General features: G+C 42.4%; 7 protein-coding genes across 9 annotated transcripts; 2 read left to right on the top strand and 5 right to left on the bottom strand.

Moving 5' to 3' along the window:
* Positions 1-6,367: 6,367 nt before the first annotated feature.
* LOC109905963 (transmembrane protein 121-like) lies at positions 6,368-12,707 on the top strand. Its single transcript, XM_020503604.2, has 2 exons — positions 6,368-7,025; positions 9,869-12,707. The coding sequence occupies exon 2, from the start codon at positions 9,871-9,873 to the stop codon at positions 10,933-10,935; it is 1,065 nt and encodes a 354-aa protein (XP_020359193.1). The 5' UTR covers positions 6,368-7,025; positions 9,869-9,870; the 3' UTR covers positions 10,936-12,707.
* A 21,819-nt stretch (positions 12,708-34,526) lies between these two features.
* On the bottom strand, positions 34,527-51,425 carry LOC109905157 (uncharacterized). 2 transcript variants are annotated; one of them, XM_020502379.2, is made up of 16 exons: positions 50,943-51,425; positions 48,234-48,339; positions 45,775-45,988; positions 45,226-45,368; positions 43,192-43,354; positions 43,014-43,069; positions 42,648-42,838; positions 42,235-42,345; positions 41,965-42,090; positions 41,383-41,487; positions 41,145-41,303; positions 39,695-40,319; positions 37,565-37,628; positions 37,253-37,437; positions 37,039-37,127; positions 34,527-35,360 (listed from the first exon to the last, which is right to left on the bottom strand). In XM_020502379.2, exons 1-16 carry the CDS (start codon positions 51,129-51,131, stop codon positions 35,268-35,270), a joined length of 2,619 nt encoding a protein of 872 aa, XP_020357968.1. In that variant the 5' UTR covers positions 51,132-51,425; the 3' UTR covers positions 34,527-35,267. The 2 variants fall into 2 exon arrangements, 1 of the variants encoding a protein (XP_020357968.1); XR_004203030.1 differs by lacking the exon at positions 39,695-40,319.
* Positions 51,426-71,056: 19,631 nt separating this feature from the next.
* Positions 71,057-74,233, bottom strand: LOC109905156 (ADP/ATP translocase 2). Its single transcript, XM_020502378.2, has 5 exons — positions 74,145-74,233; positions 73,573-73,903; positions 71,928-72,411; positions 71,667-71,807; positions 71,057-71,529 (listed from the first exon to the last, which is right to left on the bottom strand). Exons 2-5 carry the CDS (start codon positions 73,681-73,683, stop codon positions 71,372-71,374), a joined length of 894 nt encoding a protein of 297 aa, XP_020357967.1. The 5' UTR covers positions 73,684-73,903; positions 74,145-74,233; the 3' UTR covers positions 71,057-71,371.
* Positions 74,234-75,068: 835 nt separating this feature from the next.
* LOC109905155 (solute carrier family 25 member 43) lies at positions 75,069-85,329 on the bottom strand. Its single transcript, XM_020502376.2, has 6 exons — positions 85,125-85,329; positions 84,539-84,997; positions 79,103-79,344; positions 78,556-78,728; positions 76,889-77,023; positions 75,069-76,419 (listed from the first exon to the last, which is right to left on the bottom strand). The coding sequence occupies exons 2-6, from the start codon at positions 84,808-84,810 to the stop codon at positions 76,216-76,218; spliced, it is 1,026 nt and encodes a 341-aa protein (XP_020357965.1). The 5' UTR covers positions 84,811-84,997; positions 85,125-85,329; the 3' UTR covers positions 75,069-76,215.
* Positions 85,330-100,402: 15,073 nt separating this feature from the next.
* On the top strand, positions 100,403-127,422 carry LOC109905154 (ligand of Numb protein X 2). 2 transcript variants are annotated; one of them, XM_020502374.2, is made up of 10 exons: positions 100,403-100,660; positions 113,149-113,780; positions 114,698-114,894; positions 117,389-117,585; positions 122,027-122,464; positions 122,642-122,785; positions 123,726-123,900; positions 124,137-124,377; positions 124,613-124,771; positions 125,996-127,422. In XM_020502374.2, the coding sequence occupies exons 2-10, from the start codon at positions 113,368-113,370 to the stop codon at positions 126,129-126,131; spliced, it is 2,100 nt and encodes a 699-aa protein (XP_020357963.1). In that variant the 5' UTR covers positions 100,403-100,660; positions 113,149-113,367; the 3' UTR covers positions 126,132-127,422. The 2 variants fall into 2 exon arrangements, with proteins under 2 accessions (XP_020357963.1, XP_020357964.1); XM_020502375.2 differs by lacking the exon at positions 100,403-100,660 and adding an exon at positions 111,891-112,216.
* Positions 127,423-130,416: 2,994 nt separating this feature from the next.
* On the bottom strand, positions 130,417-135,693 carry LOC109905152 (cysteine-rich hydrophobic domain-containing protein 1-like). The gene is made up of 6 exons (XM_020502373.2): positions 135,515-135,693; positions 134,555-134,609; positions 133,292-133,447; positions 132,875-132,931; positions 132,379-132,438; positions 130,417-132,194 (listed from the first exon to the last, which is right to left on the bottom strand). The coding sequence occupies exons 1-6, from the start codon at positions 135,655-135,657 to the stop codon at positions 132,144-132,146; spliced, it is 522 nt and encodes a 173-aa protein (XP_020357962.1). The 5' UTR covers positions 135,658-135,693; the 3' UTR covers positions 130,417-132,143.
* A 1,544-nt stretch (positions 135,694-137,237) lies between these two features.
* Positions 137,238-140,824, bottom strand: LOC109904943 (homeobox protein CDX-1-like). The gene is made up of 3 exons (XM_020502037.2): positions 140,226-140,824; positions 138,156-138,301; positions 137,238-138,044 (listed from the first exon to the last, which is right to left on the bottom strand). The coding sequence occupies exons 1-3, from the start codon at positions 140,662-140,664 to the stop codon at positions 137,814-137,816; spliced, it is 816 nt and encodes a 271-aa protein (XP_020357626.1). The 5' UTR covers positions 140,665-140,824; the 3' UTR covers positions 137,238-137,813.
* Positions 140,825-144,179: the final 3,355 nt, after the last annotated feature.

Raw genomic sequence — 144,179 nt, 5'->3', positions numbered from 1 at the left:
GCAAAAGAACGTTGCCTAAGCTGGAACACTAGCACGAGCCCATAGCAAATTAATGGAATCAAACCTTCAAAGCCTGTTTTGACTGGAGTGATGCTTAGAATTCCATTTTGCCTTCATGGCACCAACATTTTGTATCCCTTTCTTTTTACCACTACCATCTGGTCTTAGGACAAAACTGAAAAATAACTTGTGTTGGAAGTAAAACATCAAACATCAATGGTGCCAAGTGTGCTTATGTCTGAATCCAGAAATAGTCAAAAGTTGACTAGCGTTTGATGACAACGGAATACACTGCCCAGCCTTACATAATTAGAAAGAGGAGGTTCTCACGATTAAAAATGGTGTCCAACTAAATTACACATTGTGAGATATTTGGCGAAATAGACAGACATACACAACCATTCACGTTTGGGGTCACTTAGAAATGTCCTTGCATTTGAAAGAAAATGAATTTTTTTGTCCATTAAAATAACATCAAATTGGTCAGAAATACAGTGTAGACATCGTTAATGTTGTAAATGACTATTGTGGCTGAAAACAGCAGATTTTTTATGGAATATCTACATAGGCAGCAACCATCACTCCTGTGTTCCAATGGCACATTGTATTACCTAATCCAAGTTTATCATTTTAAAAAGGCTAATGTATCATTAGAAAACCCTTTTGCAATTTTGTTAGCATGGCTGAAAACTGTTGTCCTGATTAAAGAAGCAATCAAAAAAAAAAAGTCCTTCTTTGGACTAGTTGAGTATCTGGAGCACCAGCATTTATGGGTTCGATTACAGGCTCAAAATGGTCAGAAACAAAGACCTTTCTTCTGAAACTCTTCAGTCTATTCTTGTTCTGAGAAATGAAGGCAGTTTCTCGCATGGAATAGCCAAGAAATTGAAGATCTCGTACAACGCTGTGTACTACTCTAAACAGTTGGTGTTAAAATACACCAGCGATGCTATTTTGGACCGCCAGGCTGCTGATATCATGCAGCCTGTAGTTTTTGTGTTTATACTTTTTCATAACAACAATGACAAGTTTGATGTCGGACGACAATAGAATGCAGTGACATCATGTCTACAACTGTCTACAGACATGTCGATAGACGTAGTATAAACCAGCTTTTAATCTTCGGTTGTTTAAAACACTACTGTACTCATTCTGTTTAGCACATGTGACTCCTTAAAGAGATGGGTGGGGCTAATGCTTAAGAGGGTGTGAACAATGCTGAACGTGTACAAAACGCTGTGAAGTATTTGTAGTTAACCGTATCAGTAATGTTAGTTCATCATATCTGAGATGTAGCTCCGCCCACTGGTGAAGTGGAGCAGAGCATGCTGGGCGATCTCTAGCTCAGAGAAGATCAGCTCGAGAGAAGTCAAGTGAGAGAAAGCTCCAGCCACCCGTGTTTTCCTCACCAATTAGCTTTCATTGTGTTAGCCAAGGCCAGTGTGCATCCTTATTACATATCTTTCAGGTATTTATGTCTCTGCAACAATGTCCTATTTATGGTTACACTAATTAGTAGTTTCTACTGCGAGCTAGCTACTGTGAGCTGGCAAGCTCTGTTATGGTGGTTAGAGCATTGGGCCAGTAACTGAAAGGTTGCTGGATCGAATCCCCGAGCTGACAAGGTAAAAATCTGTCATTCTGCCCCTGAGCAAGGCAGATAACCCACTGTTCCCCGGGCCCCCGAAGACGCGGATGTCGATTATGGCAGCCCTTCGGACCTCTCTGATTCAGAGGGGTTGGGTTAAATGCGGAAGACACATTTCAGTTGAAGGCATTCAGTTGTACAACTAACTAGGTATCCCCCTTTCCCCCATATCATTTAACCCTGTATGTGTATAGGATAATGTCCCCAAGTGCGTTGTTTATATGCCCTGTAATTGTATACGTGTAGGGTAAATCATTATATGGGTATAACATTGCATTTCACTGTTTAGAGGTATTCAAGTTCATTGTAGCCCTGTACTGAAGATGGTCCTATGTTTTGTGGTACACGTGCGGCAGCACCCTTTTGATCTTAAATTAATACACTTGTTTTATTGCGCTGTATGTTATTGCCATGCATATTGTTTATAAGAGATTGTATTCTGTCATTCACAATCTTTATTTCTCTCTTTACACACACACACGTTGAAGCAAGTTGCCAGACCACTAAGTACCCTAGCAGATCCATACTATATACACTGTGCAGTGCTGTTCCGTGCCTGTGCATCTTCAGCGTTATTAAACCACCTCAATTTGAATCCTACCTGTCTGTCATCTGTGCCTTTACCAGCACATGGGAGCGTACACAAAGTAAAAACCTAACCTAAAGAATATACAGTCCACCAAGTCCTCACTTACAAAATGGGTGTAGACAAAGAAGAGCTCTCCAGTAGGTGTACCAAAACATTCAAGAGCCAAAAGCGGGGTTACAAGTTTATCAACTTTCAAAGCAGAATTACTTTCCCATTTTTCTGCAATTGTAGTATATCATATTCAATTTTCTAGCTCAGAGTCTATACATTCATCCAATATAAAAAAACACAATTTCAAAATTTGTTACATAATACCAAATCGAGCCGGTCGGTCGCATTTCATTTTCAAATAACTTAAAGTGAAAGGTTGTAATTGGAATAAAGGGGAAAAGGCACTTTTAATGAGTTTAGAATTAACTTTTGTATGACTGAAACCTTTAGTGAGAGGTTCAATACTTTCATATTTAATCATTTCAGCCCTCCGAATTCATATTCATATTATATAAATAACCCTGTTTAATATTGTCTGGCTTGCCATTCCAAATAATGTGGAATATGTTTTGCGTATATATATATTTTTAAACAAGTAAATCGGTGTGGGCAGGGCCATAAGTAAAAATAGGTAAACTGGGATATGACTCAATTAAAATCAGGTCGATTTTCCATTAAAAAAAAAACAGGCATTTACCTTTCCATGGTAGCATCAGCTTATCTATTTTTGCAAACTTTCTGATTAAATGTATTGTGAGAGTGTATTTCGGGATATGAATACAGAATATGACCACTTCACCGTCAGACCATTTTATTGGTAAAATTATTTCATTTTAGCGATCCAATATGTAATATGGTACACTTATCATAATTTGGTTGTATCCCAGAGGTTAGACAAATGATCTAGATCCTTTAATGAGGTTGTGCAGGGATACAAGTTGTGGATATAAAAGAAAACGAATTAACCACATACATTGACGCCTTTGATTTTAAGCCCTGGATTTCCAGCCCCTTGATGTTATTGTTGAAGCTCATTTTAATAGCTATTTGTTATGTCGATGACCATAACAGATAGATATGCCGGTAGTGGACAACATCGTTTTACTCCGACAGTTGAAGACTTTCTGAGAAGTATTCATTATTTACCACACAACTTTAACCCACTGTATAAATTAAAATAGTCCAGGCATTCATTCATTTATTATATATATATATACATTTTAGTCATACTTTATCGAATGCCTTTTTCAAAATCAGCTATGAATACCAGGCCTGGTTTCCCAGATTCTTCATAGAGTTCTATTGTTTCTAATACTTGTCTTCTATTATCTCTTACATATCTTCCATTTAAAAAACCTGTCTGATTAGGATGACTAATATCCGACGATAACTTTTCAATTCTATGCATATTGCTAAAATGGTTGATAATTGAAGTGTAAGGGTCCTCCAGTTCACAGGTGTCTTAGAAGCATGTGTGCGTGAGAGAGCGAGACAGCAAGAAAAAGAGAATGTGTGTAAGCAAGTGTGGCAGACATGCAGGTAGAGGACACAGACATAGGAGGGGGCCTTGGGGCAGGATTAATTGCCCCGGGCACACAAGGAGGACAGGGGATAAATTGCTCTGGCAGGCAGTGTGGTGGTTGGGTGGGATAGGGAGAAGGGAGGAGTTACAGAGGGGTGTGTGCCGTGAGAGGGGGGGTAGGATGCGGCTGGGGGTTAATTAAACTCCGGTGAAACACTCATTCGTTATCGTGTTCATTTAATCTGCTGCCATGTTGCCGTTTTATCACTCATCCCTATCAGGACGTCATTCAGCTGATTGGGTTGACCCGTCTTACCCCTGCACGGCACGCCTAGAGGGGGTAGGTACACGGCAGTCTGCCACAGAGAATAGCAGGTCAGCTCAGGTCCTCTAAGCCCACAGTCAACTCTCACATATTGTACTGAAATAAGTGTACTTCAAGCACATTTTCCAAATGACCAGGATGATGACGACGGACAGTGACGGCCAAACTCCCAAAGAACTCCTTTCCATAACAAGCGAAACGGGTGAGCAACCACCAGCACAGCTCTGCTCCAAGGGCGTATACTGGCTCCATCTGAGTCTACACAGCAGAGAACCTGCCCAATCAGATCAGCAAGCAGGGCAGGAAAACAAGTGATTACACCATATCAAAGAAAACATGGTATTTTCGACTCCATTAAGTTCCCTTCACACTGTCGACAGTGTTGTGCTTCATGATTAATCATGTGTAGAGGCAGCAGCAGCTGAATGGCCTACTGGAGGCATCAACAAGATGCCTCAGGAACTCTGGAGGAGCTAGTGGGAGAGCCAGGAACTGTATCACATGGGTATTGATTTGGTAGTGTTGCATTGGAGTGCAGCAGTAGTAGTCGTAGCAGCTGTAGTAGCAGCAACAGAAAAGTAGTGAGGTATTATGGTTGTGAAAGGTTCTGTCATTTAATTTCAAATCAAATTTTATTAGTCACATGCGCTGAATAAAACAGGTGTAGACCTTACAGTGAAATGCTGAATAAAACAGGTGTAGTAGACCTTACAGTGAAATGCTGAATAAAACAGGTGTAGTAGACCTTAGTGAAATGCTGAATAAAACAGCATTTATCACTCATCGTGTAGACCTTACAGTGAAATGCTTACTTAAGAGACCCAAACCAACAGTGCAGTTTAAAAAAATACAGATAAGAATAAGAGATAAAAGTAGCAAGTAATTAAAGAGCAGCAGTAAAAAATAACAATATATACAGGGGTGTGCCGGTACAGAGTCAATGTGAGGGGGCACCGGTTAGTTGTATGTACATGTAGTTAGAGTTAAAGTGACTTTCTCATTTGTGCAATTTAGAAAGCATTCCAATTGCCACATTAAACTAAATTATTCAGTGTGGTAGGTAAAGCAGTGCATGAATAGCAGCAGAGGGTAGAGCTCTGATACATGTGACGGAAAGGAGACTAGTGAGAGCAGATGGTGGAGAGGAGATTGCTATTCTATTCTGGCTCTGTGGTGGTTGGCCTCTGCCACTGGTGGACATCAGATTGGAACCAATCAGTCCTTAGCATTCTTGGACGGTCTCTTACCCCACGTCCTTCCAAACTTCCTCATGTTTAGGAGGGAAAGCGATGACTATGCACTGCTGTGGACAGTCTGCCTTCCCTTTCTCCCTCCCTCTGTCCCCCTCTCTCTCCCCCGCTATGTCTGCTCCCCCTTTTCATGCTGAAAGAGAGCCAGTGCAGAGTGACCTTCAACCACACCCACAGGGAACCAAAGGAAAAAGGCAGAAGAGAGACAGAGAGAATGAAACTGGAAGGCATGAGAAGGGAGAGAAAGAGGAGAGCTGAGAGAAAAACAAACAAATTGAACCAAGGGAATGGAAAACCTCTGGAAGCCAGTGGAGCGAGAAGCTGATTGTGACAAGAATGATGACTCTCCTTCCCCTGTCTCACACACAGAGACGAGATAATAAAAAGGGAGATGGTTAAATGAGAAAGCCTTTGAGTTTAGATGTGATGCTGAGAAGGTGGAGATTGATATGCATATGCATTTCACTTAACGGAACACACAATGACAAGGTGAAGCAATGCATGCTCCTTGACTATCAAAATCATCCATTCCTAAACCCTTTAGGCCATAAGGCAGCCAGCTGGGACTGTTTTAAATCTACAGTACAACAAGAAACAGGATGGTTTTGTTGTGTAACTAAAGACTGTAAGAAACAGAAGGGGTCTAATTAAAGTAGTAACATCTGCGTTTTGAGATGTGTCCATAGGCTACAGGCATCTCTCGCTCTACTTGGCTCCGTATATCTGAGTGCGTTCCGTATACATTTCATTAGGGTACGGCACTGGCAGGGCAATCAAGGCTGTAACCTACTTCCATCTAATACCAATGCATTACGCTAGTTTTCATCAAAGTGGCATAATGATAATTACCATAACCGATGGACATAACTGTGGGCAACTACATTTATGCAGCGGTACCCTCGGTGTGTTAAGATTTCACTTAAGGACCAATGGAATGGTCAAAAAAAAATATATATATATATAATTATTTTTTTAACTCCGCCTACCCGGGGCACTGGGCGATGCAAAACGAACTCACCCAGTGAGAGAGAACGAGGCGGGGAGCCGAGAGTATGTAACCTGCCTACAAATTAACACCGCAATCATAAACTCTAGCGGCGAGTTTCCTCATGTTTCTCTCTCGTGTCCTCGAGGTTTGCTTTACTGACGATACTTATCTGGCCGTGTATTCCTGATCATCATTCCGCGTCAAGCAGCCGTCTACTTCTGAGCGACTTCGACAGCTCACAGAATACGGAGCCCGGCGAACAAGCCCGCACAGCTCTTTCCCGAATAACTGGATCTTCGGCTGCCAGACCGGAGAGCCAAGGTGTCAAATTCAATACGGACATACCAAGAGATGGATAATTCTGCGCCCACGATGACTGTGGGATAACTGTGCAAAATGACACGTTTATCTGATGACCGAAAAAGCGGCTTGGCGTTTTAAATCTTACAAACTCGAAGAAGGACAATTACTTTTCCCCTATTTTATCAGTATGATAAGATCGTCATAGCAGAGTGGGAGTTTGTTCAAATATTCCCGACAGACACACAGCATTATAGGACTAACACAAAGCAACCGATGTAAAGACTAATTTAGGAATCACAGATGATCATTTTTGACCTTTAATGTTTATCCAGGGACCGTTCTAGTACGACTAATAGGCGACGTGGATCTCAATCAAGCCAAGAGGAGCAGCGAAGAACGCATGCTTTGGGTAACTAGCTATCCACTACTTTGAAAGAGTTGAATTATGTATGCACGTATTAATAAAGAGTGATTATGTAACAGGTGGTGCATCATTAAAATGTACCATAAATAAATGAGTGACTAGGTGTTAAGTGTGTGGCTCCAACATAATGGTAGACAAAAATCGCCCATATAGAAGGCATTTAAAACAGATTTCTGTTGAAATGATCATTTGGGGTACATGCTCCAATACCTACAACCCCTACACATGTAATAGCTGTTCCCATAGGTGTACAAATGCCTCATGAGACATCAGATGTTACTGCTGGATGGCAACTCAGTCACCTGGATGAGACACGATTTGCCAATACTATTCCATTAGTTGGATGTTTTTTTCCCCTCCACGTTTTACCTCCATAAATGAATTTAGTTTAATTGAAGATAAATCCCTTTTTCTCTCTAACAAGCAAGCCCCTCAGGCTTTCACATAGCTCAGTCTAGCCTAAGTTGTACAAGGAAGGGGTATATGGGGCTATCTCCCCTCCTGCTGGGTAAGATTACATTGGATTTAGTTTGTAGTAAGACAAATATCCTGGGGGTGTTTTTATATGAATTATAAGTCTAGAGCAATTAATCTTCCTTTTACCTGCCTCCCAGCGCACCTGGCAGACCACCAATATTAGAGAGGAAAACAGACGAGGTATGTGTGTGTGTCTCCATGTGTGTAGGGGAGCTCATTTGAAAACCATAACAGATTACCTGGGTGATTGGCAAAAAACACTCCTTTCTTCACAATACACACGATACGCATAACAAACAAGAAGGAAGTCTTTCTGTCCTTGTACACCGTCGGCTGAAAAATCACAAACAAAATGTTTACCTGTCCACCTTTACAGGCCCCATTCCTTACACTTGCAGCGGAATAGCCTGAATCAGCCTGTCAGTTACAGTACCGCTTTCTAATGATAGGGATGATGAATCTGGTCATTATTGATGAGCAGAGTGGACACACGGCAGTCATCTGGGCCGCTCACTCAGAACAAAATCAATGTGCGTTGACAAGCCGTCACAACACAAACACAGGCTGACAGAGGAATGCCAGGGTTCCAGGGTACAATTTAAGACGCACATAGAATTGCCAACAGGCGTGTTGGGAATGAGAAAGGCAAACACACTGTCTGGGGTGGCAGACTACCTTTCTCCTTCCACTGACTGCAGTTTGGGGGGGTGGGGGTTTGTTCAGATAAAACACAATTTTTCTATTCCAATATTCTCACAGTCAGCGGCTTGGTACACTAGAATCCATTCAATTCCAGCACTGATAATCAGGACGCAGTGAAACAAAAAAAGCCCTGTATGATAATCAGATATTAGTGAAGCTGACATTTCTGCCGCTCCTCTTCGTTTCCTCACCATGCCCCTAGGAGGATTAGTCAGTCAGTCTAGGTCTTTTTCTCACCCATCCATTTTTCACTCCTCTGTTCCAGATATTAAAGTGTTTAATTTCTTCTGATCCCTGGTGATGAATACATTTAAATCTATTCATACACAGAGCAGGCGTAAGATCCCATGTCTCCTTTAGCTGCCTGCGTCAACATCTTTATGTCTGCAGCTTCCTCTTCATCACTTTTGGCTTTCATCTCATCTCCCCTCCAACTCTCTCCAAGCAGAGTTAATTTATGAACTATTACCATCATGCAGTAATACTTTATTAGGCATGTAGACAGCCAAGAGCATATATCTTACTTTCAATCCCCTCTCACAAGTCTCTCCTGCAGACCCTTTGACAGTCCCTCTCACTCAGTGGATGACAGGGCTCAGATGAGCGGTGCATTGAAAAGATTGATGCCTGTCGTCAGTCAGAAGCAGACATAAACACACTTTATTAGCGCTGTTCATTTGTTCCCTTATGGCCGCGGAGCCCACAATCGTTTCGCTCGATCACACACTCAAATGTTGCCATTATGGGATATATGAGGTGGTAATGATTTTATATTGAAATGCCAGATCTCATGGCGGTGTTGACACCCTCAACGGTGCTAGTCAGATGGCCGACAACCCTCCTCAGCTCTCCTGGCTCCTCAATACAATAAGGAGAGGAGTGTTTGCACCGTAAAGTCTGACAATTTCACACTCCCAATCAATACTGAGGTTTTATACTGTTCACTGCTGAAATATGGCACAAAATTAGCCAATTAGAATGGCACACACACACACACACACACACACACAGTGTTCATGAACACACAAGCAATTACCGTCAAAAACATCTCAGAACAAATATTAATAAAAGACGTTATTAATATTCAGCCCAAATGAGAAGGCAATTTTCTGCCAATTTAAGACTGCGGCAGGCAGCAACAATGAGAATCAAACAGGCCGAGTAAACAGGAAGGAGAAAAAAAAGATTTACTGCACTTTAACACAATTAATTAATAATGAATAAGGTAAGACCACCCAAGTAAAACACTATGGAAGGAAACCTGTGTCATACTCAAGAGTTTTAGCCAAGGCGCCGGGAGGGGTTGAAACTTTCATCGCCGAAGAGACCCATTTAAATTAAAAAGCCGCAGAGGAGTGAGAACTAACACCTCTCCTCAGGATGTATGACCAGGGAAGAACAGTCTCTGACCCAAAGCTCACTGCTGAGCTGGCATCAAAATGATCTTTATCCATAGCAACAAGCAAAAAATAATGACTAACATCACTTAAGTAGACAAGAGTCGTGAAGAAAGCTTTTGTCTATCATGCAAGGGAAATTCACTTTGGCAAATAAATGAGGTCAGAGTCTAGACGGGAACAAAACAGTTCCTCTATTTTGTATTATTTCCCTTCTCTCAGCTTTGTCATGTTTCTGTGTTCCTCTCCCAGGCATGGTGCCTACGCCCCAGGTGTGCGTATCAACCCTGGTCACGGTGAGCACCATGGCAGTGGTCGACCTCTACCTGCTGGAGCAGAGCATGCTGGGAGCCCGTGGCAAGGCCGGGCCCGGCGTGTGGCCGTGCGCCGCTGTGTTGCTAGGTGACCTGGGCTTCCTGCTGGCTCTGCGTTTCGTGTCGGCGGGAGTGGTGTCTGAAGCGCACTCGCCTCGCCGAGGCTTTGCCAACGCACTCTGGTTCCTCTTCCTGTCCTTGCTCCAGCTCAAACTCTTCTTCGTCTGCCAGAACTACCGAATGGAACGCCGACCGCCCGACCCCCTGGCCAGGAAGACGCTCACCTTGCTGCTGTCAGTCTGCCTGCCCTCCCTGTTCCTCATCCTGACTGGGGCTGACAACATGACGCCCCTGCGAAGGAAACAGGAAGTGCGGGGGAGGCTGCTCTGGGTGGTGGTGGACCTGCTGGATGTTCTGGACCTGCAGGCAGGGCTGTGGGAAGCCCACACAGGGGCCACTGACCTGGGGGTGCCCCTGTGGGCCGAAGGCCTGGTGTTCTTCTATTGCTACGCCCTGCTGCTGCTGCTGCCCTGCGTGGCCCTCACAGAGCTGGGGGCTGCAGCCCTGCCGGGACAGAGGGGGCCCCGTAAGGAGGCCCTGTACCCCTGGCTTAGCCTGGTCACCATCAACGTGTTCACAATGGCCCTCAGGGGCACAGGCATGCTGTGGTACAGGGACCCCCGGGTCTCGACAGTGTTCCTGGGGAAGAACCTGCTGGCCCTGGCTGTGAAGCTGAGCTCTGCCTGGGAGAGGCACAAGCAAGGTGGGAGCAGGGGGACAGGGATGGGGGCTGGGGCGGGAGTAGAGTCAAGTATGGACTCCACCCTGGCAACCCAGAGCTCAGAGCAGACAGAAGTCCAAGCCCAAGGCAAAACCACCCCCAGGCCGATCTCTCGCAACCACACAATGTCCCGCTCCCACAGCCACGGCCACTCCGTGTCACACATCAGTCTGGATCCCACAGAGACCTCTCTGGGCCCTTCCTTCATCTCCCATGAACTCTAGAAACTGTCCAGACAGACAGCTTAACAGCTGAAGCCGAGCTATCGGAACTCCCCAGTTAGGGAAGCATTTAGCACTGAAGAGTGAAGACCGTTGGCCTCACACAGACGAACAAACTAAAAACAACACGTACACCCCATGCTCTGTGGACCAGCCAAGGCAATCACATCAGTAACTCATTCAATTAGCTCACTTTGGTTAAAGGGATGATTTATCCACCCCTGGGTCCTGGCAGCCTGTAGTATTTGGTTATCCGAGGGAGAGAGAAGGCTCAGGGCTGGGGCAGAGTGAGAGATGTACAGCGAAGAAGTGCCTCGCTTTTCAAGGAGCTACAATCCTCAGTACTGGTTCCACACAGACATGATTTGCGTCATATGGGACTCAGACATAATACCATGGTGTGAGTCAGTGTGTGTACTGTGAAAGCTCTTCCACAGCTCTTGTCAGCTACACCTCCAGGACAGCTTCTAAACTGTAATAAAGTGTTTCATACTCACAGGCTCGGACACTTTATTGGCCATGTGTGGGAGGGTATTGGCAGCCTGTCACCACAACATTGGAGAAGACAGGATCAGAGGCTGACCATTCACAGTTAGAGGGCCTCAGGGGTATACTAGATGTCACTAACTTTCAAAACATCCACTGCATCAAAGCAAATGTGTTTACCCTTTACATATTCAGTGAAAACTTCAGCATTTCTTTGTTGAAGATACAGGCCGATGTTATGGATCGGGAGCTGCTGGGGTGAAGCCCTCCACACATCTGAGGCAGGCAGTGCAATGTGCGAAGAGAGAGTGACAGACAGCGGAACAGCTATCATTTATCACAATTAGACCAGCAGCACCAGCCTGATAGGCATGCAGTGATCCTTCAGCCAGTCGTCTGGCTGCTGGTCCGGCTTTAAGGTTTCAACAGTAGAGCCTGCAGATGTGCTAAAGTTTGTGTGTGTGTGTGCTGAGCGATTCAATTATTAAACAACTAATTGAACGATGTCGGTTCAATTACTTGAATTCCATGTATTTTTTGTGTGAGCCCAACACGCTGTTTCTCAAATCATTCACGAAGGAAATCAAGTCAAGAACTATGTGGGATGCTAGGCTGAAGGGTGTTCACTAAGCAAATATTCAACTTAATTACCACATTTCTGTGCTGAATTAACTACAATGACCATAATCCACTGCGCCAGCTTTTTCACTCGCCAAAAATCAGCCCATTGCATTTCTATGGGCTTATTTTGAAGCTAAACTTGCAACCTGCCTTCCTGCCTTTGGGACAACACCCCTTGTTAAGGCAGCGACATGAGCATATCAACATTATATACAGATCTCTGGACGGATACAATTTTACGCCTGCTATGTTAGGTTTAGATATACACAGACCGTATGAGAGAGGAATGTACACAACGAGGGACAGAGACAGTTCTGGAAAGTATGCCTCATCTACTTTGAAGAAGTAGTAAAATGATTGACAGGCACCTCTACAGCATCCTTAGGCAGACAAGCTAAATAGGATGACTACAGACAGTCCAGTATGAGGAGAACATAACAGATGGCCTGGCTGGCTGACTGCTATTGCCTGAGCAGAGATTATAAATGAAAGGAATTAAAAAGAATAAAGCAGTCAAATAAAACAAAGTAATATAAACTGAAATATTGAATGTCATAGTAATATCCTATTGAGGTCTACCTGATCAGAGACAATTGAATATTTTGAATGCTCACCATTTGGGGCTTTGGAAGTTCCATTAATTAATAAACTCTGAAATCATAGTAACGTCATTATTTCGTAATGCATTATGTTTTTTTAATAAAAAATAAAAAAAATAATCGAACCGAAACCGACCTCAAAAAGCACTAATCGCTCAGCACTAGTGTGAGAGAGAGAGGAAGTGCTGTTTTTAGGATAGGAAAGGGTCTATTCAATCTCCATCAGTGGTTCCTAATGCACTCCGCACCGCTTCTGCCTCCCCTCTAACCATTAATGCTCCTATTCACTGAAATTGGGACCCATTTGTCTAAATGCTAAGAGCTTATACACACAGCTTTATGCTTGATTTACAGGATGCGCTAAGAGACTGAACACACACACACACACACACACACACCAGTAAAGCCATTCCTCCAGGGAGTTTCTCTGTAGTTTTGAGAGAGACGGGGAAACGTCGGAGATGTGATCAGTTCAGTAGACCGGGAGTCCGCTTCGCTCTCTTTCATCTCGCGCTCCCTTACTCTCTCTCCATTTCTAAACTACGCATTCTGGATGCACTCCCAGTTGGCCAACGTCTCTCATATTTCTGATATAAAAAGCAGCAACTGCATCGGAAACAGCTGCAGAAAATGACTACTTTCTTGAATTTGTTACACCTGTTAAGCCCCATGTACAATCCTCAGCATCTTCCTGAGGTCCTGAAGAGATATTAGTGGTCCCGCTCTTTTCCCTCCCTCCCTCATTGGTGTGCTAATTTCACTATGGACTGTAATTATTCTCCCCCACCAAAGCTGTCAGTTCTTCCCTTTTGTATCTTGCGTCCCCTTTTATTTCTCTCGTTTGTTTAAATTTGCCCCGCAGCCGACAGCCTACCTCTCTGCGCTTCCCCTGTCAGGGGTGGTTAGTCAGAAGGGCAGGGGAAGAGGAGAGAGGGAAATTTAAGGGCCAAGGCCGGTGCCTAAAGCCTAGTGGCTGCCGACTGGCACTCATTTACCGTTTACCACACACACACACACACACACACACAGCACTTGATGGAGCAAAGAAAAATACTGGCATGGGATGCCGCAACACTGACATATGGCATACGAAACCACTAAGAGAGTACCTTTAGACAAACATACGGCTCAGCTTTGCCTGGATGCAACTCATCCCACCTCATTACAGCTCTCTCTACCACACAAAGGCATATTTTCCTGAGCTCTCCAACCCCCACAGTGTGGGAGAGGGAGAAACTTAACAGAAGGAAGTCTAAATCATTCATCATAGCTCAACCCTCAAAAGGACCCAACACTTTCTTTTTGGCAGGAACTTCCAAAGTATATTTCAAGAGCAACCACCAACTGATGCACAAGAGCCTGACACTCCAAGACATTCAAGAGAAGACATGTTAAGAATCTGACACAGAGTTTCTCTTCTTGTTTGAAGGGAAATAGAATAGGTGAGACAGGAAGTGGAGTCTGAGCAGTAAGTTTACCTGTCCCAGGACAGGACCCAGGAGGAGGTCCGGGAGCCGCCTGTCCTAACCTCACGATGGCCCGGGTCACGCCCTCCATGTCCACCTTCTTCACGGCCTTGGAGATCTTGGACATCCCGTTCTGTATGGAACGCCGTCTATCCGTAAGGAGAGAGAAACTACAGTGTAAGAAATTTGAGCAGACAAAAGCTATTAACTTCAAAAGACATCACCTTAAAACAACTAATTTACAAACATGATGGGCTCATTAAAATATCACACAGTCTAATCGATAGAAGACAACCCGGGTTTAGCCCGAGGGTTTCTATTTCATAGCAGTCTAGTAATTTAAAAAGGAATTTGCCTTCGATCTCCCTGCAAGTCACCTGGAGGGCGTTGTGTGGATCAGTGTGTCTAGGTGAAAAGCAAGGCCTTGGGAGAAGGACCCTTAGTACTCGCTGGATTGAGGGATTCTGAGATTAAACATGGGTTGCAGTCCAAATGTCTCCACTGTATCTAATCTGATACCATCACGGAACCAGTACAGAACCATAGTAAGCTGTAGGACTCAGTTCCATCATATGTCTCTGTACTGATCCCATCAGCAGAGGTAAAGGGGTCATTTGGAACCTAGCCAAGGCAAGGTCAGGTGGATAAGCATCGTCACTCTACAGTAAGGGCAGAGAGGGGTCTTCTTTTTCATTCCACCTTCAAATGCATTTACCAAATTACCAGTCAATTAGCGGAGTGGGGAGAGTGGGCTGAACTCTTTGCCCTGCTCTGCAGAAAGAGCCAGAACACATAAATAGCAAGCCTGTAGACTGTAATGCCCACTTGGAAAAGACCACAGGTGTAAAACCCAAAGATCAATGGGTGTACACAAGAGACAAGTAGGGAGCTAAGGTTTAGCCGGGTGGAATTGGGTGAGACCTGCATTCAATAAAAGTTAGAACTTTGGAGAGGAGACGTAAAAACAATTCCGTTTGTGTCTGCTCTTGTTGATCAAATTTTTTGCCCAACCTAAAAAGACATAGCGGGGCACTTTTGGTGATCCAAAGAAGAAGTTACCAATGTGAAGTTGTTGTTCTATATACTGCAGCTGGGTTTGTTTAAGGGCAATTTCAGCGTTATGGACGTCACATTTGCACGCAAAATCTAAACTTTAATGTCTCATGGAATGGTTAAGCAAAATAGAAATTAAAACTGATGTGTGTCTATAGTACCCCTTGAGGGAAGTGTACCGTGCCTTCAGGAAGTATTCACACCTATTGACTTTTTCCACATTCTGTTGTTACAAAGTGGGATTAAAATGGATTTAATTGTCTTCTTGTCAACGATCTACACAAAATACTCTGATGTCAAAGTGGAAGAAAAACATTTGATAAAAAGAAAAACACTAATATACACTACATGACCAAGAGTATGTGGATACCTGCTCATAGAACATCTCATTCCAAAATCATGGGTATTAATATGGAGTTGAACCCTCCCCTTTGCTGCTATAACAGCCTCCATCCACTCTTCTGGGAGGCTTTCCACTAATGTTGGAAGTGTTGCAGGGATTCGCTTCCATTCAGCCACACGAGAATTAGGCCTGGCTTGCAGTAGTCATTCCAATTAATCCCAAAGGTGTTTGATGGGGTTGAGGTCAGGGCTCTGTGCAGGCCAGTCAAGTTCTTCCACACAGATTCCAACAAACCATGTCTGTATGGACCTCGCTTTGTGCACGGGAGCATTGTCATGCTGAAACAGGAATGGGCCTTCCCCAAACTGTTGCCACAATGTTGGAAGCACAGAATCGTATGGAATGTAAATATGATTGTATGCTATACCGTGAAGATTTCCCTTCACTGGAACTAAGGGGCCTTGCCCAAAACATGAAAAAACAGCCCCAAACCATTATTCCTCATCCACCAAACTTTACACTATGCATTCGGGCAGGTAGCGTTCTCCTGGCATCCACCAATCCAAGATTTGTCTGTAGGACTGCCAGAGGGTGAAGCGTGATTCGTCACTCCAGAGAACGTGTTTCCACTGCTCCAGAGTCCAATGGCGGCGAGCTGTACACCACTCTAACCAACGTTGGCATTGGCATTGGGATTTTAGGCTTGTGTGTGGCTGCTCGGCCATGGAAATCTATTTCATGAAGCTCCCGACAAACAGTTATTGTGCTAACGTTGCTTCCAGAGGTAATTTGGAACTTCGTAGTGAGTGTTGCAACAAAGTACAGAAATACCTATTTTTACACACACACACACACACACACACACACACACACACACACACACACACACACACACACACACACACACACATATATATATATACACACACACACACATATATATATATACACACACACACATATACATACATACATATATATATTTTTTTTACACATCTACCAATAGGTGACCTTCTTTGCGAGGTATTGGAAAACCTTCCTGGTCTTTATAATTGAATCTGTGTTGGAATTTCAATGCTGGACTGAAGGACCTTACAGATAATTGTGTGTGTGTGGTATAGTGATGAGGTAGACATTCAAAAATAATGTCAAACACTTATTGCACACTGTGTGTCCATGTAACTTATTATGCGACTTGTTATGCACGTAATTACTCCTGAACATTTAAACTTTTCATTGTTTATTAATCTGTAAAAACTTCAAAACGACATAATGCCACTTTGTCATGGAGTATTGTGTGTAGGCCGGGCACATTCTTTTGTTACTTGATCCATTTTAAATTCAGGCTGTAAGACAACCAAATGTGGAAAAAGTCAAGGTGTGTGAATTCTTTCTGAAGGCACTGTGTACAGTATACCCAAATAAGCAGACTCCTAAATATTTGAGAAATTAAGCAAATAAGAAGTGGACGTTACAGGAAACGGATAAGCTTTTTGGGGAGACTGAACACATTAGCAAAAGTCTGAGGTTGTAAGTCTTAGATCAAATCATGGATAGCAATTTCAAAAGGAATGGACATTCAAATGTCTTGGTCAAAATATATCATAACACATTTGTCATTTGGAAGGTTTTTAAAAATGTCAGCAGATGGTATAGTACCTAGAATTGCATAATTACAGGCAGACGGAATAGTATACAACTCCATACACCACACCCTTACAAGTATTTATTGTTCTATCTTTATACATATAAAAATGAACCTTTACCAGTTGAAGCTAGAAACAAATACAACTTTTTTGCATGACGATTTTTCTGAAATATTGTAACAAATTACCCAAATTAGACAATATAGTGGGATCCTAAATTATTCACACCCATGATAAAGATGAGCAATAATGACTGTATAAAATAATTCAAATACTGAGAAATATTTTTCGATTCTTTTCACACTAAAACAATTGCTCAGAGTAAGAGATTTTGTTGAACAAGTAATACTCTCTCAAAAATGTAGGGGTCACCCCTGAAAGATTCTTAGAATATAAGAAAATGTTTAGTATTTGGTCCCATATTCCTACAGTAACGTGCAAGGACAACATCAAGCGTGTGACTGCAAACTTGCTGGAAGCATTTGCAGCTTGTTTTGGTTGCGTTTCAGATCATTTGTGCCCAATAGAATTGAAAAATAATGTGTCATTTTGGAATGACTTATTATAAACAGGCTATTTCTAAACACCTCTACATGAATGTGGATGCTACCATGATTACAGATGAGTGAGAAAGTTAGAGGCTCAAAAGGTCATACCCCCCAAAACATGCTAACCTCTCACCATTACCAATAACAGGGGAGATTAGCATGTCTTGGGGGTATGATCTTTGACCCTCTGTATGGATGTAGTCCTTGCGTTACAGGAATATGGGACCAAATAGTAAACGTGACTACTTTTCAACTTTTAGGGGTGTTAATCATTTTGACCCCTACCTTTGAGGAAAAAAAGTATTACTTGTTAAACAAAATCTCTTTCTGAGCAATTGTATTAGCATAACAACATAATTTCCCCAAAATGTTGACCATACAATATAGCTCAGTATTGGAATCATTTATTTTATACAATCATTATTGCATATCTTTGTTAAGGGTGTCCCTAATTTCAACCCACTATACATGTGCCTACTGTACACTACCAATCCACTTTTCTGGACACTGGATGAAGTCACTATATTTTGGGGAGCTTTCAGTTGAAAAAGACACTCCAGGACTATTCACAAATCGTTGATAAACACTTATCTAGTACTGCCACGTATGAGAAATTCATTTCAGCATACATTTTCCAAAATAACATCAGTTGCGTCAGTAAAAGCCTGATGAATACATTTCAGAACAAGCACACAAAATGTGGTGAATGCACATTTTTTATGGAGAGAGAGAAAACAATTATAGACCATATTAAAACATTGATGAAAGCCAGCTTTACATAGAAAGTTTCAAGATGATTGAAAGTAAGGAGCACGTAAAAAAAATAAAAATAATAATAATATATATCCTCCAAAACATTATGGATGTTAGACTGCCTGTCCCAGTCACCTTTACAAGACTGTAAAACACAACAAAAACTGAAGCGCCTTTGAGACTTGGCATCCTAATCCTTTAACAGTCAAAATCCATAAAATGTCCTTCTTAAACATTTAAAATAAAGCCTGAACTCTAACTGTAACTTAAGGACAATTATGAATGTGGTTTCATTCGGAAAATGCTAACCTTATTTGGGGATGCCTAGGTTGACTTTTCCACAGAATCGTCCTTAAATGAAAAGCAATTTTGAGGCTTAGTAAGAATGTTAACGGAATTCAAACTGGGTCGCTAAGTGTGGGGCAACACAAATATTATTTTGGTTAAGAACTCTACTCTAGCCCTTGAAAATGTTACACAGGTCAGCCACTACATTTCGGCAGTCAATTTCATGCTACTCACATAACGTGTCATTCCACTGTAAAATAATCATGTAGCAGTTCAAATTGATTAGGGAGCGAGTCAGAAAGAGAGGAGTCCAGCATTCATAGATGAGCAGGGTAATCTGCCCAATTTCAGGTGGTGGGGAAAAGCAACGATCAAAGAAAAAAGCACAGAGAAATTAAAATAAATTAACAAAAAACTGAGGAAACTGACAAACTGCCTTAGGAGTTACATTCCTTTTTTTATATAAATGGACCATCATCCTAAAACAAACGCAGACATGCAAGGCAAGATGTGGAATTATGGTAAAATACACTAGACAGTCATTTGAAATGGCAGCAAATGTGGAGTTAGTACTCCAAATATGGGAGTTCGGGAATAACATTTGCAGTGTGAGGAAGTGACCGTGTCATGCTTTAATGCACTACGACCCAAGCCCAAGTATGAATAATGAAAACAGCAGTTCCCGCTAAAAATTAAATTGTTCATCAGAAGGCCAAGCACAGAGGGCTCGTGAAGTACTGCCCTAGATAACGGCAACAACTGACAACATTTCACAATACTGCATTTTGCATTCCTAAATCATACCGCTCTTTGTAACTCAATATTCTCTAGGAGACATGTAGCTGATACATTATTAGAAGGTGATATGTGTATTGCTATTTCTGCACCTGCTGTGCTTCTAGAGCCAACCTACCATTGATGAGCATGCTAAAACACTTGAGACTGGATAATCAATAACAAATTAGGAATCGACTGTCTTTTCCTAGCCAAACATTGATCACAAAAGCATCAACCTCTCATTGAACAACAGTCAAATTGGGACATAATTTGAAGATATTTCTACAAACACACAGAGGCTTGGGGCCTTGTACCCTCAGCCTTCGTAATCAGTCAAGGGACACAGGCCTTACATGTCCTCTGTCAAACATTGTGATGTTATGAACAGCAATGAATTGTCACCACAAAAGTCAATAGAACCCCAATGAATCACACCATAGGTCTGGATGAGATTAATATAGTTTAGCCCGTCAATCAAATGCAAAGGAGGTCTTGAAGTTCTGATCAATACTGATAGGAACATAGACAAGATGAAGAACAAAGCTAAACATGTCATAATTATGATTAAAGCCGACACGTTCAGAAAGAAAATTTGACTTACAAATTCACCTTTTCAAACTGAAAGACTATGGCCAGAGCTTACCCATGAGGTTGCACAACGGTTTAAATCACTGATTCTTCGTTTTAGTCAAAGTATGATATATTTGGGCATGAAGTGAGAAATCCAAACTGCTCACTTCATGCAAATCCGTGTGTATGCAGTGTGTTTTCCTATGATATGGCATACAAATTATTTTTCAGCCTAAATTTTGTTTCAGGGCTGGGTTAATTGAAACGTTACCACACACCAGCATGTTTATTAATCAGAAACAGCTGCAAAGTTATTACTCTTCGCAACTGAGATGAGCCAAAGCCTTGTGTTCACTTGGCTGCCTGGAGAAAATTAAAAACGGGGGTGAAACTTGTGTTTTTGCACCTCCACTTATTTTTTTTCCCGAACAGTTGTCAATGTTGACTTTTTATTTTTTTTGTCTTTTTATTTATATAATGTATACACACACACATACCCTCCAGAGTGGCTCAGCTGTCGAAGGTACTGAATCTCAGTGCTAGAGGCGTCACTACAGACCTTGGTTTGATTCCAGGCTGTATCACAACCGGCCGTCCCATAGGGCGGTGCACAATTGGCCCAGCATAGTCCGGGTTAGGGTTTGGCCGGGGTAGGCAGTCAGTGTAAATAAAAATATGTTCTTACCTGACTTGCCTAGCTAAAACTTCTAAAGGACGGGTGAGTCCCCTGCGGAACGGTTGAGCTAATGTAGGCTAATGCAATTAGTATGAGGTTGTAAGTAACAAGAACATTTCCCAGGACATGGACATATCTGATATTGGCAGAAAACTAAAATTCTTATTAATCCAACTGCACTGTCCAATTTACAGTAGCTATTACAGTGAAAGAATAGCATGCTATTGTTTGAGGAGATTGCACAGTTTTGAACATGAAAAGTTATTAATAAACAAATTAGGCACATTTGGGAAGTCTTGATACAACATTTTGACCAGAAATGCAATGGTTCATTGGATCAGTCTTAAACTTTGCACATACACTGCTGCAATCTAGAGGACAAAATCTAAACTGCACCTGGGCTGGCATACCACCCTGCATACCACTGCTGGCTGGCTTCTGAAGCTAAGCAGGGTTGGTCCTGGTCAGTCCCTGGATGGGACAATTGGCTCTTTCATCCCCCTCCTCTCCCCTGTAACTATTCCCCAGGTTGTTGCTGCAAATGAGAACGTGTTCTCAGTCAACTTACCTGGTAAAATAACAGATGAATAAAAATAAAATACATTATGGCCTTTCTCTTGCATTTCAAAGATGGTACAAAAAAAATACAAACGGTTGTTTTTTTCTTTGTATTATCTTCTACCAGATCTAATGTGTTATATTCTCCTACATTCATTTCACATTTTGAAAAACTTCAAAGTGTTTAGTTTCAAATGGTATCAAGAATATGCATATCCTTGCTTCAGGGCCTGACCTACAGGCAGTTAGATTTGGGTATGTCATTTTAGGCAAAAATTGAAAAGGGGGCCTATCCTTAAGAGGCATTTTTTTTAAATACCTTAAAAAACCCACAAGTGGTCAGTTTATTAAGTACACCCATCTAGTACTGTGTCGAACCCCCATGTAGCCATGGTGAGCAACGAATTTGATACGGTGTGGCATTCAGACGTTGCTAAATTGGTATTAAGGGACCCTAACGTGTGCCAGGACTACATTCCCCCACACCATTACGCCACCAGCCGAAACAATTGACATCACGCAGGATGGGGCCATGGACTCATGTTGTTTACACCAAATCCTGACTCTGCCATCATCATGACGCAACAGGAACTGGGATTCGTGGGACGTGGCAATGTTTTTCCACTCCTCAACGGGGTGGTGTACCTAATAAACTTGCCAATGAGTGTATATGACCATTTTATAAATGGTATAATTGTGTGATATGATAGCATTTTGTTAACCTGCTCCCCCCCATTGCCCACAGAGGAATGGTTTTGACCACTAAAATTGCTTCACTACACACGCCACTGCTTTGATTGGTGTAACGTTAGCTAGAAACCACAAGTGTCTATCCAGATAATGAAAATGCAGCGTGAATGATCATGAGCAAAATCTTTGTCATTTCAAAGCCTATCATTTCACTTTCCCCATAAGCACGGGCTAACTTGGCTTTGCTGTATCGCAGCTGAAGCCTGCCAGCCGCCTACCTACCAGAGGCTGCACTGTTTCCATAACAATAGAAAAACGCATATAACTTTCAATAGTTATCCACATTTCCGTGCGGAGGGTCATCTTATTGTTTCTAACTATTTCTATGGCCGATTCATGGCCACAATTTATGGAAGATGCCAAAACTTCAGATGACAATTGATGGTGAAGTCCAAGATAATCCTGATAGGTATCAGTCTGGTGTTTTCTGTAATGACCTTAGTGATCACTGTTTTATAGCCTGTGTTCGTAATAGCTGCTCAGTGAAACTACCTGTCCTGATTTGTCATAGACGCTTGCTAAAAAACTTTCATGAGCATGCCATCCTTCATGAACTGGCTATCGTTCAGGCAAATGAGAAATAAGTGCACTCACGTTATCCGGAAGGCCAAAGTTAGTTACTTTAAGGAGCAGTTCTCTCTCTGTGGGTCTAACCCCAAGAAGTTCTGGAAAACGGTTAAAGACCTGGAGAATAAACCCTCTTCCTCACAGCTGCCCATGTCCCTTAATGTTGATGATGTGATTGTTACTGACAAGAAGCACATGGCTGAGTTCTTTAAATCACAACTTCATTAAGTCAGGATTCCTATTTGACTCAGTCATGCCTCCTTGCACGTCCAACATTTCCTCATCTCCCACCCTTTCTAATGCGACTATCCCCGATGCTTCTCCCACTTTTTCCCCTGCCCCGCTACAAAGTTTCTCCCTGCAGGCAGTCACTGAGTCCGAGGTGCTAAAGGAGCTCCTTAAACTTGACCCAAAAAAACCATCTGGGTCAGATGGTTTAGACCCTTTCTTCTTTAAGGTTGCCGCCCCTATCAACGCCAAGCCTCTCTCTCCTTTCTGGGGAGGTTCCCATTGCTTGGAAGGCAGCCACAGTTCATCCCTTATTTAAAGGGGGAGACCAAGCTGATCCTAACTGTTATAGGCCTATTTCTAGTTTGCCCTGTTTATCAAAAGAGTTGGAAAAACTTGTCAATAAACAACTGACTGGCTTTCTTGATGTCTATAGTATTCTCCAGAGGTTGGACTAGAGTCCCAAATATGATGACTTGCAACTTGACTAACACCAATGACTCGTGACTTGACTTGGACTTGAGCCTTATGACTGGACCTGACTTGATACCCTCCCCAAGCCCAAATATATAAAAATGATGCCGTTAAGAAAAAAAGAGGGGGAAAAAAAGTGTGCAGTGTATCAACTCTTCATTTAACGGATTTAAGTTTGAATCGGACAGCAGCCAATCAAATTGTGCCAGCGGAGAAAAAGTTGTGCGTGGCAGTACAGAGGAACGTCAGCGGGTCAATTCAGATTGAGCCATTAGAAAGATTATCCGAAAATAATAATTTTGGGTATCAACAGACTACACTGTAGTCAAAACTTTTTTTGCAACTTGCAAAACATGCAGGAAGAAAATTACAGAGTGAGGCGCAACAACTTCCAACTTTGTTTGACATTTGAAGCTGCACAAAGCACGGTAAGTCGTGGCTAATATAGCTAACAGCTATATCTAACTTCGCTAGTATAGCATGTAGGCTAACATAACATTAAATCAATGAGCCTCCAGTCAGCCAGTGCAGGAACGTGATCATTACACCCAAGATTGAGACCAGGCAAGATTGTGCTACTGCCCCGCTCAATTTTTTTATTTTTATGCTTACAGATTTGAACAAAACCAGATGAACAAACATGTCACCAGTGAACCAACAGTCTCCAATCTCACAGTTCGCGGAGACCCGTGTAGGGCAGTACAGCATGAATCATGAACAGCAGAAAGCTTTCAACAATGTCCGACCTGGTTATCGATTGCAATTTGCCTCTGTCTATTGTGGAAAACTAGAGTTTGTCACTTTCTGTCAGTGGTTGACAGTAAGCACAGCCCAGTATGTCGTAGAACATTGACATCAAAAAGTAGAGAACCTCGCTACAGAGAGATGTTCAAAACTGAACACCGACCATGTTTCAGTGACAGTGGACATTTGGTCCGACCGAAAGACGAGGGGGTTCCTTGGTGTCACTGAACTGTATGGAGAAAGATGGAGAGAGGATACAGCTCAAATTCAATCGCTTGGCATGTGACTGCTTCCTGTGACTGCTTCCTGTGACCACACAAGGTCAAAAGAATCTGTGAGAAATTTGAGGCCATATGTGGTGAGTACAGCATTAAAGATAAATTGGACTATATCATTAGTGACAATGCTACCAACATGAGAAAAGCATTCACGTTGTGCTTCCCCATTGAACAAGAAGATGAAGTACATGACGAAGGTCACCTTGATGACCCAGAGCTCTGGAATGACCTAACCCTGGAAGACCAGCAAACAGTTGATGCTGCTATTGCAAAAACAACTGTGCTTGCAGTGTTTAGCCCACACTCTCCAGCTGGTGGTGGGAGATGGCTTGAAAGAAACAAAAGTGATGACTCTTTCAAAGTTATCAAAAATCAGCTCACTGCTACATACAAGTACAACATTCAAAAGAGGTGTTTGAGGCTGAATTTGGGGAAAGAGGCATCCCTGCTGCTGTCAACACAAGATGGAACTCAACACAGACATGTGACCATTAAAAGCTCAGTCATGTTCTAGAAAAGGCTGGGCACACAGAGTTGTTGTTCACAGTACGGGAGTGGAATAAGTTGAAGGAGTTGGTGGACATCCTGAGGCCATTTGGAGAAGCAACAGATATGACACAGGGGGAGAAGAGTCACAATCAGTTCTGTTGTTCCCTTGGTCCTGTCCCTGAATCACCACCTGGAGCAGCGGAAGCCTCAAGTCCATTTCCTGAGCGGCCTGGTCAGAAGTCTCCAGGCATCCCTGAACAGAATATTTCTTGGAATCTTCCATGTGAAAATGGCCAGGACACAAGATGGAATCACTGCCCCCTTTTCAGATCCAGTCTACCTCAAAGCAGCTGCCCTGGATCCGGCTTTTTCTCTGATGTGGGTGGACCACCATGTGCTGGTCAAGGAGGAGGTGGCACAAAGAGTGAAAGGTAAATATTGAGTTTAATGTAACTTCTCATAATTTAATCCAATTGACTGCAACAATAATACTTTTTCAGTTTAACCCACTGCATCGCCAATGCCAGCCTTTTTGTTTCTGCTTTTGCATGTTTTACCAGAACTGATTCTGCAAGATGCTACAGGGACTGAGCAAGCTGTGCCTCTTGTTGATGAGGAAGAGCGAGAGGACCATAGTCTTAGACAAGAAGAAGGGCTGTTTACAGCATACTGTAAGAGGCAGAAGGAAACTGTTGGGATAACCCCAGCACTACAGTTAAGTCACTACCTTGACATATGCGAAGGACAGAATGTCCTCTTTTTCTGGGCAATGAACAGGAAGGCTCTTCCTTCACTGTCCCGAGTGGCCATCAGGGTCTTGGCAGTGCCTCCAGTGCTCCGGTGGAGCGTGTCTTCAGCCATGGTGGCATCATACCACGGCCTCATCGTGCACAAATGACTGACAGACTTTAATTGAATTTGATCTTTTGCAAATGCAATGCATCATAGGGCCCGGAGATAAGAGAAAAAAAATGAAACTGTTTATGCATTACACACACGTCGTCTCCATGTTCAGGTTCCCATCTTTGGGATCTGTATTTTTTTCTCAGACATTCAGGCCAGTGTTCAAATTGTAGGCCTACTTGAAGTTCAGTCTCAGTTGTTTAGATGTACCTTTTAATAAATGATTGTAACTTTACGGCAGGATTATTTTAGGTGTCTAGAGTATATCTGGAGAGAGAGAGAGAGACCTACAATATTTTGTTTTCTCTTCTCATGGCTACCCATGTATTTCCATGGAAAATGTTTTTGGGAAGTAATAAATATTTTAAAGCATTCATGATTTGCATAAATGTAATATACTATTACTCTTGTTAAATATGAAATGGTATTACATTTGGTGAAGAGCACATTATGACTTGTTTAGGACTTGAGACGACCTTGTGACTTGGTCCCACCTCTGGTAATCTCTCTGGTATGCAATCTGGTTCCCGCTCAGGTTATGGATGTGTCACTGCAACCTTAAAGGTCGTCAATGATGTCACCATTGCCCTTCTAGGCAATATTGTGCAGCTATTTTTATGGACTTGGCCAAAGCTTTTGATACGATAGACTATTCCATGCTTGTGGGCCGGCGAAGGAGTATTGGTGTCTCTGAGGGGTCTTTGGCCTGGTTTGCTAACTACCTCTCTCAAAGAGTGCAGTGTATAAAGTCAGAAAATCTGTTGTCTCAGTCACTGCCTGCCTGCTTTGCAACAAAGCTTTCTTAGTGTCCAACAAGCATTCTCTACCCTTAACCTTGTTCGAAACACCGCCAAAACAAAGGTTGTGGTTTGGTAAGAAGAATGCCCCTCTTCCCACAGGTGTTATTACTACCTCTGAGGGTTGAGAGCTTGAGGTAGTCACCTCATACAAGTACGGCTAGACGGTGCACTGTCCTGCTTTCAGCACATATCAAAGCTGCAGGCTAAAGTTAAATCTAGGCTTGGTTTCCTCTATCGTAATTGCTCCTCTTTGACCCCAGCTGCCAAACTAACGCTGATTCAGATGACCATCCTACCCATGCTAGATTACAGAGACATCATTTATAGATCGGCAGGTAAGGGTGCTCTCGAGGGGCCTAGATGTTATTTACCATTCTGCCATCAGATTTGCCACCAATTCTCAAGGCCAGACAAAGAACTCAATAAGTAAAGTCTTGGAGAAATGCTCACAAAATGCTAACTGACAATGTCTAGACAAGGCTATACAGTAGATCACTCTACCAAGCCCAAACGTAATATTGATAAAGCTGAAATCTCAAAATAGTGATCATGTCAGGCAGCTGCTGCTAAGACTGGCTAGAAACTGGGCTGACGGGCCTCTGATCATTTCCAGGGGCCTCATTTATAAAACCATGCTTAAGTACAAATATACCCCAAAATGTGTGTGCGCGCCAGTTCATGCAAAAGTTGGCATTTATACTAATTTTACTTGACGTAAGAATGTGCTCACCTCACAGCAAACTTTAGACCATGCGTACTCACATCTGCTAGTGGTTGAAATATTGTATTGCAAGCTGGAAAGTAAGTATTTTGTGCAAAAATGGGGTTATAAAAGCTTATTCATACAAAAAACAAAAACAGAACGCAGCAATATACCACTAGTGAGAAGAGCAAAAATCCAAAATAATTTGACATAGGAATCTTTTTCCTTTCATTTTCATAACCATCGCAGAATATATTCCTCACCTTTTCTGGTTGTGATAGGTTCATATTCCCAAAGAAGCCATAGCCTTCAACAAATTACCATGTGCATCTCATTTAATTGGACCCCAGTAGCCTAGTAAATAGGTCTAGCCTATATTTACTATCATAGGTAGCAGTTTATAATACCGATATACAGTTGAATTTAACAGCTGATCTATACTGAACAAAAACACATTTTTTATATAATATATATATATATATATATAAATAAATAAATAAATAAATAAATAAATAAATCTCACACACAGAAGTATGTGGACATCCGTTCAAAATTAGTGGATTCAACCGCACCCATTGCTGACGTATATCAAATCGAGCACACAGCCATGCAAACTCCATAGACAAACATTGGCAGTAGAATGGCTTTACTGAAGAGCTCAGTGACTTTCAACTGTAAGTGCTGTTATTGAAGTGGAAACGTCTAAGAGCAACAACGGCTCAGCCGCGAAGTGGTAGGCCTCACAAGCTCACAGAACGGGACCGCCGAGTGCTGAAGCGTGCAGTGCGTAAAAATCGTCTGTCCTCGGTTGCAACACTCACCACCGAGTTCCAAACTGCCTCTGGAAGTAACGTTAATACAAGAACTGTTCGTCAGGAACTTCATGAAATTGGTTTCCATAGTCGAGCAGCCGCACTTGCACACAGGCATAAAATTACCATGAGCAATGCCAAGCATCGGCTGGGGCGATAAAAAGCACGCCACCATTGGACTCTGGAGCAGTGGAAACGCGTTCTCTGGAGTGAAGAATCACTCTTCACCATCTGGCAGTCAGATAGATGAATCTGGGTTTGACGGATGCCAGGATAACGCTAACAAGTTATTACAATCGCAAATCGGTACACCGATTTGCCTATTTTTTTTCTGCCATTATTTAATCTTTATTTAACTAGGCAAGTCAGTTAAGAACAAATTTTTATTTTCAATGATGGCCTAGGAACGGTGGGTTAACTGCCTCGTTCAGGGGCAGAACAGATTTTTACCTTGTCAGCTCAGGGATTCAATCTTGCAAACTTACAGTTAACTAGTCCAACGCTCTAACCACCTGCCTCACGAGGAGCCTGCCTGTTACACGAATGCAGTAAGCCAAGGTAAGTTGCTAGCTGGCATTAAACTTTTACTTTCTTCTCCAACACTTTGTTTTTGCATTTTTTAAACCAAATTGAACACATTTCATTATTTAGTTGAGGCTAAATTGAATTTATTGATGCATTATATTAAATTCAAATTAGTGTTCATTCAGTATTGTTGTAATTTTCATTATTACAAATTTTAAAATCGTCTGGTTAAATCCGTATCGGCTTTTTTTGGTCCCCCAATAATCGGTATCGGCGATGAAAAATCATAACTGGTCGACCTCTAATTCATGTCCATTGTCAGTGTCTGAAAGAGAAACAGTCCTCATCCAGATACAGCATAAATTACTGATAAAGATTCTCTCTCACACACACAGAAAGTGGAAATGTCTTAAGTCAATAAGTTTTCAAACGCTTTGTAATGGCAAGCGTAAATAAGTTCAGGAATAAAAATGTACTTAACAAGTTGCATGGACTCAAGTGTTTAACATGATATTTTTTTTAACTCAAATTGTTGTACCCCACACATACAATTCTCTGTCGAGACCCTCAGTCAAGCAGTGAATTTAAAACCGATTCAACCAAAAAGACCTGGGAGGTTTTCCAATGCCTATCAAAGACTTGCACCTATTGGTAGTTGGGTGAAAATAAAATACGGGAAAAAAAGCAGACATTGAATATCCATTTGAGCATGGTGAAGTTATTAAATTACACTTTGGATAGTGCATCAATACACCCAGTCACAACAAAGACACAGGCGTCCTTCCCAACTCAGTTGCCGAAGAGGAAGGAAACCGCTCAGTGATTTCAACATGAGGCCAATGATGATTAAAACAGTTAGAACTTAAATGGCTGTGATAGTTTTAACCTGAGGATGGATCAACAACATTGTAGTTACTCCACAATACTAATTGACAGAGTGAAGAGGAGGAAGCCTGTACATAATTTTTTTTAATCCACAAAATGCATCCTGTTTGTAGCAAGGCACTGCAAAAAATGTGGCAAAGCAATTCACGCTTTTATCCTGAATAAAGTTTTATGTTTGGGGCAAATCCAATGATACACATTACTGAGTGCCACTCTATATTTTCAAGCATAGTGGTGGCTGCATCATGTTATGGGTATGATTGTAATTGTTAAGGACAGGGAAGTTTTTCAGGATAAAAAAAATAAACTGAATGGAGCTAAGTACAGGCAAAAACCTAGAGGAAAACCTGGTTCAGTCTGCTTTCCACCAGACACTGGGAGATTAATTAATGTTACAGCAAGACAGTAACCTAAAACACAAGAACAAATCTACAATGGAGTTGACTACCAAGACAGTGAACGTTCCTGAGTGGCTGAGTTACAGTTGACTTAAAATCTATATGAAAATCTAGAGCAAGACCTGAACATTGTAGTCTAGCAATGAACAACCACCAATTTAACAGAGCCTGAACATTTTTGAAAAGATGTGGCAAGCTCATAGAGACTTAGCTGTAATTGCCGACAAAAGTGCTTCTACAAAGTTCAGACTCAGTGGTGTGAAAACTTATGTAAATGAGATCTGCATTTCTTTCAAAATAAATGTGCTAAAATGTCTACAAACACATTTTCCCTGACATTGTGGGGTATTGGGTGTACATGGCTGAAATAAAATGTTATGCAAGCTGTACCACAACAAAAATGTGAAGGTCCCGGAAATATTTCATTCGTATTTTGCGTGTCATGGCATAATGTCAATAGTTCCAAATTATACAGCAAATAAAGGCGTTGTCACCATAAAAGGTGGAGTATCAATGCTCGTTTCCACGCACACGGTTTTACAACATGACTGATTTATTACGGGAAACATGCGTATGAATGGCGTGCACCAAGTTAATAAACCTCAATATTTTGGTAGATGCGCAGACTTTTCTGAAAAGGTGCACGCAGAAGTTTAGTGCGAAATGTACTCAGCGGTTATAAAATGAGGCCTCAGGGGCAGCTCCAGTTGACATCTGCAGCGCTGTGCATGTTGTTTCAATTACATGAACAAGCCCATGGGGTCCTGTTCAGACTTAATATTATAAATGGGGGTGCACATTATGCGTGTATTCATTAGCCGGATTCTGTTGCAAAATGTTTTTCACTTGAAACAGTTTACTCCAAACGGAAAACGTTTAGCAAATAAGTTTCTATAGGACAAATTCAGGTAGGTCCCTCCCCGTTTCGTTTGGTCCCTAAAATGGTAAACGATTTCTGTTGCAAAACGTTTAACAGACCAAATGTTTTGTAACGGAATCTAACTATTGGAAACACCGCAGGCTTCCTCGTCTCCTTTGCCTCATATACACTGATGAGAATGTGCATGGAAGCAGAGAAAAGCTCATTCCCAATAGGCATCCACCATTGCCAGTGTTATCAGATGAGTGCAGAATGAAGGAAAGAAGACGAGGACAGTTACTGAGACGGGAGAGGTGGTTCGTTCTTGTGCAAATGCCATTCTGTATTCCCTTCAGCTCTTCATAGACGGAAGACATAACTAGTACATTGCTGTACTGGAGAGTTCGAGTGACGTCACTGTGATTGAAGCTTTGACGTCTGTAAAGTGTGTTTTATTTTATTATTGACAAACCATGCACTGTGGTCCTGCTAATTCCTGGCCGGCACATGACACCAACCATAGAAAAGGTGATTACAAAACAGTTTGAGCATCAGTGCAAAGACGCACACAACATTTAGCTAATATCCTCTTTTTGCTAGTTACATTGCAGAATAGGAGCTATCGTTTGCTAGCTAACGTTAGATAAATAGTATGTATACACATTAAAACAAGATGACAAACTGCAAAGACTAAGCTAGCTAGCAGACACAGATGTAAGAAAGAAAAAAGTCCCCTTTACCGTACCTTCCCGTTATTCAATGCTCAAAGCAGACACCTTCAACTAATGCTCAGGGCGCAGCCATTTTGAATTAACCCGAAACACTCGAAGCGCGCCACCAACAATGCTGCCACCTAATGTGTTGGAGTGAAACTGAAGAATAGCATTGCAGGCAAGAGCATTCAGCAGAGCAGAGGAAAGCTAAAAACGTGTTACTTTGAGCTGAGCAAAATCACTGAGCTCAACAATACATGCTATCAAATCAAGAATATATAAGTATTTTCATATACATGCTCATTCAAAAAACTATAGGATATAGTTACAGAAATTACTGCACTGTTTGGGCTAGAAACACAAGCATTTCGCTACATCCGCAATAATATCTGCTTAACATGTGTATGTGACTAATATAATTTGATAGGCGAATGGGCTCATTGTAATTGCTGGAATGGAATAATTAGAAAGTTATCAAAAATAAACATATGGAAACCACATTTGACTCAGTTCCAAGAATTCCATTCCAGTAAGTATTCGACAATGGACCTGATCGGACAGCTCAGAGCCTCTGCTCTTTTCTGTCCATAAGAAACAATTGGATTGGTGGAAGAGGCAGGGCAGGCCAGGAGCAAGGAAGGAGGGTGTGGTCAGTTTCGCCTTTTTGCTTTCCCCGACATGAGTTCGTGGTGTTTTGCTTTAAAAATAGAAGTAAAAAAATAATAAAAAATATCTCAAATCAAATAAAAAAGTAAAAAATAAGGGATAAAAAACGTAATTAAAATTATAGCTCACAACTGTGCATGGGGAGAGGGGTGGGGGCGCTAAGGAGTGCATTCACATATATCTACACATGTTCATACACACACAAATGAATATTTTTTTGTTGTTATATATATATATATATATTTTTGTATTTTGTTCTATTTTTTTCTTCCCCTCTTCTAGGTCAGTTTCAGCATTATGGACATGGGTGTATCTGTGGTCCATTTGGCCTGTCCCACGGCTTCCTTCAATGATGTGTTGTGAGTGGCTCTGTTGATGAACTTCTGGCCAATGATTGACTGTCTAATGTTTATTGATGTCAGTCCAGATATGCTGTTAACGTAGTGGTTGCTGATGTATCTTTGTAGTCTGTAAGCCATTTTTATTGCCATGTTTAGGACTATCTGTAGCCGATTCATCTGCTGCGGTGAAGCTGTTATCCAGGCTGGCAGGGCGTATTCAAAGAGGGATCGGATGTAGCTGATGTAGACTTTCAGCAGTCTGAGGTGAGGCTCCATATTTTCTTCCGCACAGCGTTTTTAGGTGGTTTAGTCTTTTTCGTCCCTCTCTCTCTATGTTCACTATATGGATTGTCCAGTGCATGTTCTTCTGGAAGGTGACTCGAAGGAATTTAGCTTCTTTTTCTACTTTTATTGTTTCACCGTAGAGTTTGAGATCTATGGGTTTCCTGTTTTTTTTGCTGGTGCTTCTTGTGAAGAGGACACATTGGGTCTTTTGTGGGTTCAATTTTACTCGCCACATGTTAGACCACGACTCGATCCTTTCAATAGACATCTGGAGTTTTTTTGCAGCAAGTTGAGGACATTTGGAGCTGGACCAGTAGCAGAGGTCATCGGTAAACTGTGAGACTTGACCTATGGTGGGTGGATGGTAGTAGATATCTGATATGTAGAGTAGAAAGAGTAGCGGGCTTAGAACTGCCCCCTGTGGGACACCTGCCTACGGAGGATATTGCTGTGGAGACCTTCACTTTAATTGTACGGTTATGGAGAAAGCTGGTGATGATGTTTCTGATGGAGAGCGGTAGTTTGAGATTGGAGTCTGCGAGCCGGTAACACAGTCCATTGTGCCACATCTTGTCAAATGCTTTCTCTATGTCAAAAGTTATTTTTTCTTGAAGTTCCGAAGGATGTCCTCTGACAGTCTTGGAATTTTATCGGTGGTTGATCTTGCTTTCCTGAAGCCAGCTTGGTGGATTCCAAGGAGGCCCATTTCCTCGGTGTGGCCGCTCAGTCTTTGGGCGATTACTCTCTCAAACAGCTTCCCAACATGACTGAGGAGGCTGATTGGTCTATAACTTGTGACGTTGTATGGGTCTCTGCCAGGATTGTGGATCATTGTGACAACTGCAGATTTCCAAGGTAGGGGAAAGTAGCCTTCCGTGAGACATTCTGTGAAGAGGTTAGAAAGGAGGTGCTTGTTTGATGAGTGTGCTGTCAATGTTGTCTTCCCCTGGTGCTTTGTTTTTTGTGTTCAATGCTAACAGAGCGGGTGACGGGATGGTCTACTGGTGTCGGATTTGAGGTGTACACGGTTTTCTGCATTTCTCTGTTGATGATGGTTTTCCAGTCTTTGTCAAAGAGAGGATCGTCGGGACAAGAATGAACATTTTGTAGGTGGTTTCTGAATGGGATTGCTTTTGTTTCATTGTCTTCGATGAGTTGGTTTTGAGACTTTAGCACAGGTATGATGTTATTGGTTTTGTCTCTGTTGATTGTTTAGATTTTTTGCCAGAAGGTCCGGGGGTTGGTGTCTGCATCTAGCTCCATTCCAGCCATTACAATCAGTCTGTTTTATAGCTCCTCCCACCAGCATCGATTATCTTGGGTATCCTTAAGCACAGCTACAAAATCCAAATTAGTCGTTAATCTCTTAAAACTGCACTATGCCGAAATCGTTTCGCTTTCAAGTAGAATGATAAATCTATAGCTCACATTTCGATGTAAATTTAGTCAGGTCGCCCAAAAAGTTACATATTGCCACTTTAATAATGATCAACATAGAGAAAGACAGTTAACTCAGTAATCCCATTGGACTGGATGAATCCATATTCAGAAGACAGAATATATTTACCACACAATCTAAAGGTGCAGCAGTAGCCTAGTGGTTAGAGCGTTGTGCCAGTAACTGAAAGGTTGCTAGATCAAATCCCAGAGCTGACAAGGTAAAAATCTGTCGTTCTGCCCCTGAACAAGGCAGTTAACCCATTGTTCCTAGGCTGTCATTGTAAATAACAATTTGCTCTTAACTGACTTGCCTATTTCAATTTAAAAAATGAAAGCATAACAGTCATATGTCAAAAAAGCAAGAAAAATGTAAATGACTTTATTAAGAAGGCACATCAACACCGAAAACATCACATTCAGTTGCTTCGGAAGTCATGGTAAAACCTAGATCGTATGTGTAATTACTGGCTATTCTCCAAACCAAACACAATATGAACAACTTCAGTCAAATGATTCTGATCATTTAACACATCTCCCCATCAACTCTGAATGTGATTATAAATGTTTTGGACAAAACTTTAACATTTTATTCACAGTGCTCTGTTTGTCCCTACCAGTAAAGTTTTTCAAAATAAAAGTGCATTTATGGTCCCTCTGAGTTTGACAATGGGAGTACATTGTTACCATCTCGATAGCAAATATTTACATTTTCTACACTGGTAAAGGACACTTGAACTTGAATAACCACACATTTTTATACCACTCATAATTTGCCCATGTTGCTTAATACATAATCAAGATCAACTTATTTAATAGTCAACATATGATACATTTTAAATAATAGGCATGATTCACAGCATGTTTAATGCATGAGGTAAAATATGTTTTCCTGGAAATGTATCATAAGATGTATTTATTATAATACTCCAATCAAGTGTAGACATATGGATTAAATGCTACTAAATGGGACTGTTGTAAGGCCTGACAACCAATCAAATAATTATTAACATTTTCTAAAACATCAGAACGAAAGTTCACTGAACTAAAGATAATTTAAAAGCATGATTCACCTGAGAACATCTAAAAATGAGTTAGTTGACGTTCACTTTCTGCTGGGTTATGGCACTCACATTAAGGGCATCCTCACCTGGCAGAAGCTCTCTCAACAGGAATGAAAGCAGCATCTGTTGAAAAGAAAGAGAAGCAAATGGTGAATCAACATAACTGTACAAGAAAGTCTAGACATACAGTACCAGTCAAAAGTTTGGACACACCCACTCATTCAAGGGTTTTTCTTACATTATAGAATAATAGTGAAGACGTCAAAACTATGAAATAACACACATGGAATCATGTAGTAACCGGGAAAAAAAAAGTGTTAAACAAATCAAAATATATTTTATAAAGTAGCCAACCTTTGCCTCGATGACATCTTTGCACACTTTTGGCATTCTCTCAACCTGGAATGCATTTCAATTAACAGGTGTGCCTTGTTAAAAGTTCATTTGTGGAATTTTCCTTCCTAATGCATTTGAGCCAATCAGTTGTGTTGTGTCATGGTAGAGGTGGTATACAGAAGATAGCCCTATTTGGTAAAAGACCAAGTCCATATTATGGCAAGAACAGCTCAAATAAGCAAAGACAAATGGCAGTACTTTAAGACAAAGGTCAGTCAATACGGAAAATTTCAAGAACTTTGAATGTTTCTTCAAATGCAGTCGCAAAAACCATCAAGCGCTATGATTAAACTGGCTCTCAAAGGACCGCCACGGGAAAGGAAAACCCAGAGTTACCTCTGCTGCAGAGAATACGTTCCTTAGAGGAGTTAACTGCACCTCAGATTGCAGCCCAAATAAATTATTCAGAGTTCAAGTAACAGACATCTCAACATCAACTGTTCAGAGGAGACTGCGTGAAATCAGGCCTTTGTGGTCGAATTGCTGCAAAGAAACCACTACTGAAGGACACCAGTAAGAAGAAGAGACTTGTTTGAGCCAAGAAACACCAGCAATGGACATTAGACCGGTGGAAATCGGTCCAAATTTGAGATTTTTGGTTCTTTGTGAGATGTAGAGTAGGTGAACGGATGATCTCCGCATATGTGGTTACCGTCGTGAAGCATGGAGGAGGTGGTGTGATGGTGCTTTGCTGGTGACACTGCATGTAATTCATTTAAAATTCAAGGCATACTTAACCAGCATGGCTACCACAGCATTCTGCAGCGATACGCCATCCCATCTAGTTTGCGCTTAGTGGGACTATCATTTGTTTTTCAACAGGACAATGATCCAAAACACACCTCCAGGCTGTGTAAGTGCTATTTGACCAAGGAGAGTGATAGAGTGTTGCATCAGATGACCTGGCCTCCACAATCGCCCGACCTCAACCCAATTTAGATGGTTTGGGATGAGTTGGGACCACAGAGTGAAGGAAAAGCAGCCAACAAGTGCTCAGCATGTGTGGGAACTGCTTCAAGACTGTTGGAAAAACATTCCAGGTGAAGCTATTTGAGAGAATGCCAAGAGTGTACAAAGCTGTCATCAATGCTACTTTGAAGAATCTAAAATATATTTTGATTTGTTTAACACTTTTTTGGTTACTACATGATTCCATATGTGTTATTTCATAGTTTTGATGTCTTCCCTACTATTCTACAGTGTCGAAAATAGTAAAAATAAAGAAAAACCTTGGAATGAGTAGGTGTCTAAAAATTTGACTGGTACTGTATATTTTTAGAACATTTGACAGATATCAAATATAGAGAGACAGAACTGCAACATTGATGAGAGGACATTAGGATCTTGACGCCAGAGTTCTCTCTTCCAGTGCTCTCTACAGAAACTCAAGAGGCTAGATACGCACATAGACCAGCTTCTTGTTTTCTTCACAGTCCTGGAAGAGCTTAAATGCTGACTCCATATTGGTCTTCTTCAAGATTAAATAGTTTGAATCTAAAATGAAAACATGTTGTTAGTGAACTGTGACAAACTTCTCAAATTTCTGTCCAAGCATGAAAAGCAGAATTCCAAACATTTAGATAGAGGAAGAAAAAAAAAACACTGTGTGTATCACATACATCTGGCATTGATGAGGTGGTGAGCTCTGTCTTTGGTTTCATGCTTCTCCTCACTGCTGCGATGGGGTATAGGGCATGTCACCTCCGGCAAGCCCCCGGGCCACTGTTTCTCACGCAGGTTGTCGATATAGGAGGCAATCTGTGCTTCCGTTGGGTTCATATTATTCAAGAAGCTGTTCACTTTCCTAGAGAATATTATAAAACGTCATGCTGGGATTCTCAAAAGGACAAATGTAGATCATCCTATTACTCTGTCAGTATGACAAACCAGGACTGCAGTGGAAAAATGGGAGAATATTTCACAGTTCTTACTTTTTCAATATCGGCATGACGGGTTTCAGAATCGCATCAAATATGTTCAGAAGGATGGAATTGCCTGGAGGGCAAAGTAGGGTGCTGATTATTACACACTATTACATGTAATTAATATTCATAACCATGCTCAAAAGGTGACTACCGTAATTAAAATATAAACATATAAAATGACATTGAACAAAAATATAAACGCAACATGCACCAATATTTTTCTTTTTACTGAGTTACAGTTCATATAAGAAATCAGTCAATTGAAATAAATTCATTAGGCCCTAATCTATGGATTTCACATGACTGGGAATACAGATATGCATGTGTTGGTCACAGACACCATTTACTTTTTGTTTTGTTTTAAATAGGGGTGTGGATCAGAAACCCAGTCAGTATCTGGTGTGACCAACATTTGCCTCATGCAGTACGACACATCTCCTTCACATAGAGTTGATCAGGCTGTTGATTGTGGCCTGTGGAATGTTGCCCCACTCCTCTTCAATGGCTGTGTGTCGTCGCTGGATATTGGCGGAAACTGGAAAACACTGTCATACAAGTCGATTCAGAGCGTCCCAAACATACAGAATGCGTGACACGTCTGGTGAGTATGCTGGCCATAGAAGGACTGGGACATTTTCAGCCTCCAGGAATTATGTACAGATCCTTGCAACATGGGGCCATTCATTATCATGCTGAAACATGAGGTGATGGCGGCGGATGAATGGCACGACAATGGGCCTCAGGATCTCATCACGGTATCTCTGTGTGTTCAAATCATCATTGATAAAATGCTAATTGTGTTCATTGTCCGAAGCATATGCATGCACATACCATAACCCCACCGCCACCATGAGGCACTCTGTTCACAACGTTGACATCGGCAAACACACCCACACGACACAATACATGTTGCCTACCATCTGCCCGGTACAGTTGAAACCAGGATTCATCTGTGAAGAGCACACTTCTCCAGCTTGCCAGTGGCCATTCGAAGGTGAGTATTTGCCCCCTGAAGTCGGTTACGATACTGAACTGCAGTCAAAAAGACCCTGGTGAGGACGACAAGCACGCAGCTTCCCTGAGACGTTTCAGACAGTTTGTGCAGAATTTCTTCAGTTGTGCAAAACTACAGTTTCATCAGCTGTCTGGGTGGCTGGTCTCAGACTATCCCTCAGGTGAAAAAGCCAGATGTGGAGGTCCCGGGCTGGTGTGATTACAAGTGGTCTTCGGTTGTGAGGCCGCTTAGACGTACTGCCAAATTCTCTAAAGTGCCATTGGAGGCAGCTTATGGTAGAGAAGTTAACATTAAATTCTCTGGCAACAGCTCTGGTGGACATTCCTGCAGTCAGCATGCCAATTGCTCACTCCCTCAAAAATGTTGACATTTGTGGCACTGTGTTGTGTGACGAAATGGCACATTTTAAAGTGGACTTTTATTGTCCTCTCACAAGGTGCACCTGTGTAATGACCATACTATTTAATCAGCTTCTTGAAATGCCACACCTGTCAGGTGGATTGATTATCTTGGCAAAGGAGAAATATTCACTAACAGGGATGTAAACAAATTTGAGAGAAAAAGAACCTTTTTGTGCATATGGAAAATTTCTGGGAGCATTTATTTCAGCTTATGAAACCAACACTACATGTTGCACTTATATTTTTGTATTTATATTTTTGTTCAGTATACCATTTTTTATTTTTTTTAAATGTAACCATTTTTCTCCCCAATTTCATGATATCCAATTGGTAGTTAGTCTTGTCTCATCGCTGCAACTCCCGTATGGACTCGGGAGAGGCGAAGGTCGAGAGCCATGCGTCCTCCGAAACACAACCCAACCAAGCCGCACTGCTTCTTGACACAATGCCTACTTAACCCAGATGCCAGCCTCACCAAAGTGTCTGAGGAAACAGTGCACCTGGCAACCGTGTCAGCGTGCACTGCGACCGGCCAGCCACAGGAGTCGCTAGTGTGCGATGGGACAAGGACATCCCTGCCGGCCAAACCCTCTCCTAACCAGGACAACGCTGGGCCAATTGTGCGCCATCCCATGGGTCTCCCAGTCGCGGTCTGCTGCAACAGAGCCTGGACTCGAACCCAGTATACAATTTCAAACAAATTAGGAAGTTAGAACTAACCAGATATTGCTTTCAACAAATCAAAAAGGGCTTTGGTTGCTTCCATTTGCTCCCAGCTGGATTGTTCCTTTTTCAAACACGGTGAGTCTTCTAATTTTGGCTGACTCCCCATTTCATTTCCTTTACTCTTGGGCATCCCTCCTGACATTTTGAAAGTGAGTTTCTCCTTTTTATTCGACTTTCCACCAAAAGGATGTGTTGGACTGCCAGTGAGGTCAAATTGCGAGCTTCCATTTTCACTGGAACGTCGCAGTCTACAGAAAGAGTCAGTCTGGTCTTCAGGGGTGTCTGATTTTGTTTGGGCCAGACACTCCTCTGATCTAGATAGCCTTTTAATTGCCATCTTTAGGTGAGAAGTTATGGGGTTCTCAGATTCCTTGGTTTTGTCTGCATTAACCAAAATGTCAGATTTCTCTATTGGTTCGGTTTCGTCATCTCTGCAGCACTCAATGGAACTGGGTTCTGGAGGAGAATCCTCATCACATTGGGAGATGATGATACATGGGCCCCGGGCCAGGTCATCCCTTGTATCGCCATCCAGGTTCTCAGTTGCAGTTGGGTCTGCAGCCTCCATTGTGTTGGAATCATCTGGTTTGGTCCCTCTTCCAAGGCTGTTGTGCTTGTCCTGAAAAATTCAATGTGCATTGCAGACCTGGGTTCACATACATGTACATTTGATTATTAAAATTATTGTTTTTGGTATGAGTATGTTTAAATAATGTGGCCCAAATCAACTAGCTACTACTTCTGTTAGAGGTGTTTTGAAGTATTTTCTCATAATTTCCCATAAAAAGCCTACTATTAGAAAATATTTCCAAATACATTATTTCAAATATCAAACAGACCTGCTTTCAAATGCATGAGATTATTTGAAAATACAGGGTATTTTGTTTTTCTTAAACTTTTTACCCCTTTTTTCTTCCCAATTTCGTGGTATCCAATTGGTAGTTCCAGTCTTGTCCCATCGCTGCAACTCCTGTATGGACTCGGGAGAGGCGAAGGTCTAGAGCCATGCATTGTCCAAAAAACAACCCCGTCAAGCCACACTGCTTCTTGACACACTGCTTGCTTAACCCGGAAGCCAGCCGCACAAATGTGTAAGATGAAACACTGTACAGCTGGCGACCAAAGTTGTGGCCGGCTGCAACACAGCCTGGGATCGAACCCGGGTCTGTAGTGACACCTCTAGCACCGCGATGCAGTGCCTTAGGAGGCCAGGTATTTAGTTTTAAAAAATATATATAAATACCCAAATACTTACTTTCAAATGTCTTTGAAATTTGTGCATTGAAACACTATCACAAATACTGACTGACTGCTAGAGACTCACAACTGGTTTGGTTTGTTAATCCACCAGCAGAGGGCATCATTTACTATTTGTGGTGACACTGAAATGATACAAGACAACCTGACTTGCAGGCCTTGCTCAACAGGTTGTTAAAATGCCTACCTCATCTTCCTCTTGGCCCGGAGTCAGGAAGTAGGCCAGGCCACTGAAGAGGCCCCACACTTCCCCCACATGATCCTCTTCAACCAGAAGCTTGTCCAGAGGACACAGAAACTGAAACACTGGCTGAGTGTGGCCCACTAGATCATCAGACACCAGCTCCTGGAGGACATTTATTTTTATCATATTAGATCACCTATCTGTGTGCATTTATGCTCATGCCTGAAGTATGCCAGTGTACCTGTAAGAAGTGCTTGATGGACTTTTTGGCTTCTTTAAAATCCTCACTGATGTTCACCTCAGTGTTCTCTTCTAACATGGATAGGGAGGGTAAAGTAGCAGAGTCCTGAAACAAACAATCCAAACAAGGGAAAAATAATAATAAAAGATCAATTGTATGATCTGTAGATAAGAGCGTCTGCTAAATGACTCAAATGTAAATCTGGACCCATATTGAGGATGCAAAAGGGATACCAGTGTCAGAAGAGACTATACACTCAGACTATTAGCATTGGTTGTATCTAATTGTGCAACATCCATACGATGTCAGAGATAAATGAAACAGTACGGTATCTGTTACATTCACAAGTCCTGCAGCGGTCTGTTTTGACAACAGTGCTGTGGTTTTGTCATCTTGAGACCCAACAAAATAAGGAAGTTACCATTGGTCTCATTTCTCAAAAACCTTTTACACTGAATGAATTCAATACCAAACAGCATAGCGGCTTTACATCATTTCATTGGCCATGAGGTTACATAGTGAAATGATACCTTGTGCAACACAATAGCAACAATACAATATCCCTCTTCATAATTCCCTAACCTGCCATAGGTTGCGGAAGTGGATGATGTCTGTTTGAGTCTTCCTCACGTTCCAGTGAAGGTTTTCAGGGTTGTCCCTCTCCTCCAGGTGAACTGTAAAACACAGTTCCTCGTTTTCCCTCTCCACCTACAGACAGTAACATCTTACTTTACACACCATTCTGACACAAACAGGTAACAGAACGACGAAAGGACATGTCTTCACATAGCTCAGTTTCATAACTAACAGTAGTTGCATTCCACAGTGACTTGTGTGCGATTAGTGACTTACACAAGGGACGCTGACAGCCCAGTGGCCAACCCGCCACAGCTCATACGACAGATTGAATTCCATCATATCCTCGTGTACACTGTTCCAGTAGCTCTCCAGATCACTGTCCTCCTGGTGAAACAAGCCAATGACAAAATAAAAATGTCAGCCGTGTTATATTTCATCCTCAGTTTGATACTTAATGTTACCAGAATATAAATAGAACAATGTTTGGGGAGGAGAGAGGACATTCAGAAATAATATGAAATAATCTTCTATTGGATAGATGGCAAAACATGTACTGTCTGTACGTATGCACTGTCTTCAGCACTGTCTTTAGAAATCAATTGAATTGCTATTAAAAAAAAGGCTAGAACAGGGTGAATAGTGCAGTGATGACTGCAGAGCTGCTCTTTCTGGTGCAGTGTCCTTACACTGTCAGAGTCCTGCTGGTTCCGGATGGAGCCCTCCCGGCTACTCCCTTCAGTTTTGTTTGATGGACGACCCTGGATAGACATGGCCGTGACAACCAGCGCCTGCTCCCTTTTCTTCATCTTCTCCCTTTTAGCATTCTTCAATCTCATCTTGTCAAGGAATTTAGACCAGCCTTCCTTCAATTTGTTAGCTGGAAAAACACCCATATCCGATTAGCTAAGTGTCTACCTTTTTCATTGCCCTTTTCTATGTCACAAGTTGACTGCAAACTGTGATAACTTTAAGGCAGGGGAAAGAAAACACACAGAATAAACTGGACATTTTAATTAGCCTAGTGATGGTTTCAAATACACAAATACCCTCACCTTTCTTTTTGGACTTGCTGTCACTGGTTTGCGCATCCTCTGTTTCTTCCTGAGTCCTAAAAAGGCCACCAAACAAAACCAAAGCACAATTTCTTTCTGTGTTCTCTGCACCCTTGCAGCACTGAAGTGTGTTTATTAAAGACAAGAGAGGCAGCCTGGTAGGAAAAGGTCCACTCACGCTCCACTGGCCTGGCTCTCCAGGGAGGCTGGAGAGGCCCTGTCAGAGTGGGACTCACACAGCTCCGCCACAGAGCTTTTACGGGTCGCTCCATCCAGCTGACTCACCACCAGCTGGTTGAGGTTGTCAGGGTCTGAGAGCCAACGCACCAGCAGGTCCAGTACTGAGGGCATGGATGACAAAGTCAATGTGATGGGATACCTACTACAGAGTAAAACCACATAGTAGTGGGACAAAACCATGTTCAATAAATACTAAACAAAAGTATAAACTGTCCCATGTTTTATGAGCTGAAATCAAATATCTAATTTGGGAAGCTTATTTCTCTTAAATCTTGTGCACAAATTAGTTTACATCCCTGTTAGTGAGCATTTCTCCTTGCTAAGATAATCAATCCACCTGACTGGTGTGGCATTTCGAGAAGCTGATTAAACAGAATGGTAATTACACAGATGCACCTTGTGCTTGGGACAATAAAAGGCCATTCTAAAATGTGCAGTTGTCTCACATAGGTATCTTTTGGTTATCACTATGGCAACAGCTTCCAGGAACGACACAATATTTACAACTTACAGTTATTCCGAAAATAAGCAAAAGGAACAAATGACAGATGTCTCAAATTAGGGGAGTATGCAATTGGCATACTGACTGCAGGAATGTCCAATAGAGCTGTTGCCAGAGAATTAAATGTACATTTCTTAACATAAGCTGCCTCCAACGTTGTTTTAGAGAATTTGGCAATACGTCCATCTGGATTCACAACCGCAAACTACTAGTATGGCATCGTGTGGGCGAGCGGTTTGCTGATGTCAACATTGTGAAAAGAGTGCCCAATGGTGGCGGTGGGATTAAGGTATGGGCAGGCATAAGTTACAGACAATGAACACAATTGCATTTTATCCATGGCAATTTAAATCCACAGAGATGTCATGACGAGATCCTGAGGCCAATTGTCGTGCCATTCATCCGCCACCATCACCTCATGTTTCAGCATGATAAATGCACGGCCCCATGTCGCTAGGATCTGTACATAATTTCTGGAAGCTGAAAATGTTCCAGTTCTTTCATGGCCTGCATACTCACCAGACATGTCTGCCATTGAGAATGTTGTGGATGCTCTGGATCGTGGTGTACAACAGCGTGTTCCAGTTCCCGACAATACCAAGAAACTTTGCACAGCCATTGAAGAGAACAACCTTCCACAGGCCACAATCAAAAGCCTGATCAACTCTATGTGAAGGAGATGCGTCACGCTGCATGAGGCGGCGTGGTCACACCAGATACGAACTCATTTTCTGATCCACGTCCCTACATTTTGTTTAAGGTATCTGTGACCAACAGATGCATATCTGTATTCTCAGTCAAGTGAAATCCATAAATTAGGCCCCAATGAATTTATTTCATTTGACTGATTTCCTTATATGAACTCTAACTCAGTAAAATCTTTGAAATTGTTGCATGTTGCGTTTGTATTTTTGCTCAGTATATATACATATATATATAGGTAAAAAGCAGACACACTTTGGCTCAGAATAACAGACCATTACGGAGAACCTTTCCAACTTGTTTCACTTTTATACCAATGGCCACCTCCAGTATCCACATCTCCCAGGTTTAAAAAAAAAACTCAATTAAGGTTACAGGTGCAGAAGAAGGAAGTTAAATGTTTTATCTACAACAGTAAAATCCCTTACCATTACAAAGCCATAAATGTAAATTATCCAAGCCGTTTCACTGGCTCCTGTGATCAGAGCCACTGACCATTATAAAAAAAAATATATATGTTTTATTGTCACATAGGTGCAGTGAAATGTGTTCTACATTATCTGCAGGTTTCAACAACACATTGTGTTAGCTTTCCTCTAAGGAGAGCCCTAGTTTAGTAACAGTATGTGCAGTATTTCTAACCTCTATCCTTTACCCATCATGATAGAATGATAAGAAACAATGGTTTCATGCTAATTTTTTCAAAACTTCCACAATGTGCTGAGAGAATTACATGAGGCACTGATAGGCCTATATTGTGGGGCTTACCTTTTAAGGCAACTATCTCATTTAAGGCACAGTGGCTGACTGCCAGTCCCCATAGGGACTGGGGTAAAAGGTTTCGCACCAGTGCTTCAGAGAACACTCTGAGAACTTCAACCTCCTCTCCTCTAGAGCGGAACAATGGTTTTCTGACACACAGAGAGAGAGAACAAAACAGACAGACAAAATTAATAAAAATAGTCTATTTGGAATAATGACAAAGTGAGCAACAATATCTAGATTGATGATATCAGGACAGAGCACAACACATTGATAAGCGAGACATTCTATCACCGCAATACTTCATACAGGCCATTCTTCCATCATGTGACAACTTGCATAGTACCCTAGGTCACATTAAATCTCTTTTTTTTTTCATTTTGAAATTCAGAACTGAGGATGTTATTGATTTATCCAAAACAATCACATACACATAAACCACTTCAACAGTATAGGCAAGCGATACAGCTGTGGAACGGCAACTCAATATGGGTGATGCCATAATCTATTGCTTCTATTGATATTCTACTAGCGACTGCAGGAGAGCTGTATTACCTATGAGACTGTTTGGCATTATGGAGGTGCTGGGTCAGGATGCGAATGCAGCCCACACTTGCAGCACAGACATCAAAGTCTTTGCCTCTGCTGATGACTTGATCGATGACTTGGTCAAACTCCTTCCACAGCACCTGGTGCAGGAGCTGACTGTCACAGGGTTCGGGGACGCTGTACCAGGGGAGGACTAGCTGGGCGTAGGCACAGTCAAACACTGGGGAAAACGTACACTCAAAATCAACAAAGCAAAATAGTTGGCGAAGACAAAAAAAAAATTATACATTTAGAGTGCATTCGGAATGTATTCAGACCCCTTCACTTTTTCCACATTTTGATACATTGCAGCCTTATTCTAAATTTGATTATTTTATTGTTTATCCGTCATCAATCTACACACAATAGCCCATAATGACGAAGCCAAAACTGGTTGAGACATTTTTGCATATGTATTAAAAATTAAAAACAGAAATACCTGATTTGCATAAGTATTCAGACCCTTTGCTTTGAGACTCTAAATTTGGCTCAGGTGCATTAGGTTTCCATTGATCATCCTTGAGATGTTTCTACAACTTAAAGTCCACCTGTGGTAAATTCAATTGATTGGACATGATTTGGAAAGGCACACACCTGTCTATATAAAAAGGTCCCACAGTTGACAGTGCATGTCAGAGCAAAAATGAAGCTGCGAGGTCAAAAGAATTGCACCTTGAGCTCCGAGACAGGATTGTGTCGAGGCACAGATCTGGGGAAGGGAACCAAAAAACATTCTGCAGAATTGAAGGTCCCCACGAACATGGTGGCCTCCATTCTTAAATAGAAGTTTGGAACCACCAAGACTCTTCCTAGAGCTGGCCGCCTGGCCAAACTGAGCAATCGGGGAGAAGGGCCTTGGTCAGGGAGGTGACCAAGAACCCGATGGTTAGTCTGACAGAGCTCCTGAGGTCCTCTGTGGAGATGGGAGAACTTTCCAGAAGGACAACCAATCTCTGCAGCACTCCACCAATCAGGCCTTTATGGTAGAGTGGCCAGACGGATGCCACTCCTCAGTAAAAGGCACATGAAAGCCCGCTTGGAGTGTGACAAAAGGAACCTAAAGGACCCTCAGACCATGAGAAAAAAGGTTCCCTGGTCTGATGAAACAAAGATTGAACACTTTTGCCTGAATGCCAAGTGTCACGTCTGGAGGAAACCAGGCACCACTCATCACCTGGCCAATCCATCCCTACGGTGACACATGGTGGTGGCAGCATCCTGCTGTGGGGATGTTTTTCAGCAGCAGGGAGACTTGTCAGGATGGAGGGAAAGATGAATGGAGCAAAGTACATAGAGATCCTTGATGAAAACCTGCTCCAGAGCGCTCAGGACCTCAGACTGGGGCAAAGGTTCACCTTCCAACAGGACAACAACCCAAAGCACACAGCCAAGACAGCGCAGGAGTGGCTTCAGGACAAATCTCTGAATGTCGTTGAGTGGCCCAGCCAGAGCCCGGACTTGAAACTGATCGAACATCTCTGGAGAGACCTGAAAATAGCTGTGCAGCCACGCTATCCATTTAACCTGACAGAGCTTGAGAGGATCTGCAGAGAATAATGGAATTAACTCCCCAAATACAGGTGTGCCAAGCTTGTAGTGTCATACCCAAGAACACCCGAGGCTGTAACTGCTGCCAAAGGTGCTTCAACAAAGTACTGAGTAAAGGGTCTGAATACTCATGTAAATGTGATATTGCAGGTTTTGTTTTTATATACATTTGCAACAATTTCTAAAAACCTGTTTTTGCTTTGTCATTATGGGGAATTGTGTGTAGTTTGAGGGGGGAGGGGGACCGATTTAATACAATTTAAAATAAGGCTGTAACGTAACAAAATGTGGAAAAAGTGAAGGGATCTGAATACTTTCTGAACACACTTCAAAAGAGCCCTGAGTATTGTAAGTGAAAGGCTACATTTGGTACTTGTGATTTATTCAAAGGTGTAGGTTGAAGTGAGCTGGGAAATTCATTTGAGCAGGATTATCAAAAACACTTCCCGACAGAAAACAGTCCAAACTGGTCTGAGCGTGCCTTATACAAAATATGCCAACCAACTCGTTCCAAGCAGAGCTTGGTAAAGCAACACCCGCTTTCCATAATCCACAGCACATTGACAGAGTTATTTTTGTGTCTATTGCCTCAACATCTTTGTCGCCCAAGCCCCAGATCATGTAACATGAGATATGTCTGCAGCTGCATTTGCTATCCTATTCAACTGTGTCACAGAATACAGAAGAACTACATGTGGCTGACCAAGTACACTAAGGAAAAGGGCAGAATGTTTTCGTTATTTCATCCTTGATCTTAACAATAGACTCCGCTTTACAAATCTCTTACCCTGGCAGAAAGCCTGACAGGATTACTTTTTTTTTAAATGTCTAGGAACATTCTGGCAGGATCTCAAATTATGCAGAGCAAAATTGCACACCTTGCTGAAGAGATCTCTTCACATGGGGAAACTGTGTCTCCTGTGATGTTTCAGCTTTAGTGCTTGTTGTATCAGTCACATCGCAACCTAAATGGTTGGTGGTTTCCTGTAAGACATTTCAGATACATTACAGTAGAGTTCAGTACAGTAAAGAGTACAGTACAGGGCACAGTAAAAGAGGTGATTATAGTGTTTGGACATCATTAATTCCTTACCATGTAGATTAAGTAGAAAGATGGCATAAGTTCATTTTCAATGTAAAAGGACCCATGAGCACTAACATGTGAAGTTGGGTGTCAAATGACTGGGTGTCAGTTTGACTTCTTGTGAGACCGATTAAAAAAAGGGGTCTTAGAAAACATTGAGCAGGGGGAAAAAAAGGTAAAAAGATATTAGAAATACATCAAAACCAGTGGGGGCTGCTGAGGGGAGGCCGGCTCATATCAATGGCTGCAACAGAGCATATAGAATTGCATCAAACGCATGGAAACGATGCGTTTGATGTATTTGATACCATTCCAGCTATTCCGCTCCAGTCACTACCACGAGCCTGTTCTCTTTAATTAAGGTGCCACCAACCTCCTTTGATCAAAACACTACAATGTTGAAGTAAAGACCGCTGTCAATTCAAATCAACACATATTTAGTTTAGTAAAAAATGTAATCTGCCTTCTGTATGTTTAAGACACGTTGCCTTGTGCCTTGAAATTCTGTTACCAAAAACCCACATACCTTCAAGGTATTTTCTCATTTCTCTCCTTCATGAGGGAGGATAATGAAAGTTCACAGAAGTAACAAGGTGGACCTATCAATTAGTTATAGTGTTACTGATATCAATTTTGTTGATAATTTATTAAATGATTAAAACTAGAAATTCTGTTACCAAATCGCTAACAGAATTTTGGAAAAATCTGTAATGGAATCTCTGCAAATTGAGCTACAATGGGAAATCATAGTAGTCAACGCCGAACGTCCATGGACATTGACAAGCAGATTTCAACACCCACAGATGCCTGGACCGGCATAAATTTGGCCCTAACATAGACGTCTATGTTTCACAAGTTTGGGCAGCACTGTATAGTACAATAGAGTTCAGTAGAGTAGAATAGAGTTCAGTACAGTGCACAGTAGAGAACACTTCAGTTGAATACAATACAATGTACTGTACTCTACTATGCTCTACTTTACTGTACAATACCCTACTGAGCTTTACTTTGATTTTAAGACTTGAAACATGATAGTCTATGATAGGTTAAGACTTGGCCCAGTCCGGACCAACATCATTTGTTCTTGTTTGGTGGCAGAGCTCAAATAAAGCTGCAATATGTCACTTTTTTGGAGACCTGACCAAATTCACATAGAAATGTATGTTATAGATCTGTCATTCTCATTGAAAGCAAGTTTAAGAACCGATAGATCTGTTCAGTGTGCTATTTCTACGCTATGCTATTTTTGCATAGTGCAGCTTTAAAATAATAGCCAGTCTGTAGAATAATACCTAAATAGGCAAAGAAGGATATTGCATATTTCAACCTTTGCTTAACAGGTAGAAGTTTTGGATACATCACAATGAAGAGAACGACTTTCGTATCCATAATTATGCATTTCTGTGTAGTACACATCAGGGACCCATGGTGAAATTACATTTCCGCAAGTCTATTACCAGGTGTCAGTCCACTTCACTTAGCGAAGTTTAAAGTTGCTACACATAGGACTTATATTTATTTGTCCATAATATACCGGGCGCTAATAAAGCCCAACAGTGGAGGTGTCATAACACATAGCGGTCAAATATTTAAATTATTCCAATCGGTTTTCACCATTCATTTTTTCCATAGGAGATTTTACAAACACTTAAAATAAGGGCTGTGTTTCATGTAGGCTTACCCTGGTGTGACATTTTGATAACCATGTAAATCTCTCGGGACAAGGGGACTTTTATCAATATTCTCTGGAGCGGCATCTAAAGGTCAAAATGTTCTGACTTTGTGGTTGTGTTATCTAGCGGAAATCGCTCTGTCATTTCCTGGTTGCTAAAATACTGTTGGCTCAATTTCAGTTAACTGAAAAAAAAGCACTGAACCATCTAAATCGCAAAATAGTTTTCACAGATGTTTGAAGCTGGTGGACCAAAACCACCCACCACCTTAAAACAGGTGGTGTTATTGATAATATATTTCACAGCGATTTAGATGGTACAAGGATTACTGGGCTAGGGGACACAGCATTATTTCGCGGGTGTTATCATTGCGCTCCTTTCATCACCCATGTATCACCTTATTTTCCCCTCCACTTGTAAAAATATGGGCAATTTGCCACCAGCTATATATAGGACATGAGGAGGTCCATGTCAATAACTTTCCATTTTAATTTTATGCGTTTCATTTGACCCCACAACTACTACAACCGCAATGTTTCATTGGCTAACGACTTAATAGATTGCAGACAGGCAATCAGTTGAAATATTAAAATGTTTGGTGGTATTAATGAGTGAACATTGACATCACTGACATGAATCATGAACTGGTTACATTGTTTCTGTCATTATGTAAACAAAAGTAACGTGCATGGCTCAATTGCCCTGTTACATTGAATCTCATTATGAGCGTTTAAATTGTAGCAATGATGATCTCTCGTGCAGATGAAACAGTAACACCTTACTGCAATTGAATAGTCAGTCATGACAAATGTATAGAATATTTAAATTACCTGGAATAAATGTTCTTCAGCCACATCGTCTGTCTGAGTTCCGCTTTCCCGTCTGGTCTTTATTAAAATATTTGGGGTTGATTGCCAAAATAGTAAACATAAAGCTATTTGAGCCGCTACTTGTCCGCGGTCAAATAAATACCACACAAACCCAAGAATGATGGCAATAGAGAAGCGCAACAGGTACATGTTCTATCTTTTCAAGACGTCAGTCTCATTTATTCAACAATTAAGTTTCCATTCAGGTAGCTATTCAAAATTTTTGTCTAGGTCTTCATCTATAAAAACATTCATTCGTAGAGGAAAGGCAAAGGTCATTTTCAACTTGCTTGTCTTGATAAAACATTAAAAGAAAATAACTATACACCCTGAGGAGTGCTCTTCTTCTTCTTCTCCTTCAAAGTTTTATGGCAGACTACACCGACTGGTGTATTGCCGCCGCCACTTCTTCTTCTTCGATGGGGTTTAACGGCGGTTGGCATCCAATGTTAATGGTGCATTACCGTCACCATCTGGACGGGGTATTGAATAAGAAAAAAGAAAAAAAACATTCCATATTGCGGCCACCTACAGTACGGGGTCTTCTTCTTTGATATTATGTCTGTCGGCAAACAAATTCTATAGGTGCATGCCGCCACCTACTGCTTTGGCTGTATATGAGGGTTCTGATCAAAGTGAGTTTTTTGGTTGGGTATGTAACTGATTATGGTATGGCAGGCCATCTGTTGGGAGAAGGGTGCAATTGTGGACTGCAATTTGGGGGCGTTCCTGCATGTGGCCATTCCTGCATCTGCAAAAAACACTCTTTATACTTTTATTGGTCCATTATTAAGTTAGGACAGGCATTCTGTGGGTGGCACTGTGTGCTCTTTTTGAAGGATGGGTCCCAGTCTCTTGGGGGCCCTGGGATCCTGGGGGATGGGCTGGTGTACCGGTCACTGGGATGACAACCCATTTGGGATGGGAGGAGGTTTTAGCATATGCAAAAGTGGAGAACAATTGGAGGTTTACTTAGTAGCAATGCAAATATCATGGTACAGCTATATGGACACTCAGTCATGACTTTTTAATAATAAGCTTACAAACATATCTTATGATAAATAGAATTGAAATATACTTCTCCCATGGGCAAAGACACTCAAAAGGGGTGATGATATTAATTAACAATAATTTTAATCCGAATGTGCAAATTGTCCAAAACGATCCCCAAGGTAGATGGATTATTTCAAATATGTTATTGGACCATAAACAGATTTGGCTCATTAATCTATATGGTCCAAATAATGATGATCCACGCTTCTTTGTGTATATATATACGTATATACATATATACTAATTTATAAAACCTTCAAGTAATACAAGACTATATTATTATGGTGGCAGATTATAATACGGATTTAAATACATCAATGGACTGTGAAGGACAATCCCCCCCAAAAATGTATTCGTCACATACAAGTGTTTTGCAGATGTTATTGCGAGTGTAGCGAAATGCTTGTGCTTCTAGTTCCGACAATGCAACAATATCTAACAAGTAATATCATAACAATTTCACAACATACAGTGCCTTACGAAAGTATTCAGCCCCCTTGAAATGTGCGACCTTTTGCCACATTTCAGGCTTCAAACATAAAGATATAAAACTGTATTTTTTTGTGAAGAATCAACAACAAGTGGGACACAATCATGAAGTGGAACGACATTTATTGGATATTTCAAACTTTTTTAACAAATCAAAAACTGAAAAATTCAAGGGGGCCGAATACTTTCGCAAGGCACTGTATACCCAATACACACAAATCTATGTAAATGGATGGAATTAAGAAAATATTAATATATGGAGGAGCAATGTCAGAGCGGCATAGACTAAGATGCAGCAGAATAGTATGAAATGCAGTATATACAGTTGAAGTAGGAAGTTTACATGCACCTGAGCCAAATACATTTAAACTCAGTTTTTCACAATTCCTGAATTTTAATCCTAGTAAAAAGTTAGTTAGGATCACCACTTTATTTTAAGAATGTGAAATGTCAGAATAATAGTAGAGAGAATGATTTATTTCTGCTTTTATTTCTTTCATCACATTTCCAGGGGGACAGAAGTTTACATACACTCCATTAGTATTTGGTAGCATTGCCTTTAAATTGTTTAACTTGGGTCAAACGTTTTGGGTAGCATTCCACAAGCTTCCCACAATAAGTTGGGTCGATTTTGGCCCATTCCTCCTGACAGAGCTGGTGTAACTGAGTCAGGTTTGTAGGCCTCTTTGCTCGCACACACTTTTTCAGTTCTCCCCTCAAATGTTCTATAGGATTGAGGTCAGGGCTTTGTGATGGCCACTCCAATACCTTGACCTTGTTGTCCTTAAGCCATTTTACCACAACTTTGAAAGTATGCTTGGGGTCATTTGTCCATTTGGAAGACCCATTTGCAACCAAGCTTTAACTTCCTGACTGATGTCTTGAGATGTTGCTTCAATATATCCACGTAATTTTCCTCCCTCATGATGCCATCTAATTTGTGTCCCTCCTGCAGCAAAGCACCCCCACAACATGATGCTGCCACCCCAGTGCTTCACGGGTGGGATGGTGTTCTTTGGCTTGCAAGCCTCCCCCTTTTTCCTCCAAACATAACAATGGTCATTATGGCCAAACAGTTATATTTTTTGGTTCATCAGACCAGAGGAAAGTACGATCTTTGTCCCCATGTGCAGTTGCAAACCGTAGTCTGGCTTTTTTAAGGCAGGTTAGGAGCAGTGGCTTCTTCCTTGCTGAGCGACCTTTCAGGTTATGTCGATATAGAACTCGTTTTAGTGTGGATATAGATACTTTGTACCTGTTTCCTCCAGCATCTTCACAAGGTCCTTTGCTGTTGTTCTGGGATTGATTTGCACTTTTCGCACCAAAGTATGTTCATCTCTAGGAGACAGAACGCATCTCCTTCCTGGGTGGTCCCATGGTGTTTATACTTGAGTACTATTGTTTGTACAGATGAACATGGTCCCTTCAGGCGTTTTGAAATTGCTCCCAAGGATGAACCAGACCTGTGGAGGTCTACAGTTTTTTTCTGAGGTCTTGGCTGATTTCTTTTCATTTCCCCATGATGTCAAGCAAAGACACACTGAGTTTGAAGGTATGCCTTGAAATGCACCCACAGGTACACCTCCAATTATCTCAAATTATGTCAATTAGCCTATCAGAAGCTTCTAAAGCCATGACATAATTTTCTGAAATTTTCCAAGCTGTTTAAAGGCACAGTCAACTTAGTGTCACGTTCTGACCTTAGTTCCTTTGTTTTGTCTTTGTTTTAGTATGGTCAGGGTGTGAGTTTGGGTGGGCAGTCTATGTTCTTTTTTCTATGATTTGGGATTTCTGTGTTTGGACTGGTATGGTTCTCAATCAGAGGCAGCTGTCAATCGTTGTCCCTGATTGAGAACCATACTTAGGTAGCCTGTTTTCACCCTTGAGTTGTGGGTGATTATTTTCTGTTGTGTGTCTTCACCAGACAGGACTGTTTCATTGTAGGGTCGTTCTTTCACTTTGTTGTTTTGTATTTCAGTGTTCAGTTTGAGTCATTAAATATTTACATCATGAACACATACCACGCTGCGCTTTGGTCCTCCTCTTCTTCCACCACAGACAACCGTTACACTTAGTGTATGTAAACTTCTGACTCACTGGTATTGTGATACAGTGAATTATAAGTGAAATAATCTGTCTGTAAACAATTGTTGGAAAAATTACTTGTGTCGTGCACAAAGTAGATGTCCTAGCCGACTTGCCAAAATTATTTTTTGTTAACAAGAAATTTGTGGATTGGTTGAAAAACGAGTTTCAATGACTCCAACCTAAGTGTATGTAAACGTCCGACTTCAACTGTATGTCATTCTTGCACCAAAAGTGAAAAAAGCTTTGATAGGCGACTGAATGTAGTTGGACCATCAAATCATTGGCATATACGTTAGACTTACAGAATTTCCACTTGGGCTAGAATATTGGAAATGTAATAAAACTTGTTTTTAACTAGGACAGAAGGATTTATAACAGACTTTTTTCCGAAATAATATAGATACAGCAGATCCTCTTATTGTATAGGACACTTTTAAATGTGCCTTCGAGGCCATGCAATTCAATACTCATCTCTAAAACAAAATCACTTTAGGTCAAAAGAGTCCATAGTTAACAAAGGAAATAGAAGGACTAACAGTACACATAGATAGCAAGAAAAAAAAAGACATGTAGGAACTTATTCAAGAAATATGAAGTGTAATACATTATAAAAATTAAGCAAACTGCATGCTAACAAAAATGATTTACTGAAACTTGTTACAAATGACGGAGTCACCCATGATTCACCAAACTATATTTTGAAAGATGAAGCAAAGTACTTTAAGCATATGTTTCTGTCTCCTCCATCTCCACGAACCAAAGTTAATTGTTCTATTAATAGTGTAAAATGAACAGCTGTACAGAAAGACTCATGTGAAGGCCAAATTACAGAGGAGAACATTTTGATGCAATTAAAGCCTTTAAGTCCAGGACAACTCCTGGGCTGGAAGGAATACCAGTCGAGGTATACCACATTTTTTTTGCTGTACTCAGATGACCGTTATTAGCATGTTTTAACCACTCATATGAAAATGGCAGATTATCAGATACTTAACAAGAAAGTCTGATTTCATTACTACTGAAACAGGATCCACGTGGTAAATATAAAGATTCTGTCCATTTAAAAAAAAATGTGGGCCCTTACACTTCAGTGTCGTTATGCAAAAATTCTAGTAAAATGCATAGTGCATAGAATTAAAAAGTATTGTCGGATATTATTCATCCTAATCAGACAGGTTTTTTTTTACATGTATAATACAAAAATAAAGGGAACACTAAAATAACACATCCTAGATCTGAATGAATGAAATATTCTTATTAAATACTTTTTTCTTTACATAGTTGAATGTGCTGACAACAAAATCACACAAAAATTATCAATGGAAATCAAATTTATCAACCCATGGAGGTCTGGATTTGGAGTGACACTCAAAATTAAAGTGGAAAACCACACTACAGGCTGATCCAACTTTGATGTCATGTCCTTAAAACAAGTCAAAATGAGGCTCAGTAGTGTGTGTGGCCTCCACGTGCCTGTATGACCTCCCTACAATGCCTGGGCATGCTCGTGATGAGGTGGCGGATGGTCTCCTGAAGGATCTCCTCCCAGGCCTGGACTAAAGCATCCGCCAACTCCTGGACAGTCTGTGGTGCAACGTGGCGTTGGTGGATGGAGCGAGACATGATGTCCCAGATGTGCTCAATTGGATTCAGGTCTGGGGAACGGGCGGGCCAGTCCATAGCATCAATGCCTTCCTCTTGCAGGAGCTGCTGACACACTCCAGCCACATGAGGTCTAGCATTGTCTTTTGCATTAGGAGGAACCCTGGGCCAACCGCACCAGCATATGGTCTCACAAGGGGTCTGAGGATCTCATCTTGGTACCTAATGGCAGTCAGGCTACCTCTGGCGAGAACATGGAGGGCTGTGCGGCCCCCCAAAGAAATGCCACCCCACACCATGACTGACCCACCGCCAAACTGGTCATGCTGGAGGATGTTGCAGGCAGCAGAACGTTCTCCACGGCATCTCCAGACTCTGTCACGTCTGTCATATGTGCTCAGTGTGAACCTGCTTTCATCTGTGAAGAGCACAGGGTGCCAGTGGCGAATTTGCCAATCTTGGTGTTCTCTGGCAAATGCCAAACGTCCTGCACGGTGTTGGGCTGTAAGCACAACCCCCACCTGTGGACGTCGGGCCCTCATACCACCCTCATGGAGTCTGTTTCTGACCGTTTGAGCAGACACATGCACATTTGTGGCCTGCTGGAGGTCATTTTGCAGGGCTCTGGCAGTGCTGCTCCTGCTCCTCCTTGCACAAAGGCGGAGGTAGCGGTCCTGCTGCTGGGTTGTTGCCCTCCTACGGCCTCCTCCACGTCTCCTGATGTACTGGCCTGTCTCCTGGTAGAGCCTCCATGCTCTGGACACTACGCTGACAGACACAGCAAACCTTCTTGCCACAGATGTGCCATCCTGGATGAGCTGCACTACCTGAGCCACATGTGTGGGTTGTAGACTCCGTCTCATGCTACCACTAGAGTGAAAGCACCGCCAGCATTCAAAAGTGACCAAAACATCAGCCAGGAAGCATAGGAACTGAGAAGTGGTCTGTGGTCACCACCTGCAGAACCACTCCTTTATTGGGGGTGTTTTGCTAATTGCCTATAATTTCCACCTGTTGTCTATTCCATTTGCACAACAGCATGTGAAATTTATTGTCAGTGTTGGTTCCTAAGTGGACAGTTTTGATTTTACAGAAGTGTGATTGACTTGGTGTTACATTGTGTTGTTTAAGTGTTCCCTTTATTTTTTTGAGCAGTGTACATTGGAGATAATATGACAAGTTCTGGAAACAATAGAACACTGAAAAATCTGGGAAACCAGGCCTGGTTTTCATAGCTGACTTTGAAAAGGCTTTTGATAAACTATGACTGGAATTTATACTGTATATAGTAATGTGTATCACATATCAGTTTGCCAACAACGTTAAAAAAAGAAAGAATACAAACTTGGTCTCTTTTTTGCTTTCTTGAGTAAGGCAGCCTCAAAATGCAGGTGTTTCAGCCTAGCCCAGTGCTTTCTGTGGTGGTGGTGGGGCAGCCAACGAAAAATACGAAGCATAGGGGTTGGTAATGCTCTCTCGTTGTGCCGTGAATGGCACAGTGTTCTGTCACTCATGGGGACACTACGTCACCGTAAAATCTATGGGTAGAGCTCGAAAATTCATGCCCCTTGGGTTCATCTTGGCTTTGGTGTCAAAAAACAACCCTTGGTTCCTGCCTGTGCTGGTAAAGATATGAGGGGGGGCTGTCATGACCCTCCTCCTTATCTGGCAGATCGCCGAGAATATGTTCTTAAATTATTCATTTTTTATCTTTATTTAACTAGGCAAGTCAGTTAAGAACAAATTCTTATTAACAATGACGGCCTACACTGGCCAAACCCGGACGATGCTGGGCCAATTGTGCGTCACCCTATGGGACTCCCAATCAAGGCCGGTTGTGATACAGCCTGGAATCTAACCAGGGTGTCTGTAGTGACGCCCCTAGCACTGAGATGCAGTGCTTTAGACCGCTGTGCCACTCGGAAGCCCAAGTTTTTCAAGTTAAGATAGGACACGGTGCCAGACACATGCCGGAACTAACCCTATGAACTATGCCTATGTAACATGTCTGTAACCAGTATATAAGGGAACTAACATGTCTTCCCCGGTAGAGCTCCTGATCGACATGTGTACTTGGTGCATTGAGTTGGTTGGAACCTCTCCAGCGTACTGATAATAAACAATGATTCATTTAAGATTGACTTCGAGTGTCCCTGTGTAAGAATATCCACAACAATTGGGCATCACGAATAGGATGATTGATTCTGCCTGAGGAGCTTTCCAGTGGTGATCTGAGAGGAAAACCAGTGGCACATTTTATAAAGCGTGGGGGAAATTCCTGTCTGACCAAAAGAGGATGAGACCCGCCCAGACCAGACCCTTACTATGAGCTGCCCAGGAGGAGACACATCATCCGCAAACAATTGAGGGACGGCAACTGATTTCAGTAAGTCAATTTAAATTGATCTGAATAAAATTTAAATAAATGATAAAAAAATAATTTAAGGCGAGTAATGCATAAAAAGGTACCCATAGTCTTATAGAGAGAAGGCTATTCACTAGTTTTATGAGAAGACTAGAGTTAGGGTGTAACGGTACCATGGAAAGCCCCGCTGACAGCTGTCTGTAGGCATTTAGAAGAGAAGTGTTTTCGTGGTCTGCAGCCACTACAAATAACACAAGGTGTTTTTTAATACAGGGTGTTATTTACAGTACCAGTCAAAAGTGTGGACACACATACTCATCCAAGGGTTTTTCTTTATTTGTACTATTTTCTACATTGTAGAATAATCGTGAAGACATCAAAACTATGAAATAACACATATGGAATCATGTAGTAACCCAAAAAGTGAAACAAATTTTATATTTTATATTTTATATTTGAGATCCTTCAAAAATAACCACCCTTGATGACAGCTTTACACAGTCTTGGCATTCTCTAAACCAGCTTCACCTGGAATGCTTTTCCAACAGTCTTGAAGAAGTTTCTACATATGCTGAGCACTTGTTGGCTGCTTTTCCTTCACTCTGCGGTCCAACTCATCCCAAACCACCTCAATTGGGTTGAGGTTGAGTGATTGTGGAGGCCAGGTCATCTGATGCAGCACTCTATCACTCTCCTTGGTCAAATAGCCCTTACACAGCCCGGAGGTGTGTTTTGGGTCATTGTCCTGTTGAAAAACAAATGATAGTCCCACTAAGCGCAAACCAGATGGGATGGCGTATTGCTGCAGAATGCTGTGGTAGCCATGCTGTTTAAGTGTGCCTTGAATTGTATATAAACATCTGACAGTGTCACCAGCAAAGCACCCCCAAAGCATCACACCTCCTCCTCCATGCTTCACGGTGGGAACCACACATGCGGAGATCATCCGTTCACCTACTCTGCGTCTCAGAAAGACATGACGGTTGGAATAAATCAAATATTTGGATGCATCAGACAAAAGGAATAATTTCCACCGGTCTAATGTCAATTGCTCATGTTTGTTGGCCCAAGCAAGTCTCTTCTTCTTATTGGTGTCCTTCAGTAGTGGTTTCTTTGCAGCAATTCGACCATGAAGGCCTGATTCACGCAGTCTCCTCTGAACAGTTGATGTTGAGATGTGTCTGTTACTTGAACTCTGTGAATCATTTATTTGGGCTGCAATTTCTGAGGCTGGTAACTGTAATGAATTTATCCTCTGCAGCAGAGGTAACTCTGGGTCTTCCTTTCCTGTGGCAGTCTTTGTGAGAGCCAGTTCCATCATAGCACTTGATGGGTTTTGCTATATCACTTGAAGAAACTTTTAAAGTTCTTGAAATGTTCCAGATTGACTGACCTTCATGTCTTAAAGTAATGATGGACTGTCGTTTCTCTTTGCTTATTTGAGCTGTTCTTGCCGTAATATGGACTTGGTCTTTTATCAAATAGGGCTATCTTCTGTACACCACTTCTACCTTGTCACAACACTATTAGGAATCAAGGTAAGACCCAGGTCAAGGCAGGCAGGGGTCAATAATCCAGAGTAGGAGCAAGGTACAGGATAGCAGGCAGGCTCAGGGATGACAGGCAAGGGTCAAAAACCAGGAGGACGAGAAAAAGAGGGGCTGGGAAAAGACAGGAGCTGACAGGTCGAACACTGGTAAGCTTGGCAAACAAAACGAACTGGCACAGACAGACAGAAAACACAGGTATAAATACCCAGAGGACAAGTGGGGAAGATGGGCAACACCTGGAGGGGGTGGAGACAAGCACAAGGACACGGTGAAACAGATCAGGGCGTGACAGTACCCCCCCCCCCCCCTCTCTAGAGACGCCACCTGGCATTCCACCTGGGTAGATACCTGGTGGACTGAGATGCCGGCAAAGAAAATCGGCGATGAGGGCCGGGTCCAAGATGTCTTTAGCGGGAACCCAGCACTTCTCCTCCGGGTCATAACCCTCCCAGTTAACCAGGTCCTGGAAACCCCTGCTCCTTAGTCGAACCCTCAAGAGGCGTCTCACCGTGTACTCAGGCTGGCCATCAATGACACAGGGGGGGATGGGCCTAGAAACAGAAGACAAGGGGCAGTCAGACATGGTTTTGACTCTAGCCACTGAGGTAGGAAAAGTAGGGAGGGTACGGGGCAACAGAGGACAAACAGCAGAGGGGCTAATAATCTTGGCACGGGGGGAAAGATCTCGGCTTCTGGGGGTGTAGCCGCAGCAATATAGCGACGTATCAGCGCTTCAGGCTTCACCTTCCTGGATACCGGTCGGTGCTGCGGAAGCTAAATGGCCCGGACCTTTGGTAAATATGCAAATTCGGTTCCCTGGGCCTTTGGTAAATATGCTAATTGTTTTTCAGGAAAAAGATGTTGTTAATGTTTTACAGTTACTCCAAATGGATTGTATTCCCCCCCTCGAGTGATACATGGTGTATTGCTGTTGTTGTTTGGTTTTCTTTGTTTTTGTCAGGCTTCAATAACAAATCTCACCAGATTGTGTCTGCTGGATGGTCAGGATTTCTCCCTAAGGATTATCCCTCTGACTCCCTGACCCTGTAACTCTGCGGTGAGATCGCCAAGATAATAGGGGAGTATAAAAAAATGGTTTCAACTGTGTGTTGTTTTTCTCTTTGACATTGGTTTTAGAAAACTGTATTAAGAATATTGGTAGTAATAATAATTTGTCATATTGTAAATAATTTATCTGGATTTCCTGAATCAGAAATGCCCTAAACTAAACTGTTGTTCTGGTCTGTCCTCTCTCTGGGTTATTGGCGAAGGTGACCCCAGATGGTACAGTATCTAGATACATGGAAGGGATCATTTGACCAAGGACAGTGTGAACCTCGACCGGCTTAAGTAATGGCGACAATGGCGTTCAGTATGGTCCTTCACCACTTCACCTGTGAGACCTGAGCCCAAGCCAGCAACCTGCACACAGCATCCAGTCGAAGCTATCAACTGCGTTTTCTCTCATGCCTTTTCGCTCAGGAGTGCGACATGAGTCCACGTGGTGTGAGCATGGAGAGAGAAATCCCGTCCAAACTTGCTGGTGTACTGGTAGGAAAATAGACAAGACTTAATGGACTGTAAAGGACAGTGGCGGATCAGGTGAGAGACATTATCAAGGGCCATCCACTTTGAACATGTGCAATGGGGAGGACAAACTGAAACACTATCTGAAGAATGAAATGAATAAATGCCAGAAGGATAAGTGCCCGGAAGAGGGGGGGGGGGGGGTCAACTGTGCCCATAATTGATTTAGGCCTAACCCCCAAAAAAATATTTGGGGTATCAGGTTGATTGTGGAGGTCTGCATACTGCAAAATGTATAGTAAGTTAGACTAAGAGTGCATTGAGATACCAATATGTCATTACCGGAAGTGATGAGAATAGTTCATGCTAGAAATATAAGATGAATATACTGTATGTAAATGTAAATGTACATTCTGCCAGTATCGGCATGTAGTAAGTGGAGGGTCTTAAATTAAAGTGATAGAACCAACGTGAAGCACTAAGGACTGTCATTCTAAATTTGGGATGGATAACTTATCAATAGTTCTAATTATGATTTGGAAAGGCGTGGCTTCTAGAGACAGAGCTGTGTCCCTAAATTATGAGGAGAGCCATCGGATTGTAGCAAGGTTGGTGTGAAACTGGTATTACTTGTGTCCTCTCTCTCTTCCCTGTGAAAGTCAATATGCATGTGCCCTAGACCAAATTCAAGTGGTCTCTAGAGACATAGAGGAAATTGGAAATGCTCAAAGAATTGCGTAAATTGGCTCTGCAAAACAGAGAGGCTCTTGACTATCTTTTAGCAGGTTAAGGGGGGCACTTGTGCAATAATTAGCAATGAAAGTTACACTTTTGTCTCAGATCACTTTTCTAATATGATTGATCTCGCCGAATACATTGCCGCTGTTGCTATGAATAATTCCCCACAAACAAAGTGGATGCCTGCGACTTGGTTGGAATCCCTGTTTGGAAGTTGGGGATCCCAAATTGCCAAATGGGCTGCAGCGGGTTTTTTTTCTTAGTTTGTCTAAACAATGTTACTTAACATGTTGTATATGTGTGTGTATTTTTTATGAATTCACATTCATTAATAGAAGTATAACCTTTATTATGATGATAATATTACCATACTAATTACATTGTTTAACCCAGAATGAAGGGCCTGAAATGATGAAGTGTCTGGTTTTATGTGTTGATTTCCCTTACTTTAATAGAAATGGGATATTGAAGTTAAAATCTAATGCCTACCTTAAAATGTAATGATTATTATCACACAAGTGATAAAAGGGTGGAATGTGAAGGAAATTTGACTTTGTGAAGAAACAGTCTTGGTGTCATAAACAATCCTTGGTTCCTGCCTGTGCCTGGGAAAGAGATGAGGGGGGTGCGTCATGTCCTCCTCCTTAGGACCATCTGGCAAAATAGTAAAAACAAAGAAAGACCCTGGAATGAGTAGGTGTGTCCAAACTTTTGACTGGTACTGTATATACTTTTTAAAATATATATTTAAAAATATATATATGGGGGGTTGTACATGAGGCAGACAATTACATTGATGGAAGCTACAATCTATCTGCAATATTAAAGCTGATCTACCCCCTAAGTAAAAAAATATATAATAATAAAATTAGGACAGGCGGGAGGCGGTGGCGCTCCAGTACAATAGGTGTCATTAATGCACAATAACGTTGGATGCCAACCTCCAATAAGCCCCACAGAAGGGGCGGAGGCTAGGCTCCATTCACCGGTAGACAGTGTCCTTCGCCCACACCTGTCGGGCACTGTTTTCCCGCAGTTCTGTTAACGATGGCGAGGGCAGTTGTTTGGCAGGCGGGAGCAAAGTACACTGTGTGCTACCTTAGCCAGCTAGTCCTAAGGAGGACACTGGTAAACATCAGGTGGGGGTGACGTGTACTAGCTAACTAGCAAGCAGACTGTGTCGTAACTATGCAGATGCAGGAATGCCCCGAATTAAGGGCTGCAGTTGCACACTATTGTCTATAGGCCATCATTGGATCAACTGACCTTGCTTAAATTTGTTAAAATACAAAAACATTTCAAATGACTGAAAAGGGACAAAACCTGAGGAAGCATGCACCACATTTTTTGAAAAACATTTAATACCATTCGCCTCTCCACAAACTATGAACAGATGGACTGGGGCTTAATCCAGTAATCCAGGGGTTCATGGTTGAGAGCATCAATTGTACCACAAAATTCTGGACATCTAGGAAGGGGCTGTAATAGTGTAGTACATTCACATAGGGGGATCAAATCAAATCAAATTGTATCTGTCACATGCGCTGTCACGCCCTGACCTGAGTATTCTTTGTTTTCTTTATATATTTTGGTTAGGTCAGGGTGTGACGAGGGTGGTATGTGTATTTTTGTCTCATCTAGGGTGTTTGTACTGTCTAGGGGTTTTGTAGATTTATGGGGTTGTTTCCATCTAGGTGTTTATATAGGTCTATGGTTGCCGAGATTGGTTCTCAATTAGAGGCAGGTGTTTATCGTTGTCTCTGATTGGGAACCATATTTAGGCAGCCGTCTTCTTTGGGTATTTCGTGGGTTATTGTCTGTGTTATGTTGCACGTTAGCACATTGTTTATATAGCGGTCACGTTCGTCTTGTTCGTTTTGTTGTTTTTGTTTAAGTGTTCTTCGTGTTCTTCATTAAATAAAGAAGAATGTATTCTAACCACGATGCGCTTTAGTCTACTCCATACGACGATCGTGACAGAATAACCCACCAACCAAGGACCAAGCGGCGTGGTAACAACGGGCGGCAGCAGCAGCAGCAGCGAACACAAGACTCCTGGACTTGGGAGGAGATATTAGACGGCAAGGGACCATGGGAACAGCCGGGTGAATATCGCCGTCCCAAGGCAGAGCTGGAGGCAGCAAAGGCAGAGAGGCGCTGGTATGAGGAGGCAGTCCCAAAAATGTATTGGGCGGGGGCACACAGGGAGTGTGGCGAAGCCAGGTAGGAGACCTGCGGCAACTTTCTGTGCTTACCGGAGAGAGAGAGGAACCGGGCAGGCATCGTGTTATGCGGTGGAGCGCACTGTGTCCCCGGTGCATAGCCCGGTTCGGTACATTCCAGCTCCTCGTATTGGCCGGGCTAGAGTGGGCATTGAGCCAGGTGCCATGAAGCCGGCTCTACACATATGGTCTCCTCGGGCCAGCATACATGGCACCAGCCTTACGCATGGTGTCCCCGGTTCGCCAGCACAGCCCAGTGCGGGCTATTCCACCTTGTCGCACTGGCCTGGCTACGGAGATTATAAAACCAGGTCAGGTTGGGCAGGCTCGGTGCTCAAGAGCTCCAGTGCGCCTGCATGGTCCAGTCTGTTACAGTCTCCCGTCTGTCCTGAGCCGCTAGAGTCTCCCGTCTGTCCTGAGCCGCTAGAGTCGCCAGTCTGTCCTGAGCCGTCAGAGCCGCCAGTCTGTCCTGAGCCGTCAGTCAGCCAGGACCTGCCAGAGCCGTCAGCCAGCAAGGACCTGCCAGAGCCGTCAGCCAGCAAGGACCTGCCAGAGCCGTCAGCCAGCAAGGACCTGCCAGAGCCGTCAGCCAGCAAGGACCTGCCAGAGCCGTCAGCCAGCAAGGAGCTGCCAGAGCCGTCAGCCAGCAAGGAGCTGCCAGAGCCGTCAGCCAGCCAGGAGCTGCCAGAATCGTCAGCCAGCCAGGAGCTGCCAGAGCCGTCAGCCAGCCAGGAGCTGCCAGAATCGTCAGCCAGCCAGGAGCTGCCAGAATCGTCAGCCACCCAGGAGCTGCCAGAATCGTCAGCCACCCAGGAGCTGCCAGAATCGTCAGCCAGCCAGGAGCTGCCAGAATCGTCAGCCAGCCAGGAGCTGCCAGAGCCGTCAGCCAGCCAGGAGCTGCCAGAATCGTCAGCCAGCCAGGAGCTGCCAGAGCCGCCAGCCAGCCAGGAGCTGCCAGAGCCGCCAGCCAGCCAGGAGCTGCCAGAGCCGCCAGCCAGGAGCTGCCAGAGCCGTCAGCCAACCAGGAGCTGCCTGCCAGAGCCATCTGCCAGCCAGGAGCTGCCTACCAGAGCCGTCTGCCAGCCAGGAGCTGCCTGCCAGAGCCGTCAGCCAGCCAGGAGCTGTCAGCCAGTCCGGAGCCGTCAGCCAGTCCGGAGCTGCCCCTCAGTCCGGAGCTGCCCCTCAGTCCGGAGCTGCCCCTCAGTCCGGAGCCGCCCCTCAGTCCGGAGCCGCCCCTCTGATCGGAGCCGCCCCTCAGTCCGGAGCCGCCCCTCAGTCCGGAGCTGCCCCTCAGTCCAGTGGGGCCTTTAATTAGGATCTTAGACCCTTGGTCGGAGGCGAGGGTCGTCCCTCTGAAGAGGCCCTTGAAGAGGGCAATGACTATGGTAGAGTGGGGTCTACGTCCCGCACCCGAGCCGCCGCCATGAAAGAGGCCCACCCGGACCCTACCCTTTAGATTGTGGGGGGGTACTGTCACGCCCTGACCTGAGTATTCTTTATTTTCTTTATATATTTTGGTTAGGTCAAGGTGTGACGAGGGTGGTATGTGTATTTTTGTCTCATCTAGGGTGTTTGTACTGTCTAGCGGTTTTGTAGATTTATGGGGTTGTTTCCATCTAGGTGTTTATGTAGGTCTATGGTTGCAGAGATTGGTTCTCAATTAGAGGCAGGTGTTTATTGTTGTCTCTGATTGGGAACCATATTTAGGCAGCCATCTTCTTTGGGTATTTCATGGGTTATTGTCTGTGTTATGTTGCACTTTAGCACATTGTTTATATAGCTGTCACGTTCGTCTTATTCGTTTTGTTTTTGTTTAAGTGTTCTTCTTGTTCATTAAATAAAAAAGAATGTGTTCTAACCACGCTGCGCCTTGGTCTACTCCATACGACGATCGTGACATGCGCCAAATACAACTGTTAAATGCTTACTTACAAGCCCTTAACCAACAATGCAGTTCAAGAAATAGAGTAATGAAAATATTTACTAAATACACTAAAGTAAAAGATGAAATAAAAAGTAACTCAATAAAATAATAATAGCGAGGCTATATACAGGGGGTACTGGTACCGAGTGAATGTGCGGGGGTATATGTTAGTCAAGGTAATTTGTACATGTAGATAGGGGTAAAGTGTATGTTTGTTGAGGTAATTTGTACATGTAGGTAGGGGTAAAGTGACTATGCATAGATAATAAACAGCGAGTAGCAGCAGTGTATCAAAAAGGGGGGGGGTCAATGTTAATGTTAATGGGTGCCTGTTCGGCCCTCATTTACCTGTAGTCCACAATCAGCTCCTTTGTCTTGCTGACATTGAGGGAGAGGTTGTTGTCACCACACTGCCAGGTCTCTGACCTCCCTATAGGCTGTCTCATTGTTGTCGGTGATCAGGCATACCACTGTTGTGTCATCAGCAAACTTAATGATGGTGTTGGAGTCGTAATTGGCCATGCAGCTGTGGGTGAACAGGGAGTATAGAAGAGGACTAAGCACGCACCCCTGATGGGCCCCAGTATTGAGGAAAAGCGTAGCAAATGTGTTGTTGCCAACCCTTACCACCACCTGGGGGCGGCCCGTCAGGAAGTCCAGGATCCAGTTGCAGAGGGAGGTGTTTAGTCCCAGAGTCCTTAGCTTTGTGATGAGCTTTGTGGGCTCTATGATGTTGAACGCTGAGCTGTAGTCAATGAACAGCATTCTCACATAGGTGTTATTTTTGTTCAGGTGGGAAAGGGCAGTGTGGAGTGCGATTGAGACTGCATCATCTGTGGATCTGTTGCAAATTGTAGTGGGTCTAGGGTTTCTGGCATGATGGTTTTGATGTGAGCCATGACCAGCCTTTCAAAGCACTTCATGTCTACCGACGTGAGTGCTACGGGGCGGTAATCATTTAGGCAGGTTACATTCGCTTTCTTGGGCACAGGGACTATGGTGGTCTTTTTGAAACATGTAGGCACTACTCGGTCAGTGAGAGGTTGAAAATGTCAGTGAAGACACTTGCTAGTTGGTCCGCAAGTTGCAAGTGTAGTGCCAAACACAGACCTGAGACAGAGCTTGTTAAGGATGGGCTGCCTGAGGTGGACACTGGTCTGATTTATGGACCTGATGAGGCTGATGGGAGGAGCTATAGCAGGATGGGCTCATTGTAATGGCTGGAATGGAATAAATGGAACGAGGCCAAACATGTGGTTTCCATATGTTTGATCTGTTTGATACTGTTCCATTGATTGCATTCAAGCCATTAGAATGAGCCTGTCCTCCTAAAGTGCCTTCCACCAGCCTCCTCTCCTATAGAAAAAAATATGTGTCATGGCTACAAGAGCATTGTTGTACAAGTGCAGTTTCTAGACACCTGAAGGAGGCCACTGATTCCACAGGCCAACCAAAATAGCCATGTATTTTAAATGTTTTTATTTGGTATGCTTTGTGGCTGCAATCAATGTATTGTTGTGGACACAAGTTCAAATCCAGGGAATATGTCAAACTTCAACTATGCCTTTCTCAATAAGATACCCAACCAGCACAACTTTTACTTTATTATAAACAAAAAACAAAGGACCATTGTTTAGGTTTCTTTGCCATATGAGACTTTGTAATCAAATTATGTAAATCATGTTTGGATAAAAAAAAAAGGTTTCTTTCATGGAATGTAATTGATTGACCACTATAGATTTGTCATAGAAATCAAGTGTAGACATGTCAAGGAACGCATTTGGTCCATCAATTACGTTTATGTTGTTGGTGACCCACGCTTTGGTGCTATGCCAACAGTGTGCAAAGGATAGATAAAATGCTAGTAACATCCATTCACCACAGGATGGCACTCTATGCATTTCTAAGAATGGCAGGTGAACCATAAATCACACGGGTGGTGGTTAAACAGTGTATAAAAACAAATACAGATCCTAAATACCATTTAAAATATGGAATCCAATTATAATATGAAATAAGTATTGCCTAAATGAGCAGCTGACGACGGATCAGCTCCTAGAGAGATATTACCACCTACGCTTGCAAATATTGAGGCGGCTTATTATAATGCTTAGTAACCAATGAAAATGAACTAAATTACCAATTTGGCACATCATTCGGTACGCATTATATTTTCATTGGATTTGGCACATCATTGGGTAAGCATTATAATAATACACTTTAAAATGTGCAACGTAGGTGGTAATATCTCTCTTGGAGCTGATCCGTCGTCAGTATTGTGAAATAATTCAAACGTTAAGGCAAATGTTGGAGAAAGCTGATCCGAGAGCAGCGTCCCCTTTCTTTTGATCCTTTCAGTATCGACACATGTTCCAACTACGCAGTTAGCGACCGTTCTCTCTGCGTGGTGTTTTGGGAAAGATGCATCATTAAACCACTGGTAAACCTACATTTCTTCACTATCGGGAAAACCGGCCCTGATTTGAACTCAATGTTGCCGTCCAATAATCACATTACTTTCATATCACTGACTAAGCAGAGACGCGGCTGGATTTGGGGTGTGTAGCCTATTACGTCATTCACCAGGCAAGGACAGGGTTATGAAACAGCAGCGCAGTCAGGAATGGATTCCGGCGCATGCCCCCAGTGGTGATGAGTAATCTGCTAAAACCATGTAATCCATCTGCACGATATGTTCTTTGACATTGGTTTTACACCAGTTAAGGGCAGATCAAACCAGTTTCACCGTTTGAAAAATGTTATCAGTAAATAATCACACCGCAAACCTGAAAACAGACTAATATTGTGAGTAATTGTAATACTGGCCTTTGTCCCTTTTTATTTTAATGACATCTTTCAAATTGGGATATAGAAAATGTACAAATCAGTCCAAAGGTGTGGCACTGAAAGGGTGCTAGTCTGAGCTCTCTCCTATGACCTCAAATGGATGTCTGCTTAATGACTCACATGGACACAGCATAAACCTGCCTGAATGCCACTGAGCCCCACTACTAAGTGACTCACTAATGCCTCCTAATTCAGTTGTAATGACGCAGAGGTGGAAAGGACATGCTGAAACATTAAAGTTACCAGCCAAAGTTGTAGGTTGATCACCTGTCCAGACCATTTCTGGCGTGAAACTGACGCAATGGTTAGTGCTATCTGGAATCCTTGGGATGTCCCTACTCTAACCCAGGGGTGTCAAACTCATTCCATAGAGGGCCTAGAGTCTGAGAGTTATATTGTTTTCCTTTCAATTAAAACTGGCAACCAGGTGAGGGGATTTCCTTACTTACAAGGGAGGAGTGAAAACCCAGACACTTGGCCATCCATGGAATGAGTTTGACATGCCCTAACCTAACCATTTTAAACGTCAACTGGCTTGGGATGTCCCAAGGATCCCAAATAGCAAAGACCCTGATGCAAAGGATTACTTCCTAAACATCTCACGCAGGAGTTAGGAAGATTACAGATACTTCATACCCTGCTGGGTAAATCACATGTAATCTGAGGCATTGTGAGCTAAATTAAGGGTGTCTGCCATTGAAGAGCATCCTAGACACAATACACCTGAGTTTGTGACAGGCCTACTTCAGAAGTTGACTGTCTCCTCTACGCTAGTGAAGGTATCCCAAGGACAGGGATTATGACCTAATATATTGCAGCCAGCACTGATGTAACAGTGTAGTTGATATAAAAAGGGAAAGGAGCATCTGTAATCTTCTTGATGACACGAGTTTGGATAGGCACCAATTGGTCGTCACACCTGCTCCTATCACATATCTGGAAGAATCTCAGCCACGTCTCAAGACTTCAAACATGTCTGCACCCACTGATTTCATTTCCTAGTAGTGCTTTATTCCATTCAGGTTTGCCACCATTACAAGTTACCCTGCCATCTTGTCTGAAGGGAAAAGGGAGTTTGAAATATGATCCAGTGAATTAACACTGCAGAGAAACAATGTGGATTGGCACCCAAACTCACAGGTTAAACAATAAAGTTGACAACTTTGAGCAGGGTTGTTATTTTGGTTAATCTACAGTTATGGTCCAGCATCTCACCAGTTCTGAGTCAGAAGAGGCTTGATGGGAGATAAAGGATGTTTAGAAGCCTGAAGTAATCCACTTCACCAGGTAATCCTAGATTCCTCAGCACCGGATGCCACTTAGTTTACAAATGACTCAATTCCGTTCAAAGACGCATTTTGATTAGGTAAAAACTTAAGCCACTGACTTGTCATAAAACCCCCTGCAATATTTTCTTTCTGGTCGCCAGCGTTTGGAGCCTTATCACCAGTTTGTATAGATTACACCGAGCCAGTCCAAGTTCGTCAGCTGACTTTGGCAGGAGTCCAACAACAACCGGTGAGGACAACCCAGAGATTAAGGTTACACCCCCAGGAATAAGACACCAGCTGGCTCTCAAGAGAAACCACACTGAAGGGAAGCCAGGAGAATCACTACACACCATACAGGGTTACAGACAGGCTACTTCCAGACACAAAGTAAAAAGTTAATTGTAGGTTCATTCAGTAGGTTGCCTTTATTGTTACAGTATTGACTAAAAAAACAAACCATCTGGATGAAACAGGTTGATATTTAAAGATCTGGCTTAGTTACCTTTGTTTTATGGGAATGACATTCTGGTGAGGGGGCAAACAAAACAAACATTGGGCCAATTAAAAAGTGCAGAACCGATTTTCCCAGTACAACTAGCACCGACATACTAGTTGGTCCCTATAAACAAGGTGGAATTTGACCGTCCTTCCAACTGTACAAGATATGTTACAGTTTAAACATCTCACAACATTTATGGTGGACATAAAAACAGTTTAGAGGACCTTCTTCAACTCATCGTACAAAACTAGCACGAAGGCACCACCCATGCCTCGGAGAACGTTGGACCAGGCTCCTTTGAAGAAGGCCTTGCCACCCTCATCCCTCGCGATCTTCTTCCAGCAGTCAATGGTGCCAGTGTACATGATGTCACCTGCAAAACACATGGAAAATAGGTCATACCTCTGCCGTAGCTGAATGGTACGCACAAGATGTAGCTCAATGTTGTGGATAGCGTGGCTGAATACACAGCATAACAAAACTGACAAGTGTTCAAAAGTTTACAATTACCTCCTTTGCGCCCAGACTGCATCATCATGCGACGACGGACGGTATCAAAGGGGTAGGATGTAAGACCGGCGACTGCAGTCACCGACTGCGCGATGGCCCAGCTGACAAGGATGCTGGCGTTCTTTGGATCTGGCAGCATGCCTACAGAGAAAAAACAAGAGGATTAAAGTAGGCTCTAACATTCTTTGGAACAGACACTTGCAGATCCTCTACTCAAATATGATGATTGAGGCCTGTGCTCAGAGCAGCCCATGGACTCACCCTTGGCTGTGTCATAGACGCCAAAGTAAGAAGCTCTGTAGATGATGATGCCCTGGACAGACACAGAGAAGCCCTGGTACAGGCCCTTCAGACCGTCAGCCTTGTAGATCTTCTTCAAGCAGTCACCCAGGCCATTGAACTCACGCCCAGCACCGGCCTTACCGACATCAGCAGCCAGTCGGGTTCTGGCGAAGTCGAGGGGGTACACAAAACACAGGGAGGTGGCTCCAGCAGCACCGCCAGAGGCCAGGTTACCAGCGAAGTACCTCCAGAACTGTTTCTTGTCCACGCCATCCAGGAAGATTTGCTTGTATTTGTCCTTGAATGCAAAGTTGAGGGCCTGGGTGGGGAAGTATCTGATGACGTTGGCCAAGTTCCCTCTCCAGAATGACAGGAAGCCCTGCTCCTTGGGGATACGGACGACGCAATCCATGATGCCCTTGTACTGCTTGTCAACGGTGATCTGTTTACTAGCATGTTGCACCTGTAATCAAAAAGACAAATCAAAATCTCACTCCTGCTTATACTATACATTTACGAAATATAAAACATTTAAAGGGAAAAGGAAACTGTTTAATGTCAAATATGTCAAAAAGGCTTAGCTATATGGGGAGTTCAACACGTTGTGTGCCCTTCAATCATTGCACAATGTTCTTAGCAAAGTTGACAACTACCAACTAAATAAACAAAGACAAGTAGCCAACACCCCTGATGATGCTTCTCATGGTAATGAAACATGGGAAAACAAAATGTTTTGTCACATGCACCAGAGCCGCAGCTAAATGTATTTTACAGGGTCACCCCTGGAGCAAATGAGGTTTAAGTGCATTGCTCAAGGGCATGCCAGATCTTTCACCGGCTCAGGTTTTAGAAGAAGCGACTTTCCGATTACTGGTTCAACACTAACCGCTTGGCTACCTGCCACCTCTAGGGCAAGCTCCAATCAAATTCCCTAGGACAACATTGTGGATACCGGTACATGGATAGAAGTTGCTAAAATCAAGAAACTAGTCAGCACCAATCACATCTCGCCTTTCAACATTCACAACGCAGAAGGACCCGCCTCCGCACGAGTTTGGTGCTCGCTAGGCCTCAGTTCACACAGGATGAAGCCTCCGTTTGTTGCGACCTTGGCAATTTCTAGGGCCTAGTAACTACCAGCTGCGCCATATTTGATGACAATGGGCAAGGACACAAATTTGAGTTGTAGGGATGACAATGATCATAAGACGAACACGGTGTCTTTTACGATTCAACTTAACTTGCATGGTTGCGAAATAGTCCTTAGCAAACAAGCAAGCGTCAAGCTAGTTAAGCCAAATACCAAGACACCGGTCTACTACTGAACTGACAGTCTCAAGTGATCTCACCGCACGCGAAGAGGGACCAAAATGGAAAGGTCACTCGCATCTTCGCAACGCACCAATGTCATTAGCCAAGTTAACGTTAGGAGCTCGCTAACTAGTTAACTTACTGTCAATGTCACTAATAACATTAACGTTTGATATATTATTATAACTGACAATTGATACATCTGTTTGGGGTATTGCATTGTATTTCAAAGGAGACAGTGATCTTGAGAGAAACTGCAGAGTCAAGGGCTAACATCAGTAGATTACATTTCTGAAAAGCCAGTCAAACTCACCTGAAGAAGCAGCTTGATTCTTTCAATAGGGGCTACAGCTGTTTTGGAGATGGCAGCGGAAATACCACCAGCCAAGAAGTCCTTGCCGAACGAGATGACGGTCTCATTCATTTTCGGTTGTTATCGAGGACGTTGTTACACGGAAACCTTCCCGTTCAACAAAAGGACTGCTGGGGTATACCGGCTCAGTCGAAATGGCCGATCCATTTAGTTGAGAGAGGATTTAATACCACTGTGTTCGCGAGACAAAACGGGAGCTGGAAGGCGGCATGCCATTGGTGCGCTAGTGGATTTAGTAGGCGGAAACCTATTTTAATGATTGTACCCTCGCCTGAAAGATGAGAGATTTGTCCGGTCTTCGTGAATTTCAATTACAAAGTATTTCAAAATAAACATTTAATTCATATAATTCATGAAATTTTGGCCTATAATAATACACGTCATAAAAGTTATTATCCAAAGTTTAAAATATTACTTTTTATTTTCATGTCATTCAATAGGTTCTAGGTGCAGTACGCCTACATGGTTGATGGGGAGTGAATAACACTCATCAAACCTTGCTTATGCCTTACCAACTTTAGGTTGAGTTCTGGACCCAAGGTCATGTGAAAAGTATGGCAGCTTGGAGCAGCTGAACCTCCTGTCTACTACTCTGTGTTAATCATCAGCTGTGAGAGCCAGAGGACACTTAGATACAGGGGGAAAAGGTCATCCCATTCACTACCAGGTTAAAATGTCCTTGACTCTGCAGTTCCTTAAAATTCCTTTTAGATAAAATGCCATGGTCAAGCAGATATGTGTCATATGTTATATGACATTGACACAACTTATCTTACAGTCATACAAAGTGACAATGATAGTCAGTCCTGTGATCAAACTTCCTTGTGACAAAAAAAAAAAGCATCAGCTCCTCAAATATCCATTACATCTTTTGGGAAAATGAAATGCTGCTGTCTACAGGCTTACTGTAATAAGGTGGTGGGGTCAGCTCGCACTGGGGGAACAGTAGCTGATCAGGTTAGTCAACTGACTAGGGTATTCTCTGTAGGGTGCACCTCTTAGAGCCTTTGAGATAGAAATCCTGAAGGAGAAAACCACATGTGTATACCCATTCTGTAATCAACATTTCCATCAGAGACATTCTTCTGAATGTAGTGTCCTGCCAAATATGATACTGAGGGAGATATTGCTCCATTAATTTCCTTTGTATAAGTGTAACGGATGTGAAACGGCTAGCTAGTTAGCGGTGGTGCACGCTAAATAGCGTTTCAATCGGTGACGTCACTTGCTCTTGCTCTGCAAGGGCTGCAGCTTTTGTGGAGTGATGGGTAACGATGCTTCGTGGGTGACTGTTGTTGATGTGTGCAGAGGGTCCCTGGTTCGCGCCCGGGTATGGGCGAGGGGACGATCTAAAGTTATACTGTTACATAAGTACAAATGGAATTTGTGTTGTCATCCATACATTGTCAACCCATGTTCAGGAGAGCCACACCACCTTGCTTAGCAAAGGAATTTATTTGTCCATTACAATGACTGTTCAAGTAAAATTTACTTCAATGATTCTGAATCATCTCAATCTAAAATAATTAATTATACATTTGCATAGTTTCATCCATCAAATAAATGTATTACATACCGTATACACGTAATCTTAAAGGGGAATGGAAACACTTTAGGCGTTAGTTACAGTGAACTGATTTGATTTAAAGCCTAGTGTTTCCTTTCCCCTTTAATTCTCAGTGACACTGAAGTGCTTCAGTTACAATTTTATTGCTAGGATCACAACGATACAGTATGTGCTATGAAAGTTAGCAACTGATTAATGGCTTCGACTCAGATACCTGTGTGAATAATGACATAACTACCTATCATAATTAAAACAGTCATCAAAATAAGCCCTATAATCAATAAAGGAAACCTTAAGGCACATAAATATGATATACCCAAGTCTGTTAAAATAGTCATTACTACATTACAAAAATAATGAAAAAAAGCATTCATTTGCATTGTAAGATAATTCCATTTTATAAACAGGTTTGTGCTTTGTGTTCCTCTTCATGGCCATTACGTAAGGCCAAGACCATTGTTAGAACCAGGTCAGCGCCGTAACATTTAAAAATTGTAATTTAGCTGACGCTGTTATCAAGAGCGACTTACAGGAGATATTAGGGTTACGTGCCAAGCTCAATGGCACATCAGCAGCTCAGGGATTCAAACCAGCAACCTTTCGCTTACTGTCCCAAAGCTCTTAGCCTCTAGGCTACCTGCAGCCCATAAGCATGAATAAACTGTAGTAATAACACAGAACTGTCAAAAAACTATCATAAAAAAAATACTTTAACTCTGAATGAGGAATTGATGAACAAACAGTTAAACGTTTTTCCCATGTGTTAAGTATAGAAGTGCAATTCTTATGATTGCATTGCAACTTTCAAATATCAATGGATCTACCTCTGATTCTGAAATGGTTGCTAATACACAAACACAAAGCTGTAAAAGACCTGACATCAACCAAAGTCATCTTCAAAGCATTGAAGCATTCCAACAAATATTCCTGACTCCTTTCCATCATCATTCAGACACTTTCCTGTACTAATGATCATCATCCCCTTCAGAAATCCAGACGTTTTTGATCCACCAGTTTTACCAGCGACTTCCTTGCTGTGACTGAAAACTCCTATTCTTCAAGTACCGTTTCACCTCTTCTACCTCAGTGGGGCCCATGCTCTGGTCCACTCCTGGTGCCAACTTATAGCTCAATGGAGACACAATGTACCCGTTGCGGTACAGACAGACCTGCTTGCACATCTCAAAGCAGCTGAAGAGAAGGCCAAAGTAAGGGACAATCTAAGGAGGAAAAACAGGGAAGATGTCAGTGGGCTCAATAGCTTTTGAAGTGTCTCTGTATAAAATGTGAAGATGTAGGTTAGAATCTGGCCTGGTAGTAAGGGCCTGGTTGTAATTATCTTGTCCACAATTTCATTGTTAGACTGTTCATGTGAGGAGATTTTACACCAGTAAACCAAACAACTTCACTGCCATCGTGAAAAGCCATTTGGAGATGAAAAATGAGCGCAGTGCATGCCGTTCCAGAAACTGTCCCGCGGCAGCCAACTTGTAATATCCCGTTTGTGAATTACCCACAAAGCATCTCTCCCTCGGTTTGATATAGGTGTGTTGGCGGTATATTACCATATCTACAGCAGATGGCACAGAGGAGGACTAGTAGAGGGGTGGGGGTTAGAGCACAATAAATCAGTATGATAATAGGCTAATGGAAAAATAAATAATGGGAACATGACTTAGGTTGTCATACCTTGATCATGTTGGCTGTGATGCCACTCCACAGTGTCAGGATGCCCTTGTTTCTGATCACCTGCCTGAAGCAGTCCAGCATTCCAGTGAAGTGGACATCGGCCCCACCGTAATGCGGGAGCCGAGGATTCTGGGCCTGGCAATAAACGAGGACAAAAATTCCTGATTAGAGGATTTATGACACTTCATTATGTAATGAGAGCGTTTTACAGTTAGACCAGTTACTTGGAAAGTGACCCCGGAGAGCACCAATATAAATACATTTAGGATCATTAAATGACAGATATTTGCAACCAACTCATAAAAGGGTCAGTGCTATCCGGAATCTTTGGGACATCCCTACCCCTTTAACTTAACCATTTCAAATGTAAACTTCAATTGAAGTTGACATTGAAAATGGTACGGGTAAGGTTTATGGTACGGATGTCCCAAGGATACCAGATAGCACTGACCTTCATAAAAGTGTGTGTGATCCAAGTAGTAAGAGACTATGGAATGAATGGAAATTCCTCAAATGTTTGATAATTGCGCAAACTGACCAGGGATCTGTGCTAAGGGACATTTGTAACTTGGATGTCACATGACTCAATATTTTGATATAAGCAAATGAACTGAGCAAATGTGGGTGTGGTCTCAGGCAGTATTCTCACCGGATGTCCATATCTGCACATCCCAAAAACAAAATGTCCTCTCGCTTTGTCAAGCATTAACCACTTAACTGGCTCCGCACTGGATGCATTCTCATTTTAGAGGGCACTCCAATCCAAGAGAAGAACCTTCCCCCAAAGACAACACAGTCCCAGTCCCAGGGCCTTTACGGATGTCAAATTCTGAGTTTGTTAAGGAAATGCTATACTGGCTGCTGAGTGAAACAATAACTGCATCCATGCCTCAAGCAAACTCCTTTAAAAACATTCTCGCTTATGGGTTGTGTCATGTTTCTACTTGACACTTCTTATTTTGCCCTAATCATCAGATAGACTTCTATGCAACATGTGAATAGAAATGATTTGTGGCTGAAGCGTTAGATTCATTTGAATACATGTAGTTGTGTTGGTTCTGTATGTCTGAAACTAGGCAGAGGGGATTAAAGAGAGGTTCAGTTTGTTTTATTGGCTTCTCAATTAGGAGTGTGCTTGTCCACTGTGTGATAGCTACCAGCTATATTTAGAGAACGTATCTATATTGCAGGCAGACCCTGAACAGTGTTCACATTCTCAGCTGCCGGAGCACCTTGAGGTCACTAATAACACGTTGATGAAAACGGATGTAGTATTCTGTCCTTCATGAAAGTCCTACTGAACCCTCTTATACATAGAGAGAAGGCCACGCAATGAGAGACATTAATCAAACTATGGTAACTTACATTTCAATAACTATTGTAAGTTATTGTTTATAAAGTGTACAAAGAAACTGTCTTCCTAATCTTATCTTAGAAACTTTGAAAGTGTAATTATATTTTTGGGATCATTTCTAAGCTTCTATGTTGCATTTTGTTTATAAAGTTTTAAAAAACAGATGCACTCGAGGGCTATTTTTTTAAGGACAAATGTTTTACTAACCAGTATGTACCGGTAAGAGGTACCAGTACAAATGTGTACAAATCCGCCATCTTATGGACAAATGTGGTATTACCAATCTGGTTACATCTCATAAAATGGCCCTTACCTGCATTTTCCTTTTCACAGTTTCAAAGGGGTAGGAGAAGGTTTGAGCTATTCCTGCCGCTAAGCAGCCATTTATGAAGTTCTGTAGTGGAGTGAACCGGAATTGGGGCTCCCGCCACAGCTTATCCAAGTTGACGTAAACTGCATAGCAACCAATGGAGAAGGGAAACGCACCTGTAGAAGAATAGATCCACAGTTGCTAGCCATGCCCCATAGAACAACCTAAATAAACTCTTGAAATAAATATGATTTGTTTGGCTGTTCCAAATGTAAAAACAATGAAAACTCAAGAGGCTGTAAGAGGGGCAAAGGGTGTTTCACAAGTAAGCAGACTCCGGACACTTTATATAGTTATACCAGCATTTCCCAAACTAAAAAGCTTGAGGAGTTGATTATTTGAATCAGTTCTGTAGTACTAGGACAAAAAAAAAAAAAAAACGTACACCCCTTAAGGTCCCCGGGACCGATTTTGGGAAACGTTGAGTTATACTGAATCATTGTGTGGGAACATCTTTATCCACATTTCTGTAGTATACAGACATGTGTACCTAGGACTGTGAGAGAGAATCCACTGTAGAGTGTTCGAAGGCCTTCGGTCTGGTATATCTTGGAGAGCGTGTGGACCACCCCCCTGTATGTGGGCTCTCTGCAGTTCTGAGCTATGAGGCGAGTCTCTGCCACCTCCAGAGGGTACGTGGCCAGTGCAGCACTTACACCAGCTAGCCCACCAGCCAAAATTGCCCTCCACTGAGAGATGTAGCCCAATTCATCCATGTGGAGGTGGACGATACTAGAAAGCCAAAAAACAGAGGTCAACGTTTTCTAAATCATTTTTATCTTGAAAATGTATTTACTTTAATCAATGCTTGTGATGCAGGTATAGCCAGTAAATATATGTATGATTATGGCTTTATGTTTATCAATACGATACTTCCAGAAATTATAGAAATAAGTAACTGTGTTACATAACTGTAACAGAGCATCCATTTCAAGAACAGCTTTAATCTTTCATTGAGAGTAAACATACTATGCAAATATCACATTCTCCATTGAGAATCCACCATAACACAGAATATTAAAGACGTTCTCTAGCGATTTGTGAACATTTGCTATTGAAAAGCGATATTCCAAGTATAAATACAGTAATATACACACTTAAGGGTAAAAACTAGTTCTGAGCTCCCCCTTGTGCCATGTCATATATGCCTTTTGTTAACACCTGATTTACTGAACCTCTATAGAATTGGTGGGTCCCCCACGGGACGTTTGAGCTAATGTAAGCTAAAGCGATTAGCATGAATGTAAGTAACAAGAAAATGTCTCAGGACAAAGACATATCTGATATGGGCAGAAAGCTTACATTTTTGATAATCTAACTGCACTGTCCACTTTACAGTAGCTATTACAGTGAACGAATACCATGCTATTGTTTGAGGAGAGTACACAGTTAGGAACTTGAAAAGTTATTAATAAACCAATTAGGCACATTTGGGCAGTCTCGATACAAAATTTTGAACAGACATGGTTCATTGGATCAGTCTAAAACGTTGCACACACCTGGCCTGGAATAATACATTATGGCTTCCCTTGGTATTATCTTTTACCAGTTCTAATGTGTTATATTCTACTACATTAATTTCACATTTCCACAAACTTCAGTGTTTCCTTTCAAATGGAATCAAGAATATGCATATCCTTGCTTTAGGTCCTGAGCTACAGGCAGTTAGATTTGGGTATGTCAAGTGGAATGGTCAAGTGGGATTACACAACTAAAACCAGCGTGTTTTTCTTTGAAGTGACACCATAGTTGGCTGAGTTTTCAGAACCATCTGATTGGTCAAGAATAGAAGGAATCTAAAAACAGCGGAAGTGAGTTGGGTTTAATAACTATAATGCTCCACGGTGGATCAACAATAATACCGGTTCCGCAGATGTGTTCATTTCAAACTATGTCTAGCTAAGTAATCATATAATCTATCGGTCGTTGCAAATACAGTACCAGCCTAAAGTTGACACTGACTCATTCAAGGGTTTTTATTTGTACCATTTTCTACATTGTAAAATAATAATGAAGACGTCAAAACTATGAAATAACACATATAGAATCATGTACTAACCCCCCAAAAAGTGTTAAACATATCAAAATATATTTAATATTCTTCAAAATAGCCACCCTTTGCCTTGATGACAGCTTCACACACTTGGCACTCTCAACCAGCTTCACCTGGAATGCTTTTCCAACAGTCTTGAAGGGGTTCCCACATATGCTGAGTACTTGTTGGATGCTTTTCCTTCACTCTGCGGTCCAACTCAACCCAAACCATCTCAATTGGGTTGAGGGACTGTGGAGGCCAGGTCATCTGACGCAGCATTCCATCACTCTCCTCCTTGGTCAAATAGCCCTTACACAGCCTGGAGGTGTGTTTTGGGTCATTGTCCTGTTAAAAAACAAATTATAATCCCACAAAGCACTTACCAGGTGGGATGGCGTATCACTGCAGAATGCTGTGGTAGCCATGCTGGTTAAGTGTGCCTTGAATTCTAAATAAATCACTGACGGTGTGGCGGTGCTTTGCTGGTAACACTATCACACCTCCTCCATGCTTCACGGTGGGAACCACACATGCAGAGATCATCCGTTCACCTACTCTGCGTCCCAAAGACATGGCGGTTGGAACCAAAAATCTCAAATTTGTACTCATCAGACCAAAGGACAGATTTCCACCAGTCTAATGTCCATTGCTCATGTTTCTTGGCCCAAGCAAGTCTCTTCTTATTTGTGTCCCTTAGTAGTGGTGAATCAGACCATGAAGTCCTGATTCACACAGTCTCCTCTGAACAGTTGATGTCGAGATGTCTGTGACTACCTCATGAAGCTAGTTGAGAGAATACCAAGAGTGTGCAAAGCTGCCATTAAGGCAGAGTGTGGCTGCTTTGAATAATCAAATTTGTTCAACACTTTGGTTACTACATGATTCCATGTGTTATTTCATTGTAGAATAATACAGAAGACCTCAACTATGTAGAATATAGTAAAAATAAAGTAAAACCCTGGAATGAGTAGGTGTCCAAACTTTTGACTGGTACTGCATGTAAACCCAGTAAAATGACGCGCTCGTTCTTTCTTTGTCCCAAACAAGCCCTTATCAGCCTGGTTGATTAATGTTAGCTAAATAGCATGGTAATTACACTGATTTCAGTTACAATTTCTATAAGGATTTCACATGATCAGACACTTTCTTTTTTTAAAGGTAGGGGCGTGGATCAGAAAACCAGTCAGTATCTGGTGTTACCACCACTTGTCTCATGCAGTTCGACATCTCCTTTGAATAGAGATGATCAGGCTGTTGATTCTGGCCTGTGGAGGCTGTCCCACAAATCAATGGTTGTGCGAAGTTGCTGGATATTGGATGGGAACTGGAATATGCTCTGTACACGTCAATCCAGAGCATCCCAAACTTGCTCAATGGGTGACATGTCTGGTGAGTTTGCAGGCCATGGAAGAACTGGGACATTTTCAGCTGATAAATTCTTTAAAAATGACATTGGAGGCAGCTTATGGTAGAGAAATGAACATTCAATTCTCTGGTAACAGCTCTAGGGGACATTCCTGCATTCAGCATGCCAAATGCACAAAACCTGACACATGCGGCATTGTGTTCTGTGACAAAACTGCACATTTTAGAGTGGCCTTTTATGATCATGCTGTATAATCAGCTTCTTGATTTGCCACACCTGTCAGGCAGATGGATTATCTTGGCAAGAGAGAAATGCTCACTAACAGGGTTGTAAACTAATTTGTGCACAACATTTGAGAAAAATAAGCTTTTTGTGAGTATAGAAAATGTTGCTCATGAAACCAACACTTTACATGTTGCATTTATATTTTTGTTCAGTATACTGCAGGGAAGACCATTTTTGAAGAAAGCTTGGAGTGAGATTTGTTAAGTGAACTTCATTGCCCCCTGACACAATTCCTAGACCGGGGACTTGTATTTTATTTTACTGTTTTAAAGCTAATTTCCTGCAATTCTATGTATTTTGACATGGCTTAGGCCTATGACCAGGGTGGAAAAGTAGGTGTATCATGATGCTTTGAACATTAAATGAACACTCAAAGTAGACCGTTTGTTACATCAAGATTTTGGAGGAATGAAATGTAAAGTATGCTAATATTTTTTAGGTGGTTTGACACTTTATACATACAGCAATGAAATGAGATTGGCAAATGCTAGAAACAGGGATTGATCTCTGTTGTCAGGTGGAAGAAAGCTGTATGAGACATGTGCCAGGGGACTGTCACCACTATACCAAGGCTCTGCACAGGATATATTAATGGTTGATGGCAGATGGTAAACAAACTATAGATTGCAGTCGTCTTGTCCATAGACTGCTTTCGAGGTAAGGACACAAACACTTTGTAATTTGGGTGGAATCCCTTTTTAAAATAGTTCTGGAAGAAAATCCTGCTGGCTCCCCAGGAGAGTTGGCCTTCTCTGATCTATGTTTCCCAAGTGCTGGGTGTTTGAACATTTTCTTGTTATAAACATTTCTCAAGATCACCCAACCTTCAAGAAAAATCAAATGAATATCAATATTCAGGTGGTTTATGCCTACTATAGTAGTTGAAGATCTTTGCCATCATTTTACTCTACATAGACAAAATGATGCATTTGAGTTGTGAATCCCTAGATTCGTATCATAAACGTATCATAAATCAGAAACACATTCATTATTGACTCACTGTCTACCATCTCTGCTTTGCATTTGCACAATACTAAAAATGTCAAATTATATTTCATTCCTGTAGCATTTAATATCCAATGCCTTTTGTATGATTTAGTCAACTGTCCATTAATGCATTTCTGAAGCGATATCCTCAATTAATTTTCAAAGAAACAAGTAGGGATATCAGATTTCAAATATGTGGTTATGCTGGCAAAAATAGGGAAGAAGTGGAATAAATTAGGTGTGGGGGGAATAAGAGCCATGTTCTTGCTGACAAGCACAGTAATTACCCTATATGTTATCCCTTTGTTAAGAATGAGAATTGTTCCACTGATCAAAACTCTACCCAAATAGTTTTATTTATTGTACCCCCTCTATAATAAAATGTACACATTTAGGTTTACAATCTAACAAAATGATTTCCATAGTTACAAATCAGGTCACCCTACCAAACGTCCCTGCTAAAACATGCTGTAGGTCTGTCTGCTGCTTTTTCGTTGTCACAGCCTAAATGCCAATCACCAAACAAGGGGACTAATGGGGTGGATTAGGGTGGATTAAATCGACTTTAGAACATGCTGTCATATGGCTGCATTCTGCAACAGGGACGGGAGTAATAGCAACCTAATTTTGCTGACAACATCGTTCATAAAACAATGCTACCGAACATGACATTTTCATAAACTCAGTGGAAAACGTTCTCTCCATTAAACTCCACTCTAATCGTATCTTGAGGGGCGTTTCTTTAAAACGCGAATCCAATCCCCTTTATCCTTCACATAACTAGACCAATCATATGCTTCAATGTTCCGCGGCAAGACAGGACATTGAGATTCCACTCGTGATTTTAAATTGTAGGCGCTCGGATTTCAAAACGATTTGGAGCACAGTTGAAAGTTAAAGCGCTGACAACACAATGGACTAATAAAAGCTGTACATTTCAATGCGTAAAGTAAGGTGTGCCGTGAGAGCGTAAGAGGGTCAAATGCGTGTGTCTCAGCTAGTTCTAACGCAGGGGTGGGCAACTCAGGGCCTGATTGGTGTCCTACTTTTTCTCCACCCCTAGCAAACACAGCTGAATAATCAAATCCTAAAACTGAAGATACTGATTGTTTGAGTCAGGTGTGTTGGCTGGGGAAAAACTGACACCAATCGGGCCCCTGAGGACTGGAATTGCCTACACCTGCTCTAACGTTATAGATAGTTGTCTAAAATAAACGTATCATAACTCAGAAACACATTCATTATTGACTCACTGTTTGTATGTTGCCAAATGGACGGCGCTGTAAGGAAACAGGCGGAGACAGGAGACGAGGTTTCCCTTCCAAAATCCCCGTAGGCCTTCATTCTGGTAGACGACAAGAAAGCTGTGCAGAAAGCCTTTTTTACAGTGAAATGTGCCTACTTGACTCTTGATTTTCACCAACTCCAGAGGCGACGTGACAGTTTTACTGAAAACTCCAGCAAAACCAACGCACATAAAGCCCTGAGAACGTGTCAGTCTGTCATCTGGTTTAACTGTTGCCATTACTCTAGCTCTGTATGTAACCGACTTCCCCAGCCGATTCTACTATCTCATCCGTAGATTGTCTGTAGGACCAGCAGCACCGCTTGTTTATCTAAGGCTAACTGAAAACAAGACCCAGTGGCACCGTCATCCGCAATTCTGATTCCTGTCACGTTGGTCTGAGGGGAGGCGGTACTGAGGGTTTTGTCTAGAAGGGATAAAGCTTTTGTCAAATTGGACTTTTCATATCAGGTTAATGAGAGTTTACGCAGCAGGTTAGGATAATTCATTTACGATTAGTAAAAGGCTAACTAAAATGCAAAAAACAAACATACTTTTTACATCACATTTGACAGAAGCTGCATTCTGTCTCGCAACCAGACATGGCCGATACAGAATGCACTGGGCAGGCGTGGGGACATCAAGGTTCTCTGGTGGCTATTTAGTGTATTAACGTTTTAAAATGTTTTATTTAATTAACTAGGCAAGACAGTTAAGAACAAATGTACCTCGAAGTAGAGCGTTTGATATGACGGCCTGCACGTGCGCAGTTTGGCGCGTGACGAACGTTAGACCCGATGACGTGTTTCTACGCATGAGTTTCGCTCGCCAACATTGCCATGACATCGCCTACAAGCGTGTAGAAGCAGTTTTAGCTGATGTTCATACTGTACTGTCTTTGACTTTACTATATTGTATAATGAAAAAAAGGTACGAGCACCTAGTAGTTAGGTCATAGGCCTATTTATAAATGATTAACTTATGTTACAGCCTCCTATGCACGAGTAATGACCCCAATTGCCTCAAAAAGATCTGTCAAGCTAAGAGGTTCATAGATTTAACTATCTTCTTAATAATAATTCAAGGATGATTTGTGTTTATTTAAATTAGCCACAAACTCCATTGTTCACCGGATACAAATAGTTAATGAAGTCGTTCAGCTTCCACTAATGATCTGTTATTACAAGCATTCCACTTATTGTAAAGACCACTAGGGGGTAGTCTAAGCCCAGTAACTTTATGCAGTGGTAAATCTAAATCAAATCAAATCCATTTTTTTGTCGCATACACATATTTAGCAGATGTTATTGCAGAAATGCTTGTGTTCCTAGCTCTAACAGTGCAGTAATATCTAACAATACACAACAATACACCCAAATCTTAAAAGTACAATTATGGAATTAAGAAATATAGAAATGTTAGGACGAGCAATGTCGGAGTCCGGAGTATAATTTTTTTAATTAAAATAATAATAATATATATACATATATACAAATATACAGTACCAGTCAAAAGTTTGGACACAACTACTCATTCAGGAATTATTATTTGGGTTTAGGTAGGAATGCATTGAAATAAGGGTGAAAAGTGATTAAAATGTGAATGACATACGTTGTCATATTTATTTTTAAACATTTATAAATTAGCCATACATGTATCCCCCCCTCTCATCAATTCCTTCTCTCCTATCTTGTAGTTCCTTTCCTGTTAAGGCCCATGTTTGTTTTCTGCCTGTGTCTGCCTGCTTGGAGCACCTCCCTCCCCTGCTGGGCTGACAACCTCAGCTGCCTGTGAAGAGCCACCTCCTGTCTGTGGCCACTTGGCTCATTCACAAAGGCTACTGGAATAACAGAGCCCTCCAGAGGAAATGACAGCCTGTTCAAAAGAGGTTTCTCCCCCCTTCTCGATCCTCCTTGCTCTGGGGCTTCACCGGGGGAGGGTGTGGGTGGGTGGGTGAGGTTTTACCACTAAATGCTGAGCTACTGATCTTGATGAAAATGGGGGAAAAGAGGATTGGCCTAGATTATGAATGATCAATTAATTAAAATGTTTTGCTCGTTCATATTTCTATGTAAACTTTGTAGACTTAAATATAATTTATCATATTAGGTCAGGAACCGATAACAAATCACCAAAGGCATTTCTAAAGTTAACACAACACTTTTTATATCTACATGCAGTAACTGCCTTTGAAAGAGATAGTAGTCAGGCTTAAAGTAATTGAACACTCTAATAACGTCTAGGCGTGTGAAGGCGCTCGGTTTCAGAAGACTCCTCTTAACTCTGTCACCGTTCTCAAATTGAAGAATGTCAGAGTGGGAATGAGAATTTTCCCTGGTCGCAAGAGCAATAAAAGACCCAGTGTTTTCTTTGAAAGTGCTAGGAAAGACCCCTTTGATCTCACTGTCATATGCATACGGTTCCTAATACAAGATAATGAGCTGGACAGCTTGAAATAGGTGGTGTGAAGTGTGCACGTGTGTGTGCTGCATCTTATCAGTTAGTGCCTGAGCGATTTAACAAGACACCCAAGGTATGTGTTGCCACACGATCTACGCTGTCTGAACCTCAGTGTCAACTGTCCCCTTCAATCACAACGTCATCACCCACAGCCCTTTGTATGAGACAGGAATAGAGCACTGGCTCTATCCTGTGCCCTCCTGCTTTCCCAGCTTTCTCCCTGAATGGGTATTTCCTCCCCTCTGGGGCGCGGGAGCCGTCAGCCTTTCTTTCTCCACCATCTCCACGTCCAAGGGCCTGATATATAGCAGCAGGAGGAGGCTGGGTGGGGAATTGACATGCCATGCATGTCACACGCAAATGTACTCTTGATGTTCCACGTTGAAGTGGGAGTGCTGGAGGAACTGCAACTGTGGTTTGGAATGTTGCTGGGGAAATATACTAGGCTGTAGGGGGCACCTGTGACCAGCGCTCGTGTAAACAGACCTGGGTTCCCCCTTCTCCTCACAGACTGGTGCCAGGCCCAGAGACTACTGCAATACAGTTCCCACCTCATTATCATGTACAGGCACATCACAGGCCTGTGTTGGGAAGGGAGGGTGGGAAAGGGAGGATGGGGGGTGGGGACGGAGGGGTGTGGTGGGGATGAAATAGTGGGAGAGATGAGGGATAAGCATAACCCAGGCACTGTGTCAACACCTCCGGCCTACAGTAGAGAGACTCAGGACACACTCTGACCCACTTCACAGGAAGGAGAGAGAGTTGTTATGCACAGAAGCCCACTTTTAAATGAATGGTTTCAGAAATGGGTTAACTGTGAAAGCTTACCATTGTTTGTTGCATTGACCCACACACCACTGCAATTCAGTTGTGATTAATTAAGTGTTCTTCATCTTTTTTTTACGGCATAGTACAAATTCAGATACAGGATATTTTACATCAGCCAGTGGATATTAATACATATACAAAGTATACAGTTGAAGTCGGAGGTTTACATACACTTAGGTTGGAGTCATTAAAACTAGTTTTTCAACCACTCCACAAATTTCTTGTTAACAAACTATAGTTTTGGCAAGTCAGTTAGGACATCTACTTTGGGCATGACACAAGTCATTTTTCCAACAATTGTTTACAGACAGATTATTTCACTTATAATTCACTGTATCACAATTCCAGTGGGTCAGAGGTTCACATATACTAAGTTGACTGTGCCTTTAAACAGCTTGGAAAATTCAAGAAAATGATGTCATGGCTTTAGAAGCTTCTGATAGGCTAATTGACATAATTTGAGTCAATTGGAGGTATACCTGTGGATGTATTTCAAGGCCTACCTTTAAACTCAGTGCCTCTTTGCTTGTCATCATGGGAAAATCGAAAGAAATCAGCAAAAGAATTGTAGACCGCCACAAGTCTATTTAATCTTTGGGAGCAATTTCCAAATGCTTGAAGGCACCACATTCATCTGTACAAACAATAGTACGCAAGTATAAACACCATGGGACCACGCAGCTGTCACAATGCTCAGGAAGGAGACATGTTCTGTCCAATAGAGATGAATGTACTTTAGTGCGAAAAGTGCTAATCAATCCCAGAACAACAGCAAAGGACCTTGTGAAGATGCTGGAGGAAACAGGTACAAAAGTATCTATATCCATAGTAAAACGAGTCCTATATCGACATAACCTGAAAGGCCACTCAGCAAGGAAGAAGTCATTGCTGCAAAACCGCCATAAAGCCAGACTACGGTTTGCAACTGCACGTGGAGACAAAGATCGTACTGTTTGGAGAAATGTCCTCTGGTCTGATGAAACCAAAAATATAACTGATTGGGCAAAATTCACCCAATTTATTGTGGGAGGCTACCCGAAACGTTTGACCCAAGTTAAACAATTTAAAGGCAATGCTACCAAATACTAATTGAGTGTATGTAAACTTCTGACCCACTGGGAATGTGATGAAAGACATTTAAAGCTACTACTCTCTACTATTATTCTGACATTTCACATTCTTAAAATAAAGTGGTGATCCTAACTGAACCAAGACAGGGATGTTTTTGCTAGGATTAAATGTCAGGAATTGTGAAAACTGAGTTTAAATGTATTTGGCTAAGGTGTATGGAAACTTCCGACTTCAACTGTAATAGCTTTTCAAAATCAAATAAAACCATGGCTGACTTTCCTGAATGTTTTATTTTGTTTTGGTAACATTCAATGAGAAATGACATGTCAAACAGTGTATCCCTCTCCTGATTGAAACATGAGTCCATTTGCCTATTAAGCAAAACGTTTTTTTTTTAAAGAATACTAGATATTATGTATTACTGTGTATCACACTACACGCTGAGACTTTGGCTGTGTCTTCAAGGATGCAGGTGAAGGGGTAGCCCATTGTCTGTCTGTCAGGAGGAGGCTGGGTAGGGGGAGAGCTAACAGCTCTGGGCTCCCCCTGGCAGCTGGTGTCCTATCTTCACATGTACGACCAATAAATCAATATCAAATCTAAGGAACAGGAAGCCAGATGGCCTGCCCCCCAGACCTCCTCGACCTAGCAGGTCAGAGCCCTCTCAGAACCACCATGGCTACTGTACAACCGGCCCATGGAAGCAAGCCCTTTGAAGGCATAGACATTCAACAAGGATCCCATGAATAACTAAAGGGGACAAATAAGCTGTTACGACTCTTGTCAAATCAGCGTTTGTGTTGCCATCCACATCAAAGGCTCAGGCCTGTTTGATGTTCAGCCCCACACCTTGATCCATCCCATGGACAGGTAGAGATAGGAGGAGTAGTCTATTGAGAAGATGGGGGCCTTGTGGTGTCTCCACAGCTCTGGCCAAAGGGCAGTTGACCCAGACGAGGGGTCTGGCGGTGCCTCTCTTTCCCTAGGGTGCAATTGGCCCCCTTATACTTACCTCAAGCTATGTAAGGCTGTCCTGTTGAGTACATACAGTTGAAGTCAGAAGTGTACATACACTTAGGTTGGAATCATTAAAACGTTTTTTACAACCACTCCACAAATTTCTTGTTAACAAACTATAGTTATTACTTTGTGCATGACACAAGTAATTTTTTCAACAATTGTTTACAGACAGATTATTTCACTTATCACAATTCCAGTGAATTAGAAGTTTACATACACTAAGTTGACTGTGCCTTTAAACAGCTTGGGAAATTCAAGAAAATGACGTCATGGCTTTGGAAGCTTCTGACATCATTTGAGTTAATTGGAGGTGTAGCTGTGGATGTATTTCAAGGCCTACCTTCAAACTCAGTGCCTCTTCGCTTGTCATAATGGGAAAAATCAAAAGAAATCAGCCAAGCCCTCAGAAAAAAAATTGTAGACCTCCACAAGTCTGGTTCATTCTTGGGAGCAATTTCCAAACGCATGAAGGGACCATGTTCATCTGTACAGACAGTAGTGCGCAAGTATAAACACCATGGGACCGCGCAGCCATCATACCGCTCAGGAAAGAGACGCGTTCTGTCCCCAAGAGATGAGCGTACTTTGGTGCGAAAAGTGCAAATCAATCCCAGAACAACAGCAAAGGACCTTGTGAAGATGCCGGAGGAAACAGGTACAAAAGTATCTATAGTAGTAGTAAAACAAGTCCTATATCGACATAACCTGAAAGGCCGCTCAGCAAGGAAGAAGCCACTGCTCCAAAACCGCCATAAAAAAGCCAGACTACGGTTTACAACTGCACATGGGGACAAAGATCGTACTTTTTGGAGAAATGTCTTCTGGTTTGATGAAACAAAAATAGAACTGTTTGGCCATAATGACCATCGTTATGATTGGAGGAAAAAGGGGGAGGCTTGCAAGCTGAATAACACCATCCCAACCGTGAAGCACGGGGGTGGAAGCATCATGTTGTGGGGGTGCTTTGCTGCAGGAGGGACTGGTGCACTTCACAAAATAGATGGCATCATTAGGGAGGAAAATTATGTGGATATATTGAAGCAACATCTCAAGACATCAGTCAGGAAGGTAAAGCTTGGTTGCAAATGGGTCTTCCAAATGGACAATGACCCCAAGCATACTTCCAAAGTTGTGGCAAATTGGCTTAAGGGCAACAAAGTCAAGGTATTGGAGTAGCCATCACAAAGCCCTGACCTCAATCCCATAGAAAATGTGTGGGTAGAACTGAAAAAGCGTGTGCGAGCAAGGAGGCCTACAAACCTGACTCTGTTACACCAGCTCTGTCAGGAGGAATGGGACAAAATTCACTCAACTTATTGTGGGAAGCTTGTGGAAGGCTGCCTGAAACGTTTGAATCAAGTTAAACAATTTAAAGGCAATGATACCAAATACTAATTGAGTGCATGTGAACTTCTGTTCTACTGGGAATGTGATGAAATAAATAAATAAAAGCTGAAATAAATAATTCTCTCTGCTATTATTCTGACATTTCCCATTCTTAAAATAAAGTGGTGATCCTAACTGACCTAAAACAGGGAATTTGTTACTAGGATTAAATGTCAGGAATTGTGAAAATCTGAGTTTAAATGTATTTGGCGGAGATGTATGTAAACTTCCAACTTCAACTGTACATGCCTTTGTAGATGCCATATTCAGATGAGCTATGTATCTACAGCTCTCATTTGACTGTGCAGCCAATACTTTTATACTAAATTAATAAGGTACCCTACTCTTTGCCTGTCTGATACTCAGTCACCATGACAACTCAATCAATCCGCAGAAGTCACAGAGTGCTTATACAGAAACCCAACTTAAAACCCCAAAGAGCAAGCGTTGCAGATGTAAAAGCACGGTGGTTAGGAAAACCTCCCTAGAAGAGCAGGAACCTAGGAAGAAACCCAAAGAGAATCCATGCTCTGGGGGGTGGCCAGTCCTCTTCTGGCTGTGCCCGGTGGAGATTATAAGAGTACATGGCCATTAAGGCCAGAACGTTCTTTAAGATATTCAAATATTCATAGATGACCAGCAGGGTCAAATAATAATCACAGTGGTGATAGAGGGTGTAACAGGTATTTGTATTTATTATGGATCCCCATTAGCTGCTCATAATACAGTAGCTACTCTTCCTGGGGTTCAGCAAAATTAAGGCAGTTTATACAATTTTAAAAACATTACAGTACATTCACAGATTTTACAACACACTGTGTGCCCTCAGGCCCTTACTCCACCACTACCACAGGTCAGCACCTCACTAGTAAATGTCAGTTGGCTTTTCATAGCTGAGCATTCAGAGGTCGAGACAGCAGGTGCAGTAGAGAGAGAGAGAGGGAGAGAGAGAGTCAAAACAACTGGCTTCTTTGAACCTTTCATTAATTTAGCGGAGATAGTGGAGAGGGTATAGCCAGCGGGGGTGGGAGGAGGAGGGTCGTCGATGAGGTCACCTTCCTAAACGCATCCCCCAGACTCATCTTGATTTCTGTGTAAGTCAGTCAGTTTAAACAGTAGTTTGATTGAATGGCTGTTCACAGGCCAGTGCGAAATTCCAGCTCTATTGCAATGTGTGAGCAGGGAGGAGGGGTCTGCCCTGGCCTTTGTGTGGACCAAAGTCTGAGTGTGCAGCCCCCATTGTTAGAGCTTGACCGCCCAGCCCCTCAGACTCTCCCCAACCTGCTTGAGCAGCGTGACCATTTCCTTCATCCAGGGCAGGGCTAGGTCATGACTTTGGTCACAAGTCCTCCCTGTCTGACTGTGCTGTCTGCACGCCAATAAATACATGCAACGTTAGCCAGATGGACTGTTGTGACCTTACTGGGATAAAGTAACTATTTAAATCCTTGTAAGACTGAGGAGAAGAGGTATGAACACAGGTACTGGTCAAGTAATATGGATAACTTGGATGCTTTTCTAAAAGCATTTCGGAGGTCAACCACTGACAGGATGACCTTAACGGTTTAATAAACCTGTGGGTCATGACTTAAATGGTTGAATACCTCTTGGGTCAATAGGTCCCAGCAGTGTGACAGTGGATTCTGCACGGTCAAAGTGAGAGACATGTCATGTCACAAGCCCTAGTAGTACTAATAGAGTGTAAAATATACAACCAGACTGACCAGTCAAAGATAACCTCTCAGATAACACTAATAATAGGCCCAGCTATTAGGCTGAGAAAGGTAATTGTTAGAAAACAGCACCCCTCACTGGCTAACTCTGTCCTTAGGCAGGGGCTGCCTACCTTATCCAGGCAAGCCCTTGATATTGATAAGAGGAGGAAAGTCCAAAGTGCCACCAGGAGCAGCGTGGGCAGTTCAGGTCAACACAGTGCTGTGAGGGAGGCTGTCTTGAGAAGGGAGGAGGGAAGGAGGAGAGGGATATTGCCCGAACAATCCCCCTGGGTCTTTGATCTCTGAGAGGCTGATAAGGGGTTAAAGAGTGTCATACTGGGCGGACGAGCAGAGCGACACGGCAGGTACAAACAAGCGCTCTGAGGGCTCTGAAGACAGCAAACAGTTACATAGGTCAGACTGTTGGGTGGGTTACTGGTCAAATTCAGGAGATGGAGGTTTTACACAACTTTCTCTCTCATAATACACAATCTGTGTGACAGTAAACTCTTTAGGGGCTCTATGCACTAAAAGGATTATGGTTAAACAGTATGCACATGACTTTATACAGTCTAGTTGAACTTCTCTGCATGAACAATGACTACACTGTTTTTTTAGATCTTCAAAAGCAATTCACTCAGCAAAGGGTTCTGTAGCTACTCAGAGTTACTGGGGATCAATACAGGAACTGCTCATTTACTGAATTCAAGAAGCGGTATAAATGAAGTAGACAACAAAAAGACCGATCTGGAGGATTTTTTAAAAGAAAAAGGAAAAGAAGGAGCTGACTCCACACACTACGAGTCTGTTGAAACGACTCCACACACCACGAGTCTGTTGAAACGACTCCACACACCACGAGTCTGTTGAAACGACTCCACACACCACGAGTCTGTTGAAACGACTCCACACACCACTAGTCTGTTGAAACGACTCCACACACCACGAGCCTGTTGAAACGACTCCACACACCACGAGTCTGTTGAATCGACTCCACACACTACGAGTCTGTTGAAACGACTCCACACACTACGAGTCTGTTGAAACGACTCCACACACCACGAGTCTGTTGAAACGACTCCACACATCACGAGTCTGTTGAAACGACTCCACACACCACGAGTCTGTTGAAACGACTCCACACACCACGAGTCTGTTGAAACGACTCCACACACCACAAGTCTGTTGAATCGACTCCACACACCACGAGTCTGTTGAAACGACTACACACACCACGAGTCTGTTGAAACGACTCCACACACTACGAGTCTGTTGAAACGACTCCACACACCACGAGTCTGTTGAAACGACTCCACACACCACGAGTCTGTTGAAACGACTCCACACACCACGAGTCTGTTGAAACGACTCCACACACCACGAGTCTGTTGAAACGACTCCACACACCACGAGTCTGTTGAAACGACTCCACACACCACGAGTCTGTTGAAACGACTCCACACACCACGAGTCTGTTGAAACGACTCCACACACCACGAGTCTGTTGAAACGACTCCACACACCACGAGTCTGTTGAAACGATGCCACACACCACGAGTCTGTTGAAACGACTCCACACACCACGAGTCTGTTGAAACGACTCCACACACCACGAGTCTGTTGAAACGACTCCACACACCACTAGTCTGTTGAAACGACTCCACACACCACGAGCCTGTTGAAACGACTCCACACACCACGAGTCTGTTGAATCGACTCCACACACCACGAGTCTGTTGAAACGACTCCACACACCACGAGTCTGTTGAAACGACTCCACACACCACGAGTCTGTTGAAACGACTCCACACACCACGAGTCTGTTGAAACGACTCCACACACCACGAGTCTGTTGAAACGACTCCACACACCACGAGTCTGTTGAAACGACTCCACACACTCCGAGTCTGTTGAAACGACTCCACACACCACTAGTCTGTTGAAACGACTCCACACACCACTAGTCTGTTGAAACGACTCCACACACCACGAGCCTGTTGAAACGACTACACACACCACGAGTCTGTTGAATCGACTCCACACACCACGAGTCTGTTGAAACGACTCCACACACTCCGAGTCTGTTGAAACGACTCCACACACCACGAGTCTGTTGAAACGACTCCACACACCACGAGTCTGTTGAAACGACTCCACACACCACGAGTCTGTTGAATCGACTCCACACACCACGAGTCTGTTGAAACGACTCCACACACCCAGAGTCTGTTGAAACGACTCCACACACCACGAGTCTGTTGAAACGACTCCACACACCACGAGTCCGTTGAAACGACTCCACACACCACGAGCCTGTTGAAACGACTCCACACACCACGAGCCTGTTGAAACGACTCCACACACCACAAGTCTGTTGAAAGACTCCACACACCATGAGTCTTGAAGAGACACTTGAATGTCACAGTATGTGCACGTGGGGTTGCCCTCTGTAGTCTCTATGTGGTCATTGATTTAAATAAAATAAAATTTTATTTGTCACATGCCCCCGAATACAACAGGTGTAGATCTTACCGTGAAATGCTTACCTACGAGCCCTTAACCAACAATGCAGTTTCAGAAATAGAGTTAATAAAATATTTACTAAATAAACTAAAGTTAAAAACAATTTACATAACAATAACGAGGCTATATACAGGGCTCAATGTGCAGGGGAACAGGTTAATCAAGGTCATTTGTAAAGTGACTATGCATAGATAATAAACAGCGAGTAGCAGCAGTGTAAAAACAAGGGGGGGGGGTGTTCAATGTAATAGGTGGCCATTTAGGTGGCCATTTGATTAGTTTAGTTGTTCAGCAGTCTTATGGCTTGGGGGTAGAAGGTGTTAAGGAGCCTTTTGGTCCTAGACTTGGTGCTCCGGTACTGCTTGCCGTGCGGTAGCAGAGAGAACAGTCTATGATTTGGGTGACTGGAGTCTTTAACAATTTTTTGGGACTTTCTCTGACACCGCCTAGTGTATAGGTCCTGGATGTCAGGAAGCTTGGCCCCAGTGATGTACTGGGCCGTGCACACTACCCTCTGTAGCACCTTCCGGTCAGATGCTGAGCAATTGCCATACCAGGCAGTAATGCAACCGGTCAGGATGCTCTCGATGGTGCAGCTGTAGAACTTTTTGAGGATCTGGGGACACATGCTAAATCTTTCTCCTGTGGAGGAAAGGTGTTGTTGTGCCCTCTTCACAACTATCTTGGTGTGTTTGGACCATGATAGTTTGTTGGTGATGTGGACACCAAGGAACTTGAAACTCTAGACCCGCTCCACTTCAGTCCCGTTGATGTTAATGGGGGCCTGTTCAGCCCTCCTTTTCCTATAGTCCACGATCAGCTCCTTTGTCTTGCTCACATTGAGAGAGATGTTGTTGTCTTGGCACCACACTGCCAGGTCTCTGACCTCTCTATAGGCTGTTTCATCGTAGTCAGTGATCAGGCCTACCGTTGTTGTGTCGTCAGCAAACTTAATGATGGTGTTGGAGTCGTGCTTGGCCACTCGGTCGTGGGTGAACAGGGAGTATAGGAGGGTACTAAGCACGCACCCCTGAGGGGCCCCAGTGTTGAGGATCAGCGTGGCATTTAGGGCCTGCATGTGGAGGCCAGACAGAGCCTGGGGTTCGGAGTGCAAGCTGTGGTCTAAAACAAATGCCTTGCTGTCTAGTGCAGTGGTAGATGGGATGGAGGGGGTTCTGTTTGGTGAGGGAGGGGGGGCAAGACCGGGAGGAGGACTGAGGGTTAATTCCCCCCCCCCAGGCAATAGTTAAGCAATAGAGTGATATTCATTACACCTGCGCCTTGGTCTGTGTGTGTGTGTGTGTGTGTGTGTCTGTGAGCAGACACAGGCCCAGGTCATATTTTTAAATGGGTCACTTGTTTTAAGTAATTGGGATATCCTCCTCTGTGTAAAACAGCCATCACTCACCTTATATCCTCTTCTTTCCTTTGGCACGTACATTTCTGATTTAAACCTTTTTTAACAGGAATATTGTACAACAGTACAGCATTTCATTTTACTGCCCTAATCTAAAGGCAAATTCATAGGCCACTTTACATATCTCACAACTCCATATGTAAGCCTAACACCATATAACAGTAATTGACAGAACCAGATTGACTTTTGTTCTGTGTACTATTTTTAAACATACAATATCCCATTACAGACATGGCGTATCAATTTGTAACATCCATGCTCCAATAAGAAGGATCAAGATGTTAGGGGACTTCATTGTCAGCTCTGCCCTAAAGACATCAAAGGTGGAGTGAGAGTGCAGCTGCCCTCCCTGACGGTGTGAGTTTCTGCTCTCTCAATGGCGCTGCGGCAAAGACAGTGTTTGTGTTGAGGATATTTACCAATCCCAGGAAAGACAAACAGCTTCATTCTTGTTTGTGAGTCCCCTAGCTCAAACAGAGGGCCGTAGGTCCTTTGTGTGTGTGTGTGTGTGTGTGTGTGTGTGAGAGAGAGAGACAGAGGATGTGTTGCATTGTGTATATCTTGTCTCTTTTTTTTCTTCCCTTCTCTTTACTTCCAGCATTTCCCGTCAGCTGCCATGCCAGATTAATTGTAAATCAAATAAAATCAAACACAATTTTATTTGTCACATGCTTTGTAAACAGCAGATGTAGACTTGCAGTGAGATGCTAACAGTGAGATGCTTACTTCCCCTTCCCAACAATGCAGAGAAAATTTAAAAAGAATAACACAATGAGTAACGATGACTTGGCTATATACACTGGGTACCCATATCGAGTCGATGTGCGAGGGTACGAGGTAATTGCGGTAGATATGTACATATACTGTAGGTAGGGGTAAAGTGACTTGGCAACAGGATAGATAATAAACAGTAACAGCAGCGTATATGATGAGTCAACAAAGGGTCCATGCAGATAGTCCGGGAAGCTATTTGGTTGACTATTTAGCAGTCTTACGGCTTGGGGGTAGAAGCTGTTCAGGGTCCTGCTGGTTCCAGACGTGCATCGGTACCGCTTGCCATTTACTGTGTGTTCTGGTGTGGTTCATAATAGAGCTTTATAATAGCAACAAAACAGATGAATTAATTTGGGCAAAATAAGATTGACATTTAGTCATCATAACAACTTGCAGTCATGCGGTAACTTGTTCATAACAACTTGCATCCTAGCAGAAACTTAGCAAATGTATAACACCTTAATAAAAAAGACAGAAAAATACACAACATTTGTACCCTTACTTGGGTCAGTGTGAAACAGCAACGCATGGTCATTAAAGGTAGGCTCAGCAAAATGACGTTGCCACGAGCAGCTCCACAGATATTGAGATGAGTGAGATGAAAGACTTCCCTCTCACACAGTCACACAGTATCTGTGCATGAGTTCGCTTCATGCAGTTCACAAGCGCGGTAGCCAGGGAACCAAAACCGCTTCAACGCTCTTAGTTGTTGTGGGAATTGACCCACTATGCTGTATACTTTCTGTATCGACATCACATCACTGAGTCTATCTTTAACATGTGTTAGTCATGCTACAATTGACCACATGGTGTCACTCTTACTCACCAAAGCACATTCTCTTCAAGCAATGTGACAGTGTTAACAAGAGGGTCCTCATGCCTCTGTTTGATTCCAGTGGTCTACAGTAATTCACAAATTATTACCTCCCGCTGCTGGATATTGCAATTGTACCCTATAACGTCAATCTCTTCCATTGGATCTGTTGGTGGGAAGAACCAAAAAATGGTCTACGCTACAGTTAATAACATTGTTCTAGATGTTTTTCTGAAGAGTGGGCTGTGATGTTATCACAAAACTGTTTAGAAATACATAGTAATGATAATGACAGTTAATTGAGGTTTGAGAGAATTAGGACACTACACATTTTTGGGATAAAAGTGTTACACCAAACGATTTCATCCGGTGAGCACAACATGTCAACAAACGTCAATCTTTGGATGTAGCTTTAACAGGCCTTAACAGAGAGGTTTTATGACGCAGAGACTTCCCTTCCATCCTGCAGGGGGTATGAAGCTAACACTGTTCATGTGTCAAAAGCCTTTTAACTGGCAGGGTCCCAAAGCAAGTATTATTACTTTATTGGGCACCATTCAGACAGCTCCTTTTCATTCAATGTGATTCTTCTTACCCATAAATCTGGGTTTGGGAGGCACTGAAGGGAAAACATAGCTTACAAACACTGCATTGTGTGTCACTTTCCTCACTCTCTAATGCAATGAGAATTGAGAGAAACTGGGAATGTTATTACAATTGAAATGATCACAGTTACAATTTGTTCTCATAAAACTGTTATGGTCACACAACTCTGGAATCTCAATTGATCCTCAATTCATCATTCATACTCAATTGGTCATTACATTGTAGACTACTAGAGGAAAAATTGTCTTCAGCAGTTTTTTTTAAGTGTCCTTCCTGCCCCTGTTTCAGTAAAAAGCTAAGGGATGGGGCTGGAGCAATGTAACCACTCTCCAACTCACAGACAGAGCTATGGATGGAAGGACTGACCATCCATGATATCAAAAGGAGAGTTTTAACCATATTTTGAGGTTATACAGTGTTTGTTTACCTTACATTTGTTTATAAACATTTGAGTAAAATAAGCTTATATTTGGGTTCTGATGGGGTGCGACAGTCGAACTAAGCTCATGAGAAATTTCTAAATTATATTCTTCATGAATCAATGTGTACATATCATTCATTTATACGTCAAACAATGAATGTAGGAACCGCTGATTGACCCTTAAGCATAAAATGGTCTTCCACATAGTGTTTATTTAGCTAATTCAAATTTCCCTAAATGGGTTTTATGAATTCCTAGGCTACAGTATAGGCTGCTACTATGTCAAAACTGAATCTGAACAAGGGACTGCCCTTGTTCATGCAGGTCCTTCCAACCCAACTTTGTGGTATAGTGACTTGTATCCCGTGCATCGTCAGGAAGGGCTAGTAAGTAAGCATTTCGCCGTAAAGTCTACAACAGTTGTATTCAGCATGTGACAAATACAATTTGATTTGGTGTTCAATAATTAAAGATAAAGGATACCTATGCAGTGAGTGGTTTATGGCAATGGTTTATCGCAATCCACGTGATACTGAGAAAGATTCATTGGAAAGAGAACAAAACATTTAAAAGTAACCTGGCTAATTTGAATATCACTTTTACGTCAGATCCTACTTGTTTGTTGTTCGAAACTAGGAATATTGCCTGGAGCAAAGATGGAAGATAAATTAAGGTAGTTCACTCTGCCTATTTACCATTGAAAAAAATGTCAGTTCCTGTCTACTTAAGGGGGTGGTTCTCCCATAGACACCAATGCGATAGCAGCTGGGTCTGGACTACTTGGTTCATTGTGACTTCCATTGAAACATAAAACATGAGGGAGTGGGATGTCTCGCTGACTTTTCCATCTCTGGCCTGTACAACCAACAACACCTGAGGCGGCGCCCTGTGAAGAATGATCTGTACTATTCACTCAGAAATATAACGTGTATGATTATTTTAATCGTTTCTAGCTTTATTATCGGAGTTTCTCGAGGCTATAGGCTACTTTAGTCATAGCACGATTTCAAGACCGTCTTTGTTTTATTACTTCCGGGAAAAAGCCCTTCACACAGGTAAGAAGACGAGTTTCGGTCTCGGCCATCTCTATGGTCTCGGCTCCCGCAAATTCTATTCTCTCATCAAACATGCTTGTTTTACATTTTTTAAATGTATTCTCACACATTTCATACAGTCCACCTATAGCATAAGTGTATGAAAATATAGCCTAGCCTAACACATTCCAACTAATTAAAGGTAGCACATATCACCCGCTGTTTGTTGAAGGTGAGCGAACGTAATGTGGCCAGTAAGTTTCTGTTTTTAGATTGCGTAATGTTTCGCATTATTTTCCAGTGACTTGAGTAGACAAAATAATAGCCTATGTCATAAAATGTATAGGAGGGTTAACACGTAATATATTTGCGATACGTGTGCAATGTATAAATGAAGGAAGGGGAATGTTTGCTCGGTTGTTAACCTCGTCATCAGCTGTTGGTGTCAGTGGGGACAGTGAATTATTTATGGTTTCTGACCAAGGAATAGACCAGCCCCAATGATGGCCTCTTTTCTACATTAACACCATGGTGCTAAAGCCTGTGTGTCAGCATTAAAAGTGGGCACTATCTGGTGAATGATGTAACAATATAGAATATAACTAGTTTAATAAATGTTAAATAAAAATAAACAAAAAAATGTTTTATTCTATAGTACCAAGGTCGTGTTATTTACAGTGAATATTGCAATAATACAGAATATTGAAATGGTACATAATTTGACTTAAAGCATTTAAATAGAGGTAACAGAAGATTTGCTCATACAACCAGGATGTGCATGGCAATTTCAGACAGTCCTATTTGAGCTTGAGGTGGTAGGGGCTACTGGTTAATGACGTTATTTTCGTTAATGCTGAGCTCCTCTCCATGGGAAACGGGTGTCATTTTTCCAAGAGCCTAAATCAGGAGGTTGTTTGTATCAATTGAACCATCGACTTCACATGATTATTAGGGCTCCCAAGTGATGCAGCGGTCTAAGGCACTGCATCTCAGTGCTAGAGACTTCACTACAGACACCCTGGTTCGAATCCAGGCTACAGCCTGGATTCACAACCGGCCGTGATTGGGAGTCCCATAAGGCGGTGCACAATTGGCCCAGCGTCATCTGGGTTAGGGTTTGGCCGAGGTAGGCCGTCATTGTGAATACAAATTTGTTCTTAAATGACTTACCCAGTTAAAAGAAGGGAAAAAAAGAAGATGGGCAATTCCACAGTATTGGAATGATGCTTTGACTGTTTAAAATGTATGCCAAACAAAAACCAAGTTTAACAACCCACACAAGGACTACATTTAACTATTTAGACTGAAACAATGTACAAAAGCTCATTTAGTGGAAGAACTGTCCATATGCAAACTCGTTTTCCAAAAACTCTTGTAAATATCTGTCGTTTGTGACCACTATGATTTCCTCTTGTAGCCAATTCAGTTGCAGTAATTGCATTACAAATGTTTTGATAATTCCGTTAACAATTTGATCATGGAATTACGACTTTTATTTCATAAACAAAATTGATATCATAAAAATAAATCACTATAACTAATTGGTAGGTCTACCGTTACTTGTTACTTCTGTGAACTTTCATTATCCTCCCTCCTCATGAGGGATACAAATTATAAAATATCTTCAAGATATGTGTGTTTTTGGTAATGGAATTACAAGGCACAAGGCAATATTGCTTAAACTTACAGCTATTCTCTAGTTATGGATGGATATTCATAGATATTCATGGTCAGAAGTTGATGTCTTGTTTCTGGAGCCCAGTGTGAAGTGTGCTCTCTTCAGACAGTGGTCTGCTGCAGAACAGTGGGAGGATTAGAGCCTATGACTGTGCGCTTTAGCCTGGATGGGTCTCTGTAGTAGAGACTGTGGTACCAATGGGTACCATACTCAAGGCTCCAGGGTGGCTAGCAATCATGCGACTGTCTGGTAGAAAGGGAGTGGGTAGATTATGAAGCAATGTGAATTTTAAGGGGGAGGTTTTCTGTTTTGGCATTGCTTGAATTTTCACTTTCAGTCAATCCGAGTCAAATCCTTCAGGACACACCCCTTTTATATTATTAAAAACTGTCTTAGCCAAGGGAGTTGTTCGGTCTGCCTCATGGCGTTACCCCTGCGTTCACTTCACGAGGGTGTGGCGGAACATGTGACATGGAGACACAATGGAGACATTTGTGAGGTGAGTTTTATTGTCAGTCATATAGCAGTTATAACCACAGTAACTGAACAGCTGACAGTCCTGTCTGACTTAAAAGTTCACCTGGCTATGAATGACTGTAACGATGTGCGCTGAGAGTCGGGAAGCAAGTTCAGGGAGTGAGTGTTTAAATTAAATAAACGTAACATAATACAAAACAAGAAACATTAACAGCACACAGACATGAAACAGAAACAATGACGCCTGGGGAAGGAACCAAAGGGAGTGACATATATAGGGAAGGTAATCAGGGAAGTGATGGAGACCAGGTGAGTCTGATGACGCACAGGTGTGTGTAATGATGGTGACATGTGTGCGCCATAATGAGCAGCCTAGTGACCTAGAGGCCGGAGAGGGAGCACATGTGACAACTACTTTTCCAATGCAACCCCAAGTTGCATTGGGAAAAGGACACTTTAATGGTGAGCCAAGACATTTTTCCTAGAAAGCTTTGAATGTCACATGATTATTCATTGTTGTTGAGGCATTTTCCCCCATCAAGGGGACTTTGTCACCTTCAGAACATACCTTTCAACAGGATTCAACTTCACGTGAACATTTCAGTACTTAACAATGCAACATCACGTTGACAATGTATACCACTGCTGTCAAAGCATGTTTAGCCCGAGATAACGATTGACTAAGAATTATATATTGACTAAGAATTATATTGATGTTTTTATTATTATAAAAACATCAATACCACTGAGGATTTTCCTCCTAGCAATTGCCTCCTAGCATTAGAAACCATTGATTAAAATATATGATATTAAACATTGAAGCTCAATGGGACTTTAGATCGGTTATACACAACAACATGCGCTTTTAGGAGATGAGTAGTTGAACAGACATAATTAATAAAGTTATAACATGAAAGAAGAATCAAATAAAGGTTTATGTACAACCAGGGGATGTGTAAAGGCAGTAGTAATAACCAGGTGATGTGTAAAGGCAGTAGTAATAACCGGGGGATGTGTACAGGCAGTGGTAATAACCAGGGGATGTGTAAAGGCAATATAATTAACCAGGGGATGTGTAATGGCAGTAGTTATAACCAGGGAACGTGTAAAGGCAGTAGTAATAACCAGGGGATGTGTAAATGCAGTAGTAATAACCAGGGGACATGTAAAATCGGTTGTAATAACCAGGGGATGTATAAAAGCAGTAGTAATAACCAAGTGATGTATAAAGACAGTAGTAATAACCAGGGAATGTGTAAAGGCAGTACTATTACCCAGGGCATGTGTAAACGCAGTAGTAATAACCAGGGGACGTGTAAAAGCAGTAGTAATAACCAGGGGACATGTAAAAGCAGTAGTAATAACCAGGGGACGTGTAAAAGCAGTAGTAATAACCAGGGGACGTGTAAAAGCAGTAGTAATAACCAGGGGATGTATAAAAGCAGTAGTAATAACCAAGTGATGTATAAAGGCAGTAGTAATAACCAGGGAATGTGTAAAAGCAGTACTATTACCCAGGGCATGTGTAAACGCAGTAGTAATAACAAGGGGATGTGTAAAAGCAGTAGTAATAACCCGGGAATGTGTAAAAGCAGTAGTAATAACAAGGGGACGTGTAAAAGCAGTAGTAATAACAAAGGGACGTTTAAAGGCAGTAGTAATATCCAGGGGATGTGTAAAGGCAGTGCTAATAACCAAGGGATGTGTAAAAGCAGTAGTAATAACCAGGGGACGTGTAAAAGCAGTAGTAATAACCAGGGGACGTGTAAAAGCAGTAGTAATAACCAGGGGACGTGTAAAAGCAGTAGTAATAACCAAGGGACGTTTAAAGGCAGTAGTAATATCCAGGGGATGTGTAAAGGCAGTGGTAATAACCAGGGGACGTGTAAAAGCAGTAGTAATAACCAGGGGACGTGTAAAAGCAGTAGTAATAACCAGGGGATGTGTAAAAGCAGTAGTAATAACCAGGGGATGTGTAAAAGCAGTAGTAATAACCAGGGGACGTGTAAAGGCAGTAGTAATATCCAGGGGATGTGTAAAGGCAGTGGTAATAACCAGGGGATGTGTAAAAGCAGTAGTAATAACCAGGGGATGTGTAAAAGCAGTAGTAATAACCGGGGGATGTGTAAAAGCAGTAGTAATAACCAGGGGACGTGTAAAGGCAGTGGTAATAACCAGGGGATGTGTAAAAGCAGTAGTAATAACCAGGGGATGTGTAAAAGCAGTAGTAATAACCAGGGGATGTGTAAACGCAGTAGTAATAACCAGGGGACGTGTAAAGGCAGTGGTAATAACCAGGGGATGTGTAAAAGCAGTAGTAATAACCAGGGGGCGTGTAAAGGCAGTGGTAATAACCAGGGGATGTGTAAAAGCAGTAGTAATAACCAGGGGATGTGTAAACGCAGTAGTAATAACCAGGGGGCGTGTAAAGGCAGTGGTAATAACCAGGGGATGTGTAAAAGCAGTGGTAATAACCAGGGGGCGTGTAAAGGCAGTGGTAATAACCAGGGGACGTGTAAAAGCAGCGCTAATAACCAGGGGACGTGTAAAAGCAGTAGTAATAACCAGGGGATGTGTAAAAGCAGTAGTAATAACCAGGGGATGTGTAAAAGCAGTAGTAATAACCAGGGGACGTGTAAAGGCAGTAGTAATATCCAGGGGATGTGTAAAGGCAGTGGTAATAACCAGGGGAGGGGATGTGTAAAGGCAGTGGTAATAACCAGGGGACGTGTAAAAGCAGTAGTAAAAGCAGTAGTAATAACAAAGGGACGTTTAAAGGCAGTAGTAATAACCAAGGGACATCCAAAGGCAGTAGTAATATCCAGGGGATGTGTAAAGGCAGTGGTAATAACCAGGGGATGTGTAAATAATAACCAGGGGATGTGCAGTAGTAGCAGTAATAACCAGGGGATGTGTAGTGGCCGTAGTTATAACCAGGGGATGCTGTATGGTAGCTAGGCTTGTGGCGATATACCGTATATACCGGGGTATATAGACATACCGACGGTATGATTTTCAATACCGTAAAAACAAAATGGGTGCCACGCCACTGCTTATAAATACAAGTAAACTGTCTAAGATGTGTCAAATAAATGATATCCAGCTCAGGGCTCCAGCTATGCATTTGGTTTGCTATTTGCTTGCTAGGTGGCAAGATCAAGCTTATTGGTTACAGCAGAGACATTCAATCCCTTCCTGGATCAAGATCCATGTTGCCTAAATTATTTTGTGCGTCAAAAAATAAAAGTAATAATAGCGCTTCTTGTGTGCACATTCGTTAATACCGTATACCCTGGTATGGTACAAAAACTGTATGACGGTATGAAAATCTGTATACCGCCCCAACCCTAATGGTAGCTAGTCTCACCCCTGTCATGAATTAGCATTGGGCGTCCTTGAGGAACAGCCACAACATCGTAAACCACTGCAGTAGTGTGTGTCTAGGGGGGGAGTGGACGTTGACACATGGCTTCCCAGCCGTCCCTACTTGGTATATGAGAGGGCCTCCACCATCCAGAAAGAGCTGGAGTGGAAGGGCTAAGGGGCTGAGCAGGCCATCCATCACATCCTGCCTGCCTGGCTCCTCAGTGACCCACTGCCTTTAATAACAGCAAGGGCTGCTTCCTCAATGACACTCAATGGATCCTTCCACTCCTTAGGACACGTTCTCTGTCCAGCTCTCTCCTATTAAACATTTATAGACAGTGTGCTTTTATGCTATGGCAAATATGCATATCAAAGATTAGGAGGAATTTTATTTAGGCTAATCTCTGTCTCGGTCAGGCAAGTCTAAACATGCATGTGCTGAAAAGGCATTCCACTCAAGTGGGTAGGGTTTGTTTTGTTATGTACAGAATTCCAATATAGGACACCCTTGACCTTCATCTGAAGTAGTCTCAGGTCAGATTGATTATTTGTAGAGCCATGGAGCCTGGTCATGTGAATTCCCAAATACTGTAAGTGGGGCAGAACCAAGATGGCGTAGCAGTAAGTCGTCCTGTCCCGTCGTGTCCCTGTATTTATCGTTTCTTTTTCGTTTTTTTTACATATTTTTACATATTTTCTCCACATATCTCTTTGAAAACATTTTGCTAAACCCTAAGCTTCCAAATACTCTCCTGCAACCCGACTCACCCAATGTAGCTATTTTTCCTAAATTCCTAAAGTATTTATATTTACTTCGGGACCCCTCAACTGAAGCTAGCCAGCTAACCAGCGGGTATGCTAGCGGTCTCCAGCTAACCGGTCATCAGCTAACCTGTAGTTCGGAAAGCTCTCGCCTGTTCGTACAACGCGACTCTAACCAGAGCATAACGGACCTATTTATTTTTCATCCCCGGATTCATCCCCGGATTCCCACCGCAAACAGAACATCTTTCAGCTGGATTTTTCAGCAACTAGCTATCTAGCTAAACCGCAACCCCGGATTACTCCTGGCTAGCGTTTCCACCCACTTAGCTTGAAGCTAGCCCGGCCGTAGCACCTGTGCTACCACCGTAGCATACTCCTGAGCTACAATACCCGGGCCCACGACCGGTCTATCGATGTCATCGCATGAAGAGGAATAAACAGACTCACCCCATCGCGACGTCCCCCAAAGGCTAACTCTCTAGCCCTCAGTATCTCCCTGCTTGCTAATTCGGCCTGCTAACTGCTAGCTTGTCCAGCTCCGGTCCGCTAACTGCTACCTTGTCTTGCCCGGGCCTACAAACTGTTAGCTCGTTAGCACAGGCCTGCTAACCGCCTTAATCGCCGCGTCCCAAACGCTCACCAGACCCATATGTACTTTCTATCTCTTTTGACTTTTAATTTGTTTATACCTTCCGGAAACCTGCCTCACCCAATGTGATACGGAATCGCTATTATTTTTATTTATTTTTAGAACACACTCAAGAACCTCCAGAAGCTAACCAGCTAACTAGCTACAAGCTATTTAGTCATTGTTAGTTTTTTAAAACCTGGATAACACTCGCCAGTCCAGCTTCCCTGCCCCATCCACCGCTGCCCCCTGGACACTGATCTCTTGGCTACATAGCTGATGCACGCTGGACTGTCCATTAATCACGGTACTCCATTCTGCTTGTTTGTTTTATCTGTTGGCCCCGTTGCCTAGTCTACGCCATTTTACCTGCTGTTGTTGTGCTAGCTGATTAGCTGTTGTCTCACCTACTGTTTTAGCTAGCTTTCCCAATTCAACACCTGTGATTACTGCATGCCTCGCTGTATGTTTCTCTCAAATGTCAATATGCCTTGTATACTGTTGTTCAGGTTAGTTATCATTGTTTTAGTTCACAATGGAGCCCCTAGTTCCACTCTTCATGCCCCTGATAACTCCTTTGTCCCACCTCCCACACATGCGGTGACCTCACCCATTACTACCAGCATGTCCAGAGATACAACCTCTCTCATCATCACCCAGTGCCTGGGCTTACCTCCGCTGTACCCGCACCCCACCATACCCCTGTCTGCGCATTATGCCCTGAATATATTCTACCATGCCCAGAAACCTGCTCCTCTTATTCTCTGTCCCCAACGCTCTAGGCGACCAGTTTTGATAGCCTTTAGCCGCACCCTCATACTACTCCTTCTCTGTTCCGCGGGTGATGTGGAGGTAAACCCAGGCCCTGCATGCCCCCAGGCACCCTCATTTGTTGACTTCTGTGATCGAAAAAGCCTTGGTTTCATGCATGTCAACATCAGAAGCCTCCTCCCTAAGTTTGTTTTACTCACTGCTTTAGCACACTCTGCTAACCCTGATGTCCTTGCTGTGTCTGAATCCTGGCTCAGGAAGGCCACCAAAAATTCAGAGATTTCCATATCCCACTATAACATCTTCCGTCAAGATAGAACTGCCAAAGGGGGAGGAGTTGCAGTTTACTGCAGAGATAGCCTGCAAAGTAATGTCATACTTTCCAGGTCCATACCCAAACAGTTCGAACTACTAATTTTGAAAATTACTCTCTCCAGAAATAAGTCTCTCACGGTTGCCGCCTGCTACCGACCCCCCTCAGCTCCCAGCTGTGCCCTGGACACCATTTGTGAATTGATCGCCCCCCATCTAGCTTCAGAGTTTGTTCTGTTAGGTGACCTAAACTGGGATATGCTTAACACCCCGCCAGTCCTACAATCTAAGCTAGATGCCCTCAATCTCACACAAATCATCAAGGAACCCACCAGGTACAACCCTAACTCTGTAAACAAGGGCACCCTCATAGACGTCATCCTGACCAACCGGCCCTCCAAATACACCTCCGCTGTCTTCAACCAGGATCTCAGCGATCACTGCCTCATTGCCTGTATCCGCTACGGAGCCGCAGTCAAACGACCACCCCTCATCACTGTCAAACGCTCCCTAAAACACTTCTGTGAGCAGGCCTTTCTAATCGACCTGGCCCGGGTATCCTGGAAGGACATTGACCTCATCCCGTCAGTTGAGGATGCCTGGTCATTCTTTAAAAGTAACTTCCTCACCATTTTAGATAAGCATGCTCCGTTCAAAAAATGCAGAACTAAGAACAGATACAGCCCTTGGTTCACCCCAGACCTGACTGCCCTCGACCAGCACAAAAACATCCTGTGGCGGACTGCAATAGCATCGAATAGTCCCCGTGATATGCAACTGTTCAGGGAAGTCCGGAACCAATACACGCAGTCAGTCAGGAAAGCTAAGGCCAGCTTCTTCAGGCAGAAGTTTGCATCCTGTAGCTCCAACTCCAAAAAGTTCTGGGACACCGTGAAGTCCATGGAGAACAAGAGCACCTCCTCCCAGCTGCCCACTGCACTGAGGCTAGGTAACACGGTCACCACTGATAAATCCATGATTATCAAAAACTTCAATAAGCATTTCTCAACGGCTGGCCATGCCTTCCGCCTGGCTACTTCAACCTCGTCCAACAGCTCCGCCCCCCCCGCAGCTCCTCGCCAAAGCCTCTCCAGGTTCTCCTTTAACCAAATCCAGATAGCAGATGTTCTGAAAGAGCTGCAAAACCTGGACCCGTACAAATCAGCTGGGCTTGACAATCTGGACCCTCTATTTCTGAAACTATCTGCCACCATTGTCGCAACCCCTATTACCAGCCTGTTCAACCTCTCTTTCATATCGTCTGAGATCCCCAAGGATTGGAAAGCTGCCGCAGTCATCCCCCTCTTCAAAGGGGGAGACACCCTGGACCCAAACTGTTACAGACCTATATCCATCCTGCCCTGCCTATCTAAGGTCTTCGAAAGCCAAGTCAACAAACAGGTCACTGACCATCTCGAATCCCACCGTACCTTCTCCGCTGTGCAATCTGGTTTCCGAGCCGGTCATGGGTGCACCTCAGCCACACTCAAGGTACTCAACGATATCATAACCGCCATCGATAAAAGACAGTACTGTGCAGCCGTCTTCATCGACCTCGCCAAGGCTTTCGACTCTGTCAATCACCATATTCTTATCGGCAGACTCAGGAGCCTCGGATTTTCGGATGACTGCCTTGCCTGGTTCACCAATTACTTTGCAGACAGAGTTCAGTGCGTCAAATCGGAGGGCATGCTGTCTGGTCCTCTGGCAGTCTCTATGGGGGTGCCACAGGGTTCAATTCTCGGGCCGACTCTTTTCTCTGTGTATATCAATGATGTTGCTCTTGCTGCGGGCGATTCCCTGATCCACCTCTACGCAGACGACACCATTCTATATACTTTTGGCCCGTCTTTGGACACTGTGCTATCTAACCTCCAAACAAGCTTCAATGCCATACAACACTCCTTCTGTGGCCTCCAACTGCTCTTAAACGCTAGTAAAACCAAATGCATGCTTTTCAACCGGTCGCTGCCTGCACCCGCATGCCCGACTAGCATCACCACCCTGGATGGTTCCGACCTAGAATATGTGGACGTCTATAAGTACCTAGGTGTCTGGCTAGACTGCAAACTCTCCTTCCAGACTCATATCAAACATCTCCAATCGAAAATCAAATCAAGAGTCGGCTTTCTATTCCGCAACAAAGCCTCCTTCACTCACGCCGCCAAGCTTACCCTAGTAAAACTGACTATCCTACCGATCCTCGACTTCGGCGATGTCATCTACAAAATGGCTTCCAACACTCTACTCAGCAAACTGGATGCAGTTTATCACAGTGCCATCCGTTTTGTCACTAAAGCACCTTATACCACCTACCACTGCAACTTGTATGCTCTAGTCGGCTGGCCCTCGCTACATATTCATCACCAGACCCACTGGCTCCAGGTCATCTACAAGTCCATGCTAGGTAAAGCTCCGCCTTATCTCAGCTCACTGGTCACGATGGCAACACCCATCCGTAGCACGCGCTCCAGCAGGTGTATCTCACTGATCATCCCTAAAGCCAACACCTCATTTGGCCGCCTTTCGTTCCAGTACTCTGCTGCCTGTGACTGGAACGAATTGCAAAAATCGCTGAAGTTGGAGACTTTTATCTCCCTCACCAACTTCAAACATCAGTTATCTGAGCAGCTAACCGATCGCTGCAGCTGTACATAGTCTATTGGTAAATAGCCCACCCTTTTTCACCTACCTCATCCCCATACTGTTTTTATTTATTTACTGCTCTTTTGCACACCAATATATCCACCTGTACATGACCATCTGATCATTCATCACTCCAGTGTTAATCTGCAAAATTGTAATTATTTGCCTACCTCCTCATGCCTTTTGCACACATTGTATATAGACTCCCCCTTTGTTTTCTACTGTGTTATTGACTTGTTAATTGTTTACTCCATGTGTAACTCTTTGTTGTCTGCTCACACTGCTATGCTTCATCTTGGCCAGGTCGCAGTTGCAAATGAGAACTTGTTCTCAACTAGCCTACCTGGTTAAATAAAGGTTACATTTAAAAAAAAATATAAAAAAATAATGCTTCCTCCACCCAGCCACAGGATCCATGACCCTTATCCATTACAAGATGAGGGATCACTTGAGTAACAAGAAAGAAAGGCGAGAGAGTGGGCCGTCCTGTTTGACCTCAGGCTGTGTGTGTGTGTGTGTGTGTGTGTGTGTGTGTGTGTGTGTGTGTGTGTGTGTACACCAGCCTCTGTGTAATTGGTCAGCCCTCGGTTTGGTCTCCGAGTGTTTTGCCTGAGCTAGTGCGACATCAGCAGTTTTAGTCCCCCTCCACTCCTCCTCCTCTCCCCCTCTTCAGGAATCGACGGAGGCAGGCTGAACACCTCTCCTCCTCTCTGCCGAGCTCCCCTGTGCCTAGTCACACCACTCCCCCTCAGTTTGCCACACACGCACACACACACACACAGATCCACTGACTGTGTGCCGGGGATGTGGAGCTCTGGTTTCAGTCAGTCAGGCTGCAGGCAGCCAGCACAGCTGTTGGGTTTGAGGTTCTCGTTTGCATGCAGTGGCTGCCGACCGGCCGGGGTTCTTGACAACGCTGATATCAGCTTCTCAGGTAGGTGGAACAAAGCTAATGACGAACAAGATAAAGAATCCGTCTGTTCTTTTACCTTGCTGACCTCAACGGGGTCAGAGAGGAGTGCTGGGACCGGTGAATGCAGGGAATCTGATCTTAACCATGTGACAAAGTGGAACAAGAAATGGTGGCATGTAAACACAGTATTTGCATCAGTAATGTTGGAGAGGAACTCCTACTCAGTGTTCTTTGTAAGCACAGGAGGCTGATGAGGGCAGGACGGCTCATAAAAACGTCCGGAACGGAGCAAATGGAATGGCGTCAACGTGAAACCATGTGTTTGTATTAGATACCATTCCACCGATTCCAATCCAGATATTACCACGAGCCCGTCCTCCCCAATTAAAGTGCCACCAACCTCCTGTGTTTGTAAGATGTTGATATATGCTTGTTAGTTTGTTTTGCAGTTTGTGGGTTTTACGATTCATTTGACGAGAGTGTTGATTGAAACGTACAAATCAGCTCCTTTTCTTTGCACATGTGTGGAGTTTGTTGCCAAAAGACTTGTTGCCGAAGAATGCATTAATAATCAGCCTCTCCTAAAGAGAGGGAATTAGTGGAGAGATTAGAAGCCTCACAGAGGGATGGAGAACTCTGCTGATTGGGCACGAGGGGGTCATTAGTGATGGGGATTGCATTTCTGCCCAGTTCATTCAGAGTTCTCATTCTCTCCCAGTGCCATGCCTTTGTTCCTACCATTAGCACGGTTTTCACTTTTAGTCATTTTTTCTCCTTTTCTCGCCTCATTTCATTTCCTTTAGTTCCTCAGGAAACCGGCTGAGAGGAAACAGCTGCGGCTGGCCTCCATATTGTTGCCGCTCTGTGGATTTGTAATTTCCTGTTGTGCCGGTCGGTATGAGTAGGAAAAGTACCAACTCTAACTGCAGACCTCTTTGTGCTCCCCTCAACAGAAATCCAGGATGAAGACATGAGGCGGAGAGGACGAACAGTGGATCAGGGTTTCAACTTCACCCCTTTCAATGGATTCAGTCTGGGATGTTTGCCCCCTTATGAAATAATCTAAGCAGGCACTTCCTTTCTGGGATCAAGAGTGAGTGCGGGAACAGAGAAAGTTGGACAGTGGAACAAAGGAAGTTGAACTTGCTAGATAGCTTTTCCAGCCAGTGGCCATGACGGAGCCCAATGTCCCCAACAGTAGCAGCAGCATCAGCAGTGCTGGCCTGGCATGGGCAAAGATGTGTAAGGACTGTGGCCAGCAGCATGAAGGGGGCCAGGAGAACCACCTGTATGAGTACCAGGATGAGGTAGATGATGAGCTGGTGTGCCACATCTGTCTGCAGCCCCTGCTGCGGCCCATGGACACGCCGTGCGGACACACTTACTGCTTCCAGTGCCTCAGCAGCTTCCTGAAGGAGCAGGACTTCTGTCCCGTGGACCGCCAGCGGCTGCAGCTGCACCAGTGCCGGCCCTCCAGCCTGCTGGTCAGGAACCTGCTGGACAAGCTGACCGTGCTCTGCCCACACCACGTTGAGTGCCAGCAGCAGATGCAGCGCTGCGAGCTGCAACCCCATCTGCACAACAGGTAAAGAGGGTTATGGCCGGGGCACAAGTAAGCAGGAGTTGGAGATGGGAAAGATATCTTGTTTAGATTTAAGCTTAAAATGTCTGCTTTGCAGCAACAGTAAAAAAACAACTGTCTTTTTACACTGGTTTAAATGTGTCTATTTCCCTCTGCCTGAATTTGTTTATGCCTATGCCTGACATGCATTTTCCTACGCAATTAATTTAGAGTTAATGGGTACACAGGCCTGTCAAATGTTTACCTAACATGGATACACTGACCATAAGTCAGTCACGTTTAGACTTCAATGAAAAAGCTTTAATTACATAGTACCTGGATTCGAAGGAGCGGTTTGGTCTCAAATATCATACCCTCCGGGAGGAGTGTAATTTATGGATTAGTCTTCCCTTTCATCACATGGCCAGTGTGGTGCTTATCATCTTAGTGGTTAGCGAGCAACAATGACGCAGTCAGTAGTGGGTAAAGGTTGTTTTGTGATAGCTGGTCATGTTGCAGCCATCCGCCCAGTGCAAACAGAGAGGAGGCAAAGTTCAGACAGCAGGACCAGCAGCAGTAGCTCTCTCTCTGACTTAATCACACACGACCTGTCCCCCCCTCAGACTCCCCGCAATGCAGTAAAATAGCCTCCTCATCTGCATAGCTCCTCTCCTCTTCCCATAGTCTCTCTCTCCTTAACTCCCTCACCAGTCACTAAATCTATTCATTTCCACACCTCTAGCTTGAGCCCCATTTGGCGTTTTAGAATGATCCTCCTCACTGAAACAAATTAATAAACATCTAATCGTACTCTCTTTTTTTCTGGTAAATACTTTAGGTTACCTTCACTGACTGTTTTGGACAAATGTCATGAGGGTTAAATAAAAGGACTGTTGAAGGTTGACCTCTCTTTTTCTCTACCCCACTCCTCCCTCTCTCAGATGTCCTGTTTTCAGAAGGCTGAAGGAGGAGGCGGAGAGGAGGAAGAGACCCCACCGGAAAGCCCTTAAGGGGAACAGGGGCGAGGGGGAGTTGGATGCTGATGCCAAACACACCCCTACGATGACCCGCACCCCCACCCGGGGTGCCCTGCCAGAGCCTGGCCTCATCAACCCCGCCTTCGAAGAGAGCGAGGAGGGTAAGATGTCACACGTCACTCACTGCCTACTCTGCCCACACCACAAACAGTTAGACGTCTCACTGACGTCACTATGTCTGAAGTCTGATTTTATGTTTTTGATAATGATAGTCTGTCAGTCTAAGTAAATAGCACTGAGCTCCCATTGAAAACATTTTAACTTTTTAAGAATGGAAAAATCTATATCAGTTTAGGGCTGTGGCGGTCACGAAATGTTGTCAGCCGGTGATTGTTCAGCAAATAGCGGCAGGTCTCACGGTAATTGACCGTTAATTAACATAAACACATTTAGCATTTCCTGGCTTCCACAGCCTACAAGCCACTGATGCAGACCTTAGATTTATTAGACTTTTTAAAATGTAGATGTTCCTATGTAATACAGCCTACACTTTCACAATAAATCCATTATTTATTTTAGACAGGTCTAAAGAATCATGATATGAAGAAAATGTAGTCTATTTCAGATGAACAGAATAGCATACTCTGAGTTGTCCTTATGTTAGGTCCTGATGTTAGGTCCTGTGCCAAATTGCTGTGGGCTACACAAAAAATTATAGTATGAAGAATACAATTGAACAAAGCTGGATAAAATAGAAAGGATATGCCCCCTAAAAAAATCTATTCCTTTTGTGGCCAGTGGCCGTTGTGACCTTGGGCTAAATATAATAATTATAATTCCCTTATCCCTGAGTGCTGCATGCTCCGAAGCACCTCTCAGTCACATGGCTCTCCATCAACTGATCAGGTATTTCTCACAGGCTACAAGTGAAGACAGACACATTGGGGACGCAACTGTGCGCGTCCTTATCCAATTCCGAGGTGCATATTGAAGATATTGGAAGAACTGTCCACATTTACTTTTCGTCAGCCAACAAGACGAGTAGACCTAACGAACATCAAAAGTACTAGCCTTTGTTAATCTACTATCCTCCATAGTACAAAAGTTGACCAATTCTGTTGCGAAAAATAAATATTCCATAGTCTGGGACAGTTGTGGAATGCGCTAGATCCCAAATTAATACAACCACTAGCATAAAATCAAAACTTTTTTACGCAACGTTGATCAATAACTTTTAGGCTATTTCCTCACATTATAAGCGCAGCAATGCGAACATGACTATGATTCAAAAAAGTTTTGGTATTGTTTCTTGCTTTGGGGATCATTCACAAGTGATAGGCTAATATTGTCACCCATCAGACTATTCTTGATTTAATCTTGTCTTTACATACAGTATATTATTTAGTATATGTGTGAAATTTGTTTTGATTTAGAATGGACCATTATAATGCACCTGTGTCGGAACAGGGGCAGGGGTAAAAATACATATAATCTATGCAGTTGAATAGCGGATGGAGGACACTTTTCCCGTGGGTCATTTTCATGCCAGCCAGGTAGGCTATACTCCTGTTTTAAAGAAAAGCAATTTGCTTCATATTAGTAAAGGTGAGAAATAAATATAGTAGTCCTAGCCAATAGAAAGCTGATGGGATCCTCCTCTTTTTAATAGAGGCCATCACTCAGTTTTTTTCACGCAATTGCATAGCCTATAGAAATGTACCGCAACATGAGCTCATGGGCTCTCATGAAGTGTTTGATTTGATTTTCCATTACATTTGCGTTGATGTCATTAGAGGGAAAATAGAGTGATTAGAGGGAAAATAGAATGCTGAGTACCAGGCAGTTAGCAAGTTTGGTAGGCTACTAATGGTCATCAACAGCATCAGCGCTTGGAGAAGCCTAATTACAGTGACTAAACGGTCACTTGGAATTTGACTGCCTTTGTGACTCATGACCGCCGGTGTGGCAGTAATACAGTCACCGTACCAGCCCTAACAGTGTTAATTGGGTCAACGAAGTTGTAAGGAGTTTATGAACGACCCAAGGGAACGGAAATGAGTGGAAACAGTCTGTCAGCTGTGTTGACTTTAGGGAAAATCCCAAACCCCTTTAATGTGGCCATCCCTGGCAAGAGAGCTGTCTAAGGGAGTCTAAGGAGTATTGCTGACATCGTTAATTTAGCTGGGGGCTTTGGATTTCAGACACTCGGGCCAAATCATCGTCTGAACCTTCAGAACGTGTATCAACCAGTCCTCCTATAGCTCCTCCCACCAGCCTCCTCTGGTATCAAATCTAAACTCTGTCTGGTCTAGCCTTAGAACCCCTTGAGGCATTTTGTAATCCAGTACCGTGGAACGAAGTCCATCAAAACAAAGTTACCTGGCAACTGGCGATTGATATCACAGAAATGATTACCTCATCGTGAGTGTTTCTTGGGGAATAGTTTGCTACCCGCCCTACTTGATTCAAAACCAGGGCTGTGTGTTGGAATTGGACACACAATAAAAGGCAACCATGGACCATTGATAAAATGTGTTTGAGCATATATGAATCTGTGTGTGTGTGTGTCAAGTTGTATGTTTCAGGTTTTTTGTCTCTATATATGTAAACATGTGTACCTCCATTGCCCATGTCCTTCCCCTCATCTCTCCACAGAGACCCCCCTGCGGTCCAGCCTGGTGGCCGAGACCAACGTGGTGGAGATGTTTCGGGAGCAGCAGGAAGAGGAGTTGGGCCTGCGTATCGTGGGAGGAAAGGACACGCCCCTGGGGAACATAGTAATCCAGGAGATCATCCGTGACTCATTGGCAGGCCATGACGGCAGACTGGCCCCAGGGGACCACATTCTGGAGGTGAGACAGTTTCTTCACTGTAAATAAGAGGGATAATAGGTCACCTGGAAGATATGTTCAGTCCTCTCCCCTCCTTCCCATCCTCGTGTAATTTTAGTGCTGTAGCTGTATACTTTGAAATGATCGCTTTGACGATGGTAATGGCTGCACTTTGTGTAGATAGTGCTTGTTAGGAAGCTTTGACTTATCCAGTCAGGATTCCCCCCCCCCCACCCCCCCAAAAAACATACAGTGCCTTCAGAAAGTATTCATACCCCTTAAACATAAATATCTAATTTACATAAGTATTCACACCGATGGGTATATACTTTGTAGAAGCACCTTTGGCAGCAATTACGGGTGTGAGTGTTTCTGGGTCTCTAAGAGCTTTACACACCTGGATTGTGCAACATTTGCCCATTATTCTTTTTTTAATTCTTCAAGCTCTGTCGCAAGAAAACCATTTTAAGATGGTTTTCACTGTCAATTAAGTTAGTACTGTGGAGTAACTACATAAAATGCTGTTGATCCATCCTCAGTTTTCCATTAAACTCTGTAACTGTTTAAAAAGTCACCATTGGCCTCTTGGTGAAAGGATGCCTGTATCTTTGTAGTGGCTGGGTATATTGATACACAATCAGATGTGTAATTAATAACTTCACCATGCTCAAAGGGATATTCATTGTCTGCTTTTTAAATGTTTACCCATCTACCAATTGTTGCCCTTCTTTGTGAGGTGTTTGAAAACCTGGTCTTTGTGGTTGAATCTGTGTTTGAGATTCACTGCTCGACTGTGGGACCTTAATTGTATGTGTGGGGTACAGAGAGAAGGTAGTCATTCAGAAATCCTGTTAAACACTATTATTGCACACAGAGTCCATGCAACCTACGATGTGACATTTTTTACTCCTGAACTTATTTAGGCTTGCCATAACAAAGGGGTTGACTCAAGACATTTCAGCTTTTCATTTTTTATTAACTTGTAGAAATCTCAAAAAAATGTCATTCCTCTTTGACATTACGGCATAAGCCAGTGACATAAAATCTCAATTTAATCCATTTAAAATTCAGGTTGTAACACAACAAAACATGGAAAAAGTCAAGGGGTGTGAATACTTTCGGAAGGCACTATAAACCCACTTTCTTGATAGGATGGGTCTTATTTGGTTCCCTACAAATGAAAGTGGACACTAGTTGGTAGAGTAATGTGGCTATTTGTATATTCTGTGACCTTTCAGAATCTTAATGGTTTATTCAAATGGATACATTGTGGAGAGTAGATCCTGAACTATTTCAAAACAGATGTAAACAATGCATTCACCTGGTTTTTATCCAACGGGTACAACTAGGGTACAGAGATAGTACTGTATGTCTTTGAAGGGGGTTTCACAAAGATGCAGCTTCCTTTCTTCCCACGATCTTGCTCCCTCTCTCCTCCTTGGATTTCCCCCCCCCCCCCCCCCCCCCGCCTGTTCTGGAATGTGGCGGTGCTACTGTAAACTGAGCTGACAGACCAGTTCACTCTATTCTGGCAGGGGTGCAGGACAATGCCGGAGCCCATCTCTTCCTCTGAGCTGACCAATCAAAAAGGTGGAATTTGGAATGAAAACACCTCTCATCTAACCTCACTGGCTGCCTCGGGAGCAGTAATATAACCCCCCACTTTTTGGGTCTTTTGTGGACGGCTGGCTAGTGGCTATAAAGAGATACTGTATGCGTGAAGGAGTGGAGATTGCGTTCCTACTTTTTTGCAAATGAATCTCTCGCTTCCCCTTGAGTCGATCCATTGATTTTAAGAAGGGCTTCTCTTGGATGATGTTTGTAAAGCTGGAATTGCTCTAAATTGGGACCAACTATTTTGCACACCTATTCTACAGGAGGTCGGTACAATACAAGGATACCATTCACCTTCAGTGCTCGGTTGTCTCCACAAGTCTGTCCCCAAACAATTTGATTTGCTGGTTTTAAGCATTAAACTTTCAAATGGCTCTTTGTTGACTGTTGCTGGGTGCTATTGTCCTCCATCAGCACCGGCCTGTACCCTTCCTGCTCTAAGCTCTCTCCTGGCCCCTTACACGAAGTCTGAATTTGTCCTGTTTGGTGACCTAAACTGGGACATGCTTAAACCACCTGACTAAGTCCTAAAGAAATGGGACTCCCGAAATCTTTCTCAGATTATTCCCATTCCCACAAGGTATGACTCCAAACACCCAGAAAAGGATTCTCTCCTCAATGTTATCCTCACAAATAATCCTGATATGTCATTACAGAAAACACCAGACTGATACCTTAGTGATCACTATTATACAGCCTGTGTTCGTAATGGCTGCTCAGTGAAACAACCTGTCCTGATCTGTCATAGACGCTTTCTAAAAAACTTTAATGAGCAAGCCTTCCATCATGAACTGGCCTCTGTAAAATGGTATAGAATCAGCTTGATCCCCTCTGTCGAAGACGCCTGGACCTTTAAAAAAACAACATTTTCAGTGATATTGTTAACAAACACGCCCCCATAAAGAAAATTACAATTAAATACAGGTTCAGCCCCTGGTTCGACCGTGATCTTGCAGAGTTACTCCACCTCAAGAATTGCATTTGGCGAAAGGCTCGGCATATGCACGCTCAGGCTGACTGGCTATCGTTCAGGCAAATGAGAAATAAGTGCACTCAGGCTGTCCAGAAGGCAAAAGTGAGTTACTTTAAGGAGCAGTTCACTCTCTGTGGGTCTAACCCCAAGAAGTTCTGGAAAACAGTTAAAGACCTGGAGAATAAACCCTCCTCCTCACAGCTGCCCATGTCCCTTAAAGTTGATGCGGTTGTTATTTACAAGAAGCACCATAACATCCATAACCTGAGCTCTTTAATCACAACTTCATTAAGTCAGGATCCCCCCATTTGACTCAGCCATGCCTCCTTGCCCGTCCAACATTTCCTCATCTCCCACCCCTTCTAATGCGACTATCCCCGATGCTTCTCCCACTTTTTCCCCTGCCCCGCTACAAAGTTTCTCCCTGCAGGCAGTCACTGAGTCCAAGGTGCTCCTTAAACTTGACCCCATAAAACCATATTGGTCAGATGGTTTAGACCCTTTCTTCTTTAAGGTTACTGCCCCATCATTGCCAAGCCTATCTCCAACTTTTTTAACCCGTCTCTCCTTTCTGGGGAGGTTCCCATTGCTTGGAAGGCAGCCACGGTTCATCCTATATTTAAAAGGGGGAGATCAAGCTGATCCTAACTTTTATAGCCTATTTCTATTTTGCCCTGTTTATCAAGTGTGTTGGAAAAACTTGTCATTAATCAACTGACTGGCTTTCTTGATGTCTAGTATTCTCTCTAGTATGCAATCTGGTTTCCGCTCGGGTTATGGATGTGTCACTGCAACTTTAAAAGTCATCAATGATGTCACCATTGCCCTTGATTCTCAGCAATATTGTGCTGCTATTTTTATTGACTTGGCCCGAAGCTTTTGACATATCAAAAGCTTCGGGCCACGTCAATAAAAAGACCATTCCATTCTTGTGGGCCGGAGAAGGAGTATTAGTGTCTCTTGAGGGGTCTTTGGCCTGGTTAGCTAACTACCTCTCTCAAAGAGTGCAGTGTATGAAGTCAGAAAATCTGCTGTCTCAGCCACTGCCTGTCACCAAGGGAGTACCCCAAGGCTCGATCCTAGGCCCCAAGTTCTTCTCAATGTACATCAACAACATAGCTCAAGCAGTAGGAAGCTCTCTCATCCATTTATATGCAGATGATACAGTCTTATACTCATCTGCTCCTCCCCGGATTTTTGTGTAAAATGCTCTACAACAAAGTTTTCTTAGTGTATTTTTTATTATTGGTAGGCCGTCATTGTAAATAAGAATTTGTTCTTAACTGACTTGCCTAGTTAAATAAAGGTTTAAATTATTTATTCTTTATATCAATGGAGGTACCTGCGGTTTTTGTATAGCACATGTCAAAGATAAGTGTTTCCCCTATATGCATTTAGCAGCGGCGCACTGCCACTGCTAAATGGTGGCAGCCACTGCAAAAAATAAATAATAATTAAAATAATTGTATTTTTTTTATAATAATAAAAATGTAATGGCAAGGCGCCGCCATTTATTTTGCCTTGCCACTTTATCCCTACCTAAATGTACATATCCACCTCAATTACCTCGTACCCCTGCACATCGACTCGGTACTCCCTGTATATAGCCAAGTTATCGTTACTCATTGTGTATTTATTCCATGTGTTATTATTATACATTTTCTCTCTGCCTTGTTGGGAAGGGCCCGTAAGTAAGCACTTCACTGTTCGTCTACACCTGTTGTTTACGAAGCATGTGACAAATAACATTTGATTGGATTTGAATTATTAGTGGTATTTTATTTCCACTATCCATCAGCGCAAGGACCAGCTGTTGATACTCTGTGTATTTAGTCCAGCTGCAGTGTTACTGACCATGTGGGGTTGTGTTTCTAGGTGAATGGCGTCAGCCTAGCCTCTATCCCACACGGCCGGGCCATCTCCGTGCTGCGGCGGCCATGTCCTTTGCTCAGACTCATCGTCATGCAGGAGAAGGGCTTCAACCCCCGTCACCCACAACGTCCTGGCCTCGAGCACCACCCACCCCCCTCCCCCAACATGGCCACTGCCTCCCCTTCCTCTCACAGTCCCCACGGCACCGCCCACAGCCAGGGCACGGTGATCCAGGTGACGCTGGTAAAGAGGGACCGCTCGGATCCGCTGGGGATCAAACTGATCCGCAAGTCGGACGAGACTGGGATCTTTATTCTGGACCTGCTGGCGGGGGGGCTGGCGGCCAAGGACGGGAAACTATGTAACAATGACAAGGTGCTGGCCATCAACGGGCAGGACCTGAGACACGGCACCCCAGAGAGCGCAGCACAGATCATACAGGTATGTCTTATGTAGACAAGTTACAGCACGGCTATTTCACGGAGACCAAAGAATGGAAATAGGATTCATTATAATCCCTTAAAGAAACAGTGACTTTAATGTTAGCGGACGTTCCCAGGATAGATTTGCTGGATGTGTATTGAATGTGAGGCCTGAACGACGTGTGTGTGTCTGCAGGCCAGTGAGGTGCGGGTGAACTTTGTGGTGATGAGGCAGCCGGAGCCCCAGGAGGAGGGGGGCAGCGGTGGAGAGGGGCAGGGCCGAGTGGCCAGGAGGGCTCCAGAACCCCAGTACTTCAGACGGCCCTCCACCTACATGAAGGTAAACAATCTCCTCCCCCGACGTTTAGAACTTACAAATCACTGTACCACAAACTGCTGTATATCTCAGTTAGTATTGTGTATGCTAGTGTAAGTTAGTGTGGACACACATGATTATAAGAGCCTGTCATGTTTACATAGTGTAAAGGTAATCATGGCACCACAGTCACACCCCAGCCCTCTGTTACCAGTCCAGACTACCTAGCACTTCCACAGAAGCCCTCCTCACTCAGACAGAGGTGAAAGGGGCCTTGAGAGCAGACAGACGCCTGTGTCCCTGTTCCAGAGATGAAAGCCCTTCTCTGGGGCCTGTTCACTCCAGATCAAAAGGCCCAGGGTGCTGCCTCACTCTGTCGCTACGGGGCCACCACTACGTTTTGTTTGTTTGTTGCTTTGGGTGGCAGAGGATCAAAGCTGTTGGCAGTTAGCTTTCGCCTGTAGAGCCCAGGCTTTGAGTGTTGCTGGGGGGGGTCCCTGCTGGTGGAGGAAGAGGGAGGGCTCTCCTCCCCATCCCCTCTGAAGATTTACAGTCTCCAGAGAGAGCGAGAGAGAAACAAGGAAGCCGGCAGGAGCCGTGGATTTCGACACGTGCACTCCGCTACTAGAGTCAAGTGTCAACCTCTGGGTTCGAGTCCGCAGCTGCATCTGAGATGCTGCCTCACATTGGTTTGGACAAGTGGTTTCACAAGGAATCAATTAAGTCAAAAGATCCTTCTCACTTCTAGGTAATAGAGAGGGGAAGATAATAGCGACACAGCCCAGAAAGGATGTAGTGTCAGGCAAATTGTGCCCGTCTTCTTTGACGCCAGTCTTCTCTGTTGGCCAGAAAGAATTCTTATGAAGTAGTTTTGATCATAAGAACAGGAAGTCAATCTGAATGGACTACTGTATGCACCTAATGACTGTAAGGCAAATTAAGGGTTCTTCCTGGTCTTTCCTAGGATCCTCCAGGGGGCTTCTCTAGCCAGGAGAAGACAGTGAGTCTGAAGAAGGAACCGAGGCTCTCCCTAGGCATCACCATCGCTGGGGGGAGGGACTGCCGCAGCCGCCTGCCCATCTACATCACCAGTGTCCAGCCTGTCGGCTGCCTGCACCGAGACGGCACTATCAAAACAGGTACTCCTGCGATCTATGCTTTCCTACAACCACATGACAGTTTTCATTCCATACCTTGATCTAATGTAGTATGGCTAATGTTCAGATTTAAATGCCTACGGGGATATTTATGTTAGTGATGGGGAAGACAATATGCATACCTCTTGCACATTGAACCGGAAGACCTTTTGATGTAAAGCCAGCTTTGCATGCAGAGACTACGTTTTCTTGACGCGCTTCTGGTTTCGGTTGCCTAGGGGATGTCCTGATGAGCATCAATGGCGTGGATCTGACCCAGCTGACCTACAATGAGGCGGTGTCAGTGCTGAAGGCCCAGACGGCCCACTCCCAGGTAGTCCTCAGAGTCATCCAGACCATCTCAGAGGAGCCTGAGGGGGAGGGGGAGGCTGGCAAAGAGGAAATGGAGTCTGTGGAGAACCTAAGGGAGGATGATGTCAACTGGGCCCCGCTGTGGACCCACTGGCTGGGTCTGCCAAGGTAAATAACATTCTAATCATTGGTTTGGAAAATAACTCGCCTCAAGTTTGCATGCCTTCAGTTCACATCCATCTGTGTCATAGTGAGTGATAATGTTCTGTACAGAATGAAAGAAATGACCCTATCAATTGTTTCAGGTGGCCATTTAAAACAATGGAAGTTTTCATTTTGTGCTTATGAAATGACACTGACACTTTAGAGATTTGAATTGGTCCAATTCCTCTCCTCCTTACAGTCACATGCACTGGTGCCGTAACATCGTGTTGCTGAAGACCAATCAGGAGAGCTGGGGCTTCAGCATTGTGGGTGGCTACGAGGAGAGCCACGGACAGCAGCCCTTCTTCATCAAGACCATCGTGCCTGGTACACCTGCCCACTTCGATGGACGCCTCAAGTAAGTTGCTTCACATGGACGAAGCTAGTTTAATAATAAACCTGAGTGAGAAAATATGTGTCGTTACTATCTGTGTGGGTGAAATGTAGGAGAGGTGATGAGTAGTAAGGAGGTGGTTATGTTTCGGTAAGACTGCAAAGTTCTTTGATAAGTAGTATGTACTCCCTTTCAGGATTGAGGTCAATTCCAATTCAATTCAGAAAGTAAACCAAATTCCAATATAAAATTTTCCTCATTTAAAGCTGCAATATGTAATGTTTTGGGGGATCCAACCAAATCCACATAGATATGTAGTTATAGACCTCATTTGTATTGAAAGCAAGTCTAAGCGATAGATATGTTCTATTTGTGCTATTTCTATGCTTCCCGTTCTTAAGTTTCATTTTTGCTAGTTTTCCTTTCGGTTTTGTACACCAGCTTCAAATAGCTAAAAATACATATTTTTTTTTTATTGAAAAGATATTGCACAGCAGTTTAGATGGTACAATGATTATCTACACTATACATTGCTTGTTTTGTCACATAAACTGTAATTAGGCAAACTATTAAAATCTTTGAAACCAGGAAATGGCAGAGCGATTCTGCATATTGCACATTTAAAAGCACACGTCAATCTAAGTAACATCATTTTAAAAATCCCCATAAAAATCCCTCTGTTTAAGCTAGAGATATGTTTTTGCATGGTCTGTGTCTCAATCCACCTTATCCTCCTGTCTGCATTGCACATCCGTGGTGGAAGGTGGCAGAGACCACAGCGGTGTTTGTCAAGACCATGAGATATCCCAAAAATCAGTCTTCTCACGAAAACATCTGTAGCGTCTGAACGGTTTGGCCTAGAGGTTAAAGGATTGAAGGGTTGAAATTGGAATTTCAGTATACTTCCTGAATTTAAATGGAATTGACCCCAACCCTTCTCCTTTTTGTGCAGGCCTGCCTCTCCAAGGACAGGATTTAGCAGAAATAAATACCTGCTTTCAACATAAATTAAACGCAGTGTAGAGATGGAGCCAGCCTAGTCTCCAGGTTACATTAGATGTGTGATTCTCCTGTAGTAGTCCATTGTACTGTATTTGGACCTTACTGCACAGCTGTTGGTTCTTAACTGACTTGCCTAATTAAATTAAATATAAAAATGAGGGTGGTGGGCAGGTCATTGTGTTACATGTATTGTACCCATCCCTGCCCCATGTTTACTGACTGTCCCTCCCTCTGGGTTGTCTCCAGGTGTGGTGATGAGATTGTAGCTGTGAACGGAGCCACCACGGTGGGCATGAACAACTCGTCCCTCATCCCCATGCTCAAACTGCAGAAGAATAAAGTTACACTGACTGTGGTGTCCTGGCCGGGGAGCCTGGTGTAGACACACACACACACACACACACCCTGCCCTGCTCAGCTCATGTCTCCACTGAGTCTCTTGTCATCTCTGCACACAACACCCTAGAATCTCATTGGTGACATTCTTAGAAGGTTTGTTGTATTGTTATTTTCACGACATAATCTCTTCTGATGTGGATTGTAATAGAAATGGTCAATTTGCACATTGCCCTAGCTGACTAGTGGGACTGAATTACACACGAGTTGATTCACTGTGTTGATTATTGTTGTTGTTGTTACTCAAAAGGGCAGTTGATGTGTGATTGTGAACAAATTGGGATAATCAGGGTGGAAGATGAATTGACAATCAATTAACTATGTTTCATGGTAAACTGGAAGGATCTTTATGGTTTGGAAGAATAGTTTTTACCCTGGGTCTTGAACGCTTTATGCATTTGTTATCAGCAGATTTGACGTACTTGTTCGATACCCATTTATGTTTTGTTTTCCCACATTAGTTAATGATGATTTGAAAAAATGCTACTGGCCTATTTGTATTAGCCAAAACTGGGATATATATGCAGATCTCAAATTCCATGTGAAAAGGGCCTAATTTAGGCTAGGAAATATATGTATCCCTATAATTTCACAGTTAATGAAGAAAATTGATTTAATGTAACAAACGTATTAGGAAAGGGTGACCGTTGACAATGTAGAAAGATGCCAGTCACACATGTACCCATCCTGTCCAACACCTTTACCTTTTGTTTTTGTACTATTTAGATTTGAACAGATACTGTGTTGTTTTATCCATATATAAGGACATTCTAGTGGCTGCAGATTTTTAATATTGATTTAGTTCCTAACTGTACTGTAGTCATCTCTTCAATTTCTGTGCAATGCATCATACCAAATGTCTCTGATTAATGTGGGTGCCTTGTACATGTTAAAGGACAAATCAAAGTTTGAACACTTGCCTTAATTGCCACAACCAAAAACATGTTCTTTGTTCTTTAAGCTCCCACCTCTCATTTTCTTACCCATGAGAACGTGGAGGATCTGTTCATTATTATCCAGCATATTGTAGTTGTAATGTTCACAAGAGGAGGAGACCAGAGCTGCTGGCCTTAGTTGGAGCATTAGATTCACTTCAACTGTTCTTTTCAGGGTTAAATAAAAACACTAGAGGTCTCTCATTGAATCCTGAGAATGTTATGGGAGCCCTCTGTATAGTTTCATATTTCAGTTAAGGGAAATATAGGCATTATATATTGTGTAAATGGACCATCCCCTGTTTTGTAATGTTCTAAAACCTCAATAATATGTGTACTGTGTCTTTTTGTATTTTATACATAATATTTACAGCATCCCAGAAGAGCTTTACAATAACAGTATGGTTTTACAGTAGGCCTAGGTATGGGATTGAATATGTTTACCAGTCCAGCACTTTAAAAAACAAGTATATTCCTGCATGGCCGTTCCCCCACAGGCCTGTGTTGTGCTATCCTCTCAATGGGGCTTGCTTAACTATCGGTACCCTGGCTCTGGCTGTATTGTGGCTGGGGGGATATCAGTCATCTGGAGTGGCATGATGGGTAAGTGGGCCAGGCATGTTGCCACAGGAGCACTTTAGGAAGAATGTAAATCAAGACGATGGAGTCGCAGAGCAAGCAGCACTGGATAGAGGACATTAGCTTTAAATCAACCCTGGCTCTCCAGCAAGGATCATGGCGTCAATTTCAGCTCAGTGAAAACTATAAGGGATGAAATGGTTGGTTAGAAACGGTTATTTTAGTATCGTTATTGATCAATGAAAAGATTCTACTTGTTGCCTCTTGTTTTCTATCGTTACTGCAACGTGGTAATGAAAACATACGGCGTTATGGGTGTTTACTGCAGAGGATGTTGAGAAACAGCTGTTGTGCTAGAATACTAAGACGCCGGTAGAAGCAGTTCTTCCCTTAGCTATCAATCATTCAAAAAGGTTGTTATTGAATTGCTGTGGCATTTGCGTCCTTAGCCCTTTATCGTGACTCAGTTCCGTTACATTACACATAAGAGTCATTGGACGAAGGTGCGTTCTGTAGGGGGAGTTGTTATAAAAAGCCCTGACGCTCATTCTGAACATTAACACGCATCGCCTGCAGTACAGGTTTTGAAAGCGTAAGAACAATTTAATATCAGCGATAGGGTTAGTGTTCACACACTGCCATCTCCATGTTACAGTGCTTGTTTACGGAAGACGGACGGAATACAGAGGGACCATGTAATAATTAGCTATCTAAGCATGCTCGGAACACCTGTGTGTAATCGAGTCACGTTCAGATTTAGTTTTGGCTGCCAAAGCCAATCTACCTCTGAAAATAACCTATAATGTCAAATCAAATGTATTTATATAGCCCTTCGTACATCAGCTGATATCTCAAAGTGCTGTACAGAAACCCAGCCTAAAACCCCAAACAGCAAGCAATGCAGGTGTAGAAGCACGGTGGCTAGGAAAAACTCCCTAGAAAGGCTGAGGAGCAACGGTAGGCTCCTTAAGAGTACATCTCGGGCTATTGCGTCCTTTGTCTTTTCAACCATGAAGAACACTTTAAAATGACAAAAGTTCTAGTTATTTATATAAGTTTGATTATATTGAACTGTTTTTCAATGATAAAACATAATGCAAGTATTTAATATTGTGTAGATGAATAAAAACATAAGGCTATTAATATATAGTTTTAATTATTGGTATGTCTGTCTTTTTAAGTCATTGGTGTTACCGCCTTGAAAGTCACTCATTACAAATATACAAGGACCTTGAGCACTCCCTCCAGTAGCTAACTGTAGTCGGGGGAGGGGTCTATAAAGACAATTATTAGCTACTCACACCCTTTTAGTATGTCATACATTTGAGGACTCGAAATCCAGTGTCACTTGGGTGTTAGTCAATTTAAACGAAGGGAAATTACATTGAGCTAAATTATTAATCATATCACTTTAGTAAATTATTTTTAAAGGGTTAATGACCTGGTATTTGAGCATCTGTGGCCTCCATTTAAGAACATCCTGAATTACCATTTGTTCGTTGATGTTGCTACTCCTACTAGTGTGTTATCATAATAGTAAAAATGATTTAAACACATTATGTTGCCGTGTTAGAGGATTTAGAATGGGAAGATTTCCCAGAAGTAATGTGATGCATTTGTTACATAATGATGTGATTGCAAGTACACTCAATTAACTTCAACACTCCATATGTGATACTTTCAAAGCATTTAAATCATGTTTGCGGGGGAATATTGGTCCTGGTTTCTTCTTCTCATACCGCGATCAGGACATTTGGAAATGTAGCTTTAAGGGTCAGATTTGATTCAATGAGATAATTTAGCCGAGACGTGACATGAATACAAAAGGGTTAGACCTGTGGTGCACTGCTACACACTCATACCTCATCTCCTCTCATAGTGTGTCAATCTGCCCTCTGGAGGACGGAGGAAGAGAACCAGCCACCCATCTCCATATCTCTGAATTGTCACAAACTGCCTGAACAAAATCCCCCCCAATTGGTTCTATATGATCTCTGATGGTAATGTTAGGCTTTTGGAAAGGGCACTAGAGGTCACACAACCCAAAGTGTGGTACTCCATTAGATTGGTGCTTGATACAGTAGGTGAAGTGAAGAAAGGCAACTTCCCTTGATCCTCAAGACCCATCAAACTCAACTCTGGACCTGGAAGCCAGTTCCACAGCATGTTTTTATTGTTCCCCTCTAACCAGGGACTGATTTAGACCTGAGACACCAGGTGTGTGCAATTAATTATCAAGTAGAACAGAGAACCAGCAGGCTCCGGACCTCGTTGGGAAAGAGTTGAGTACCCCTGTTTTAGACCTTTCCACATCCCAACTCCAATGGGACAATAAATCCAAGAACAAAGGGGTCTATAAAACAACCCTCTACTCATTACAGTGAAGCCCACCACTCCAGTAAATGTATGGGGGTTGTGATATAGCAACCTATTTGATTTTGGCCCCAAACTTAGGGGCCACAGTTCCATGTTGTGAAAGTGCTAGCTATTTATGGTAATTGTATTCCAGAGTTTTACAAATGTGTCAAGTAATTACAGGCCATCTTGTTAAGTTAACGATTCAACACCTTGTTAAACATGTCAAATAGCCAGGTATCAGGAGCAGGCTCTGGCCAAAGTACATTACCACATGTAAATTAAGATGATCTGTATAACTTAGATGATGCAGAGTAATTCACCATATGGCAGTAAGGTAAGCATGTCAACAGTTAATGTCAGCTTGTGGTTTTCAGTTGGACAAACTTGAAGACTCAAAGATTCAAAATCAACAATATATTTTAACTTTCCATAGGGATTGAGTTGTCATGAAAAACATTTACAAGTACTCTGTAACAGGGCCAATAGTGGGAAGAGGGCCAGGGCTCTCCACAATACAAGTGAGCAGATGTCAGTCTTCACAACCACACCACTTCTCTGACTGCAGTTCATCTACCATTCCAGAGGCACTATAATGCAGCAAAACTCTCAGCTACAAGTGAATGAGACAACTCTGGACAAAATGAATAACAAAGGAAACGTTTATCTCAATATGTAATGTACTGTAGGTTGCACGTGGTTTTTAACAACTAACAGAAAGACAAAACACAGTATAGGAAAATAAAAACTAAAAGGAACAAAGACAAAGCTGCAATAAAAAGTTTGGCAAAAAAACAAAAGAGGCATGGAGGTGCCAAGATGGAGTCTGTTTCCAACAGTACATCATAAAGACAAGTAGCCATCTCACATTGAAATGGATGACACTTTTTTTTAGTTGGCAAAGTCACAAATAACATGCATCACTAGTGTCATTGTAAAATGATTAAAAACCTCAGTTTGAAATCATTCTCTGAAATCCTGACATTTTGATAAGCTCAAGTGCAATTTTCAATCCTACCTCTGGTATCACATACATTGTAAATGATATGGCTTACTAAGTAAACAGGTCCATATAAACTGGAAAGAGACATCTTTCATAAACAAAACTATGGTATAGCATTATCTTGGCAAAACAAATCAAATATCTAAATAACAATGTAAACAGCATACCACTGTAGGCCTACAGTTTATACTAACATATTTACAGGTTGTTTATTTTTTTAAAGTTCCCTGTAAAAAGGGTCATTTCCATGATGCGAACTTACACCGTATGTTTGGAAAATTCAAGCATCCCATCTACTTTTTGTCACAGAGACAAATTGATGAGGAAAATAACCACCATTTGAACTTGCTGAGCTACAAAATATTTGTCTCCTCCTGTCTTATAAATAAAATGGTTTGTTTTACATAAGGCAAGGATGCTCTAGGATAAGTGGTGTCAAATTAATTTTGCCCCGCGGGCCACATTCGGTCTTCACCGAGATCGGGAGGGTCGCACTTAAAATGTATTATATTTCCTCGCCATCAAAATCGGCAGAAAATTGTTTCAATGCTCCCGGACTGTCTAGCTTTCGTTTCGATAACTGCTAGAAAGCTGGACAGAGTGAAGAGACTATAAATGTAGGTCTTATCTTTACTACAGTTTCCATTTGTTTTTCCTCATTTCAAATGTCCAAATATTATAATTACAACAATTTTTTGTTTTACTCAAACCACCAACGGATTGAAAATGCTCCGGCCCACCGGTCGTACGTTTGACACCCCTGCTCCAGGAGGTGTCACATGTTTTTCCAAATCAATAATGATATGATACATGGACTCAATTGATGATAGCTCTTTGGGCTAAATGCACTTTTCAACAGTATTCTTTTTTCAATCACTTGTTGTCATATATGTAACAAAAGCAAAGTATTAGTGTGCAACAAAGAGAGCATTGTTCTACTTCATCAGGAAATGTGCAAAATCTGCTCTAAAGCAAAGTGACAGTGTTGCAATTTCTAATGTACAAGGTACCGGGAGATGTAAGGGACACCGAGACACAGGTGCAGACCCTCATTCCAACATTTATACAAGGCACTAAGGATAGGAGTCAAGGGCCACACTGCAGGTCTCCCAACAGCCTCCTCAGCTCAGTCTGGTCGGAATATAGGATATTTGGGTAAGAATTCTATAAGAATTACCTGTGGAGGGGAAAGTTCATTTCATTTAACACTTCTTTCAGCATTGAATATTTCCAGTGGGCACTGTTCTATAATACAATCATGCCCATATATTTTGACTCTGTTGCGATTTGAGTTTGTAATACTCAATAAGTTGGCAAGAATCATATTCTGTTTTAAGGGAGCATAAATGTGTTACACTCACGTATTCCATCATATTGCTGCTTTCACATTTCCTTTTGCTGAGCTTCCAGTGCAGGCCCAGCTAAAGAGAAGAGGTGAAAGTGAGGACAGACAACACTGTGCGCACACGCACACACCCACATCCCGTCTGGTTAGCAAATCTGAGTGTGAGGGGAATTTAGGATCGCTTCAAACCATGTCTGGCTGGGGTCAGGTAGTGGCCAGACACCCTGAAGAGCTTCCTTCATTCTTCTGCTCAGTTACTAGCTGTCACTCATTGTTCCGTGACAAAACTAAATTAACATGCCTTTTACTGCTGACCTTTAGGTCTGGTCAGCCTCTGTCCACTATGTCAGATGAAAATAGCTTTGAGGGAAATTCGTTTTAAGGGTTAAAGTTGACATAATGAGTTAAAGACCATTATCCATCAGAAACCTGCTACTTTAACATCACTCAACCCTTCACAACTGACATAACTTGGTCTTTCAGACAGGTGCTAATATGCAATTTGTTCTTACCTTGTGATATAACTGGTTGTTTTCCCATTCTAACAACTTCTGAATAGATCTTCTCGCCTGTTGGGAAAGGAGCACATGCAATATCTTCTAGTATTAACCTCAACTTCACACTCTTTTACAATTGACAACAACCTCAGTATTATGACAAAGAGCTGTTCATAGACTGAACTTCTACCAGCTTGTAATTTCCACTTTGTTGTCAATAACACTGGGTTGGGGCACCACCTTTCAGTGACGTACCCTTCAGCGGTGCGATGTGTCATTTCTACACACAAACCCTAATTCCACACAGGTTGCCTGCTTAAGACCAATACGGCTGATTGCTAAACTAGTCCATGAGTAATAAGTGGATGTGCTGATGTAGAGAGAGAGTAGGACTGTGCAGCAGACATCACGCGAGGGCAGACTGAGACTTACTCTCTTGTTGAGGCATATAACGGGCCACAGACTGAAGCCCACCGTACAGCAACAGCACAGGCAGCCGCAAAGAAGCCACTTCCCATTGACAGGCAACGTCTTCTTCAAGCAAGTGTTCACTCTGCTGATGCTGGTTTTAAACTCCTCTGGAGCCACCTGGAAAAGAAGGGGGAGAAGAAGGGAGGATGAAATGGCCAGGAAGAGTCAGACAGAGGAAAGAATGTGGTTGTAATTTATATAGCTTTTAATTTTATTATTGGTCATTCTCTCTCGGAGACAAATCAAATTCTTCATTTTCAATTATTTTGTGCTTAAAATAGTTTTCATCTGAAGCAGTAAGCAAAAAGAAACCCAAAGGGAAAGTTGGAGAATGGCAACCATTCCTTTTCTCTAGTCTAATGTACTGACTGAAGTGAAAAATGGCACCAATTGTTTCAAGAAAAACCTGTACTGTGGTCTGTGGTCTGTAGAATCAAAGAGCCTTAGAAAACAAACAGGTAGCCTAGATATTTGGAGATGCTTTCCAGAGATCAGATGAGATCTCTCACTAGTACGGCTGTAACTTGCTAACCAAGCTCGTCTATTCACGGCAGAGAGGAACTAAAGGGTGAGATAAGCTTAGTGCCTGTGGCAGCGGCCGTCCAAACAACATGAATGGATGCTCATTCCTCTCTGGGTCTGTACGCCATAAAACCAGGGTCGTAATATTTTATGACAGGATGCAAAGGTCTCTTTGCAAAGAGCGAAAGGCCTTAGAATAAGGGCCTACTGATCTGCACCCTTCAATCATCATAATTGTGACCTCTTCCATCACGTCACAATACTGGAGGGACATTTTATTGCCCTGCACTTCCCTCAGCCTGCTCTTACCCCTTCAGCCTTTTTGTGTTGCAGTGTCCGACCCAGGAAGCTGCCCTTTCTTGTGTATGGCACAGTCTTTATTTCATTATTTTATCACCTGGAGCTGTGTCCTCCCGAACACTGGGCCCCCGACCAACTGGGCTCCAAAGACAGCTTACTCATTGACAGAGTTTCACTTCAGCTTTGGACGCACAGTGGTGTGTTGCTTGAAATGCATCAGCATCAGATAGAAGCCACTCAAGAGACTTGAAAGAGGTAATTCAGGAATGGTCTGATTTGTCAAAGGGGAAATAGAACAATAGAGCCACCATAATAGCTTAAATTGCTTGATTCACAGCCCAGTTTAAATAAGTTGGAAAGCCTAGCACAAGACGAAGACACTAATGAATTTGGCTACTGTACCTTTCCCGTGAGAACTGAGGGAAACTCAGTGTCAAATTTGTTGCTCAATCCAAACCTGTCAAAAAGAGAAATACAAAATGGTAAAGAAATGAAAAACTTTCCATTGAACATGTATAAAGTACTATGACTATGGCCGTGGGGTGTCACAAAGGAAACCTAGAAATGCTTTTTTTATGGGGATGGAATTAGACACTTCGTACTCTCAACAAATAAATACCTATAAAATGTAGACCTTGTGACTAAAACTTTACATAGTCTACAGACAGCAGAAATAAACAAATTAATATCCTGAATGACCTGTAATTTGTTTCTATTATGTGAATAGCTTCCCCCGTCGAGACAATTCTATAGGATGACAAGGATACATCATATGCATAATGCAGTTGTGGACACTAGAGGAAGTATACGTAACTATTATGTCATCATTTGGCAAGGTAATAGGTGTTGTGTCCATTGCTGGTAAGCAGGGAACTATTTAGGCTATGGATGGTATCTAGCAAGCTTGTTGGAAATAATATGCTTGATTCACCACCATTTGAATAAGCCAGCTGCTGGCAAAGTATTCACTACAGTGGTTAGCTATAGCTACTTATTGAATGTTGTGCAATTAATGTTCGTTTGCTGGCTTGTCATTTTTGTTAAAGCAGATGCTTTCTCATTTCAGGCTAATTTGCAGAAACCCAGTGTACGTAACGTTAGGTAGCGAACTAGCTAGTAAACTATAAAGCCGGAATAGCAGGTACGCAATAGATAACCCTAGCCTCGTCAATTAAGGCAAATGTAACAGTTAACGTTACGTCCTACGATAGGACCAGACAGCTAACTGACTCTTATTGCCACGGCCTAGCTAGTAAGTTAGCTAGTAAGTTGTATTTCACAGCAGGCATTGTTGTTAGCAGGCTAGCGTTAGCTAGCAGCGGATTATAATGGCAGCGTTAACAGTAGCTTTGAATTGCTTACACGGTGATGTGCCCAGCCCCTCGCATAATCACAGGTTCTGAGCAATATCTAACAAGGTGTTCTTCACTCACTACACGTTCATCTTCCTCGTCCAACTCATAGATTGTATCAAAGTCCGCCATGTTGGGTAGTAAGACGCTCATGACGTCTTCTTAACTGCCAGCATGACGTCAACAAGATATGCAAGGTGCCTTCAAGACAACTAGGAGCTCGGGGGGTGGGGGAGGACTAGTTCAAATCATGAACGGTCATCCAACTCTGAATTCCAATTCGGAAACTCGGGCATCTTTATAGAGCTCCGACTTTCCGACTTGGAATTCAGAGTTGGATGACCGTTTAAAACACTTTTTCCCAGTCGAAGCTCATTTTTTCCCCGAGTTCCCAGTAGTCATGAACGCATTGAAGTCGGAGATTTCCGAAATCCCAGTTCCTCGTTGTTTGAACGAAGCATCACACGACCACAAACATCCTCGGAAGCACTCAGTTGGAGTTCTGTAAATCTGTGTGCAAAAGTGAGGGATATCATGTCATATCACATAAGATTATTATTTGGAAGAATACGATCAAATAGGCTTCCCAAACTAGCTAATAATTGCACAACTATAACTGTAGGCTACACACTCACTTGTTTATAGCATTTCATGGAAACCTATTATTACCCATGTAACCTACATATTTATCATCTTATTGAGGGTTAATTTGCCCATATTCTATGAAGAATTAGGGCATACAAGTCATCATCCATGTGCCATACAACAATAGTCCACAATTAGTTCATACAAATTCTCATTTTGCATTTTGGCCTAGGCTAAAGTGTCTCCAACACCTTCTTACCAATTTATAAAGGTGTTGTGTTTTCTGAAGAAAAACCATAATGCATAGACAGTATCCGGTAAAATACTGGTTTTGTCTTTGTGGACAAGTAAATTGACCTCTGTCCAACAGGTTTGTTGAGGTTGTGCAGCACTTCTATACAGATGTCTTGCAAGTTTTTGGAATAGGCCTATGTTATGAGGATGTTAATGTTTAATGACAGTCTTGGGTAACCTTTTTACAGGTTCATGATTGTAATCTATCCATACTACACTATGCATCCCAGCCCAGCCCATATACCAGACACCCAAAACACACTGGTTGAATCAACGTTGTTTCCCTGTCATTTCAATAAAATGATGTTGAACTAACGTGGAATAGACCTAGAACTGACGTCTGTGCCCAGTGGGTAGAGTCTATATTACATCATAATGGCTCAAAGGTCAACATGAATTGAGAAGACAGTTTGACAGTTGTCAGTTGCTGTACTTGGACGAGCATAGTAGGTCTAGTCTACAAAAATCTAAAACTTGACACTAGAGTCCTTTACAAAAAGTAACTGTCTAAGTTGCATGTATATTGCTTTGGCTAAATTAAGTTGCTTGGGCCAATTGCACTTTTTCTGGTGCAATTTATTGGACAATATCTTCCGATTTAATGTTACACATCAACAAGCAAATGTTGCCTTTGGCACATGCTGGGCTGACAGAATCTCATCCTAATAGTTTGGAAACGACATAGAAGGTTGATAAACTGATCTAATGTTGTTTGCGGTTATAGGTATCAAATAATAAGAGTAGGTAAAACTATAAACAATGAAGTCTGTTTGAAAACAGTATGCACACTCATTCTGGTTATTTTTGCAAAAGTGAGCTATCCTTTTCCAGTCAATGAAATAAGTAGAAAAAGGTAACGTTAAAACACATTTTATTTACATTTTGAACATCAAACAAACGTTCCACCCGTATCTCACTTAAAACCTGATTTACTTGTCCCTGTAGAAAAACGTTATGAAAGTGTGCTTTGCAATCAAATTGGAGCAGAAAATGCATAGTTTGTCAAGCCATTATAAAAGCTCCAATTTAATGATATCCCTTTTCATTCCAGATCAATTTCAAATAAAATGTACCTGCTTTTTTATTTTATTTACAAACACTTATACACTTCATTACATAGTCTACAGAAAAGTACATTTATATCTCAATAACTCAGACACAAACAAACAATTTAAGCATTACATGTCTGAACCATATGTTGATTTTTGAATGGGTTTTTTGGAATTATTATTAGAACTATTCTATAAAAACAATATTTCAAGAGCCTCCAGCATTTTGTTGCAGTTATAAATCATCTTGTTTCTCGAAATCTCCTAATCCACAACATGTTCTTCAGGACGTTTGAATAATCCATTGGAATCCAAGTCTTGAGGAACGGTCCTTTCAGCGTGTTGGAGTGCTCAGTTGTGTTGGATGGTCTAAATTCGATTCTACTGAGTGACAGTAACTTGCTGTATGTTCCTAATAGATGGCAAGTTGTTCATTCCGGGGGGTGGGTAGAGAGAGCCGTGAATATCCGACGGACTGAGTGAGCCTGGTACCGGCAGAGGACTCACTGAACCCGGGTCACTGTGCACTGATCCTCCACTGCCATCAGACCCCATTTTCTTTTTGATTAATTTCCTCTCCTTGGCTCTGCGATTTTGAAACCAGATCTTCACCTGTAAATGTAAAAGGAAAAACTTGTCAAAATTGTTATTCGTTTTATATTTGATTTATCATTTGATTTGTCAAGTCTAGGGCCCTAATGCTCAATCAATTAATTGGTTTACCTGTCGTTCTGAAAGGCCAAGATTCCCCGCAAGTTCGGACTTTCTTCGGATAGTGATGTAACGATTAAAATGGAACTCCTTCTCCAGCTCCAGTCTCTGGTGATCGGTGTAAACCACTCTGTATTTCTCCTTCGTTCTTGTTTTGCCTGAAATTGTGAGAAATTCAGAGAATTCAACAGGCTATGCTTCGTGTGCCTACTTTTTAAATAGCCGTCACACTGAACAACGAAAATGATGCAAAGCAACGATGCAATTTCATGGCATTCAAATGATTGATGAATACAGGGGCAATAGCCTATTTCAACTCTAAAGTTAATTATTGTTTTAAATTCACCTTGTCATTTTTTACTATTTATAGCAAGTAATACTAGAGAGGTAGGATAATCAACAGGCTAATTATCAAAACGCCTATTAAACTTGATACTTCGTTTATCTAATAACTCTCTAAATGTGTATGACACGTCTTTAGGCGCTTTCAACTGAAGTGGTTGCTATCGTGTTAATCTAGATTGTGTTGCTTTGTTGGTAGCTATGCTAATCGAGCCACTGATCTTCTTTTGATGTCACTTTTTGAACAAACTGCAGAACAAAGAGTCTCAGAGATTTTACCTAAACTCCATTGATGTGTTAAGAGGCAACACACGACACATAAAGGAGTTACAAGGCAGACATCTCTCTGGCTTGGATCAGGTCGCTCTTGTTGATAAACCATAAACACGTCAGCACCTTTGCAGGTAGAAAATAATATTAGTCGTTTAGAACAACATTGAAACATTTTGATATTCATAGTTATAGCCTAGGACATGCTTGGTAAATTTTACAGGGCCAGAGATAGCCTCCTAGAATTAAACACTTAATAACACATTGGATGGGCTTGCCTAACAAGAAAAATACACTTAGGCTATAAGATGGTATTTTCTGAATATTTAAATGTGGGTGGGGGTGATTTGACAAGTTAATAGGCTATAAAACTAAATTTACGAGTTAATTGAGGCTCATACGTTATTATGACTTAATTGATAAATATAGTCTACAATTCTATTTTTTTTTACACATTAAGTAATGTTGTGGTTTATTGCCCAGTTATAAAGCTTTGTATATATTTGTCAAATACATTTATTTGCTGTGAAAAACGCCACCCTTTCCGGCAATATAACTCTCGAAGAATGGGAGACGAGGAAGACACTTTGGTGCATATCAAAGTAAAACGTGGTGTTGAAAGGGGTCGCCGCCTGAATTTGACGGATAACCCTCAAAACCAGAGACAATGTAGCAAGAAAAGTAGACCTCGCATCTAGTCGACGGGAGTAGAGAAATTAGCATTACAAGAAGCACCTGGCGCCCTTTCTTGACACGTTCATCGTTTCCTCCACAAGGCTATAGGCCTGTATCAGAAAATAACTAAGATGTTGTAATTGATATCATACTTTATCAGACCATTATCGCGATGGGAGGCTTACAGTTGCATTGTCCATAATTAATTTCATACGTTCGATCGAGTGCCTATACTTTTCCTTTTTTATCTTCTGTTTTGAGTCTGGTGCAATTTCCAATTTAGTGCCTTGAAGTTGTATCTTACATGTTTCAAAATAAGCCTAACACCAAACTGAATTATCAATTTCCATACATTTCACATTCAACTGTGTAATTATGGTGACATCTCATTTAAAATTTTGATTAAATTATTCGTTCGGAGACCAGGAACAGTTACAAATTAAAGGAGAATTAGCCATTGTTAGCAATTCGTTACGAATATCACCTAAAATGTACCCAAATGTACACATTACGTGTTATGCATGAGGTTATTCGTTTTTATAGTGAGATTTATCACTTAAATTATGCAATTAATGTTTATATTGTATCCGTTCTCTAAATACTACCTGTTGCACAAGTTTATGAACCGGCACAATTATGCATTTCCATGCAAGAGAAAACATAAAATGTCCGGCTCTTCATAGGTAAATATGAAGATGTAGTTTGACATGAGTTGAGGCTGTGCTCATTGCACGAATAATTTTAACAGTGGCATGCGTGTCGTGACACAATATAGTTGCTTGTGACCTTTCTCACCCGTAGATGATGATTGTACCGTTTTGTTCATCCACTGGTAAGAAGAATTGCGCCTTTCTCTATCCGGGGAAAGTTGAGCAACAGAAATATTATCTGTAGGTGGTTGCAATACCGCTGACCCTGGCGCGTGCATGGGATTGTATTCAGGTGAGCAATAGGAAACTTGTCCCGGCGAGGAGTTGTTCATGGGCGTAGGAATAGTGTTAGGAGGCCCCAGACTATAGGCGCCCCAGTCCTCCCTCGGTGCGACATAAGGAGCTCCCCAAGCCCCCGAAGACTGTGTATGAGTATCCATGTTTGGCACATGATGGTATCCAGTAAAGTCGGAATATTGTGGCGTGGAAACAAAGTTCTGTGGTGGGATGTTGATTCCCGATCGTCTTACAGGTCCTTGGTGATACATGCTGCCTTCTTTATCCAAGAGGTATCCCACATACATGATTTGAGAAAAAAAAGTTACAAAAGTGACATTCAAGTCGACATAGTTTCCGGGCGACTCCTTCTGTAAATCTAAAAAACAATCCTCTTGCTATGGTTCTGATGTGTATAGTCCAATGGTGCTCCCCAAAATGAAATGCGAACTAGTTCCTGACTTGATACTGTCTCACATAATGTGGCGCTGTTGACAAGGTGGTGGTGCTAAAGATATATTATGGTCTTCCTTCCTGACGTCAGATGAGTCTTCAAACCCTGATGATTTGCATTCAAAAGAAGAGTCAATAATGCTGCCAAACCCACTGTCCCCTAGCACATTTTTTTTAACCTATCACCCCAAATAGATCAAACCCTGCACTTCAACTCTGAAATATTATCGGCATGCATCAAAATATAATTGCGAAATTGAACTGCAACTTCACCAACATACAATATGCTTAAATGAATATGCTCCTGATGACGTTGGGCCTTACACCTATCTCTTAGGCCAATGTATAATTGAAGTGCGCTTGAAATACATGTTCAATTTTCAACATTTGTATTTATTTAAGCCTACTCTGAAGCTGCAAACATTATTCCTTAGAAAGTAAGATGTGATAGCCTGAGCCTAATTTTAATACAGGGCTATTACTGTGCTATATAATACGCTAGAATTGTAGGCTACTAATGATATAAAGTGTAATTGTGGATGTCAGCTTCTTGATTGTGTTATGTTCGTTCTGTTATGTGTCAGAGAATAATAAAATATAGCATTAAACATTTACAGTGCTGTCAGAGCGTGCATGGTCACACTCCTCTCCTTTCGTTGAATGTCTTTGCGAACGCAACGTCTCCCACACAACGTATCCCATGTCCGCAGCCACGTTTCACGCCTTCAGAAGCCGATCGTATTTGTTAAAGCTATTCACTTACAAAGGAGGTACAGCTAAGTATGATGATATTTTCTCCTGCAACAAGGCCAACTATTCACATTCCTTCTAATTCGCACTTCAACACTTCAAGGTCGCACTTCGCAGCTAATTCCGGTTTAAAGGAACCTGAAGTGTCACCTATGACACCCGCTCAACGACAATGTGGTCTTGCTCCCGTGCGTGCCATTATATTTGGCATGATCTTGGTTGTTATCCATCCGTAATACATCTCAAATTAATTGCAATATCTACCATAAAACAAATCAACACAAATCGAATTACAATTGTCAAACATATGCCTAGTCCCAGGCCTACTAATAACACATGTACATTGGCCTACTAGCTTTACAAATATGTATATCTTTGAAATCATTTGTTGTTTTTATATTTGGTGAATGATAAGTGTTTTCACAAGAGACAGTTGGAATCGGCTAGCATCCTGATGGAGATTAAGGTTGAATTGAATTGAATTTATTTGGGTAACAGACATATACAACAAAATATACAATGTGGACCCAGTGGATATCACTTCCAAATATTAATTAAAACACGTCTTGTTTCCAAAGCGGTCCTCGATGGTACAAAACAACAACACGTGTAACTTGTCTAGTTAAATAAAGGTTCAATCAAAAATAAATACAAATAATTATTAAAAGGCAAGACAAAATTACAAACAGCCACATTACATGAATTTATATTGACATCTTTAAAAGTGGCACATTTCCCTAACCTTAAAAAATATATATTTATTGCATCATCCCTGCTGCCCTATATTTGTCCTCGTGGTGCTTTTTTCTGTTCAAAGTATGCAAAGTGTGGAAACAAATAGAGATCTGTATGGCATCTGAATCTCATTGAATATACATTGATACAGGTCAGGTGAATTGAGTGACTGTAAGCAAGAAATTGCTTATTTCCTCAGGCCTTGGTGTAAGGATATTTTTGCTGAGATAATTGATGACCACTGCTCCCTTGTGGATGGATACAGAGGTGAAATCCATCCCTAACAACTGTCATGTAGTCCCCTCAAGAGGGCACCATCTACCAGAGAATGAGATACTGTTCACCATGGAGTATGTTTGGCAACTTGTGCACAAGACACTGATGCCTTCAGCAAAGGTACTTATCGAGAGCCTTTTACAGTTCTAAAGTGCTGAATTTATATTACAAGTCAAATAATTGCTTTACAGTAGGCCTATATGATGTACAAGTCCTCCCAGAACAGAACATCAAAAATAATATTCATTACATTAAATAAATAATTTTTTTAATCCCCTACTGAATCCAACTCATCAGCTGATATCCCTCTGTATGTACCTTGATAAGTGCATTCCATAGGTTTGTACAATGCGTAACCACAGGATGTGTTGGAGTTACTTCTATATTTTTGGGGCACTTTTATGTATGTTTTTATGTGTGGATTTAGTTATAAATACGTGTAAATATAATCTTCATACAAAAGTATTAATTACAGAACAGTGTAGTTTGTGCAGCTCCCTGTGACAACTGCTCTTGTCAGTGATTTCCCTCTGCTGGTGACAGAGTGAACCCCTCTTTGCACATAAATTACTCTGTCTCTGTAAACCCCAAATCACTATGGAAATTTAACATATATGGTAATGTAGTCTCAAAACACTTCCATAAGTACAATGAATCCATATTGTCTCTCTCTCTCTCTCTCTCTCTCTCTCTCTCTCTCTCTCTCTCTCTCTCTCTCTATATATATATATATATATATATATATATATATATATATATATATATATATATATATTTAGACAGGTACTATATATATATATATATATATATATATATATATATATATATATATATATATATATATATATATATATATATATATATATATATATTTAGACAGTACCTGTCTAAATGTTGTACACACCTACTCATTCCAGGGTTTTTCTTCTCATTATCTATTTTCTACATTGTAGAATAATAGTGAAGACATCAAAACCATGAAATAACACATGGAATCATGTAGTTACCAAAATAGTGTTAAACAAATCAAAATATATTTTATATTTGAGACTCTTGAAATTAGCCACCCTTTGCCTTGATGACAGCTCTGTGAAATCTGTGCTTTGGTCTGATGAATCCAATTTTTTTTATTTTTGGTTCCAACCGCCATGTCTTGTGAGATGCAAAGTAGGTGAACCGCATGTGTGGTTCCCATCGTGACCGCAGAGTGAAGGAAAAGCAGCCAACAAGTGCTCAGCATATGTGGAAACCTCTTCAAGACTGTTGGAAAAGCATTCCAGGTAAATCCCAAGAGTGTGCAAAGCTGTCATCAAAGCAAAGGGTGGCTACTTTAAAGAATATATTTGTTTCACACTTTTTTGGTTACTACATGATCCCATATGTGTTATTTCACAGTTTTGATGTTTTCACTATTATTCTACAATGTAGAAAATAGTAACAATAAAGAAAAACCCTTGAATGAGTAGGTGTGTCCAAACTTTTGACTGGTACTGTAATGCAACAAAATGTGGAGTCAAGGGGTCTGAATACTTTCCGAAGGCACTGTATATACACAGAGTGTTCAAAACATTAAGAGCATCTTGCTAATATTGAATTGCACCCACTTTTT

Source organism: Oncorhynchus kisutch, linkage group LG15, assembly GCF_002021735.2.
Source record: "Oncorhynchus kisutch isolate 150728-3 linkage group LG15, Okis_V2, whole genome shotgun sequence".
In the NCBI taxonomy this organism is placed as follows: domain Eukaryota; kingdom Metazoa; phylum Chordata; class Actinopteri; order Salmoniformes; family Salmonidae; genus Oncorhynchus; species Oncorhynchus kisutch.
The sequence above is the reverse complement of the archived record's forward strand: the minus strand, read 5'-3'. Positions and strand labels throughout refer to the sequence as shown.

Coding starts and splice junctions, on each gene's coding strand:
- LOC109905963 (XM_020503604.2), top strand. CDS start 9,871: ATGGTGCCTACGCCCCAGGTGTGCGTATCAACCCTGGTCACGGTGAGC.
- LOC109905157 (XM_020502379.2), bottom strand. CDS start 51,131: ATGTACCTGTTGCGCTTCTCTATTGCCATCATTCTTGGGTTTGTGTGG. Junction 41,488..41,964: donor ACTTCCGCAACCTATGGCAG/GTTAGGGAATTA, acceptor TGTTTGTTTCAG/GACTCTGCTACTTTACCCTC. Junction 37,128..37,252: donor CCACCTCATCAATGCCAGAT/GTATGTGATACA, acceptor TTTTCATTTTAG/ATTCAAACTATTTAATCTTG.
- LOC109905156 (XM_020502378.2), bottom strand. CDS start 73,683: ATGAATGAGACCGTCATCTCGTTCGGCAAGGACTTCTTGGCTGGTGGT. Junction 72,412..73,572: donor GAATCAAGCTGCTTCTTCAG/GTGAGTTTGACT, acceptor TTTTGATTACAG/GTGCAACATGCTAGTAAACA. Junction 71,530..71,666: donor GCAGTCTGGGCGCAAAGGAG/GTAATTGTAAAC, acceptor TGTGTTTTGCAG/GTGACATCATGTACACTGGC.
- LOC109905155 (XM_020502376.2), bottom strand. CDS start 84,810: ATGGCAACAGTTAAACCAGATGACAGACTGACACGTTCTCAGGGCTTT. Junction 77,024..78,555: donor CTGTGAAAAGGAAAATGCAG/GTAAGGGCCATT, acceptor GTTTATTGCCAG/GCCCAGAATCCTCGGCTCCC. Junction 76,420..76,888: donor TCACAGCCAACATGATCAAG/GTATGACAACCT, acceptor TTTCCTCCTTAG/ATTGTCCCTTACTTTGGCCT.
- LOC109905154 (XM_020502374.2), top strand. CDS start 113,368: ATGACGGAGCCCAATGTCCCCAACAGTAGCAGCAGCATCAGCAGTGCT. Junction 122,465..122,641: donor GCGCAGCACAGATCATACAG/GTATGTCTTATG, acceptor GTGTGTCTGCAG/GCCAGTGAGGTGCGGGTGAA. Junction 124,772..125,995: donor CACTTCGATGGACGCCTCAA/GTAAGTTGCTTC, acceptor GGTTGTCTCCAG/GTGTGGTGATGAGATTGTAG.
- LOC109905152 (XM_020502373.2), bottom strand. CDS start 135,657: ATGAGCGTCTTACTACCCAACATGGCGGACTTTGATACAATCTATGAG. Junction 133,448..134,554: donor CCTCAGTTCTCACGGGAAAG/GTACAGTAGCCA, acceptor CTTCTTTTCCAG/GTGGCTCCAGAGGAGTTTAA. Junction 132,195..132,378: donor GCAGCAATATGATGGAATAC/GTGAGTGTAACA, acceptor TCCCCTCCACAG/GTAATTCTTATAGAATTCTT.
- LOC109904943 (XM_020502037.2), bottom strand. CDS start 140,664: ATGTATGTGGGATACCTCTTGGATAAAGAAGGCAGCATGTATCACCAA. Junction 138,302..140,225: donor GGTACAATCATCATCTACGG/GTGAGAAAGGTC, acceptor TCACAATTTCAG/GCAAAACAAGAACGAAGGAG. Junction 138,045..138,155: donor TTGGCCTTTCAGAACGACAG/GTAAACCAATTA, acceptor TTACATTTACAG/GTGAAGATCTGGTTTCAAAA.